The sequence below is a fragment of the Heterodontus francisci genome, chromosome 11, assembly GCF_036365525.1.
Source record: "Heterodontus francisci isolate sHetFra1 chromosome 11, sHetFra1.hap1, whole genome shotgun sequence".
NCBI classification, from domain to species: domain Eukaryota; kingdom Metazoa; phylum Chordata; class Chondrichthyes; order Heterodontiformes; family Heterodontidae; genus Heterodontus; species Heterodontus francisci.
Window position 1 is genome coordinate 109,598,707 of NC_090381.1, and position 144,179 is coordinate 109,742,885.

Sequence of the window (144,179 nt, forward strand, 5' to 3'; positions counted from 1 at the left end):
AAAAGCAACAGGGTTGTTGTGGGGGGTGATTTTAACTTCCCCTATATTGACTGGGACTCACTTAGTGCTCGGGGCTTGGATGGGCCAGAATTTGTGAGGAGCATCCAGGAGGGCTTCTTGAAACAATATGTAGATAGTCCAACTAGAGAAGGGGCTGCACTGGACCTGGTATTGGGGAATGAGCCCAGCCAGATGGTCGGAGTTTCAGTAGGGGATCATTTTGGGAAAAGTGACCATAATTCCATAAGTTTTAAGGTACTTATGGATAAGGATAAGAGTAGTCCTCGGGCGAAGGTACTCAATTGGGGGAAGGCTAATTATAACAATATTAGGCAGGAACTGAAGAATTTAGATTGGGGATGGCTATTTGAGGGTTAATCAACATCTGACATGTGGGAGTCTTTCAAACATCAGTTGACCAGAATCCAGGACCGGCATATTCCTGTGAGGATGAAGGATAAGTTTGGCAAGTTTTGGGAACCTTGGATAACGAGGGATATTGTGAGCCTAGTCAAAAAGAAAAGGAAGCATTCGTAAGGGCTAGAAGGCTGGGAACAGACGAAGCCCTAGAGGAATATAAAGAAAGTAGGAAGGAACTTAAGCAAGGAGTCAGGAGGGCTAAAAGGGGTCATAAAACATCATTGGCAAACAGGTTTAAGGAGAATACCAAGGCTTTTTATACGTATATAAAGAGCAAGAGGGTATCCAGGGAAAGGGTTGGCCCACTCAAGGACAGAGGAGGGAATCTATGCGTGGAGCCAGAGGAAATGGGTGAGGTACTAAATGAGTACTTTGCATCAGTATTCACCAAGGAGAAGGACTTGGTGGATGATGAGTCTAGGGAAGGGAGTGTAGATAGTCTGGGTCATGTCGCTATCAAAAAGGAGGTGTTGGGTGTCTTGAAAAACATTAAGGTAGATAAGTCCCCAGGGCCTAATGGGATCTACCCTAGAATACTGAGGGAGGCAAGGGAAGAAATTGCTGGGGCCTTGACAGAAATCTTTGTATCTCAATTGGCTACAGGTGAGGTCCCAGAGGACTGGAGAATAGCCAACGTTGTTCCTTTGTTTAAGAAGGGTAGCAAGGATAATCCAGGAAATTATAGGCCGATGAGCCTTATGTCAGTGGTAGGGAAATTATTGGAGAGGATTCTTTGTGACAGGATTTACTCCCATTTGGAAACAAATTGACTTATTAGCAAGAGGCAGCATGGTTTTGTGAAGGGGAGGTCGTGTCTCACTAACTTGATTGAGGTTTTTGAGGAAGTGACAAAGATGATTGAGGAAGGAAGGGCAGTGGATGTTATCTATATGGACTTCAGTAAAGCCTTTGACAATGTCCCTCATGGCAGACTGGTACAAAACGTGAAGTCACATGGGATCTGAGGTGAGCAGGCAAGATGGATACAGAACTGGCTCGGTCATAGAAGACAGAGGGTAGCAGCGGAAGGGTGCTTTTCTGAATGGAGGGATGTGACTAGTGGTGTTCCGCAAGGATCAGTGCTGGGACCTTTGCTGTTTGTGGTATATATAAAAATGATTTGGAGGAAAATGTAGCTGGTCTGATTAGTAAGTTTGCAGATGACACAAAGGTTGGTGGAGTTGCGGATAGTGATGAGGATTGTCAGAGGATACAGCAGGATATAGATCAGTTGGAGACTTGGGCGCAGAAATGGCAGACGGAGTTTAATCCGGACAAATGTGAGGTAATGCATTTTGGAAGGTCTAATACAGGTGGGAAGTATACAGCAAATGGCAGAACCCTTAGGAGTATTGACTGGCAGAGAGATCTGGGCGTACAGGTCCACAGATCACAAAGTGGCAACGCAGATGGATAAGGTGGTCGAGAAGGCATATGGTATGCTTGCCTTCATCGGTCGAGGCATAGAGTATAAAAATTGGCAAGTCATGCTACAGCTGGTTGGAGTCACACCTGGCGCAAGGGAAGATGGTTGTGGTTGTTGGAGGTCAATCATCTAAACTCCAGGACATCACTGCAGGAGTTCCTCAGGGTAGTGTCCTAGGCCCAACCACCTTCAGCTGCTTAACCAATCACCTTCCTTCAATCATTAGGTCAGAAGTGGGGATGTTCGCTGATGACTGCACAATATTCAGCACCATTCGTGACTCCTCAGATACTGAAGCAGTCAGTGTAGAAATACAGCAAGACTTGGACAATATCCAGGCTTGGGCTGATAAGTGGCAAGTAACATTCACGCTACACAAGTGCCAGGCAACGACCATCTCCAACAAGAGAATCTAACCATCTCCCCTTGACATTCAACGACATTACCATTGCTGAATCCCCCACTATCAACATCCTAGGGGCTACCAATGAGTAGAAACTGAACTAGAGTAGCCATATAAATACTGTGGCTACAACAGCAGGTCAGAGGCTAGGAATCCTGAGGCGAGTAACTCACCTTCTGACTCCCCAAACCCTGTCCACCATCTACAAGGCACAAGTCAGGAGTGTGATGGAATAATCTCCACTTGCCTGTCCTATGCTCTCCACTCCTATGCAGAACTTGAACCCTGAGGACTCAATGAGCTAGAATTTGGAACAGGGTACAATCTCTGATCTGTGAAAGGAACAGCTTTGGTTGTTTCTCACTCAATGCCAATGTTTTTAAACAAAGTGAGAAACTTTGCCACATTAAGTAATTTGTGGTATCAGAATTAGACTGAAAAAGAAAATACACACGCACACAGATGTTTCTTTTTAAATTGCATTTATTTTTTCAAATAGCTAAAACAGTTATTGTTTAAATAATGTTCCAGTAATCAAAGACAAGTCTTTAAATTATATATCAATCCAAATATGGACATAACTGGGTTTGAACAAGAGCAAGGAGCAAGCATTTCCCCCCCTCTCTCTCCGCTGCAATATACATGAAATAGCACTGGCCTGTAGCTACACTATACGATGCACAAATACTCAAATACCATTTGAGAGCAGGTTGAGATACTCACTACTAGAAAAACCACTGGCACGCTGGCAAATCTTTCTTCAAGAAAGACATGATAACAGAAAAAAAAAAATGCTTTATCATCTCGTTAGGAAAAGCATATGAATATAGAAAATTTCTACACTACCAAGTATTTCTTTTCTGTGCTATTAGTTTAATTAAACAGTTAACTACAAAGTTGTGTGGTCCACGCTCAGGTTACTCTGTGAAATGTCAGAGCCCAGTTAATTACTGCACGGCGAGCAGATGCTGGAAATCAATTAAGTTCCACATTTAACTCGATCCATCAGCTACCAATAATGCGGCAGAGGTCTAAAGGAGCAGGAAGGCTTGAAACTGACTGAACATTTTCGAAATTAAATACTTCTTGTGTGTGTGTTGGTTTGAGCTGAGGGGGTAGAAAAGGACTTCAGCAGCCTGTAAAATGCTGTATTCTGCATGAATGTTAGACCACTGAGTAAACTTGATATCTTACTGTGAAAGTAGGACTCATTTTACAAAATACGAAGTAACATGGCCAACGCTGTTTACAACTGCAGCAAGCTTTCCATTTGCTTGACTCAACTTCTCTTCGTCTTTGCAAGCCATTAAGGGGAATATGGATTGTGCAGGGGCATCTGTGGGGAAAGTCTACATCTCTCTGGTTAGTGATGATCGTCTATACTCAGAATTACATGTAATGTGAAGATTACTGTAAGACTAGTGTTCATAGTGCTGAAACATAGGTCCTATTCAAAGTCACATTTGCATGAATCTTAGAAGGAATGTTTTACACAGCCAAGTAAGCTTAGAAGCTGAATGTGCGCCTCAACCTTTATTTCTTGTTACCCCCACAGCAATCATGGTCAAGGGCCTAGAGTAAGGACGGGGCATTGGAGGAAATATGCCAACTGTCTAATCCTAAACTTTGAAGGGCAGAGGTATCATAGCTACATTCTTCACAAGCCAACTTCCTAAACTATCACATACGTTCTGTTTATGCTCCAACATAAATAATGGCACTTAATTACAAGCCCCATAGTTAGGTTCTCCCTCTGTTAAATACTGTATCTTCATACGCTTAACCTGTTCTGTCAGTCACCCACGGTAACAAAATACCTATCTGCATTTGTTTATAAATGGACATTCATCTTAAAAGTGGAAGAATTGATGAACAAGTGAATTTTAATTACTACGCAGAGTTAAGCATTGGTGTTTGATGCATAAATGAGACACATTTTAATGGTTGTTTTCAGATTCCAGCAGCTTAACAACTGTAACCTATTACAAAGAATTGGGTCACACTATTGCTTCTGCTTTCTGTTTTATCAGCCACCAATCCACCACAAAAGGTCTGCAAGAAGTTACCGATATGCACAAATTTCACTTTGCAGCATTGGACAGGGTTCTGCTTCCTGCTTGGGTTCTATCACTGGTTAAATGTGTAATGAAAATGAACGACTTTGCATCCACAAGTTTTCCAAACCTGAAAGTATTCTTACAAGTGTTGAAATGCAAATTGCCTGAATGGAGCAAGACTCTTACCTTTTTGCACCATCTACCAATCTGCACTTAAGCTTCAGGCTTTGAGTGCACATAATCTCTGCCTGTGAGCCTCAGGTTAGATGAAATCAGGGTGCCAGAAATACAGATATTCACTTCCTCAAATAGTGCCAAACAGGAGCACCAATTTATGATCTGTTGTTTCTCAATACGTTCACAGCTGAATAAGGACATACAGACATGATTTACCAGACGTAATCCTTTTGGGCCACTGGGTTTGCCAAGTTGAAATATCACACTGCAAACTATGGTGTGGAATACAATTTGTCTTGGCCTTTGAAATATGCTAACATGAACAAGCTTTTCTAGGGTACCTCTAACTCTCTCCTCTGCCGAAATATCGTGGCTTATTGATCGTTGCGACTGGGGTGGGGGAATTTTAAAACACTATGATTATCATGCAGTTTTAACATTTCACAATATCTCATCGCGGCATCCACAGTGGGCCACGTACATGTCTCCATCCCAATGTGGAACTGTTTTCAACATCAGCTACTCGTGCTCTGTTGCTGGAGATGTAACTGTCCCTGTTCTACGACTTACTGTATAATGGCTGTGTCTCTTCGTCTTCTTCCTCCTCTTCCTCCTCCTCCTCTTCGTCATCGTCTGTGGGCTGTTCCAGTTCCTCTTTAGTGATCATTTCAAAGTCATTCCCATTGCCGCTGCTGTGCTGGGAGCCATCGTCATCCCTCCGGTCGCTGTCCGTATCCGACTGTCGCTCCCTTGCTGAATTGCCCGCCGCCACCTCTGCTGCTGCTCCCGCGTTTGTCTCTTCCTCCTCTCCCGCCTTCCCCTCATCGCCATTGGGCTGCTGTTGTTTCTGAGGGTCTGTCTCCTCACCTGATTTCTTGGAGTCCGATTTGGGCCCCTTGTACTCGTGTGTATACAAGGGCCTGAAGGAGTCAATGAAGCCAACGTCCGCTGTCAGGTTTGGCAAGAACCAGAAATGATGTCGGCCGCCGGTGAGGAGCCAAATTAAGAGAAAGAGGATACACCGAGCTGCGAAGAATTGAAAAGAAAGACATGGAGAAGAGAATCAAATAGGCATCAGTGTTATGTGACAGATAAAAATGGAAGTCAAAAGATACAGCGTTTATCTGTTTCTGACACTTCTTGTCAAAAGAACTGTTTTGCCTTCTGGACAAAGCATTTAATTTTTTCTATACATGAGGGATTTTGATAGAGTAAATAAGCAGAAATGATTTCCACTGGTAGGAGGGTAAGTAACTAGAGAACACAGACCAGATAATTGGCAAAGAAGCCAGGGTGGGGGTGTACGTGAACAGATGAGGGGACTATTTTAAAAAATGCAGTGTATTATGATTTTTATAATTCATGGGATGTGGGTGTCGCTAGCATGGCCAGTATTTATTGTTCATCCCTAATCTCCCTTGAACTGAGTGGCTTGCTAGGCTATTTCAGAGGGAAGTTAAGAGTCAACCATATTGCTGTGGGTCTGGAGTCATATATAGGCCAGACCAGGTAAGGACGACAGATTTCCTTCCCAAACGGACATTAGTGATCCAGATGGGGTTTTTACGACTATCGATGATAGTTTCATGGCACCATTACTGAGACAAACTTTCAATTCTAGATTTTTATTAATTAATTGAATTTATCAATTTTAAATTCTACCAGCTGCCACGGTGGGATATGAACCCATGTCCCAGGACATTAGCAGCCTGGGCTTCTGGATTATTAGTTCAGTGACATTATTAAGCTATCGTCTCCCCCATGATCTGAAATGCGCTGCTTGAAAGGGTGGTCGAAGCAGATTCAGGACTAACTTTCAAAAGGGAATTGCTAAGTATATAGACTGGGCTGAGAGTCCTGGCTTAAGTCCGGTCCGACTCCCCTGTCAACGCATTGACTGACACCGTGGTGTCAATACTCACTTTGAAAATCTGTAAAATGACTTATAATCAGGGAAGCGGGTGGGACGAGGTGTTAGCACATCTTAATTTTACTTCTTGGAGGCTTGGCTTCAAATCTGACCCTACCGTGGCTGAAAATCTCCACACTCTCTGCTGGCTGTAAGGATCTTGTGAAATGAGGTTGGGAAAGTCTTAATTCCGATTTTACAAGGGTATGAATGTTGAAAGAATAACCCATCAGGACGACTCCTTCCATAGATTGTGTACAGTTTACAGTTCGCAGTACCCTACCATACCCATTTAATCTCCTGATGGACAGTTCTGCATAATTGCTCTAATTCCTAAAGGCAGTGGAGCATTACTCCAGAATATGCACTGACCCGACAGGTCCTCTGTTTAACCTTGGCCTGCTGCCCTCCTCTGACAATACCATGCCCGCAGACCAGTAGTAAAGTGAGTTGATATGGCAAGATGCTAGGGCGGCAGGAATGGGTACAGTGAGGCAGATACCAGAGTGGATAGAGCCAGGTATCATGGAAGCAGAGGAGTGGGCAAAACAAGGTATGAGGGCAGCAGGGCTTAAGTGCAGCATAATTCCAGCGCAGCAAGGTAAAAATGTGCAAAGGAAACCCGACCCCAATCTGAATGTCTGAACTGGAAGCCCGATATGACCCGGCCCGAACCCAAAATGTGTCATTGGATCCCGTCGGGGTCGGGTCAGGTAGCAGGCCTTTACATCAGTACATGGGTAAAGACCTGCTTCCCGACCCAACCCTGACGGGTCCCAATGACGTGTCGGGTTCGGGTTGGGTCAGACTTCCAGGTCTGGCATTCGGGCTCAGTCAGGTTTCCTTCGCACACCTTTACAACAAGGCATTAGGGAGAACCACAACTTGCATTTATATAGCACTTTTAATGTCGTAAAACATCCTAAGGTGATTCACTGGAGTGATATCGACCAAAATTTGACACTGAACCCAAGGGAGGCGAGGGAGAGGGGTTGGGAGGGAATTCCAAAACTTGGGGCCTATGCAGCTGAAGGCACATCCACCAATGATGCACTGAATAAAATCTGGCCTGCACAAGAGACGAAAATTGAAGGAGTGCAGAGATCTGAGGGTTGGAGGAGGTTATGGAGATAGAGGGGAACGAGGCAATGGAGGGATTGTTTGCCTTGATGTGGATACAAAATCACCAAATTACTTTTCTGAAGAAATGGAATTAACTTAGACATTCCTTCAATATTCTTAATGTGTTATCTGTTTTCCTTCAGATACAGTGAAATCTATGCATTCTCAATCTTTCAAATAAATCAGCAGCTATTTTAAGATACAAAATCTTTGAACATAAATGCTTACTCACCTACAGCAAGGAGGAGAATGCTGGCAACGAAACAGCCTGCTGCAACACTGAGATAATAAACACCTACTCGCATTTCTGCAGGCCACAGGGGGAACAGTGTGGCAGCTATCACTGCAATTACTGTTAAATTATCAAACACACAAACAAGTTAGAGTTATTGCCTGATTCTGAAATAGAGATAGAGGGGACCGAGGGGGTGGGGAGAAAGCGAGCAAGATAGGGACAGAGAACAAACATGAAAGGGGTAATGAGCAATATTTTATATAATATAAACACACACACATGCATATCAAAAAAATGTTGGCATTTGATTGCCCTTTGAACTATTTACCTAATATCAGCCCCATTGCAAATGTTTTGAAATGAACGGGATCGTAGATCCACACGTATACCTGAAAAAAATGTTAGAGAAACAGGCAAACTGAGTATTCCTCAATATCAAAACAACAGATTCCAAAGTCTCCGCATAGGTTGAGCAGTAGTGTGATGCATGGGAAGCAGAGTTACGTGAGGAAACACAGATCGTGTCCTCAAAATCAGCCTATTCCGTTCTCCTCTGGGAGAATGACATTTATTGAACCCAACAATGAACATAAAAGGCAGGTAATCAGATTAGCAACAAATGACTTTGCTGCACTCAAGGCCGAAGGAATGGAACACATTATATTTTATGCATCTGGTGTCATGTTGTCATGCCAAGTACAGCGTGGTGAGATGTGGAGTAAAACTCCTTCAGTGCCTAGACTTGATAGAAACTGTACTGAGATTGCCCAAAATTATTTCACATCGGACTCCAAGAGCTGGCAGGCACCAGTCTGGGGCGAATGTGAACCAAGGTATCAGAGAGGAAAGGAGAGTAACTAGCCCTCATCACAGAATCAGACAAGAACAGGAGACCATTCATCCCATCGTTCCTGTGCTAGCTCTCTGTACAAATGTTGATGAGAACAGGATGGGGCTCGGCTGTGACACCTGTTGGGATCCGATTACCGGCCATTACTGGCACGAGGTACTGAGATCTGTGACACTCTACAGAACTCCAACTCAGCAATGAATCACGAGCTTTCGGAGGGAAGGGAGAAAGCTGGGCCAGAAAATGGAGGAGATCTGATCACAATTAAATGACTGAAAGCATCCCTTTGGGTCAATGCTGTGCTTCGATGCTAATGTTTCCGAGTAAAACAACCTTTCGGCATTCAGGTACATTAAGAAATAATATTGTATTTTTACTGAAGTTCAAAAAGCTCTTAACGTGTGCCAGTAAAGGCTACAATTCAGAACTGGTCACGTGAACAGCAAAGACTGCAGCAACAGTCCATCAGCTCAGGCACATAATAAATCCATATTTCTAACATGTTTTATAAAGTCATTTAATAGACTTGCCTCACGGTATTCAAGGTCAAAAGCAAAATACTGAGGATGCTGGAAATCTGAAATAAAAACAGAAAATGCAGGAAATAGTCAGTAGGTCAGGCAGCATCTTTGGAGAGAGAAACAGAGTTTACGTTTCAGGTTGATGCTGCCTGGCCTGCTAAGTATTTTCAGGATATACAGATTTTTTTCATTGCAGCAAAGTCCTTCCTGGATTCCAAGGGTTAAATTACAAGGAGCGATTACATAAAATAGGGCTGTATTTCCTGGAATTTAGAAGATTAAGGTTTTCAAGAAATTAAGGGGAACTGATTGGGTAGATAGACAGAAATTATTTCTGATGATTGGGGAATCTAGGACCAGGAGACATAGCCTAAAAATTAAAGCCAGATCTTTCAGGAGTGAAGTTTAGGAAACACTTCTACACGTAAAGCGAGGTAGAAGTCTGGAATTCTCTTCTGCAAATGGCAGCTGATGCTGTCAATTGTTAATTTTAGATCTGAGCTGGATAGATTTCTATTAACCAAAGGTATTAAGGGATATGGGGCAGAGATGAGTATATGGAGTTAGGCCACAGGTCAAATATTATTTCATTGTATGGCAGGACAGGCTCAAGGGCTAAATGGCCTACCTCTGTTCATAAGTCACAGAAAGGCCCTGCTAGCAAAACATACAGAACACTTCCTCGAGTGCTAACTGCAAGAACAAGCTTAGTCAAAATAAAAAGCATAACAACTCAAGAACGCATGCAAACTTTCCTGAATTAAATTTTAAAAACTATTTAAAAAGTCCTACCGAGTCAAAATGAAGTGTATGGATAATTTCAGTGAAGATCAATCTGGATTTACTGGTAAGAAATCTAGGAGTTAACTTTAAACTTTGTCAAGGGTAGAAAACAAATTGGCTGCCTGTTGTAGAACTCGACTGAATTTTCCCTTCCATGGGTAACTGATCCAATTGTTTACATTAATCATAAAGGCAGAAAGAGGGTGAGGAGAGAGATTCAGAGAAACAACTTTAGGTGACGATGCTGGAATATGGATTGTTTTACTATAACATAGAAACAGAAAATAGGAGGAGGAGTAGGCCATTTGGCCCTTCGAGCCTGCTCCGTCATTCATTATGATCATGGCTGATTATCCAGTTCAGTAACCTGTTCCCACTTTTGCCCCATACCCTTTGATCCCTTTCGACCCAAGAGCTATATCTAACTGCTTCTTGAAAACATACAATGTTTTGGCCTCAACTGCTTTCTGTGGTAGCGAATTCCACAGGCTCACCACTCTCTGGGTGAAGAAATTTCTCCTCATCTCAGTCCTGAAAGATTTACCCCGTATCCTGAGACTATGACCCATGGTTCTGGACTATCCCCCCCATCGGGAACATCCTTCCTGCATCTACCCTGTCAAGTCCTGTTAGAATTTTATAGGTTTCTATGAGATCCCCCCCCCTGAGGCAGAGATGACTGCATTTTTTAAAGGGAGGTGCATAAATATTTGAAAAAGCAGACACAGATGTATTGGGGGAAGAGAGCAGGGGAGTAGAATTAGTTTTGGATTGCACTGGCTTAAAGTTGGCAGACAGGATGGGCCTTCATCCAGGGCAGAAACCTCAATGGACATTCATTACCTCATTCCCGTCAAGGAAAAGCTGGTCGTTGTGTGGTTCCAATTTAAATTTTCTTTTTGTCTCTTTCTTTTTCTTTGGTGTTCCTGGAGCTTCATCCTAACAATCAAATAGTAAGTTACTGACAGAAGTGTTGACTGAGGACATCTGTTACTTTGGTATTGAGTCCTACATAAATACGCTGTCTGCATGAGTGGAAACACACAATTTACAGCGCAGAAACAGCCCAGCCAGCTCAACAAGTCTATTCTTCACATCAGCCTTCTCCCACCTGACTTTATCTCACCTTATCAACATATCGTCCTATTGCATTCTTCATCATGTGAAGCTTCTCCTTCAAATCCATCTATGCTAATTTTCTTTTTATTTGATCATGGGATGTGAGCGTCACTGGCAAGGTCAGCATTTGTTGCACATCTCTAATTGCCCTTGAGAAGGTGGAGGCGAACCACCTTCTTGAACTGCTGCGGTCCATGTGGTGTAGGTACACTAACAGTGCTGTTAGGAAGGGAGTTCTAGGATTTTGTCCTGCCATGGTGGAATTTTAACTCATCTCCAGAGGATTAGCCTGGGCCTCTGGATTACTAATCCACACACTGCCACTATGCTACCATTCTCTGAACTCCTCCATGCATTTGCATGTTCCACATTCTCACCACTCTGAGTAAATAAGTTTTTCCTGGATTCTTTCTTGGATTTATTAGTGACTATCTTGTATCGTGGCCCCTAATTTTGGACTCCCCCACAAGTGGAAAAAAATGCTGGCCTTGCCAGTGATGCCCACTTGCTACGCCCACCCAATCAAATCCCTTCATAATTTTCAAGCCGTCTCTCAGTCTTTTCTTTTCTAAAGAAAAGAGCCCAACCTGTTCAATCTTTTGTTTAAAAAGATGCAACTGTGTTTTCACATAATAAAACATTTTTTTACAGGGAGAGAACTGCAAGCTTGCAATGTTTCATTATCTAGTTTACACTTTCAAGTTGCTGACCAGAGGTAGCCTTTTGGGTAGTATTCCTTCTGCCACAATGGCTGTGGATAGCCACCCTGCCCCACCAACCCCGACCCCCATTATCAATGAAAAGGAATACATCAGAAAAATGGTCTGCTGTCAGGCTTCCTCAAATTAGCAGCCTGAAGGCAGGAAGCACAGGAATAGGAAGGCTTCAGAATGTGGTAGGATTACACAACTTCCCTTTGTGCACAAACCAAAAAAAAGGCTGCGTTTGCTGACAACGCAGCCACTAGGTGGCGCTGCACTGGCACATGCGCAAATGCAGACTGTTCAACTAAAACGTCACAGTCCGCGACGTTCAGGCAGCTGCCAGGACTAAAGATGGCGCTGCTCAAATAATCACACAAAGGCAACGTAAACACATGGCAGCACACAATGGCCGGACAGATTGGCTGGCTGGGGAATGGCTGGAGAGAGCAGGCAGGGGTGGTGGAGAATGGTTGGAGAGAGCGAGGGGGGGGAGGGGAGCCACTGTGGTAGTGGGGAATGGCCGGAGAGCGCAGGCGGGGGGAATGGCCGGAGAGAGCAGGCGGGAGGGAATTCTCCACCACACCCCGCTCTCCCCCCCCCACCACTTCTCCCTCATACCCCGCTCTCTCCGTAGCGCACGCGCAGACAGCAGAAGCCTGTTGGCAGGTTGGCGCAGTCGTATGACGTCCCCCCCGGCTGCGTTGTCGAGAATCACTTTGAAAAAAAAATTCAGAATTTCAAAGAATCACAATCGTTACAGTGCAGGAGGCCATTCGGCCCATCGTGTCTGCACCGGCTCTCTGAAAGAACTCCCTCAGTTCCATTCCCCTGCCTCCTCCCCATAACCCTACATATTCTTCCTTTTCATAAAACTGTCTAATTCCCTTTTGAATGCTTGAATTGAACCTGCCTCCACCACGTTCCAAGGCAGGGCATTCCAGACCGTAACCACTCGCTGCGTGAAAAAGTTTTGCCTCATGTCACTCTTGCTTCCTTACCAAATACTTTAAATCTGTGCCTTCTCGTTCTCGATCCTTTCACGACTGGGAACAGTTTCTCGCTATCTACTCTGTCCAGACCCCTCATGATTTTGAATTCCTCTATCAAATCACCTCTTAGCCTTCTCTTCTCCAAGGAAAACAGTCCTAACTTCTCCAATCTATCTTCATAACTGAACTTCCTCATCCCTGGAACCATTCTTGTGAATCTTTTCTGTACTCTCTCCAATGCCCTCATGTCTTTCCTCAAGTGCGGCGCCCAGAATTGGACGCAATATTCCAGCCGAGGCCGAACTAGTGTCTTATACAAGTACAACATAACTTCTTTGCTCTTGTACTCTATGTCCCTATTAATAAAACCCAGGATTCTGTATGCTTCATTAACTACTCTCTCAACCTGTCCTGCCACCTTCAATGACTTATGCACATATACGCCCAGGTCCTTCTGCTCCTGCACCCCCTTTAGAATTGTACCCTTTATTCTATATTGTCGCTCCATGTTCTTCCTATCAAAATGAATGCCTTCACAATTCTCTGCATTGAACTTCATCTGCCACCTGTCTGCCTATTCCACCAACTTTTTAATGTCCTTTTGAAGTTCTACACTATCTTCCTCACAGTTCACAATGCTTCCAAGTTTCGTATCATCTGTAAACTTTAAAATTGTGCCCTGTACACCAAGGTCTAGGTCATTAATGTATATCAGGAAAAGCAAGGATCCCAACACTGATCCCTGGGGAACTCCACTACAAACCTTCCTCCAGCCCGAAAAACATCCATTAACCACTACTCTTTGTTTCCTGTCACTCAGCCAATTTCGTATCCATGTTGCTACCATCCCTTTTATTACATGAGCTACAAGTTTGCTCACATGTCTGTTGTGTGGCACTGTATCACTACATTGCCCTCAACAACCCTCTCTGTTACTTCCTCAAAAACTCCAGCAAGTTAGTTAAACATGATTTTCTCTGAGGAAATCCATGCTGGCTTTCCTTAATTAACTCACATTTGTCCATGCGCCAATTGATTTTGTCCTTAACTATTTTTTCTAGAAGTATTCCCACCACTGAAGTTAAATTGACTGGCCTGTAGTTGCTGGGCTTATCTTTACACCCTTTTTGAACAAGGGTGTAACGTTTGCAATTTTAGAAACTATTTTTATTCTTAGTTAAAATTGAATCCATTTTTTTTTAATGCAAGAGGATAACACATGTAGGAACAGTTTTCAACTCTTCACATCAAAAAGGAATATGAACTCAAGGGAGGAAAACCAGTTAGCAACTGTGGCAAAAATCCAATTCAAGTTACTGAGGTGGCAAATTAAGTGTTCAAGATCATAAAGTTTAACACATGAGCTAATGGTTCCTACTGCGGCCATTTGCCAAAACAATCTCAAAGCCTGAGAGGAAATGTATTACTTCAGGTTCGTGAAAGGTTAAGGGTGGCTTATGAAAAGGATAAAAGTCAAGATTACTTCAAGAAGCTGATGATTGGGTGGCAAAAGGGTATAAACTCAGCATAAAGTGGGCAGTCAGAGTAAATATTTTCACACAGTGCTATTGGGATAATGAAATATATTCTCCTAAGTAGTTACTGAAGTGGAGTCACTCGTGACATTTTTGAGCGAGTTAGGTAAACAAGAAAAACGAGCAGCAGGGAAATGGGATTAGAGTAGGAAACACTGTTGTGGAACTAACACCAGCACAGGTATGATGGGTTGAACAGCCTCTCCCCTTTGCTGAAATGTGAGCTTCCATAAAAATGAAAATGAGTGAATTTATTGACGTGATGCTTTGAGTAAAATGCTCAAGCATTCTCTAAATTCCAATGCCATCAACTAAATCAAAGGCATTTATATTCACGCAGGTTAAGAAAACAAGTAACAGTTTAACTAGGTTACAAGATGATAATGGATGAGCTATTAGGCCCAACCGGAATTATCCTAAAACCTCCTAGCCCCCACTACATGGTTTGGTGTCAAATTTTACTTGATAATGCTCTAATGAAGCATCTTGAACGCGCTATATAAATGCAAGTTGTCATCTTTCCTTTGACATTAGGGATCAGCTTTATGGCTCTTTTCTACATTGTAATCATGACTGAATGTCTCTTTTAGGTTCTGGTGCTAAGAACTCTGCACAGCATTTAAGGTTTTGTTTGAGCAGATATGTCAGACTTGCTCTGACATTTGATTAGTTCAACATTTGTTGTTTGCTGCTTTGTATTGGTTGGATATGTTCAGCATCAAGCCTACTAAAACTAGGTCTCTCTCAACCTGCCAGGTCAACACTCCAGTGCAGTACTGAAGGAACATTGCACATTTAGAGGCATTGCCTTTTGGATGAGATGTTAAACTGAGGCCCCGATCACCCTCTTGGGTGGATGATAAAGATCTCACTGCACTATTCAAAGAGGAGCAAGGAAGCTTTAACGGCGTCTTGGCCAACATTTATCCCTGAACCAACATCATCAAACAGAGACTAACTGGTCATTTCTCTCATTGCTATTTGTGGGACTCTGCTGCGTGCATTACTAGTTACCGTGTTTCCAGATTATAACAGCCTTATTATAGTATAGATTATGACTTCAAAAGTACTTCACTGGCTGTAGAGCACTTTTGGATGCCCTGCGAAATTAAAATCAATGCGACTTGTTTCTTCTTTCTCCTGTGCATTGAGTTTCTGAATCTGCATCATTGGCGTGAATTAAAAACAGTCACGGTCACTCAGTACTTTCCCCTAATCCCAACATAAATACTCTAACAAGCTAATTTCTTACTATTTCCACAATTTACCTGGAATCCTCACTGTTTTGAACTTATCCAATAGAAGGATAGAGTTGGATAAAAATGGGAGGAGCTCATGCGGAGCATAAAAACAGGCACAGACCTGTTGGGTTGAATGGTCTGTTTCTGTGCTGTAAATACTATAACCGTTTTATGTGGAGTACTGTCACACACTTGGCGTATGTCACTCAGGAAACAGGTCTCTTACCTTCTTCTCCTTCTTGCTTTCTTCTTTCTCACTGTCTTTTTTCTTCTCTTTTTTACTCTTTTCATCCTTCATGATTTCTTTCTTGCTCTTCTTTTCCTCTTCTTTGCTACTGTCATTTTTCCCTTTCTCCTTTTTGATTTCTTTTTCAGACTTCTTTTTCATCACTTTCAATGCACGGTGGAAGAATTGCTTCTTAAGGAGCCTGTCAACATCACAGGGGAAAAGGATTTATTTCTTTTGAGTGCAAAAATATTTTGAAAAAAATCTCCCCTTTTATTCCCTGATGTTTATTCTTGCACAGGCAAGGTTGTGGAAGCATCAGTGTCCTCTGGGACCTCAACTTTCTGGTCAATATTTATCCCTCAACCAACATCACAAATAAATTAATCTGGTTATTATCTCAATGCCGTTTGTGGAAGCTTGCTGAATGCAATTAGGCTGCCTCGTTCTCTACATTCCAATGCTGACTGCACTTCAAAAACTACTTCATTGGCTGTAAAACTCTTTGGGATGTTCTGAGGTCATGATAAGAGCCACACAAATACAAATCCTTTCTTCACTAAACTTCCATTAGAAAATTCTTTCAGGAGAAATCCTGGAATCACGCTACTACTTCTGTAGCCACTTTTATCGAACTGAAAAAAGCTGTAGTTTTGTCACTCACTGTTACAGATGGGATTATATATCTTTAATGTACATGAATAAATACTCCACCCATTTTTTGGATGAGACATTAAAACGATTTTCTTACATTTCCCACCAAATGTGGGAAAGTTAAAATGCTACAATAATCTTCAAATGTTTCCAGACTGCTGAATCATCACAGCTGTAGCTCTGATTGGAAGGCTCAATGTTTGACTCCGTGCTTAAGAGCGTTTAAACTACTGAGGTGGATTTCTGGTTTGTGCCATAAGAAATGTACGCGTGCTTCCCCTATTGACTCAAGTCAGAGAGACCAGGCTAAAGCCAATGCTTAGGAACATCCATATCTGTTCATGGGTGTTGCTGCAGTTTAATTAGCTGAACATATGCAGCTTACCTTGCAGAGCACTAGAAAGCTTGCCACTGTATTACTGCAGTCAGGATCATTCTACCAATTAAGGAACTAGCTTGTGCAGTTATCTGGAGCTGTGGGAAGGGAATTCTACCTCCCACTCTCACCCTTCCAGATTAATAGTACTGTGGACCAGCCTGATATAGTTATCGGGTTACCGAGTTTACCACTGGTTCCAATCTTCAATTACTAAGCAAGTGATCATGGAGTTACCGCAACCCAAAGAAATGCTGGTTACTAAGCACATGCCACCCACCTGCCTGCCCCCCACCTCATCAACTCAATGGTTGATATTAACAAGAGGCAAACAGTAGAATTTGTAAAATTTAACAATTAAAAAATTCTACACACCTGTTGCAGTATTCGACTATCGATTCCCTGGTTGTAAAGACAGCCTCGTCTCCTTTCTTTGATTTTGCCCATTTGGAATCCAGCAAGCAGTCTACTGCTTTGGAAGCTGAAAGGTGATGACAATATTACAAAGTATTTACAGCACAGAAACAGGCCATTCAGCCCAACGGATTATGAGCCTCCTCTCACCCTTCTTCATCTAAACGCATCAACTTATCCTTCCATTCCTTTCTCCCTCATATATTTATCTAGCTTCTCCTTAAATGTATCTATTATTCATCTCAACTACTCCACGTGGTAGCAAGTTCCACATTCCAACCACATTCTGGGTAAAGACGTTTCTCCCAAATTCCCTATTGGATTTATTAGTGACTATCTTGTATCTGTGGCACCTAGTTTTGGTCTCATTTTTTCTACAACTACCCTATCAAACCCTTTCATAAAGACGTTTATCAGGTCACTCCTCAGCCTTTTCTTTTCTAGAGTAAATGAGACACAGTTTGTTCAATCTTTCCAATAGTTCTGAGCTTTGATGTTATTCTCGTAATTTTTTTGCACTTGCTCCAGTCCCTCTACATCCTTTTTAAAATATGGAGACCAGAACTGATTGCAGTACTCCAAGTGTGGTCCAGCCAGGATCTATACAAGGTTAACATAATGGGCTGTAATTTATGAGCACGCCGCAAATCATGGCGGCGCACTCTGCTGTCGGTGGTCTTCACGCGCAGATGCGCCGTTGCTGAGCCCCCGCTATATTTTGCATGGGGGCTCATTTAAATGGAGGGGGCGCAGCGGCCACCTTTGATGACATAGAGGGGATGGCCGCTCCGTCCCCGGCAACAGCGTCCGGCGCCACTGCGCAGGTGCCATTTTTAAATGGCTTCAAGCCCTTAGAGGAAATTTTTATTTTTATAGAGAATTTTCGAATCATAAATAACCCATTCCCCACCCCCCCAAAAAAACTTTGACTCCGATCACAACCTTCACCCCCGATCTTGAATAACTTTAACCCTCAACCCCTCCCCACCACCAATCCAAAGAGTCTTTTTCCTGCTCCCACCCCCAACCTGAGAATCTCACTCCTCCCCGCTCCCCACCAGTATCACACTTCGGAACTCCAAATGGAGTTCCGAAGGCGTGGGGGTTTCGTCCAGTGGCCGGAATACTGGCGTGACATGGCTGTCGCTACCAGGTGGGTAATTATTCTTTAGGGTGGCTGCACAGAGGCTGCGCCGCCAGTAAAATACGGCTGGGACCTCTTGTGGAAAGGTCGTAGTGGGCCTCTCCCAGAAAAATGTTCTGGGCCCCCCGCCACATCCCTGACGCCGGAGGGCTCATAAAATTCAGCTCAACTTCTCTGCTTTTCAATTCTATCTCTCTAGAAATGAACTCCAGTGCTTTGTTTTACAGTACAGTAAAAGGTGCTCAGTACATTCCTACATACATACTAGCTTTCATTCAAGATGAACACTAGAATCAGTTTTAAGTTGACAGGACACATACATTACATGTAACAAAGTCTAGGTGAATTTATTTCAGGCAGCTCTTGTTGGTTCTTCACTTCGACATATTATGCTCAGGTTACTACACAAAGGAAGTAAGGGTACCAAGGGATACGAAACTAAGGCTGGTAAATGGAGTTGAGGTGCTGTATATTCTATGTAATTCTGCATAGGATTTTTTTTAATGCAGGAAAGATGGATTATTCACATTGTAATAACTTTTATGAAGAACCTAACAAAGTTGGTTCCAGCCAAATTCTCACCATGGCAACAGGTTCAAATTTCATGGGGCACAAATTAAAAACTAGGTAGTCTGGAGCAAGGAAGGTCTTCAAATGGAAGTATTTTATGAAAAGGGTAATCAATTTGTGGAATAAATCACAGGGAATACTCGCGAAGCAATGGGTTCAAGAGACAAATGGAATTGTTTGCAGAGAGAGGAGTGGGGGATTAAGGGATAGAGTTAAAAGGCAGAAAGGTAGTGGTTGACATTAATGAGAATGCATGGATTTGTCAGATCTAATGGCCTTTGTTATGGAGTATAGCATTTATTTCATGTGCCAGAATACTTCAACCCACAATTGTCCTAGGACAATTGGAGTTTTCAAGACCAAGATCAATAGATTTTTGTTAGGTAAGAATATCAGGAGATCTGGAGCCAAGGCAGGTAAATGGAGTGGAGGTACAGATCAGCCATCATCTAGCTGAATGGTGGACCAGGTTCGAGGGGCTAAAGGATCTACTCCTGTTCCTATATTCACATTACTGCAGGAGTTATCCTCAATGTCATAAGGCTGCATTTAATGGGCCTCAATTGAGTAACTTTGCCCACAGGACGTACACACAGGCACCAACACGCGCACGCATGTACTAACATGCACACATACGCGCAAGCACATGTACCAACACACGCACACAAGCATGTGAGTATGCGTACACACACATATACATGCATTTTGTATAAAGTGTTATTTTGTGCATTGTGATCTTACCAATGAAATAATCAACTCTGTGGCCCATCATGGTGGTGGACTTGGTTGGGCAATTGAAGCGCAAATACTTGGCCACCGCTTTCTCCTCTTTAGTTGGTTCTCCAACCTCCTTAAAAACAAAAGACAATTGCACACGATGCGTATGTTCAAGTGGGAACTTTAGCATTTAGACAGTGAGGTTTTTGACTTGGGACTGCCCCTCCCAAGCATCACCCGTTACCAAAGACAAGTTTATGATTAAAATGGACCTTAATCAACATGTACACTGAATAACAATATGGAGCTCGATGCAGCATCTGAGAAACCCAAGGTGAGTGCAACATGCTCACTTTACACCTTTGCTGAAATGGACAGTCTTGCCTGGCTCTGCAGAAGAGTCCTTTAACTGAAGTTATGGGCACACATGAACGAACATGAGAAACAGGAGTAGTCGGCCATTCGGCACCTCCAGTCTGTTCGCCATTCAATAAGATCATGGCTTAAACTCCATTTTCCTGCCTGCTCCCCCATAACCCTTGACTCTCCAAAATCTGCCTAACGCCGTTTTGAATATAATGACCCAGCCTCCTTGCTCTGGGTTGGAGAATTCCAAAAATTAACAACCCTCAGAGAAGAAATGGGAGACCTCTTACTCTGAAACTGTGCCCTCTAGTTCGAGATTCCTCCATGAAGGGAAACATCCTCTCAGTATCTATGCTGTCAAGCCCCTCAGAACCTTGTATGTTTCAATAAGATCACCTCTCATTCTTCTAAACTCCAGTGAGTATAGACTCAACCTTTCTGCATAAGACAACCCCTTTACCCAGGAATCAACCCAGCGAACCTTCTCCGAACTGTCTCCAATGCAAGTATATCCTTCCCTAAATACGATCAAAACTGTGCACAGTGCTCTAGGTGTTGTCTCATCAACACCCTGTACAGTTGTAGCAAGGCATTTCTACTTTTATACTTCATTCCCCTTATAATAAAGTAATTAAAGTAACAAAATACTCAGTATTTCAAGAATTTACAATTTAACATTGCCACAATGAGAAACAATCATACATTGAATACAGCACAGAATTATATTTAGTCAGTGACCAATTCTTTTTACAGTGGAAAATTGCCCAGGTATGTCCTGTCCACAAAAGGGACAAATCCAATCTGGCCAATTACCTCCCCCTCAGTTTACCCTCAATTATCAGCAAAGTGATGGAAGGTGTCATCGACAGTGCTAACAAGAACACTTACCAATAACCTGCTCATTGATGCTCAGTTTGTATACTGCCAGGAGCATTTGGCTCCAGACCTCATTACAGCCTTGGTCCAAACACGCATCTATGCTATTCGCCTCAACCAATCCATGTGGTAGCGAGTTCCACATTCTCACCACTCTGCGTGAAGAAGTTTCTCCTGAATTTTGTATTGGATTTATTAGTGACTATCACATTTATGGCCCCTAGATTTTGGACTCCCCTAAATGTGGAAAAATCTCTCTCTATCCTATCAAACCCCTTCATAATTTTAAAGACAAATTAAGTTAGATAAGATTATATATAGTCATAAATCTACAAAAGCATACTGTTAGTTACTCTTTGAAATGGCTATTTTAAAAATAGGTTTAGAAATTTACCAACTTTTACTTTGGAAAACTACTTTCCAATTAACTTTTTTTTTTAAAAACAGAAGTATTCAAAAGCCCACCTTTTACTAAGAAATCAAATCATTAGTTTGCAGATAATTAAAGTGCGTGTCTGAAGCTGATTATTCCTTCAGTTAATCTGCTATGATATTGGTTTAAGGAGACACCTCATAAAATCTGCATCTAACCGGGTGGCAATAATATCCCTAATTTGTGTAGATATGTTAGGCTGGCTGACATGTCTAACAAGGTCCATACTGGTTACTCATTTGCCTGCTGCTAAAAACTGATCTCCACGCACATTAGCCCCTACAACAATTAGTAACAGGCTCAAAATGACTGCCAGTTAATGTGCCGATTAAAGGCACATGAAGCGTCTGGCACATCACCAGGTATCTGTGATTGCATTGGAGGGGGTGCAGAGGCGATTTACCAGGATGTTGCCTGGGATGGAACATTTAAGCTATGAAGAGAGGTTGGATAGGCTTGGGTTGTTTTCGCTGGAGCAGAGAAGACTGAGGGGTGACACAGATCGAGGTGTACAAGATTATGAGGAGCATGGACAGGATGGATAGGGAACAGCTGTTCCCCTTAGTTGAAGGGTCAGTTACGAGGGGTCACAAGTTTAAGGTGAGGGGTGGGAGGTTTAAGGGGGATTTGAGGAAGAACCTTTTTACCCAAAGGGTGGTGACAGTCTGGAATGCCCTGCCTGGGAGGGTGGTAGAGGTGGGTTGCCTCACATCCTTTAAAAAGTACCTGGATGAGCACTTGGCATGTCATAACATTCAAGGCTATGGGCCAAGTGCTGGCAAATGGGATTAGGTAGACAGGTCAGGTGTCTTTAATGCATCGGTGCAGACTCGATGGGCCGAAGGGCCTCTTCTGCACTGTATTATTCTGTGATTCTGATTCTATCTAGAGTGTGATATTACAGGCAAAACACTGGTAGCCAGCTCTACTTCCAGTTAACTCAAAGTCACTTCATTCAAATGATTTGACAATGCAATTCTTTTTAAGCACTAAATTCTTACTTTGATGTTATTTATTCAGGGTGTTTATAAAGTCCTTGAGCAACTTTAATAACTTTGGGTGTACACATGATAGAAGCAAATTGTAAATGGCATATGAAAACATAATTCATAAAGTATTAACACAATACAGTTCATATTTCTAGACTTCAACATAACCCCCACCTTTTGTGATACATTGTTCAATCTGAATTTCCAACAGATCATCTTTCCCTCTACTGTCACCATTTTCAATCAGTTTCAGCTTAACACAGCATTATTAAAATCATGATGTTTTCATATGCTCTTTACAATTTGCTATCATTTGCACATCTAAAAAGTTACTAAAGTTTAAAGCTGCACAAGGACTTGTAAACATCCTACATTAATTCAAATTACTGGATAATTTCATTCTTTCTAAATGCAACAAATGACTTTGAATGATCAAGAACAGATGGCAGAAGTGAGCTAAATGTGGCTGGAGAGTTTCTCTCACTGAAAATCATTTTTGTTCCCAAATAATTAACAACCCATGAACAAAACTGAATCACATTTTCTAACTGAACAGTACAAATTCTAACATTTCCAATCAAGGCAGGGACTTTCGGCCTATGATACACTTGAGATCAACTTTGAGAACGACTTTCTTCCACTGCAAGAATGAACCAAACCTACCAAGGCACTACCAGACGCCAGCGCTAATGACAAGTTCTGTTTGGTTAAAATTGAAGCTTTGGTTTCCAGTGTTCCTTTAATTAGAGCCTACGTATGCATCATGCATTACTGTCAAGGAGACAGCTGATGGAACTCCAGAACTAATGATGGCTTTTTTCCGTTTTCCCGACCAGTTTCCAATCGTTTCAACATACGGTGGTGAGCACAGAAGGGCGAGGCCCTCATCACAAGAACTGCCTCAAATGCAGAGAGAGGCAGCTTTGAAGCAATCATATTGAGATTCAAGAAACCATGCCTTGCTGATTTCAGCCAGCATTCTCTTGTTGGGTTTTGGGAATCACACTTCAAACATCCAAGAACTCTCATTTAAAGAAAATAAAATTATTTGTTATATGTTGGCTTGTGTTTATGTTAATTGTGTAGCAATGGTTTGAATATATGCAGGTAAAGGGTGTTAACTGGAGTCTTAGTTGAGCACTTAAAAGCAGACACTCACTGAGACTGGGGGAGGGTTTTGAGCGACGAGCAACATGTTTGTAGTCCTTTTATTCTGCACAATAAATGTGAAACTGAGTAAAGATAGGTTCCAGCACTATCCTTCCATAACAAGCTTTCTGGAGTTTAGCAGTTTAACTTGGTATATCTTTTATTAAATTCAGCAACTTGATTGCACCCCCATCAAAGAATGACCGCAAAAACATGTAAAGAATGATTTGAACACCTAACTGTAAAAAAAAACAATTTTCATTTAAGGGAACAAAAATGTTGAACACGAGCAATACCATTTTTATTCAATTGCTTAGCGTTTGACTGAGATTTGCATGTATATTTCAATTTGGATAACATCTCGCATTTACATAGTGTCTTTAACGTACTAAAATATCCCAAGGTGCTTTAGAAGGATTGTGATCAGATAAAATGACACCAAACTACATAAGGAGACATTGGGACAGGCGACCAAAAGCTTGGTCAAAGAAGTATATTTTAAGTAGCATTTTAAAGGATGAGAGAGAGGCGGAGAAGTTTAGGGAGGGAATTCCAGAGCTTAGGGCCCAAGCAGCTGAAGGCATGGTTGTCAATAGTCGAGTAGCAAAGGCTTAATGGGGAAAGGCCACCAACTAAGGCCCTCCTGCCATAGTATACCAAGGAGCTGGAAACTGTGTAATATTCCATGGGCTGTTTTCACCAGAGATGTTTGACATCAAATGTAAATGTACACTGTAAATATAACCGGTAATGGCAAATGTAGAGGCACCTCATGTACTGCATTGAAAGAAACTGATCTGTATTACACTTTATATAATATCACATTTGAACTATGATGTAATGTAATTTTACAAATTTTATGAAGTATATTTTTGGAAAAAAATAGTCAAGCAATTAAAACTGGGGACGCGTAAGAAGTCACAATTGGAAAACTCCATAGATCTGAGGGTTATAGGAGGTTACATCTGAGATCCATGACCAATCAGCAAATAAACTCTGTAAGACCTAAGGCTCTGTTTAGTTAACAAACTGTTACAACCAAGGTGGGAGTAATGCACTTCGATTCAATCCCATTACTTCACAAGACACAACATATTAAAGTTTTCTCACCTACTGGAAATTAGCCCAATTAAATACTTTATTAATCCTCCAGAATAAAATACACCAAAACAGGTATCTTTAAACAAATTATTTATTAATAAATTAAATCTTAAACACTATTGTCTAAAGACTTTATAACTTCTTATTCCTCCTAACCCTAATGCACACACACATACATTAAAAAAAACGGTTAACTGGCTTTTAAAATGGTGTTTTAAATTAGAGCTGTTTCTTAGGAATAATAAAATAACTGGGTTGTAGGTCTTGGTTGGTTACATTCCTGGAGTGGTGAGGTGTCCCAAAGTTGAATAGTCAGATGCGACTCGAAGTCTCCAGGCGAATTTGATGAACAATCTATAACGGATAGGCATTCAAAGTACTTCAGCTGCAGCAGGCGTCACCCAGTTCTTTCAACGAGGAGTATAGCAACAGGTCTATTTGGATTTTTAAATTTGGCAGTCTATTAGAAACTTTGCTGAGAATTCCAGAAAACACCATCAGGCAATAGAGAGTCACTCCTGAGGCAGAGACTTCTTAGATTTGATATCTCCAACAATACAAATGTTCTTTTCCAGGGATTTTCCCCCCTCCTTAGGCAATAACACAGCCTGTAACTCAATGTAGATTTTTCTGCTGAGAGATAGACAACTTCTTCCTTCCGTGAGCATGCTTTGCTGGTCTCCAGTTCAAACCAGTTCCAGTCAGTTCCTACACAGAGTCAAATGTTACAATGCAGCACATGACCTCCTCTCCTGCTGTTGCCTAGGAAACAGGTGCAGCTTGCGCACACACACTGTTTCCCAGAGAGAAAAAACAATTTTCAGTCTGAAAGGTACACAGATCCCTTTAGTTTTTTAAAGAGGGAAAAAAAACACTTCCATGACAATACATACTTTGTGACCTTAAAAAGAAACTACTGCAGATTACTGACAGAATAAGACATTGCGCATTATAAATCAGTATGAATTATTGGCAATGGAGAGATTTGCTAGCCAAAGAATCATAGACTCTTACAGCACAAAAGCCATTTGGCCTGTCATGCCCATCATTTGAAGGAGCTATTCAATTAGTCCTACTCTCCAGCTCCTTCCCCATAGGTCTGCAAATTTTTCCCCTTCAAACATTTCAGTTCTGTTTTCGAAGTTATTATTGAATCTAATTTCATCGCCCATCCTGACAGTGCATTTCAGATTTCTCTTGTGTCGTCTCTGGTTCTTTTGCTGGGAACCTTAAAACTGTGTCCTCTTGTTCATGACTCTTCTGATATGCAACCAGTTTCACCTTATTTGCTCTATCAAAACCCTTCATGATTTTGAACACTTCAATCAAATCTTGCCTCAACCATCTCGGCTCTAAGGAGAAAAACTCCAGTTTCTCCAATCTCTCCAAGTAACTGAAGTCTTTCATCCCTGGTATCACTCTCGTAAATCCCCTCTGCACCCTCTAAGGCCTTCACATTCTCCCTGAAGCGTGGCGCCCAGAATTGGTCACAATACTCCAGCTAAGGACTAACCGATGATTTATCAAGGTCTAGCAGAACTTCCTTGCATTTGTACTCCATGGTTCTATTTATAAATCAAAGGATCCTGCATGTCTTTTTCAACAGCCTTTCCATCTCACACTGCCAGTCCTCAAAGATTCGTGTACCTGCAGCCCCAGGTCTCTCGGTTTCTACACAGCTTTAAAATTGTATCATTTAGTTTATATGGGCTCTCATCAACATACCCTCTAATTATTTTTGGAGCACATGGGAGAATTGTTTAAGTATTTGGCCCCTTTTAATTTTTTTGCGCGGCTGCGCATGTGTAGTGCAAGGTCCTCTACCAGCCTGCTCCAGCAGCGCAACACTGCCCCAAGACTATCCAGATCCACAGCAAACCACTGGACAATGTGGATCACTTCTCATACCTTGGGAGTCTCCTCTCAGCAAGGGCAGACAATGAAACTCAGCATTGCCTCCAGCGCAGCCTTCGGTCGTCTGAGGAAAGGAGTGTTTGACGACATAGACCTCAAACCTGGCACCAAGCTCATGGTCTACTGGGCCGCAACATTACCTGCCCTATTGTATGCGTCGGAAACATGGATACTGTACAGAAGACATCTTAAAGCCCTGGAGAGATATCACCAGCGGTGCCTCCGCAATATTAACTGGGATAGTCTTAGTGCAAAAGGCTTAAAGGGGGCTGAATTCTTAAAGTGCATACAGAAAGTCCTACAAGAGAAAGGGCGGTACTGGACCTAATCCTAGGGAATGAAACCGGACAAGTGGCAGAAGAGACAGTGGGGGAGCATTTCGGGGATAGTGACCATAACTCTGTAAGGTTTAAGGTAATTATGGAAAGGACAAAGATGGACCAGAAATAAAGGTACTTAATCGGGGGAAGGCCGATTTCAATGATAAAACAGGATCTGGACAAAATGGACTGGGAGCAGCTACTTGTTGGAAAGGCTACGTCAGACCAGTGGGTGTCATTCAAAAAGGAGTGCTCAGGGCCAATATATGTAAAGGTAAAGGGTAGGACCAACATGTCCAGGGAACCCTAGATGTCACGGGATATAGAGGATTGGATAAGGAAAAAAAAAAGGAGGCTTATGGCAGATTCAGAGTGCTGAAAACAGCGAGGCCCTAGAGCAGTATAGAAAGTGTAGGGGGGTACTTAAAAAAGTAATTAGGAGAGCAAAGAGGGGGCATGAAAAAACACTGGCGGGCAAGATAAAGGAAAATCCCAAGTTTTATAAATTTTCAAATCCTCTCTGGCCACAGGAGAGGTGTCAGAGGACTGGAGGACAGCAAATGTGGTACCATTATTCAAGAAGTTTGGCAGGGAAAAACCAGGTAATTACAGGCCAGTGAGTCTAAGTCATCAGTGATAGGGGAACTATTGGAAAAAAATTCTGAGGGACAGGATTAATCTCCACTTGGAGAGGCAGGGATTAATCAAGAATAGTCAGCATGGCTTTGTCACGGGGAGATCATGTCTAACAAACTTGATTGAATTTTTCAAGGAGGTGACTAGATGTGTAGATGAGGGTAAAGCAGTTGATGTAGTCCACATGAACTTCAGTAAGGCTTTTGAGAAGGTCCCGCATGGGAGATTGGTTAAGAAGAGCCCATGGGATCCAGAGCAATTTGGCAAACTGGATCCAAAATTGGCTTAGTGGCAGGAGGCAGAGGGTGATGGTCGAGGGTTGTTTTTGCGATTGGAAGCCTGTGACCAGTGGTGTACCGCAGGGATCGGTGCTGGGACCCTTGCTATTTGTACTGTACATTAATGATTTAGATGTGAATATAGGAAGTATGATCAAGAAGTTCGCAGGCGACAGGAAAATGGGTGGTGTTGCAAATATTGAGGAGGAAAGCCTTAGATTACAGGACAATACAGATGGGCTGGTAAGATGGGCGGAGTAGTGGCAAACGCAATTTAATCCTGAGAAGTGTGAGGTGATGCATTTTGGGAGGACTAACAAGGCAAGGGAATATACAATGGATGGTAGGACCCTAGGAAGTACAGAGGACTTTGGTGTACTTGTCCATAGATCATTGAAGGCAGCAGCACAGGTAGCCAAGGTGGATAGGAAGGCATTTGGGATACTTGACTTTATTAGTCGAGACGTAGAATAGAAGAACAGGGAGGTTATGATGGAGCTGTATAAAACGCCAGTTAGGCCACAGCTGGAGTACTGCGTACAGTCACCACACTATAGGAAGAATGTGATTGCACTGGAGAGGGTGCAGTGGAGATTCACCAGGATGTTGCCTGGGCTGGAGCATTTCAGCTATGAAGAGAGACTGGATAGGATTGTTTTCCTTAGAGCAGAGAAGGCTGAGGGGAGACCTGATTGAGGTATACAAAATTATGGGGGGCATAGATAGGGTAGATAGGAAGAAACTTTTTCCCTTAGCGGAGGTATCAATAACCAGGGGACATAGATTTAAGGTAGTGAGCAGGAGGTTTAGAGGGGATTGGAGGAAGAACTTTTGCACCCAGAGGGTGGTTGGAATTTGGAACACACTGCCTGAAGGGGTGCAGAGGCAGGAACTCTCCACATTTAAGAAATATTTAGATAAGCACTTGAAACGCCATAGCATACAAGGCTACGGGCCAAGTGCTGGAAAATGGGATTAGGATAGGTGCTTAATGGCTGGCATGGACACAATGGGCTGAAGGGTATGTTTCTGTGCTGTGTAACTCTATGACTCTAAGATCCTGCAAATACAGTGGTAGCTCCAATATCAGTGCCCTCTCTCAGGCCAACATCCCCAGTATTGAGACACTGGTTAGTCACTTACGTTGGACGGGCCACAGCATCTGCACGACTCCCAAAACAAACTTTCTAGCCCGGGCTCCATTACGGCAAGAGGCTACCAGGAGGTTAGAGGAAACGCTACAAGGATGTCCTTAAAGCCTTCCTGTAAAAATCTGACGTTTGTACTGATTTGTGGGAATCTCTTGCTCGAGACTGTTCAAAATGGAGAAGTATCTGCGAAGGTGTCAGCCAGTTTGAATAACACTGACATGCCCAAGGAGCGACCAAGTGCAAACAGCGGAAGGAGCGCTCGGAAATTCGGGCATCCCATTCACTCGCCTCACCCAACACCATCTGCCCCACCTGTGGCAGAGTGTGCAGATCCAGATTGGACTATTCAGTCAGTTAAGGAGCCACAATCCTGGAGTGGAAGAAAGCCATCCTCATTCCCGAGGGACTGCCTAAGAAGTAGTGATTTAAAGAGGCCGACTTGTGCGCAGTCTGCACGGGAACTTTCGGGCTGCTGCGTGGCTGCATAGCTTGGTGGGAACGTTGCTCCTCATTCATCTTACAGAAATGAATTACTTTACACTACTCTGCGTTAAATTTCATCTGCTATGTGTTCACCCATCACACTAGTCTGTCTGTGCCCTCCTGAAGTCTATTATCCTCCTCAATCTTGGCTACATTTTTGAGTTTTGTGTCATCTGCAAATTTTGAAATAATGACATGTGTACCCAAGTCCAGGTCATTAATGCTTATCAAAAAGAGCAGATCATAGTACTGAAACCTGGAGGACATCACTGTACACTTCTCTCCAGTCGGAATAATAAACTATCTCTCTATTGTAAAAAAAACTTAACATATTCACTCAGTACAAATATCTATCGGACACAGTCCAATGCAAATTTTTGTATCACACTAGAAAAAAGTATAGACAGAAGTGCAGTAATTTGGAATGTACCACCTCTGCAGCTACTGAAAGTACTGCAGCAACAATGTCTAAAATCTCAACTGCCCTGTGTAGGGACTCTCAGTTAGTGTGAGCTGTGATTCAGTGGGTAGCACTCTTGCTTCTGAATCAGAAGGTTGTGGGTTCAAGCTCCCCTCCAGAGATTTGAGCACAAAATCTAGACTGACACTCCCGTGCTGAGGGCATGCTTTAACTGAGGCCCCACCTACCCTCCTGGGTGGATGTCAAAGATCGCGTGGCACCATTTTGATAAAGAACGGGATTTCCGCCCTGGTGTCCTGGCCAATAATTATCCTTTAGCCGACATCACTAAAACAGCCGATCTGGTCATGACCACATAGCTCTTTGTGGAAGCTTACTGTGCACAAATTAGCTGTCATGATTACTCTTCAAAACTTCCTGATTGATTTTTAGTCTGGAGAAACCTGAAGAATGTGCAGTAATTCTAATCAAAATCATGAGATTTTTCAGAGTTCAACACAGTTTCAACCAATGAATACATTTAAAAAAAACATTCTCACCAACTGACAACCCTCACTGCGGCTACATAAAGGACAAGACATTCATGACAGATCAGGTGGGGCAATCATTAATTGCATTAATGCAATGTCTCTGAGAATTTCAGTTCCTTCATGTTTTAACTGGTGAATTGGAAATGAAAAATGAGAGAGCCCAAGGCTACTTCATAACCAGAAGTGATAAATTGGATTATTCCTCTTTGCTTCAATCATGTTGCTTATGGTATGAATAATTATAATTTATTTTCCCCCACCCCAATTTTATCACAACCTTTTTTTAAAAACAGATATTCAAATTTGAAAAAAGTGCAGTATTTGCTTTTTCTCCCAGTTCAAGGCCAGCTTTTTTTTTTATTATTTACATACCTTTTGAACTAGTTTGCAGATTTGGGTGTTTAACTATAGCACTATTCTCTATCCTTGGGCAATTAGTCAAATGCTCTCTGTGCTGCGAAAAACTTTAGCTAATATTGTCCAAGGATCAATGGGTAGCACTCTTGCCTGGAGTCATGAAGGTCATGGTTCAAATGCCACTCCAGATACTTGAACACGCAATCCAGGGCAGCACTCCCAATGCAGTACTGAGGGAGCGCTGCACTGCTGGAGGTGCTGCCTTTCGGATGAGACATTAAACGGAGATTCTGTCTGCCCTTTCAGGTGGATGTAGTAACTGTAGCCATAGATTTAAAAGGCACAGGTAAATGAATAAAAGGTAAACATGCACACTTCAACATTCAAACAGTGAATGCATTGGTTTAGTATTATAACTGAGGATACTTTGTGGGCCATAGTTCCTTTGAAAGTAGCGTAGTGTGGATTCCATTAGATTACAAACAGGATTCATGAGGAGTGAGTGGATGTGAAATGGCTGGATATTAGGTAAACATAATAAAGATTACAAGATAGAGCAATTGACTGGCAAACATAACACGCCAATGTTTCGGAAAAAGGGTTTTTTGAGATATAAAGTACTGAAGTCATCAAGTTCACAAAATTCTGTTGCCATCAAGCCAGTTTTTGAATACTGATTACAGGGGCAAGATGCAAGCCAAGGGGCTCCCAGCAGCAAGCACTGCACTGGGAAGGATAAGGAGTCCCCTGACAGAAGGTACTGCACTGGGAGGGATAGATCGAAGGAGCACCTGGCAGTAAGAAACTAATTTTAAAATAACTTGGCAATTGGGTCTTTAAGTTAGCAGCCAGCTGCTGCTGCTGAGAGGTACATGAAAAGAGGCACAGGTTAGGCTCCGAAAACCGTTCCATGGTCAATTGAAACAAAATCTAATTTGTCTCACTGTAAGAAACAAAAGATTCTGGAGTGCAGACAAGTTTTGTTGTGGGCTGGGCGGCTCCTACAGGATCCAGTGTATGCATTAAGCCATGCAAACTGCAACCCTTGTAGTTCCTGGAAACGCTTTTTGCATGAGATGAGGAACTATACGCAAGATACAGAAGAATGCATTTGCTAAGTCTGACACTACTACCCATCCCCCCCACAACAATTCTAGTTTTTTCTGGGCAATCAATTTTTCACAAATCAATCAAGCAGAACTATATATGCTGGGACCCAGCAACAGCTAAACTGGAAAAGCTTTCAGTTGCGACAGGTCAGTAAGCATTTTGGAAAATAAGTAGGCTACCCAATTTTCTTCATCCAGGATATTGAGAAATATACAATAAACAAAACAGATCATGTCGCAACTCGTCAGTTTTTCATGCAATATTAACCAGCAGAATCCTGATGTACACAGTACTCCAAACGACACAAGTTGTTGATAATCAAACTGGTGCTTAGTGCAATGTCAGGAGCAGGCAGGAAGGACTCATCAGTTCTACAAATATGGGTGCAACTATGTCTGAATGGGCCCAGAAGGGATTTTGCTGTAGGACCAGCATAATGCCTGCACTTAACCTAACCTGCTTAACTGTTGCCAAATTAGGAAGAAAATCCATGCCCAGAGCAAAATGCAAGGCAAGATGCACACAGTTTAGACTTCTGCCCAGTCCAATGGGGCCGAAGTGTCTCTGCTCTGCGTGCAGCATGGATTCTGTGCGAAGCAAGCCGGCAGTGAATTGCAAGGTGGCACCCAGGAGGCCGTCCAGCTAGTACTGGACCAAATCAGCAGCATTTTCTGGGCCAGACATCACTAATCCCAAATGTACTTGTCAGGCGTGTCATTGGTGATGGAGTGGGGAGTCTCAGACTTTGCAAATCCATTTTTCTGCATCATGCGTATAGTTCATCTCAAGCAAAAAAGCGTTTCCAGGAACTACAAGGAATGCAGTTTGCATGGCTTAATGCAGACACTGGATTCTGTTGGAATCGCCTAGCCCACATCAACACTTGTCAGCACTCCAGAATCTTTTGTTTCTTAGTGAGAAAAATTAGATTTAGTTTCAATTGACAATAGAACGGGTGAACCAGTACTCGAGCTGCCAAATGTGTGAAATCAATGGACAATGCAATGCTCCCATGACTACTTGCATTTATATAGCACTTTTAACATAGCAAACTGCCAAGAGGTGCTTTATAGAGGCGGTATCAAACAACATTTGATACCGAATCACGTAAGGAGATTTTAGGTCAAGTGACCCAAAAACTTTTTAAAAAAAATTTGTGAACGTTGCTGGCAAAGCCGGCATTTATTGCCCATCGTTAATTGCCCTCGCGAAGTGGTGGTGAGCCAGTCCATGTGGTGTAGATACACCCACAGTGTGGTCAGGGAGGGAGTTCCAGAATTTTGACCCAGCGACAGTGAAGGAATGGTGATATAATTCCAAGTGAAGATGTTGTGACTTGGAGGGGAACTTGCAGGTGGTGGTGTTTCCATGCATCTGCTGCCCTGTCCTTCTAGGTGGTAGAGGTTGCGGGTTTGAAAGATGCTGTTGAAGCTCTGGTGAGTTATTGCAGTGCATCTTGTAGCTAGTATACACTGCTGCCACTGTGCGCTGGTGGTAGAGGGAGTGAATGTTTAAGGTGATGGATGGGGTGCTCATCAAATGGGCTGCTTTGTCCTGGATGGAATCGAGCTTGAGCGTTGTTGTACTCTTCCAGGCAAGTGGAGAATATTCTATCACACTCCTGACTTGTGCCTTGTAGATGGTGGACAGTTTTTGGGGAGTCAGGAGGTGAGTTACTTTCTGCAGCATTCCCAGCTCTGGCCTGCCACAGCATTTATATGGCTGGCACAGCTAAGTTTTTGTTCAATGCTAACTCCCAGGTTGTTGATGGTGGGGGAATTCAGCGATGGTAATGCCATTTAACGTCAAGGGGAGATGGTTAGATTCTCTTATTGGAGATGGCCATTGCCTGGCACTTGTGTGGCATGAATGATCAAAGGAGGGGGGGGGGTCGGAAGCTCAGCTCAGGGTGAAAAGAAATGGCAATGTTGCGAACAGTCTGGTTCAGCTGCAGACAGTGACAGCGATGAAACTGGTGGCTAGAAACTGAGTTTGTGGAGGAGACCAAAGACAATGACTTCAGCCTTCCGAGTATTTAGTTGGAAGAAATATTTCCTTGTTCAACAGTGGATGTAGAAGGGACTTTGAGGACTGATGCAAGGGGTGAATGGGTGAGGAGTTGGAAGTTGCAGAACCACCTTCTTTCATTTTTCATCTGCTGTCACTGTTGATGGTGATCTCAATGGGCGGAAGACAACTAACGCAGGCAAATTTGACATTTCTGCGGAATCATGTTTCATTGACAAGACAGCGGAAGCACAGGTCGGGATTGTCAGAATCCATCAATGACCCTCAGAACAGTGCTCAAAGCCTACCCAAGAGCCATTTTAGAGAAATTTGTGGAAAGAGCAATTCAAAAATGAGTATCTAGGAGGGGAAAAAAACACAATACCTTAGAAAAGTGCACTAACCAACTGGGAACAAATCAATCATTTCAAAAAAAAATGCAAAAGCAGGATGACAAAACAATACAAGGAAAATGAAGCTGCTTTAATCTATTGGTCTCTCCTCCCTTTTCTAGAGCAACAGATACAACTCTAGCACCCCTATCACTGCTCAGACAGTGTACTGAGGGAATTGGGGTGTCCCATAAGGACTTAAACTTAAAACCTAACTCTTGAACCAAGCTTCTGGTCACCTGTCCTAATATCGCCTTATGTGGTTCAGCGTCAAACCTTTGTCTGACAATGCTCCTGCGAAGTGCCCAAGGACTTTTTACTACGTTAAAGGCACTGTATAAATGCAAGTTGTTGAATTTTAAAAAAGATCATGCTTCCCACTGAAATTTCACTTATTACACATGACAAGAGGAGATGGGTAGCATTGCTTGGAGCTACCCAGGCACCGAAATCGTATCCATCTGCTTGTGGACAGCTCCATCTGCTACAGTCTGAACTCCACCCAGGGAGAGTGAATCACCATCAACCCGTTACAGCACACCAAGCATGGTGGTTTATCAGCTGACTGGACATCCAGTTGTTATAACAAAGGGGTTCAAACAGGACTTCGGACCAGATTACAATTCTCAACACACTGAACATTTCTGAAATTAGATCTTGCACGTATTTTAAGTGCTTACTGAGGGAGTGTACACTGTCAGAGGTGTTATCGTTGGGCTGAGATGTAAACAGACACCTTCTTCTGCCCTCTCAGGCGGATGCAACAGAGCCGGCGGCACTATTCTGAACAGCAGAGGAGTTCTCCCCGGTGTCCTGCCCAATAATTATCCCTCAGTCAGCGTCAGGAAGAAACAGATCATCACAACCTGCTTATGGGAGATTGCTGTGCACAAATTGCCTGCCACTTTTCCTGCATTACAACACCGACTATACTTAACAAATGTAACTCATTGGCTAAAAGTGCTTTTAGACATCCTGATGTCATGAAAAGTGCTGCATAAATGCAAATCTTTGTTTTAAGTGACAGCATCAAACATGGCTCAGTTGGCAGCATACTCGCCTCAGTCACAAGTTTCTAGGTTCAAGTCGCACTCTAGGGCTTGAGTGCAAAATTCAAGGCTGACACTCCAGTGCAGGGTGTGCTGCACTGTTGGAGGTACTATTTGGTGGATGAGATGTTAAACCGAGGCCCCAACTGCCTGTTTGGGTTGATGCAAAAGATCCCATGGCACTATTTTGAAGAGCAGGGCAGTTATCCCTGGTGTCATAGAGTTATACAGCACAGAAACAGGCTTTTTGGCCCATTGTGTCCGTACTGGCCATCAAGCACCTATCTATTCAAATCCCATTTTCCAGCACTTGGCCCGTAACCTTGTATGCTATGACGTTTCGAGTGCTCATCCAGACACTTAAATGTTGTGAGGGTTCCTGCCTCTACCACCCCTTCAGGCAGTGTGTTCCAGATTCCAACCACCCCCTGGGTGAAAAAGGTTTTCCTCAAATCCCCTCTAAACCTCCTGCCCCTTACCTTAAATCTATGCCTCCTGGTGATTGATACCTCCGCTAAGGGAAAAAGTTTCTACTTATCTATGCCCCTCATAATTTTGTATACTTCAATCAGGTCTCCCCTCAGCCTTCGCTGCTCCAAGGAAAACAACCCTAGCCTATTCAATCTCTTTTCATAGCTGAAACGCTCCAGCCCAGGCAACATCCTGGTGAATCTCCTCTGCACCCTCTCCAGTGCAATCACATCCTTTCTGTAGTGTGGGCGACCAGAACAGTACTCCAGCTGTGGCCGAACTAGCTTTTTATACAGCTCCATCAAAACCTCCCTGCTCTTATATTCTACACCTCGGCTAATAAAGGCAAGTATCCCATATGCCTTCCTAACCACCTTATCTACCTGTGCTGCTGCCTTCAGTGATCTATGGACAAGTACATCAAGATCCCTCTGACCCTCTGTACCTCCTAGGGCCCTCCCACCCACTGTATATTCCCTTGCCTTGTTAGCCCTCCCAAAATGCATCACCTCGCACTCCTCAGGATTAAATTCCATTTGCCACTGCTCTGCCCATCATACCAGCCCATCTATATCGTCTTATAATCTAAGGCTTTCCTCCTCACTATTTACGACACCACCAGTTTTCGTGTCATCTGCGAACTTACTGATCATATCTCCTATATTCACGTCTAAATCATTAATGTACACGACAAACAGCAAGGGTCCCAGCACCAATCCCTGCGGTACACCACTGGTCACAGGCTTCCAATCGCAAAAACAACCCTCGACCAATACCCTCTGCCTCCTGCCACTAAGCCAATTTTGGATCCAATTTGCCAAATTGCCCTGGATCCCATGCGATCTTTCCTTCTTAACCAATCTCCCATGCGGGACCTGGCCAATGTTCAACATCACAAAAACCCCCAGATTATCTGGTTATTACACTGCTGCTTGAGGAAGCTTGCTGCACACAAACTGGCTGTTGTGTTTCCTACATTACAGTGACGACACTTCAAAACTACTTCACTGGCTGCAATGCGCATTGAGATGTCCGGTGGTCATGAAAAGCACGATATAAATGCAAGTCTTAATGCACTTCAAACCTACATTATGTTACTTCAGCACCTCAAATTGCTCCCACCACTCACGTCAAGGTGTGTGCAGTCACCCTTCCAGCCTGATGCTATGCAACTTGTATTTTAAAATTCTTATCCTTGATTTCAAACCCCTCCGTGACTGTACCCCTCCCCATCTCTGTAACCTACTCCAGTCCACAACCCGCAGAGATATGTGCTCCCCTAATTCTGGTCTCTTGAGCATCCACTACTGGCGGCCATGCATTCAGCTGCCAAGGCCCTAAGCTCTGGAATTCCCTCCTAAACCTTTCCAATTTCTCTTTCCTCTTTGATCAAGCTTTTGGTTATCTGTCCTAATATCTCTTTTTGTGGTTTGGTGTCAAATTTTGTTTTATAAACACTCCTGTGAAGTGCCTTGGAATATTAAAGGCGATATAAATACAAGTTGTTGCTGGTGCCATTCAACTCGAAAAGCTCTCTCCAAACACAAACCAAGCTTAGAAGGACTAATCGGTATCGCTGGATATTTCAATTCAAGAGAACAAATGGGTGCAAAGAACAAAGAACAGTACAGCACAGGAACAGGCCATTTGGCCCTCCAAGCCTGCGCCGATCTTGATGCCTGCCTAAACCAAAACCTTCTGCACTTCTGGGGACCATATCCCTCTATTCCCATCCTATTCATGTATTTGTCAAGATGCCTCTTAAACGTCGCTATCGTACCTGCTTCCACCACCTCCCCCGGCAGCAAGTTCCAGACACTCACCACCCTCTGTGTAAAGAAATTGCCTCGCACATCCCCTCTAAACTTTGCCCCTCTCACCTTAAACCTATGTCCCCTAGTAACTGACTCTTCCACCCTGGGAAAAAATTCTGACTATCCACTCTGTCCATGCCGCTCATAACTTTGTAAACCTCTATCATGTTGCCCCTCCACCACCGTCGTTCCAGTGAAAACAATCAGAGTATATCCAACCGCTCCATCACATGCACCATTACACTGAAATCCTCGTGACAACACCGGATTTTTTTAAAAAAAAAATTATTTGTTCATGGGATGGCTAGGCCAGCATTTATTGCCCATCCCTAATTGTCCTTGAGAAGGTGGTGGTGAGCTGCCTTCCTGAACCACAGCAGTCCTTGGGGTGTAAAATGAAAAGTAAAAACTTCAGCGTAATTACAATCTCAACAGATTGCTAACATAGAATGTTGATGGTGTACAGAATGCAAAAATTAGAACTTTGGCTATCACCTCATGCTTTTGACTAGTTTGGGCCCAGATCCTAGTTCAGACTAGTTACCCTCCCATCCTGTACCTCTACATAGTTAAACAAGTCATGGGAAAATCTATTAAAGAGATACCAAGTCTGCCATTAAGATGATACTGAGAATTCCAAAAAACCAACTGTTAGGATGGAAGTTCCAGGATTATGACCCAGCAACAGTGAAGAAACGGCGATATAGTTCCAAGTCAGGATGGTGTGTGGCTTGGAAAGGAACTTGCAGGTGGTGGCGTTCACATGCATCTGTTGCCCTTTGTCCTCCTAGATGGGAGAGGTCATGGGTTTGGAAGGTGCCGAAGGAGCCTTGGTGAGTTGCTGCACTGCATCTTGTAGATGATACACATTGCTGCCACTATGCGTCGGTGTTGAGGGAGTGAATTTTGAAGGTGGTGGATGGGGTGCAAATCAAGTGGGCTGCTTTGTCCTGGATGGTGTCGAGCTGCTTGAGTGTTGTTGGAGCTGCACTCATCCAGGCAAGTGGAGCGTATTCCATCACACTCCTGACTTGTGCCTCACAGATGGACAGGCACTGGGGAGTCAGGAGATGAGTTACTTGCTGCAGAATTCGCAGCCTCTGACCGGCTCTTATAGCCACAACATCCAGTTCAGTTTCTGGTCAATGGTAACCCCCAGGATGTTGATAGTGGAGGATTCAGTGATGGTAATGCTATTGAACATCAAGAGGAGATGGTTAGATTCTCACTTGTTGGAGATGGTCATTGCCTGGCACTTGTGTGGCACGAATGTTACTTGCCACTTATCAGCCCAAGCCTGGATGTTGTCTGGGTCTTTCTGCATTTCTACACGGACTGCTTCAGTATCTGAGGAGTTGCAAATGGTACCGAACATTCTGCAATCATCAGCAAACATCCCCACTTGTGACCTTATGGTGGAGGGAAGGTCATTGATTAAGCAGCTGAAGATGCTTGGGTCTAGGACACTATCCTGAGCAACTCCTGATTAGGAACTTACATGACCAATTTGAAAGGGACATTCAACTCCCAAAACTATGTAAAACGAGTAGCCTCTAGAGTTCAGGTTTGTTTCCAAGCAGTTTCTGCAATGACACAGATATAGCATGTTGGGTGGAGGGAGAAGGTATGATCCAGAGGGATAAACACACTGGCAGCAACTGCCCCTGTTGGTTGGTGGAACAACAGGATGATTGGACACACGGGAATTTCAAATAGCTGCTGACAGTTCAGATTTTTTAGGCTATCTAGTCAAGAAATCACCAATTAGTGTGAATGAGCAAGATTATCAGTCAGTAAACAGGGAGAAATTATTGGACCAAAGAAATAAAGATAGGTAGGAAAGTAAGTTGTGAAAAGGACATGAAGTTACAAAGTGATATAGATAGGTTACATGAGTGGGCAAAGATCTGGCAAATGAAGTATAATGTGGGAAAGTGCGAAATTGTCCATTTTGGCAGGAAGAATAAAAACGCTTCTAAATACTGAGAGATTGCACAGCTCCGACATGCAAAGGGATCTGGGTGTCCTCGTGCATGAATCTCAAAAGGTTAGTGTGTAGGTACAGCAAGTAATTAGGAAAGCTAATAGAATGTTATCATTTATTGCAAGGGGAATTAAATACAAAAGTACGGAGGTTATGCTTCAGCTATACTGGGCATTGGTGAGACCATATGCATGGACAGAGTGGATAGTCAGAAGCTTTTTCCCAGGGTGGAAGAGTCAGTTACTAGGGGACATAGGTTTAAGGTGAGAGGGGCAAAGTTTAGAGGGGATGTGCGAGGCAATTTCTTTACACAGAGGGTGGCGAGTGCCTGGAACTTGTTGCCGGGGGAGGTGGTGGAAGCAGGTACCATAGAGACGTTTAAGAGGCATCTTGACAAATACATGAATAGGATGGGAATAGAGGGATACGGACCCCGGAAGTGCAGAAGGTTTTAGTTTAGGCAGGCATCAAGATCGGCGCAGGCTTGGAGAGCCGAATGGCCTGTTCCTGTACTGTACTGTTCTTTGTTCTTTCTTTGTTCATATCTGGAGTACTGTGTACAGTATTGGTCTCCTTATTTAAGGAAGGATATAAATGTGTTGGAAGCAATTCAGAGAAGGTTTACTGGACTAATACCTGGAATGGGCAGGTTGTCTTATGAGGAAAGGTTGGATAGGCTAGGCTTGTATCCGCTGGAATTTAGAAGAGTAAGCGGCGACTTGATTGAAACATATAAAATTCTGAGGGGCCTTTGCAGGGTGGATGTGGAAAAGATGTTTCCCCTTGTGGGAGAATCTAGACGTTGCTGTTTAAAAATAAGGGGTCACCCATTTAAGACGGAGATGAGGGAAATTTTTTCTCTCAGAAGGTTGTGAGTCTTTGGAACTCTCTTCCTCAAAAGGCGGTGAAAGCAGAGTCTTTGAATATTTTTAAGGCAGAGGTAAATAGATTCTTGATAAGCAAAGGGCTGCAAGGTTATTGGAGGTAGATGGGAATGTGCATTTGAGGTTACAATCTGATCAGCCATGATCCTGTTGAATGGTGGAGCAGGCTTGAGGGGCTGAGTGGCCTACTCCTGCTCCTAATTCGTATGCTCACAGTGTAGCCCCTCTCAAACAGGAACTTCCATTTATATAGCACCTTTAACATAGGAAAACATCTCAAGATGCTTCAGAGGAGTTATCGCCAGACAAAACTGGACACCACGCCACATAAGGAGATATCAGGTTAGGTGACCAAAAAGCTTGGTTGAAGAGGTAGGCTTTAAGGAGCGTCTTAAAGCGGAAGGGGGGGAGGTTTAGGGAGGGAATTCCAGAGCTTAGGGCCCAGACAGCTGTAAGCATGGCAACCAAAGGTAAAGCAATGAAAACTGGGGATGTGCAACAGGCCAGAATTGGAGGAGTGCAGAGATCTTGGAGGGTCATAGGGCTGGAGGAGGTTAAAGGGAGAAACTATGGAGGGATTTGAAAACGAAAATAAGAACTTTAAAATTGAGCGAATAAGTGTAGATCAGTGAGCACAGGGGTGATAGGTGAACAGGACTAGGAGCGAGATAGGAAACAGGCAGTAGACCTTTCTCAGCAGCCACAATGTCTTTAGATACCCACATATTGAGTGCACAGTTTAACTGACAGGAACTGCTGGCTGCCTTTACAAATCACTCAGTTGTTGCAATTCTCAGTTCCTTTGAGTGAGACTAAAATTCCATCACAGATCAATCAGACTTAATGAGCCAAAGCACAACATCCATGTGCTTAGCAGTCTTGTGTCTGCTGACCTACAATGGCTACTGGTCCAGCAACGATTCGATATTAAAACTGTCATCCTTGTTTTCAAATCCCTCCACGGCCTCGCCCCTCCGTATCTCTGCAACCTCCAGCATCCCACCAGCCCTCCAAGATCTCTGCACACCTCCAATTCTGGTGTCTTGTGTCTCCCTGATTTTCATCAGTCCAACATTGCTGGCTGTCCCTTCAGGCATCTGGGCTCTAAGCTCTGGAATCCTCGCCCTCAACCTCTCTGCGCTCCCCCCATCCCCCCCTCTCTTTCTCTTTTTTTAAACACGCCATTAAAACTACCTCTTTGAATACACTTTTGGCCACCTGTCCTAATACTTTGTTATATGGCTTGATATCAAATTTTGTATGATAGTAAAACATTCCAATGTTAAAGGTGCTATACAAGTGCAAGTTATTGCTGTTATCGTTTTTTTTGAGATCTAAGTGAAGTTATAAATCTGTTCCAGACTCAATTCTTGCACTTGATAAGATGCACGGAAATCATTTCAACGATCTTGCCCTGTCTGTAATTTATCTTACTGAATCGTATAGATTCTGAAGGGGCTTGACAGGGTAGATGCTGAGAGGATGACATCCCCTTGTGGGGGAATCTAGAACTAGGGGGCACAGTTTCAAATTAAGGGGTCTCCCATCTAAGACAAAGATGAGGTGGAATTTTTTCCCTGAGGGTTGCTAGTGTTTTGAATTCTCTTCCCCAACAAGCAGTGGAGGCTGAGTTAGACAGATTAGGGAGTCAAGGGTTATAGGGGACAGGCAGGAAAGTGGAGTTAAGGCCACAATCAGATCAGTCATGATCTTATTGAATGCTGGAACAGGCTTGAGGGGCTGAATGGCCTATTCCTGCTCCTATTGCTTATGCTGCCATGGAATTAACAACTATACAATACAAAGCTTTTCTGATGACACAGGGCCCCAGCAACCCCCCCCATATAGTTTACACCATACAGAAAAATTGCTGATGGTTAATTCGAAGTGTATGTGTATGGTCCCACTTGCACCTCATTCACCTACTACGACTGCCCATGTTACTCCACTAACATGCACCAGGTGGCGCTGTCCAGGTAGATTGGGGAGATGTTACCACCATAGGTGTATTTAAGTAAAAGGTGGGCGGGGGGGATGGTGGGGTGAGAGAGGATTTAGTATTTGTATCAGCGAAAAAACAACACAGGGGTCAATACGCCTAATTCATCAGCTCAAATTACTCCAACCACCGTTAACCTCTCTCGCACACAGCCCATGGATTGGTGATCAGGAACCTTATACAGTACAAACATGACACAGGTCCACCATTACTGCCAATATGGAAACCATGCTAACAAGTCAGTGGCCCACTGGAGCAATGCATTCTAGGACTGGTGTAGTGGGTATGCCCCAGGGTGGGGGGAATGCAGCAAGTGAGTTCCAATCTCAATCATGCCCTTATGATGTGGGAGGGGAGGGGGCAAAATGATCTACCCTTGCTCTCCTGCTAGCAGACTGAAAACCAAGAGGCCTCTTGATCCAGAAAACTCTGAGCAGAAAACGATGACCAACATAATGGGCCTCTGGCCCAGCTCTCTCCCACTAAGCTCATCCTCTCTCTCTCTCACTGCACTGGAATATTGTTGCTGCAAAATACAAGTCTGAAGATACCGCTTGCTTGCAAACACACTGGAAATTCAAGATGCATGTTTTTAGCTTGCGTGTTCAAAGAAGTCTTAATATCACATCTGAAAGATGGCTCCTCCGACAGCGCAGCATTCCCTTAGGACTCCACTGGGAGTGCCAGCCTACATTTTGCTCTCAAGGTTCTGGAGTTTTTTTTATTCTTTCATGGGATGTGAATGTCACTGGCAAGGCCAGCATTTGTTGCCCATCCTTAATTACCCTTGGGAAGGTGGGACTTGAACCAACAACCTTCTGACTCAGAGGTGAGGGTGCTCACCACTGAGCAAAGTTGACACCATAAAGTTGCACAGTGATTCTCTTGGTTAATAACCTACAGTTATACAGCACCTTAAGTGTAAAGAACACACCATGGAGCTATCTAAGCAGCCATAATGGTAACAAATACCAAGCTAGGAAGTGAAAGATTAGGAAGGGTGACCAAAGGTTTGCTCAGTTTTAGGTTATGAGAAGGGTTTTAAAGAAAGTTCAGCAAAGATGTGATGGAAAAAGAGGATACACAAGAGGCCCAAGTTAAAGCAATGGAGTGGATTTACAAGGCTGGAGGAGATTATAGAGATGAGGCAAGTGATCTAAAGATGGGGAGTGAAATTAAACTTTAGTGGGGTTGCAAAATAGGCAGAAGATCGGGATAAGTGAGGGCTGGGTGATGGATGAGTAGGACTGATAGAACCAGAAGACTTGCATTTATGAGGCACCTTTCACCTTAACAAGCCTTAGCTTTAACAGTTCCTACAAAATGTTTTACTTGTGGGAGAGTCCAAAAGTAGAGGCCATAAATATAGTCACTAATAAATCCAATAAGAAATTCAGGAAAAACGTCTTTACCCAGAGAGTGGTTAGAACGTGAAACTTGTTACCAAAAGGAGTGGTTGAGGCAAATAGCATAATTCATTTGATGGAAAGCTGCCTGGGCCCTAAGGTCTGGGAGTCCCTCCCTATCTGTCTATACTCCTTTAAGATGCTCCCTAAAACGTACCATCATGTGGTTTAGTGGTAAATTTTATTTGATGATACTCCTGTGAAGCACCTTTGGATGTTTTACTACATTAAAGGCATTATATAAATGCAAGTTGCTGTTGTTGAAACTGGATAATTACATGAAGGAGAAAGGAATAGAAGGATATGCTGATAGGGTGAGATCAAGTAGGATGGGAGGACGCTTGTGTGGAGCATAAACACTGGCTGGACCAAATGGTCTGTTTCTGTGCTGCAAATTCTATGTAGTTTCTGGGGAAATGCTGATTTCCACTCCATTGTCTTGGGAACCTCTGATGTAATGAGAGCTCACAGCTGAAATGGAGTGGCTTCTTCACACATCGGCAAGTACCAAGGTTCAACCTGTGTGCAATCACCGTAAAACTTGATTGCGTGCAGTGGGTGTAATTCATCCACCAGCTCATCATCTGCTACATGCTCTAACTGTACAGGCCAGCAGCTTTGTCACCAGCTTACTAGGTTTGTGTTGAGTCTCCCTGGAGAACACCACCTGTGACACAATTACATCATCGCATCTGACTTGCTGCCAAATTCAGCACTCACACAGGAGATGCAAATGGAATTTAAATCAATAAATGAAGAGCCAATAGTAAACATGTTGCCAAAGGTCCAATCCCACAGCTCCTTAGTTTTAGTGATACAGCACTGAAACAGGCCCTTCGGCCCACCAAGTCTGTGCCGACCATCAACCACTCATTTATACTAATCCTATATTCCCACCACATCCCCACCTGTCCCTATATATTTCCCTACCACCTACCTATACTAGGGACAATTTATAATGGCCAATTTACCTATCAACCTGCAAGTCTTTGGCATCTGGGAGGAAACTGGAGCACCCGGAGGAAACCCACGCAGACACAGGGAGAACTTGCAAACTCCACACAGGCAGTACCCGGAATCGAACCCGGGTCGCTGGAGCTGTGAGGCTGCGGTGCTAACCACTGCGCCACCCACTACGAGTTCCTGATCCACCACGAGCTACCATTTCACTTTGCCTCAGTCTCACCAGCCCTTTTCTTCCTCTTCCACTGTCCCCTGAGCCTGCTCACCTCTTCAAGTCCCTCTGCATCCCTCTCTCCCCATCCCATTTCTGTCTCCCTATTCACTGTCTCTCCCCTGGTAATGCCACTCCTCCTCCTCCTCCCCCTCATCTCTGTTTAGTCTCTCTCCCATTGCCCCCCTATTTCCTCCTCCTCACTCCTCTCTGCACCCTCCAACCCAACCTTATCTCGAACCAACCCTCTCCTCTCCCACCCCTCACCCTCTTCCTCCTCTCCACTGCCTCCAAGCACCCAACCTCTCCCTGACCCCCTCCCACTTCTGTCCACTCTCCATAACACCTCCTGCTTCCCTCCAAACCCTCGCTCCCCTCCACCACCCACCTCTCGCTCCCCCCCTCCACCATCACCCACCTACCTACCTCTCGCTCCGCCCGCAACCCCTCTCTGTCCCCTTCGACCTCCTGAATTCCCCATTCCCTCTCCGAGCTTCTCAGTCCCGCCTCCATTCCCTGTGCCCGGGTTGCGGTCGCCCCCTCACCCCGGTACCTGACTCCGCTTCTTCTGTTTGCGTCGCTCCGCCATCTCTCCGGCCCCAAGTGACGTGTAATGGGGCAACCAAACATCGCGAGACTCAGCTCCCCGGTCCCGAACACCGCCACTTGCCGCCTGGGAGTAGGAAACTGCAGCCGCACCGCCACCTGCCGTCTGGGAGGAAGAAACTGCAGCCGCACCGCCACTTGCCGCCTGGGAGTAGGAAACTGCAGCCGCACCGCCACCTGCCGTCTGGGAGGAAGAAACTGCAGCCGCACCGCCACTTGCCGCCTGGGAGTAGGAAACTGCAGCCGCACCGCCACCTGCCGCCTTGGAGTAGGAAACTGCAGCCGCACCGCCACCTGCCGTCTGGGAGGAAGAAACTGCAGCCGCACCGCCACTTGCCGCCTGGGAGTAGGAAACTGCAGCCGCACCGCCACCTGCCGTCTGGGAGGAAGAAACTGCAGCCGCACCGCCACTTGCCGCCTGGGAGTAGGAAACTGCAGCCGCACCGCCACCTGCCGTCTGGGAGGAAGAAACTGCAGCCGCACCGCCACCTGCCGTCTGGGAGGAAGAAACTGCAGCCGCACCGCCACCTGCCGTCTGGGAGGAAGAAACGGCAGCCGCACCGCCACCTGCTGCCTAGGAGGAAGAACTACAGCCACACCATCACCTGCCACCCAGGAGTTGGAATTGCAACCAGACCACCACCTGCTGCCCGGAAGGAGGAACTGCAACTACACTGCCAGCAGTGGACTGAGAACCTTGCAGGTCGACGACCTATCATCAGATCTCAAAATGAAACCAGAACCCTAGCTTTTTCCCCCAAACTTCTGTTGCATATATTTCAGGAACTTTCACCATGTGACCCCCTGTTTGAATCTCTCCCAAGACGTTTCCCCAAACACAATACTGAAATAGCTCCTACCAATTTCAAAAATAACATAGTATGAGACTGTGACAAAGGTAAACTTTCCATCCTTATCCTTCATGACCTGTCTGCAGCCTTTGACACGGTTGACCACACCATCCTCCTCCAATGCCTCTCCACTGTGGTTCAGCTGGGTTGTTGGAAAGAATCACACGTTAATCTTGGAAAAGACTGGAGTCAGTCTGGTTTATTACAGCACCATGCTATGTGCTGTAGACCCTGGTTGACTGGTTCTTGTGTTACATATAACATGATTCCCCAGTACAGCTGTGAATGTGGCCCCATACTGGAACTAGTTCCTAGCTAATTAGTTCCTAACACTTTACAGATAGTATAACAATATATACATATATAACATCCCTCTGTCTTTAAAACATAATGCCCCATATCAATATAACTGTCAATATAAATAAAAAAGATTATCATCCGACTTGTGGAAATAATCTAAATCCCTTTTTAGAATCTTTTATAGCGTGTATTCTTTTTAAAATATTATTCATGGTATCGCTTGGGTGGTAAGATGTTGTGCCTCCATCTTGTAGATTTGGCATTTGTTGTTCTCAGTGGTGAATTGGCACCTTGTACAGGTGATGTCGTGTCACTTGCTAGTGATGTTGTTAATGTTGTCTCGCTGGATAGTGATGTTGCCAGTGTTGTTGATGGTCTTTTCTGTTGTTTCAGCTCAGGTGTAGGTGGAATATGGATTCTGTTCCTTCTCATTTGGTTCCAGTTTCGGTCTCAATGATATATATCACCTTGGAGTCTCCTCAGCTTCACTAACAACTTTTGCTGGGCTCCAGGTTTTCATGATTGGATCCTATACGTGTACAGTTTGTCCTTTCAACAGCTCGGGTAGGGATTTAGCATACATGTTGAAATGTTGCTCTCCTCTTACCTGTGCTTCAGTGAGTTGTTGTCTCATTTCCTCCTGGTCACTTGAAGGATGTATTTTACTTGGCAGAGTTGTCTTATATTTTCTTCCATTTAACAGCTCTGCAGGTGATTTCTTGTCAGCCTTGAGAGGTGTGGATCGGAGTGACAATAAGGCCAAGTTTGGGTCTTCCTTTGTCTCTTGGCATTTCACCAGTGTTCTTTTGACCGTCTGGACATGTCTTTCTATAACTCCGTGTCCCCGTGGGTAGTGTGGTGATGAGGTGATGGTGTTGAACTCATACTGGTCAGCGAATTCCTTCAATTCTCTGGATGTAAATTGGGTGCCATTGTCACATATTAACCTTTCAAGAATCCCTTGGTTAATGAACAGAACTTGTACTGCTGAGATTATTGTTGTCGCTCTCAAGTCTTTCATCTTCCGGATAAAAGGGAATTTTGAGTAGTAGTCTGCGACTATGAGATACCATTCTTGATTATGTGTGAAGAAATCGACTCCTACAGTATGCCATGGTCTGGGTGGTACTTCAGTAGCTGTCATCTGTTGTGAGTTTCTGTACTTCTGACATACATTGCATGTGGACACCATATTTTCAATATCTTAGTATATGCCTATCCAGTACACAGCTGATTTGGCTCTGAGCTTACACTTCTCCATTCCCATATGGCCTTTGTGTATCTTTTGGAGAGGTTCTTCCTGCATTGTTTTGGGTATGATTATTCTGGATCCGGCCAGCAGAACACCATCTTCTAGTGAGATGTCATCTCTGATAAACCATTATTGCTGTATTGCTGGCTGTGTGTGTTGTATCCTATCAGGCCATCCCTGGATCACTTTCTGAGATAGCATCTGTAACGCCTCGTCTTTGCTGGTCTCATCTCTAATTTGATTCCGTTTGGGTGGTGTTACATTCAATAGATGATGAATCTTTATGCCTAGATCTTCTATCTCATGTTTCTCCTGTGGTGACAACTGAGATAGGATGTCTTCCAGCATCATTTCTCCTCCTGGTTTATATTTCAAAGTGAAATCATAACTCTGAAGCCTCAAGAGTAACCTCTGCAGTCTTGCTGGTGCTTTACATAGATTTTTCTTGTAGATCTGCTCCAGTGGACGATGATCACTCTCCACTGTGAACTTCCTCCCATAGAGATATGTGTGCAACTTCTCACATCCATATACAACTGCCAAAAGCTCTCGTTATGTTGGCATATCTTGTCTCATCAGAGCTTTGGATGCAAATGCTATTGGCTTTCCCTCTTAGAGTCATAGAGTCAGAGAGTTATACAGTACAGAAACAGGCCCTTCGGCCCATCATGTCCGTGCCGGACATCAAGCACCTAACTATTCCAATTCCATTTTCCAGCACTTAGCCCGTAGCCTTGAGGTTTCAAGTACTCATCTAAATACTTCTTAAATGTTGTAAGGGTTCCTGCCTCTACCACCTCTTCAGGCAGTGCGCTCCAAATTCCAATCACCCTCTGGATGAAAAATGTTTTACTCAAATCCTCTCTAAACCTTGTATCAGGGCTGCTCCCAGTCCTTTTGTGGAAGCATCTACTTGTAGAGTGACAGATTTCTTTCTGTCATGGTACAACAGACTTGTCTCCTTGCATGCTACCTTTTTGAGTTTGTTGAAACTCCTGTCATGTGGCTCTGACCACTGGTACTCTACATCTTCTTTCATCAGCTCCCGCAGGTTTGCCGTATGTTCCGACATGTGTGGAATAAAGGAGCTCATGTATTGTATCAAACCAAGGAAACTTCTCAACTCTCTCTTATCTCTTGGGGCTTCCATCCCCGAGATGGCTGAGATTCTTTCGGGACTCGGTGTGACTCCGTCGGGTGTGTACATCATTCCGAAGAACTGGCATTCTGTCACTTTCACAATGCATTTGTCTGCGTTTAGCTTAATCCCAGCTTTCCTGGTTCTCTCCATGTATTCATGTAGATGGTTGTCATGATCTTTTCCATCTACGCCATATTTCTGGATATCATCAGCTATGTCGACTGCTCCTTTGCATCCCCTGTATGTCTCATCTACTTTCTCTTGGAAAACATCCTGGCTCACTTTGAGGCCAAAAGGTAGACACAGGAATTAGTACCATCCAAAGGGTGTGTTGGATGTTGTCAACAGTGAAGTTTCTGCGTCTAGCTTCACATTCCAGTAGCCATTTCTAGCATCGAGCTTGCTGAAAACTTTTGCCCCTGCTAGTGCTGGTGTGATTTCTTCCAATGTTGGAATAGGGTAGTGATCCTGGGAGCCTGCATGACGAGGTTCAATAAGTTAGATGCAGAGAAGATATTTCCGCTTGCAGGGGAGATCAAAACTGAGGGCCATCAATATAAGCTAGTCATTAATAAATCCCACAAAGAATTCAGGAGAAACCTTTTTACTCAGAAAGTGGTAGAATGTAATACTCGCTGTCACAGGTACATGAGCGAGAAAGGAATATAGGAACATAGGAACAGGAGTAGGTCATTCAGCCCCATGAGCCTGTTCCACCATTTAATTAGATCATGGCTTATCTGTATCTTATCACCATCTACCCATCTTGTTTCCGTAACCATTAATATCCTTGCTTAACAAAAATCTAGCAATCTCAGCTTTGATATTGTTGCGGCCACCTGAGGAGAGGTGATGAGGCTTCCCGCTTGTCCTTCCTCTTATTTGACCGCAACAGAGTTTATTCCTTTTTTAAACAGTTGATGTGCTTACCGCCTCTCTGAATATTTTGCCTTTTACCTTTGTTGTGATTGTGAAAGAACCAATTATAGGTGAGTTTATTATACTTAACAATCTAAACCGGATCTAAAAAAAATTCCGCAACACATTCATGCACACACTCACCCGAGAATCACACACACACAAATAGATTACAAAATGATGAGGGATAGATTTGTGGTTGGATTAGAGCCCAGAATAAATAAAAATTGATACACAGTCTGTGGGGTTGGATAGTTCCGTTGTCTTCTGGCTGAAGTTGTGTTCTTGAAGTCTTTGGCTGGTAAATTTATTTATTTATTTAGAGATACAGCACTGAAACAGGCCCTTCGGCCCACTGAGTCTGTGCCGACCAACAACCACCCATTTATACTAACCCTGCAGTAATCCCATAATCCCTACCTACACTAGGGGCAATTTACAATGACCAATTTACCTATCAACCTGCAAGTCTTTGGCTGTGGGAGGAAACCGGAGCACCCGGAGGAAACCCACGCAGACACAGGGAGAACTTGCAAACTCCGCACAGGCAGTACGCAGAATCGAACCCGGGTCCCTGGAGCTGTGAGGCTGTGGTGCTAACCACTGCACCACTGTGCCGCCCTAAATGTGCAGTTTGTGGCTGGCCCACCTGGTTCAACTTTTCTTGCAGGGAGAATTGTAGGTGGCTTTCTTCCCCTGGTATCTTTGTCTTGGATTCAGCAACCAGCAGCCAGGCTTCGTACGAGGTCTTCTGGTGAGAGAGAGAAAGAGAGAGAGTGAGAGAGAGCTCTTGCCTTCTGCATGGAATGAATCACTGGATTGACTGTCTTTGGCCAAGCGAAACTCCGAGCTTTCACAGAGGTGGACAGACGGTCACATGACTGCCTCCGTGTATTCTCTTGAAACTTTTAATGAGGTTCAAGGTTAGGAGTTTCCACCTCCTCAGGCCTCAGGATACCAAAATTTACACTTGGAGGGGTTTGTGCTTTCAAAGTCAATATGTCAGGATGGCCTTTAATGCCAAGCTAATGAAAGCAATCTTAGATAATTCAATCACTAGCGCAAGCCATTGTTTTGGGTACAGGCTCATCAGCCATGTGTGCCTTTTGGAGGCCTTGGAATGTGTAAGATGTTCAAATGCAAATTGCTGTGGCCATCTTGGCTGCCAGCTTTTTAAAAAGTTAACTGTAGGATTTTTTTCCATTAAAAGTTTAATGTAAGTTTCCAATCAATGATTTAAAATTCCTCATTTGGCATATCATGTTTTCTTGACAATATTTTCAATTAACCTTGCCTTAAGAACATTTCTGGGAGAGAGTTCCACGTTTTGCTACACTTTGTGTGGAGAAGTGCACACTGACATCACTCCTGAATAGTCAAGCTCTAATTTTAAGGCTATGCTCCCCTTGTTCTGGAATCTCCAATCCAAAGAAATAGTTTCACTCTATCAGAGAATCACAGAATTGTTACAGTGCAGAAGGAGGCCATTCGGCCCATTGTATCTGCACCAGCTCGCCAAGTGAGCAATTCACTTAGTGCCATTCCTTTGCCTTCTCCCCATAACCCTGAACATTCTTCCTTTTCAGGTATCTATCCAATTCCCTTTTGAATGCCTCAATTGAACCTGGCTTCACCATGCTCTCTGGCAGTGCATTCCAGATCCCAACTACTCGCTGTGTGAAAAAGTTTTTCCTCATGTTGCCATTACTTCTTTTGCCAATTAACTTAAATCTGTGCCCTCTTGTTCTTGATCCTTTTGAGCAGGAACAGTTTCTCCCTATCTACTCTGTCCAGACCTCTCATGATTTTGAATACCTCTATCAGATCTATTTACCCTATCAACTCCTTTGGGCATCTTGAAGACCACAATTAATCACCCCTCAGTCTCCAATACTCAAGGAAGTCAAGCCTAGTCTATGCAATCTGTCCTTATTATTTAACACTTATAGCCCCAGTATTATTGTGGTGAATAGAATAAAAGCAAAATACTCCAGATGCTGGAAATATGAAATAAAAACAAAAGTGTTGGAAATACTCAGCAGGTCTGGCAACGTCTGAGGAGAGAGAAGCAGAGTTAAAGTTTCAGTTCAGTGACCCTTCATCAGAACTCGGTGGGCCAAAGGGCCTGTTTCAGTGCTGTATAACTAAACTAAACTAAATAATCCATTTTAGTGATGTTGGATGAGGGTGGAGTGTTGATCAGGGCACTAGGAGAGCTTCCTGATCTTCTTTGAATAGTGCCACTGTATCTTTTATGTCACCTCACAGGCAAGACAGAGCTTTGATTTATCTTTTGAGCTAATTTCTGGTATTTTAATGAAGTGTAATTCCTGGTATCTTATCCAAATGAACATTGTTCATGCTGAAGCCAGAGAATGCTGGCAGGATATTTTACAAAGAATGGAGGGCCAATCATGTTCTCACTTGACATCCATACCCTCCTGCTTTCCAAGAGAAAGTTCAGGTCGATTCTAATATGTTTATCTGATATTTCACTAATCTCTACCCCAGTGCTGCTGATGCTGATTTTTTTTTTTTACGTTCGTTTGTGGGATGTGGGTGTCGCTGGCTAGGCCAGCATTTATTGCCCATCCGTAATTGCCCTTGAACTGAGTGGCTTGCTAGGCCATTTCAGAGGGCATTTAAGAGTCAACCACATTGCTGTGGGTCTGGAGTCACATGTCGGCCAGACCAGGTAAGGACGGCAAATCTGCTTCCCTAAAGGACATTAGTGAACCAGATGGGATTTTACAACAATTGACAATGGTTTCATGGTCACTATTAGCCTAGCTTTTAATTCCAGGTTTTTATTAATTGTATTCAAATTTCACTATCTGCCATGGTGGGATTCGCTTTAGCCTGGGCCTCTGGATTGCTTGTCCAGTGACATTACCTCTACGCCACTGCCTCCCCATGTCCTCTCATATTTGACCTGTCTGAAATCAGAATCAGCCAGGGCTTGAACCTAATATCTACTTGCCTGTTTCTGTTCAATGATCAACTGAACAATGAAGAGGTTTTTGTGTTGAGTTTCAGTTGTAAGACAGGGGCTGCGTCCCATCAAGACATCATAGACAAATGATGAAGGGGACGTGGAAGCAACTGCAATAAGGCTATCTATTGAGGCAAAACATTATACCATTTGTAGAGGATAATTCAGTCATAAACTTTATGTATTTTTTAGAATATATTCTTTGGAATGTGGGCAATATTGCCCATCACTCGTAGCCCTGAGCGGTGGTGGGGAACCTTCTTCATGGAATATCGATTGTTTATACAATTGATTAGAATGTAACAGTTTGATTTCTGACACCAAATATGGTTTGCAACAGTCTCTGTTTATTTGTATTCAACCAGATACATACAATATCTTTAAGCAGTAGTCATACAGAGAAATAAATAGGATTACCCCGTTTTGTCTTCCCTGTGTAGAAATGTAACTTACATTGTTCCTTTGTGAATTCAACTCTCTCCCTTCAACTTGTTAAGGAAAACTTAAGATTGTTATAATCTGTTTCTCAGGAATACTGTGTGTGCTAATTATGGCATGATATGTGTTCTTGTTAACAAGACCCACAGAACTGATGCATTTCCTTCAAATCAACTGATGCCGACTGTTTTCCATCCTGTTCTTCCATTGTTTCTCTCCTTATCTCAAAACTGGCTTGGCTAACTGAATCACAATATAGGTCTGAAAACGAGTCAAGGGTCACAAGTCTAATACATTCTGTTGTTTCAGCAAACACCTAAATCACAGCGTCAGTTAAATTGTACGCTGATGCATTAAACCCTAAAGCATCCTGGGAATGAACAGCTTTTAACCATTTCATTAAGTAAAAAGAAAGCAAAAATTTTAATCATATAAGATCAAACCAAATTCTTATCATATGTATATACACATGCACAACTAGGCTATCGTACAGGGGTAATAGGTCACTTCAGAACTTATTTAGGGCCAACCACACAATGTAGTCCACACAAGGTATAGGTCACAGGTTTCCTTCCTTGCAGAACTTTAGTGAACCAGTTGGGTTTCTAATGCCAAAATGGCAACTTTCACTGCCATTTATTGACTACAAGCTACCAGATTTATTGAACTAAATTACACACCTTGTCATGATGTGATTGTGTAGATTTTTAATTTGCCACCCAGGTGTAAAGCTGATGTACAGATTGGCTGCCCACTATAGAAACTGCCCAGTTTTCATTTCTATTGTAATCTCCCAAGCAGAATTTATTCAAATTTGCTGCAGGCCCCCCACACCCCCCACCACCAAAATATAGGTACAGGAGGAGCCATTCAGCCCCTCGAGTCTGCTCCACCATTCAATTAGATCATGGCTGATCTGTACCTCAACTCGATTTACCCACCTTTGCTGCATATCCCTTGTTCCCTGACATAACTAAAGACCAAGAGCAGTCTTCAGGTGAAATGGAGCTAAGGGGGCAAGGATAAAATAGACTAGAACACACAAATATAATTCAGTCCCCATTTGAAAGTTCCATATTCCAATCTGATTATTGTATAATGCTTTGATTTACATTATTATTTAGCAAAAATTATGCAAACAGGAACACAGAGAAGCAGGACCCCGAGCTTCCAGTTGCTCCCCATTTTAATTTACCACATTGCTCTCATACCAACACTTCTGTCCTCAGCCTGCTGCAGTGTTCCAGTGAAGCTCAATGCAAGCTTGAGGAACAGCACCTCATCTTCTGATTAGGCATTTTGCAGCCTTCTGGCTACAGAAGGGAACCTACTCCTTTTACTGATTATGATCAGGTGAGGAGGGGTCAAAGGGCTCCCCTCTTTTCTTGGGTCTAACAAAAAAAGGGGTTAGCTTTATTGTACTTAAACCAATCTAAGTAAAGTAATAAAACATGCTTCAACTTTCACACGCGCACACACACACACACACACACACACACACACACACACACAAATAGGTTACAAAGTGGGGAAGGATAGATTGGTCAAAGCAACGTCCAGAGAAATAAAAGGGTACACAGTCTGTGGAGGTTTGTGACTCAGCTGGCTTCAGGCTGAATTCGGTGGTCGCGCGCCTTTCCTTTGGTCGACCTGAGGCTTCTGGTTTGAAGATGTAGATGACTGATGCGGTGGATCTCCTGGAGACAGCGATGTGGCTGATTTCCTTCAAGGGGGTCTGTCTGCAGCAGGGGTATGCCTCGGGGGTCACAGTCAGTAGGCAGGGTTTGAAGCTTGCAAGATGGATTGGTGAGAGCAAAAGGAAGGAGGCACCCCTCTTGGGTCTCCTTTTTTCAGTGTCTAGCTGCTTGTCTGACTGCTGCAGAGAAAACACCAGCTTAAGCACACAGATGGTGGGCCTGTCACATAACTGCAACCCAGTGATTCAAGCATGGTGGTTACTTAATCCATGTCTAGGAATTTCCTTCTCAGAACCAGGGTCCCATTGTTCAAGTGGTTAGTTTGAGTGGTTCGTCTCTACCAGTTTAATATTCAGCTGATGGCCTTGTTGCTGTGCTAATGTGAACAGGATAAGGAGTTCACGCAGATTCCCCAGGTCAATGCTTATTTATTTTATTTAGAGATACAGCACTGAAACAGGCCCTTCGGCCCACCGAGTCTGTGCCGACCATCAGCCACCCCTTTATACTAATCCTACACTAATCCCATTTTCCTACCACATCCCCACCTTCCCTATATTCCCCTACCACCTACCTATACCAAGGGCAATTTATAATGGCCAATTTACCTATCAACCTGCAAGTCTTTGGCTGTGGGAGGAAACCGGAGCACCCGGCGAAAATCCACGCAGTCACAGGGAGAACTTGCAAACTCCACACAGGCAGTACCCAGAATTGAACCCGGGTCACTGGAGCTGTGAGGCTGCGGTGCTAACCACTGCGCCACTGTGGGTTTGTGCGGACAGGCCGTCTCCATCTCAATGCATTGGAATATGTGATGCAAATTGGGGTGGCCATCTTTAGCTGCTAGCATAGTTACCTTTTATCTGTTTCTTTCTTTTATTAAAAATTTAATTCATGTTTTCAGCCAGTGAATTAAAAATCATCATTCGACTTAGCTTTTGTGACACTGGCCTGTACGAGCAGCACTTAATATAAAAACTACAGGCAAACTAAGACAACACTTTGGAGGGAGATAAATGACTCTGCTCAACAGCTGTGCAATTATCATATAGAAAACTAGTTAAAGTGGCAGGAAATCCAGGGGGAGTACTCTCTAATTTAAAATACTGCCCCAGTAGCTATCTAGGAAAATATAATTAAAAATACACATTTTAGAGTTAATTAAAATACCTTTGAATTTTTAGCCTTTATTGAGACCCATGGGGGTAGACTTTGTGCAATATGGTAAAATGGCCAGCAGCTTGTTTTAATTTTTATTTCCCTTGACTTCAATGGGGAGAGATGTAAAATGGGCTGTTGACTTGCTATCACCTGTTTTACATGCTACCAAAAGTCCACATTCCTCCCCCCCCCCACCCATATGTGAAGATTACAACATGATGAATGACAATTGATGCTACTCATGTGTCACACGTAAAGAATGGCATGGGGGTGGGGTGGTCAGGGAGGTGAGAGATAGAAGAGAGTGATTGAGAGAAAAGTTGAATGAGAGTGAAGCACTGAGAGTGAATGAGAGGGGAAAGGGAAAGGGAGAGTGAATCAGAGTTAAAGCAGGAGAAAGAATAAAAGAAGTAAGAATGAGAGTAAAAGGCAGACAGAGGGAGTGAAAAGAGAGAGCAGTAAAGCGAGAGAGAGAATGGGATAAAGAGGGAGAGAAAAAGTGAAATGAGAGAGGAAGAGAGAATGGGAAGAGAAAAAGAAGTAGTTAACAAAAGAGTGCAAAGAAAGTTGCAAAGAGAAAGGGAAAGAAAACAAGAAAGACTAAACATAGAGAAACAGGAAGGGAGAGATACAGTGAAAAAATTGAAAGAGAGAAGGAAAAAATTGTATTTGAGAATCAAGTTTGTTAGTTTTTCCATATATTCTGCAAATTCTACAGCTGCAATGATAAATTGCTGTTACACATTTAACTGTTAAAATTCAGAGACATGGAACCAACATCATTTGTTACTCACGTGTTTCGACCTGGTGAGAAAGGTGTCTAGGGGTCCCTCTCAGCCTTCACCTGGTCTGACCGTAACAGGGTTTAATTTTTAAAACACCGTGTTTTTAGCTCCCCCTTGGTGAATCCTTGTTCACCTCTTTCCAATTATAGGGCAAAGAAACCAGCACAAACAGGTTTTCTTAGGTTTAAAGAAGAAAATTTGAAATTTATTAAACTTGAACTTAAACTCAAATTCGGTTGACGCTTACAGATACATGATGCGCCCACGCTAGCATGCATACATGATACAAACAATGCAAATAGAGACAGAAAAGAGCAGAAGAAAAACAAAGTGGAAAAGTTTGAGGAAATATCTGAAGAGTTTTTGTTATGGTTCTTCGAGCTCACTGTAGAGTCCTTGATTGTAGGTAGATCTTGCTTTTTGTTGGGGCCCAGTATTCTTCTTAAATCTTGTTCGCTGTAGGAGACTTTTCTCTCTTGGGGTTCAAGTGTTTTCAGTGGATTCAGGGGCTTGTGAGAAAGAGATGGGAGCAAGCAGGAGAGATCTTCTCAGTCCAGGAGCAAACAGTCTTTCTGAGTTCAAACTCTCTGGGGCTAGTTCAAAAGACCCAGGAGCAGCCAGTTAGTCATGTGACCAGCTGGTCTAACCAGTCCTTAGCTGTCTCTGGAATGTTCCTCTTACACAGAATACCTGGTGATCAAAGTCAATTGTGGGTTGAATGTGTCAGGGAATGGTCCTTTGTCCTTCCAAGCACTGTTTGTTAATATGCAAACATCTTTCCCAGCCACAGCTGATCTGTTTAACAAGTCATTTTCTCGCTCCAGCGACAGTTTAAAATCAATGTTCATGACAAAATTAATGTGCCTCATTCTTGGTAGGTGGGGGCCTAACATGACACCTCCACCCAGGGTCAAGAGAAAATATAAGATACGGAAAAAAACATGCATTTCTCTCATTCACTCATAAATCCTAAAACTTATTAAAATCATCCCTTTTTTGGCATCCCAATAATCATGTGGTTCTTTTTTGGGGAAGTTTCTCTTTCGTTTGCCCATTTCCATGGCTGCCTAGGGTCTTTGTTCCTGCTAAAGAATTTTTTTTTCAGGAGAGTCAGTAGTGGGTGGGTCCATCCTGAACTCTCTTTCAGTGCTTTGCTGAGTCATGCAAAAGGCTTTGACTTTGGGGGATGGGTGGTTCTCTTTGATTCTGAATGTGGAGGAGGATTCTTTGCTAATCACCCCTTTGTCCCAGAGGACACTCCTGCCTGCAGGTATTTGTGCAGACTCTACTGCACTCCCCTATGGCACTTCGACTATATGAGGCATCACCCGCACGGTTTCTCTACCCCCTAGAGGTATCTCTTTGTCACTGCAGGTTCCTGTAAATGCTGTTAGCAACTTTGGTGGGGTGCTTCCAGTGTCTGCATTTATGTAGGAGGATGTGGGGTCTAACCTTTCACATATTTCAGGGTTGGCTGACCGGACAGTAGGGGTTTCCATCTGGGATTCCTCCCGGACTTTCTTTAACCTGCCCTCTTGGTCACTTTTTCTCCTTCCCTGCCTAACCTTTTGCCTGCCTTGTGCCTTCCTGTCCTTTTTGTTCTCGGCGAGGGTCCCTTACAGTTCACCAGCCCTCTGCTGGAGGGACCTCCAAATACTGGTACAGGACTTAGGGTGCAGGTTTCACTGTAGGTTGGAGTTTCCCCTCAACCTGGCACATGTGGCAACTTCTGCAGTACTCCACCACATCTTTGTGGAGTTTTGGCCAGTCAAACTGCTGTCTTATGCGGGCTTTGGTCTTTCGTATACTGGCATGTACAGCCACTGTAGTCTTGTCGGCCCTTCTTAATATTTCCCTTCAGACACAAAACCTTGATGAGCTTCAGGAATACTATTAAATTTTCCTGCATTTGCAGCCGTAAGCTTCCTGGGTCTCACTCTTACTGCAGTTAAAGCCACAGCTTGTTCTGTTGGCTTCTTCACTGAACAGGTGTGCCCTGATTAACCCTTTAGTTTCCAGCAGTCAGCTTTTAAATGCCCTACTTTATTACAATTAAAGCACATAGGTCTCCGGGTCTCACTCTTGCTCAAAGCACATTCCTTTTTGGCTAGAGGAGGGACCCCTGTGTCTCCTGCTTTCCTTTATCTACCAGCACTGCTTGGGCTCCTATCACCTTCCACCCTTTGCCCTTTTCAGAATTGTGGGAGTGACTAGGAAAGGTTCTCCCCTGAGAAACCGACTTATAAATTAAAGCAAACTCATTGGCCCGAACGGCCGCTTACCGGGCTCTCTGACCCGTTGCTCCTCTACGTGAGTCTTTATGGAGAGTGGGAGAGAGTAATTAAATTCCTCTAACAGAATTACTTCCCTGAGATTCTTGTAGCTGAGCTGTACTTTAAGAGCCCTCAGCCACTGGTCAAAAGCCAGCTGCTTACTTCGTTCAGACTCCAGAGAAGTTTGATTAGCCCACTTCTTGAGGGTTCTAAACTTTTGGCGATAGGCTTCAGGTACCAATTCATATGCCCCGAGGATAGCATTTTTTGTCTGTTCATAATTTGATGAACTCTCATCTGGCAACAGGGAATAAACCTCATGGGCTTTCCAGTTAGCTTGCTTTGTAGTAAAATAGGCCAGGTCTCTGCTGGCCATTTTAGCTGCCTTGTCAGTTTCTCAAAAGACACAAAAAATGTTTCTACATCTTCCTCATTGAATTTTGGAATTAGTTGAGCTAGTTTTAACAATTCTGTACCCAGCCCTGAATTATGTTCCTCCATATTGGCCATGATTTCACTGGGGTTACACTGTTGTCCCCTAGTTAACTCAAGGCGCTTCAGCTCTCTTTGTTCTCATTCTTTCTGGAAGGTTCTTTCTCTCTCTCCCTCCCTCGTTCCTTCTCCTGTCTTTCATTTTCTTCACATTCCTTCTGGAAGGCACTTTCTATCTCCTTCTCTCTTTCCTGAAATTCAAGTTTTCTCTTTTCCAATTGTATCATTGCTAACAATACCCTGTCGGAGTTGCTTCTAACCATGTTTCTGCTTCTTCAGATTCAAGGGAAAAATGGTTGGTCACGAGTATTAGGAGTTCAAACTTCCTAGGCTTGCCATGTACAGTCATCCCACACTGCTCAGCCATTTCCTCAACTCCTCTATGGACAGTGTTTTTAACTTATCCCAAGTTACTTCACCCTGTCTTGGAGAGCTACTAGCGCCAGTTGTAGACATGTTAGTATTCAAGCACACACAACTACAAGAAAACCTGTATTGAAAACTTGCTCTTTTTTTTGATTGGGAACAATTTGGCTTCCCACTTCCAATTTCTCTCATTTATCTGTGGGTCAATTCCAGATGCTAGCGCCCAAATTTCTGTTACGACCGGTGAGGAAGGTGTCTAGGGGTCCCTCTCAGCCTTCACCTGGTCTTACTGTAACAGGGTTTAATTTTTAAAACACCGTGTTTTTAGCTCCCCCTTGGTGAATCCTTGTTCACCGCTTTCCAATGATAAAGCAAAGAAACCAGCACAAACAGGTTTTCTTTGGTTTAAAGAAGAAAATTTGAAATTTATTAAACTTGAACTTAAACTCTAATTCAATTGATGCCTACGGATACATGACATGCCCACCCTAGCATGCATACATGATACACACAAGCAAATAGAGACAGAAAAGAGCAGAAGTAAAATAAAGTGGAAAGGTTTGAAGCAATATCTGAAGAGTTTTTGTTATGGTTCTTCGAGCTCACTGTAGAGTCCTTGATTGTAGGTAGATCTTGCTTTTTGTTGGGGCCCAGTATTCTTCTTAAATCTTGTTCGCTGTAGGAGACTTTTCTCTCTTGGGGTTCAAGTGTTTTCAGTGGATTCAGGGGCTTGTGAGAAAGAGATGGGAGCAAGCAGGAGAGATCTTCTCAGTCCAGGAGCAAACAGTCTTTCTGAGTTCAAACTCTCTGGGGCTAGTTCAAAAGACCCAGGAGCAGCCAGTTAGTCATGTGACCAGCTGGTCTAACCAGTCCTTAGCTGTCTCTGGAATGTTCCTCTTACACAGAATACCTGGTGATCAAAGTCAATTGTGGGTTGAATGTGTCAGGGAATGGTCCTTTGTCCTTCCAAGCACTGTTTGTTAATATGCAAACATCTTTCCCAGCCACAGCTGATCTGTTTAACAAGTCATTTTCTCGCTCCAGCGACAGTTTAAAATCAATGTTCATGACAAAATTAATGTGCCTCATTCTTGGTAGGTGGGGGCCTAACATGACACCTCCACCCAGGGTCAAGAGAAAATATAAGATACGGAAAAAAACATGCATTTCTCTCATTCACTCATAAATCCTAAAACTTATTAAAATCATCCCTTTTTTGGCATCCCAATAATCATGTGGTTCTTTTTTGGGGAAGTTTCTCTTTCGTTTGCCCATTTCCATGGCTGCCTAGGGTCTTTGTTCCTGCTAAAGAATTTTTTTTTCAGGAGAGTCAGTAGTGGGTGGGTCCATCCTGAACTCTCTTTCAGTGCTTTGCTGAGTCATGCAAAAGGCTTTGACTTTGGGGGATGGGTGGTTCTCTTTGATTCTGAATGTGGAGGAGGATTCTTTGCTAATCACCCCTTTGTCCCAGAGGACACTCCTGCCTGCAGGTATTTGTGCAGACTCTACTGCACTCCCCTATGGCACTTCGACTATATGAGGCATCACCCGCACGGTTTCTCTACCCCCTAGAGGTATCTCTTTGTCACTGCAGGTTCCTGTAAATGCTGTTAGCAACTTTGGTGGGGTGCTTCCAGTGTCTGCATTTATGTAGGAGGATGTGGGGTCTAACCTTTCACATATTTCAGGGTTGGCTGACCGGACAGTAGGGGTTTCCATCTGGGATTCCTCCCGGACTTTCTTTAACCTGCCCTCTTGGTCACTTTTTCTCCTTCCCTGCCTAACCTTTTGCCTGCCTTGTGCCTTCCTGTCCTTTTTGTTCTCGGCGAGGGTCCCTTACAGTTCACCAGCCCTCTGCTGGAGGGACCTCCAAATACTGGTACAGGACTTAGGGTGCAGGTTTCACTGTAGGTTGGAGTTTCCCCTCAACCTGGCACATGTGGCAACTTCTGCAGTACTCCACCACATCTTTGTGGAGTTTTGGCCAGTCAAACTGCTGTCTTATGCGGGCTTTGGTCTTTCGTATACTGGCATGTACAGCCACTGTAGTCTTGTCGGCCCTTCTTAATATTTCCCTTCAGACACAAAACCTTGATGAGCTTCAGGAATACTATTAAATTTTCCTGCATTTGCAGCCGTAAGCTTCCTGGGTCTCACTCTTACTGCAGTTAAAGCCACAGCTTGTTCTGTTGGCTTCTTCACTGAACAGGTGTGCCCTGATTAACCCTTTAGTTTCCAGCAGTCAGCTTTTAAATGCCCTACTTTATTACAATTAAAGCACATAGGTCTCCGGGTCTCACTCTTGCTCAAAGCACATTCCTTTTTGGCTAGAGGAGGGACCCCTGTGTCTCCTGCTTTCCTTTATCTACCAGCACTGCTTGGGCTCCTATCACCTTCCACCCTTTGCCCTTTTCAGAATTGTGGGAGTGACTAGGAAAGGTTCTCCCCTGAGAAACCGACTTATAAATTAAAGCAAACTCATTGGCCCGAACGGCCGCTTACCGGGCTCTCTGACCCGTTGCTCCTCTACGTGAGTCTTTATGGAGAGTGGGAGAGAGTAATTAAATTCCTCTAACAGAATTACTTCCCTGAGATTCTTGTAGCTGAGCTGTACTTTAAGAGCCCTCAGCCACTGGTCAAAAGCCAGCTGCTTACTTCGTTCAGACTCCAGAGAAGTTTGATTAGCCCACTTCTTGAGGGTTCTAAACTTTTGGCGATAGGCTTCAGGTACCAATTCATATGCCCCGAGGATAGCATTTTTTGTCTGTTCATAATTTGATGAACTCTCATCTGGCAACAGGGAATAAACCTCATGGGCTTTCCAGTTAGCTTGCTTTGTAGTAAAATAGGCCAGGTCTCTGCTGGCCATTTTAGCTGCCTTGTCAGTTTCTCAAAAGACACAAAAAATGTTTCTACATCTTCCTCATTGAATTTTGGAATTAGTTGAGCTAGTTTTAACAATTCTGTACCCAGCCCTGAATTATGTTCCTCCATATTGGCCATGATTTCACTGGGGTTACACTGTTGTCCCCTAGTTAACTCAAGGCGCTTCAGCTCTCTTTGTTCTCATTCTTTCTGGAAGGTTCTTTCTCTCTCTCCCTCCCTCGTTCCTTCTCCTGTCTTTCATTTTCTTCACATTCCTTCTGGAAGGCACTTTCTATCTCCTTCTCTCTTTCCTGAAATTCAAGTTTTCTCTTTTCCAATTGTATCATTGCTAACAATACCCTGTCGGAGTTGCTTCTAACCATGTTTCTGCTTCTTCAGATTCAAGGGAAAAATGGTTGGTCACGAGTATTAGGAGTTCAAACTTCCTAGGCTTGCCATGTACAGTCATCCCACACTGCTCAGCCATTTCCTCAACTCCTCTATGGACAGTGTTTTTAACTTATCCCAAGTTACTTCACCCTGTCTTGGAGAGCTACTAGCGCCAGTTGTAGACATGTTAGTATTCAAGCACACACAACTACAAGAAAACCTGTATTGAAAACTTGCTCTTTTTTTTGATTGGGAACAATTTGGCTTCCCACTTCCAATTTCTCTCATTTATCTGTGGGTCAATTCCAGATGCTAGCGCCCAAATTTCTGTTACGACCGGTGAGGAAGGTGTCTAGGGGTCCCTCTCAGCCTTCACCTGGTCTTACTGTAACAGGGTTTAATTTTTAAAACACCGTGTTTTTAGCTCCCCCTTGGTGAATCCTTGTTCACCGCTTTCCAATGATAAAGCAAAGAAACCAGCACAAACAGGTTTTCTTTGGTTTAAAGAAGAAAATTTGAAATTTATTAAACTTGAACTTAAACTCTAATTCAATTGATGCCTACGGATACATGACATGCCCACCCTAGCATGCATACATGATACACACAAGCAAATAGAGACAGAAAAGAGCAGAAGTAAAATAAAGTGGAAAGGTTTGAAGCAATATCTGAAGAGTTTTTGTTATGGTTCTTCGAGCTCACTGTAGAGTCCTTGATTGTAGGTAGATCTTGCTTTTTGTTGGGGCCCAGTATTCTTCTTAAATCTTGTTCGCTGTAGGAGACTTTTCTCTCTTGGGGTTCAAGTGTTTTCAGTGGATTCAGGGGCTTGTGAGAAAGAGATGGGAGCAAGCAGGAGAGATCTTCTCAGTCCAGGAGCAAACAGTCTTTCTGAGTTCAAACTCTCTGGGGCTAGTTCAAAAGACCCAGGAGCAGCCAGTTAGTCATGTGACCAGCTGGTCTAACCAGTCCTTAGCTGTCTCTGGAATGTTCCTCTTACACAGAATACCTGGTGATCAAAGTCAATTGTGGGTTGAATGTGTCAGGGAATGGTCCTTTGTCCTTCCAAGCACTGTTTGTTAATATGCAAACATCTTTCCCAGCCACAGCTGATCTGTTTAACAAGTCATTTTCTCGCTCCAGCGACAGTTTAAAATCAATGTTCATGACAAAATTAATGTGCCTCATTCTTGGTAGGTGGGGGCCTAACATGACACCTCCACCCAGGGTCAAGAGAAAATATAAGATACGGAAAAAAACATGCATTTCTCTCATTCACTCATAAATCCTAAAACTTATTAAAATCATCCCTTTTTTGGCATCCCAATAATCATGTGGTTCTTTTTTGGGGAAGTTTCTCTTTCGTTTGCCCATTTCCATGGCTGCCTAGGGTCTTTGTTCCTGCTAAAGAATTTTTTTTTCAGGAGAGTCAGTAGTGGGTGGGTCCATCCTGAACTCTCTTTCAGTGCTTTGCTGAGTCATGCAAAAGGCTTTGACTTTGGGGGATGGGTGGTTCTCTTTGATTCTGAATGTGGAGGAGGATTCTTTGCTAATCACCCCTTTGTCCCAGAGGACACTCCTGCCTGCAGGTATTTGTGCAGACTCTACTGCACTCCCCTATGGCACTTCGACTATATGAGGCATCACCCGCACGGTTTCTCTACCCCCTAGAGGTATCTCTTTGTCACTGCAGGTTCCTGTAAATGCTGTTAGCAACTTTGGTGGGGTGCTTCCAGTGTCTGCATTTATGTAGGAGGATGTGGGGTCTAACCTTTCACATATTTCAGGGTTGGCTGACCGGACAGTAGGGGTTTCCATCTGGGATTCCTCCCGGACTTTCTTTAACCTGCCCTCTTGGTCACTTTTTCTCCTTCCCTGCCTAACCTTTTGCCTGCCTTGTGCCTTCCTGTCCCTTTTGTTCTCGGCGAGGGTCCCTTACAGTTCACCAGCCCTCTGCTGGAGGGTCCTCCAAATACTGGTACAGGACTTAGGGTGCAGGTTTCACTGTAGGTTGGAGTTTCCCCTCAACCTGGCACATGTGGCAACTTCTGCAGTACTCCACCACATCTTTGTGGAGTTTTGGCCAGTCAAACTGCTGTCTTATGCGGGCTTTGGTCTTTCGTATACTGGCATGTACAGCCACTGTAGTCTTGTCGGCCCTTCTTAATATTTCCCTTCAGACACAAAACCTTGATGAGCTTCAGGAATACTATTAAATTTTCCTGCATTTGCAGCCGTAAGCTTCCTGGGTCTCACTCTTACTGCAGTTAAAGCCACAGCTTGTTCTGTTGGCTTCTTCACTGAACAGGTGTGCCCTGATTAACCCTTTAGTTTCCAGCAGTCAGCTTTTAAATGCCCTACTTTATTACAATTAAAGCACATAGGTCTCCGGGTCTCACTCTTGCTCAAAGCACATTCCTTTTTGGCTAGAGGAGGGACCCCTGTGTCTCCTGCTTTCCTTTATCTACCAGCACTGCTTGGGCTCCTATCACCTTCCACCCTTTGCCCTTTTCAGAATTGTGGGAGTGACTAGGAAAGGTTCTCCCCTGAGAAACCGACTTATAAATTAAAGCAAACTCATTGGCCCGAACGGCCGCTTACCGGGCTCTCTGACCCGTTGCTCCTCTACGTGAGTCTTTATGGAGAGTGGGAGAGAGTAATTAAATTCCTCTAACAGAATTACTTCCCTGAGATTCTTGTAGCTGAGCTGTACTTTAAGAGCCCTCAGCCACTGGTCAAAAGCCAGCTGCTTACTTCGTTCAGACTCCAGAGAAGTTTGATTAGCCCACTTCTTGAGGGTTCTAAACTTTTGGCGATAGGCTTCAGGTACCAATTCATATGCCCCGAGGATAGCATTTTTTGTCTGTTCATAATTTGATGAACTCTCATCTGGCAACAGGGAATAAACCTCATGGGCTTTTCCAGTTAGCTTGCTTTGTAGTAAAATAGGCCAGGTCTCTGCTGGCCATTTTAGCTGCCTTGTCAGTTTCTCAAAAGACACAAAAAATGTTTCTACATCTTCCTCATTGAATTTTGGAATTAGTTGAGCTAGTTTTAACAATTCTGTACCCAGCCCTGAATTATGTTCCTCCATATTGGCCATGATTTCACTGGGGTTACACTGTTGTCCCCTAGTTAACTCAAGGCGCTTCAGCTCTCTTTGTTCTCATTCTTTCTGGAAGGTTCTTTCTCTCTCTCCCTCCCTCGTTCCTTCTCCTGTCTTTCATTTTCTTCACATTCCTTCTGGAAGGCACTTTCTATCTCCTTCTCTCTTTCCTGAAATTCAAGTTTCCTCTTTTCCAATTGTATCATTGCTAACAATACCCTGTCGGAGTTGCTTCTAACCATGTTTCTGCTTCTTCAGATTCAAGGGAAAAATGGTTGGTCACGAGTATTAGGAGTTCAAACTTCCTAGGCTTGCCATGTACAGTCATCCCACACTGCTCAGCCATTTCCTCAACTCCTCTATGGACAGTGTTTTTAACTTATCCCAAGTTACTTCACCCTGTCTTGGAGAGCTACTAGCGCCAGTTGTAGACATGTTAGTATTCAAGCACACACAACTACAAGAAAACCTGTATTGAAAACTTGCTCTTTTTTTTGATTGGGAACAATTTGGCTTCCCACTTCCAATTTCTCTCATTTATCTGTGGGTCAATTCCAGATGCTAGCGCCCAAATTTCTGTTACGACCGGTGAGGAAGGTGTCTAGGGGTCCCTCTCAGCCTTCACCTGGTCTTTCTGTAACAGGGTTTAATTTTTAAAACACCGTGTTTTTAGCTCCCCCTTGGTGAATCCTTGTTCACCGCTTTCCAATGATAAAGCAAAGAAACCAGCACAAACAGGTTTTCTTTGGTTTAAAGAAGAAAATTTGAAATTTATTAAACTTGAACTTAAACTCTAATTCAATTGATGCCTACGGATACATGACATGCCCACCCTAGCATGCATACATGATACACACAAGCAAATAGAGACAGAAAAGAGCAGAAGTAAAATAAAGTGGAAAGGTTTGAAGCAATATCTGAAGAGTTTTTGTTATGGTTCTTCGAGCTCACTGTAGAGTCCTTGATTGTAGGTAGATCTTGCTTTTTGTTGGGGCCCAGTATTCTTCTTAAATCTTGTTCGCTGTAGGAGACTTTTCTCTCTTGGGGTTCAAGTGTTTTCAGTGGATTCAGGGGCTTGTGAGAAAGAGATGGGAGCAAGCAGGAGAGATCTTCTCAGTCCAGGAGCAAACAGTCTTTCTGAGTTCAAACTCTCTGGGGCTAGTTCAAAAGACCCAGGAGCAGCCAGTTAGTCATGTGACCAGCTGGTCTAACCAGTCCTTAGCTGTCTCTGGAATGTTCCTCTTACACAGAATACCTGGTGATCAAAGTCAATTGTGGGTTGAATGTGTCAGGGAATGGTCCTTTGTCCTTCCAAGCACTGTTTGTTAATATGCAAACATCTTTCCCAGCCACAGCTGATCTGTTTAACAAGTCATTTTCTCGCTCCAGCGACAGTTTAAAATCAATGTTCATGACAAAATTAATGTGCCTCATTCTTGGTAGGTGGGGGCCTAACATGACACCTCCACCCAGGGTCAAGAGAAAATATAAGATACGGAAAAAAACATGCATTTCTCTCATTCACTCATAAATCCTAAAACTTATTAAAATCATCCCTTTTTTGGCATCCCAATAATCATGTGGTTCTTTTTTGGGGAAGTTTCTCTTTCGTTTGCCCATTTCCATGGCTGCCTAGGGTCTTTGTTCCTGCTAAAGAATTTTTTTTTCAGGAGAGTCAGTAGTGGGTGGGTCCATCCTGAACTCTCTTTCAGTGCTTTGCTGAGTCATGCAAAAGGCTTTGACTTTGGGGGATGGGTGGTTCTCTTTGATTCTGAATGTGGAGGAGGATTCTTTGCTAATCACCCCTTTGTCCCAGAGGACACTCCTGCCTGCAGGTATTTGTGCAGACTCTACTGCACTCCCCTATGGCACTTCGACTATATGAGGCATCACCCGCACGGTTTCTCTACCCCCTAGAGGTATCTCTTTGTCACTGCAGGTTCCTGTAAATGCTGTTAGCAACTTTGGTGGGGTGCTTCCAGTGTCTGCATTTATGTAGGAGGATGTGGGGTCTAACCTTTCACATATTTCAGGGTTGGCTGACCGGACAGTAGGGGTTTCCATCTGGGATTCCTCCCGGACTTTCTTTAACCTGCCCTCTTGGTCACTTTTTCTCCTTCCCTGCCTAACCTTTTGCCTGCCTTGTGCCTTCCTGTCCCTTTTGTTCTCGGCGAGGGTCCCTTACAGTTCACCAGCCCTCTGCTGGAGGGTCCTCCAAATACTGGTACAGGACTTAGGGTGCAGGTTTCACTGTAGGTTGGAGTTTCCCCTCAACCTGGCACATGTGGCAACTTCTGCAGTACTCCACCACATCTTTGTGGAGTTTTGGCCAGTCAAACTGCTGTCTTATGCGGGCTTTGGTCTTTCGTATACTGGCATGTACAGCCACTGTAGTCTTGTCGGCCCTTCTTAATATTTCCCTTCAGACACAAAACCTTGATGAGCTTCAGGAATACTATTAAATTTTCCTGCATTTGCAGCCGTAAGCTTCCTGGGTCTCACTCTTACTGCAGTTAAAGCCACAGCTTGTTCTGTTGGCTTCTTCACTGAACAGGTGTGCCCTGATTAACCCTTTAGTTTCCAGCAGTCAGCTTTTAAATGCCCTACTTTATTACAATTAAAGCACATAGGTCTCCGGGTCTCACTCTTGCTCAAAGCACATTCCTTTTTGGCTAGAGGAGGGACCCCTGTGTCTCCTGCTTTCCTTTATCTACCAGCACTGCTTGGGCTCCTATCACCTTCCACCCTTTGCCCTTTTCAGAATTGTGGGAGTGACTAGGAAAGGTTCTCCCCTGAGAAACCGACTTATAAATTAAAGCAAACTCATTGGCCCGAACGGCCGCTTACCGGGCTCTCTGACCCGTTGCTCCTCTACGTGAGTCTTTATGGAGAGTGGGAGAGAGTAATTAAATTCCTCTAACAGAATTACTTCCCTGAGATTCTTGTAGCTGAGCTGTACTTTAAGAGCCCTCAGCCACTGGTCAAAAGCCAGCTGCTTACTTCGTTCAGACTCCAGAGAAGTTTGATTAGCCCACTTCTTGAGGGTTCTAAACTTTTGGCGATAGGCTTCAGGTACCAATTCATATGCCCCGAGGATAGCATTTTTTGTCTGTTCATAATTTGATGAACTCTCATCTGGCAACAGGGAATAAACCTCATGGGCTTTTCCAGTTAGCTTGCTTTGTAGTAAAATAGGCCAGGTCTCTGCTGGCCATTTTAGCTGCCTTGTCAGTTTCTCAAAAGACACAAAAAATGTTTCTACATCTTCCTCATTGAATTTTGGAATTAGTTGAGCTAGTTTTAACAATTCTGTACCCAGCCCTGAATTATGTTCCTCCATATTGGCCATGATTTCACTGGGGTTACACTGTTGTCCCCTAGTTAACTCAAGGCGCTTCAGCTCTCTTTGTTCTCATTCTTTCTGGAAGGTTCTTTCTCTCTCTCCCTCCCTCGTTCCTTCTCCTGTCTTTCATTTTCTTCACATTCCTTCTGGAAGGCACTTTCTATCTCCTTCTCTCTTTCCTGAAATTCAAGTTTCCTCTTTTCCAATTGTATCATTGCTAACAATACCCTGTCGGAGTTGCTTCTAACCATGTTTCTGCTTCTTCAGATTCAAGGGAAAAATGGTTGGTCACGAGTATTAGGAGTTCAAACTTCCTAGGCTTGCCATGTACAGTCATCCCACACTGCTCAGCCATTTCCTCAACTCCTCTATGGACAGTGTTTTTAACTTATCCCAAGTTACTTCACCCTGTCTTGGAGAGCTACTAGCGCCAGTTGTAGACATGTTAGTATTCAAGCACACACAACTACAAGAAAACCTGTATTGAAAACTTGCTCTTTTTTTTGATTGGGAACAATTTGGCTTCCCACTTCCAATTTCTCTCATTTATCTGTGGGTCAATTCCAGATGCTAGCGCCCAAATTTCTGTTACGACCGGTGAGGAAGGTGTCTAGGGGTCCCTCTCAGCCTTCACCTGGTCTTACTGTAACAGGGTTTAATTTTTAAAACACCGTGTTTTTAGCTCCCCCTTGGTGAATCCTTGTTCACCGCTTTCCAATGATAAAGCAAAGAAACCAGCACAAACAGGTTTTCTTTGGTTTAAAGAAGAAAATTTGAAATTTATTAAACTTGAACTTAAACTCTAATTCAATTGATGCCTACGGATACATGACATGCCCACCCTAGCATGCATACATGATACACACAAGCAAATAGAGACAGAAAAGAGCAGAAGTAAAATAAAGTGGAAAGGTTTGAAGCAATATCTGAAGAGTTTTTGTTATGGTTCTTCGAGCTCACTGTAGAGTCCTTGATTGTAGGTAGATCTTGCTTTTTGTTGGGGCCCAGTATTCTTCTTAAATCCTGTTCACTGTAGGAGACTTTTCTCTCTCGCGGTTCATGTTTCTACAGTGGATTCAGGGTCTTGTGAGAAAGAGATGGGAGCAGACTGGAGAGATCTTCTCAGTCCAGGAGCCAGCAGTCTTTCTGAGTTCAAACTCTCTGGGGCTAGTTCAAAAGACCCTGGAGCAGCCAGTTAGTCATGTGACCAGCTGGTCTAACCAGTCCTGGATTGTATCATCTTAGCAGTCTCTGGAATGCTGCTGTTACACAGAATACCTGGTGATCATGGTCCATTGTCTGTTGAAAGTGTCAGGGAATGGTCCTTTGTCCTTCCAAGCACTGTTTGTTAATATGCAAATATATTTTTCCAGCCACAGCTGATCTGTAATTTTCTCGTTCCAGCAACAGTTTAAAATCAATGTTCATGACAAAATTAATGTGTCTCATTCTTGGCAGGTGTGGGCCTAGCATGTCACACGGAATGACACAGGCAACTTATGTACCATTTAAGAAAACTGTTCCTAATATTTCTGACTCAAGCATTTTATAGAAGGAGATTTCACGAAACTCAAGTTGAATACATGGTGAATCCAGCTCAACAGTTCAACCAAAACCTTTTCAGAAGATCACAGAGTCATAGAATCATCAGATGATTATAGCACAGAAGGAGGCCATTTGGCCCATTGTGTCTGTGCCAGCTCTCTGAAAGAGCAACTCATCTAGTCCTACTCCCCCTGCCCTTTCCCTGTATCCCTGCAAATGTTTTCGCTTCAGCTAATTATCCATTTCCCTTTTGACAGTCATCATCAAACCTGCCACCAGCACACTCTCAGATAGTGCAATCCAGATACTAACCATGCACTGCGTAAAGTTTTTCCCCGTGTTGCTGTTGCTTCTTTTGCGAATCACCTTAATTCGGTGTCCTCTAGTTCACGACACTTCCACCAACAGGAAGCGCTTCTCCATATCTACTCTGTCCAGACTGCTCATGGTTTGGAACACCTGTATCAAATTGGCTCGCAACCTTCTCTTCTCTAAGGAGAACAACCCTAGCTTCTCTAATCTATCCATGTAACTGTAGTTCCTCATCCCTGGAACCATTCATATGAATCTTTTCTATATTGCCTTCACATCCTTCCCAAAAATGTGGTGCCCAGAATTGGACACAATACTCCAGTTGAGGCTGAACCAGGGTTTTTCTATAGGTTCATCATGACTACCTTGCTTTTGTAATCTATGCCTCTATTTCTTTCTCAACATGCCCTTTCACCTTCAATGATTGTGCACATATACCCCCAGGCCCTCTGATCCTGCATTCCCTTTAGAATTGTATCCTTTATTGTATATTGCCTCTTCACATTCTTCCTATCAAAATGAATCATTTCCAAATTCTCTGCATTAAATTTCATCCCCCATTTGTCTGCCTATTCCACCTCTTGAAGATTATCATTATCCTTCTCACAGTTCACAATACTTTCAAGTTTTGATTCAGCCACAAATTTTGAAATTGTGCTCTGTACACCAAAGTCTAGGTCATTAACATAGATCAAGAAAAGCAGCGATCCTAACACTGACCCCTGGGGAACCCATTCCTCCAGTCAGAAAAACAACTGCTCACCACTATTTGTTTCCTGTCACTCAGCCAACTTCATATCCATACTGCCACTGTCCCTTTTATTCTGTTGGTTTTAGCTTTGCTGACAAGCCTTATATGTGGCACTTTATCAAATGCCATTTTGAAGTCATACGAACATATGAATTAAGAGCAGAAGTAGGCCATTCGGCCCCTTGAGCCTGCTCCGTTATTCAATAAGATCATGGCTGATCTGTCTGCATCTCGAATTCCACACTCCCATCTACTGCGGATAACCTTTGGTTCCTTTGCCTCACAAGAATCTATCTACCTCCGCCTTAAAAATATTTAATGACCCCGCCTCCACTTCCTTCTGAGGTAGAGAGTTCCAAAGTCGCACAACCCTCTGAGAGAAAAAACTTCTCCTCATCTCTGTCCTAAATGGGTGACCCCCCAAATTTTAAAACAGTGTCCCCTAGTTCTGGACTCCCCCACAAGAGGAAATATCCTTTCCACATCCACCTTGTTAAGACCGTTTAGGGTCTTATAAACTTCAATCAAGTCTCCCCTCACTTTTCTAAACTCCAGTGAAAACAAGCCAAGTCTGTCTAACCTTTGTACATAATTAAACAACTAACAGGAGGAGGAGGCTCCACAAATATCCCCATTTTCAATGATGGGGGAGTCCAGCACATCAGTGCAAAAGATAAGGCTGAAGCATCTGCAACAATTTTCAGCCAGTGGATGATTCATCTCGGCCTCCTCCCGAAGTCCCCAGCATCACAGATGCCAGTCTTCAGCCAGTTTGATTCATAGAGTGATACAGCACTGAAACAGGCCCTTCGGCCCACTGAATCTGTGCTGACCATCAGCCACCCATTTATACTAATCTGACATTAATCCCATATTTCCTACCACCTACCTACACTAGGGGCAATTAACAATGGCCAATTTACCTATCAACCTGTAAGCCTTTGGCTGTGGGAGGAAACTGGAGCACCCATCAGAAACCCACGTGGTCACAGGGAGAACTTGCAAACTCCGCACAGGCAGGACCCAGAACCAAACCTGGGTTGCTAGAGCTGTGAGGCTGCAGTGCTAACCACTGCGCCACTGTGCCGCCCACATAATATTCAGTCCACATAATATCAAGAAACAACTGAAGGCACTGGATACTGCAAAGGCTATGGGCCCTGTCAACATTCCGGCAATAGTACTGCAGACCTGTGCTCCAGAACTTTCCATGCCCCGAACCAAGCTGTTCCAGTACAGCTACAACACTGACATCTACCCGGCAATGTGGAAAATTGCCCAGGTATGTCCTGTACACAAAAAGCTGGACAAATCCAACCCGGCCAACTACCGCCCCATCAGTCTACTCTCGATAATCAATAAAGTGATGGAAGGTGTCATTGACAGTGCTGTCAAGTGGCACTTGCTAGCAATAACATGCTCAGTGATGCTCTGTTTGGGTTCCGCCAGGGCCACTCAGCTCCTGATCTCATTACAGCCTTGGTTCAAACATGGAATAAAGGACTGAACTCAAGAGGTGAGGTGATAGTGACTGCTGTTGACATCAAGGCAGCATTTGACTGAGTCTGGCATCAAAGAGCCCTGGCAAAACTCGAGTCAATGGGAATTAGGGGGAAAACTCTCCGCTGGATGGAGGCATACCTAGCGCAAAGGAGGACATCACTACAGGAGGTCCTCAGGGTAGTGTCTTAGGCCCAACCATCTTCAGCTGCTTCATCAATGACCTTCCCTTCATCATAAGATCAGAAGTGGGGATGTTCACTGATGATTGCACAATGTTCAGCACCATTCATGATTCCTCAGATACTGAAGCAGTCCGTGTAGAAATGCAGCAAGACCTGGACAATATCCACCTTTGGCTGGTAAATGGTTTGGTAACATTCATGCCACACAAGTGCCAAGCAATGACTATCTCCAACAAGAGAGAATCTAACCACCTCTAACCATTCAATGGCATTACGATTGCTGAATCCCCCACTATCAACATCCTCGGGGCTTACCATTGACCAGAAACTGAACTGAAGTAGCCACATAAATACCGTGGCTACAACAGCAGGTCAGAGGCGAGGAATCCTGTGATGAGTAACTCACCTGACTTCCCAAAGCCTGTCCACCATCTACAAGGCACAAGTCAGGAGTGTGATGGAATACTCTCCACTTGCCTGGATGGGTGCAACTCCAACAACACTCAAGAAGCTCGACACCATCCAGGACAAAACAGCCCGCTTGATTGGCACCCCATTCACAACATTCACTCCCTCCAACACCAACGCACAGTGGCAGCAGTGTGTACCATCTACAAGATGCACTGCAGCAACACACCAAGATTCCTTCGACAGCACCTTCCAAACCCACGACCTCTACCACCTAGAAGGACAAGGGCAGCAGTTGCATGGGAAACCACCACCTGCGCGCTCCCCTCCAAGCCACACACCATTCTGACTTGGCATTATATCACTGTTCTTTCACTGTCGCTGGGTCAAAATCCTGGAACTTCCTTCCTAACAGTAGTGTGGGTGTACCTACCCCACACGGACTGCAGCGGTTCAAGAAGGCTCACCACCACCTTCTCAAGGGCAAGTAGGGATGGGCAATTAATGCTGTCCTAGCCCACATCCCATGAATGAATAAAAAGACATATCAAATGCATGACCCTCATCAACCCTGTCTATTAGGTCATCAAAAAATCAAGCCAGTTTCAGCTAAAAACAATTTTCTTTAACATTGTTACGGACAGGTGGGAGATGATAGGGTTGGTTGCCCCTTTTTGCCACTTGATTGACTGAAGACAGTATGTTTTTTTAAGGAGGTGTTTTTTAACCATAGAGTGCTTTACTTACTTTACTTGGCGCAGTGATTAGCACTGCAGCCTCACAGCTCCAGTGACCTGGGTTCGATTCTGGGTACTGTCTGTGCGGAGTTTGCAAGTTCTCCTTGTGACTGTGTGGGTTTCCGTCGGGTGCTCCGGTTTCCTCCCACAGACAAAGACTTGCAGGTTGATAGGTAAATTGGCCATTGTAAATTGTCCCTAGTGTAGGTAGGTGGTAGGGGAATTGAGGGAAGGTGAGGATGTGGTAGGAATATGGGATTAATGTAGGATTAGTATAAATGGGTGGCTGATGGTCAGCGCAGACTTGGTGGGCCGAAGGGCCTGTTTCAGAGCTGTATCTCTAAATAAATAAACAAACAAATGACAGGTTTTCTCATAAGTTTAAAAGAAAGATAAATGTTTATTATACAACACCTAAAATACATGAAAAACACCCACTCTTACACATACAGCTATACACACACTCAAGTAAAGATAGAGATTGTGAAGATAACATGCGTTAGGTCTGATCGTTTAAAAGAGTTCTCTATTAAACTTGCTTTATCCTGGGCTGAAGACTTGAAACAGTACAGACCTGTAAACTTTTCCCTCGTTCACTGAAGAAAGACTTGGGAGGTTCAGGAAGATGGGTGCGTTGATGCAAACAGCGCTTGTTATATTCCAGCCAAAAGTCAATGGCGAAGTCCTGGTATAATTTCTCATGTAGGGAGTTCAAGGCCAACTCCAGTCTCTGCCTACATGTGGTTTAAAGATGGTGATCTTAGGCAGGGTCCTTCCTCTTCGCTGGAATAGAAGGAATCCTCACTTTTGGACTAATAACTGAATTAACCAACACTGATTCTGCTCCGATTGTTCCAGAACGCGCTGCCACAATGCTTTTGTCCTGATTCGTCTGTTCAAATTTGGATTGCTTTGGTGCGCCTCAAGTCTGGGTTTGTTTTATAAGTTCATTACATAATTCATAATTTCTCCTTGCGTGAGTGTGACAACACATCTGTGATGGCTTTCCTTAATTAATCTACATTTGTTCAAGTGACTATTCATTTTATCCTGAATTATCCTTTCTAAAAGCTTTTCCACCACCGAGGATAAACTGACTGGCCTGTCGTTCCTTCAACCCTTTTTTGAACAAATTCTCTAGTCCTCTGGCATCACCCCTGTATCTAAGGAGGTTTGGAAGATTATGGCCAGTGCCTCCGCAATTTCCACCCTTACTTCCTGCACTATCCTTGGATGCATCTCATACAGCTGTGGTGACTTATCAACTTTAAGGACAACCATCTATCCAATACCTTCTCTTCATCAATTTTTAGTCCATCTTAGTGTCTCAATTACCTCCTCTTTCACTATGACTTAGGCAGCAGGTACTTCCTTGATAAAGACAGATGCAAAGTAATCATTTAGTAGCTCAGCCATTCCTCCTGCCTTCATGCGTAAATCCCCTTGATTGGCCCCACTCCTCCTTTTACCACCCTTTTACTCTTTATATACCTATAGCAGACTTTTGGATTCCCTTTTATGTTGGCTGTCAGTCTCTTCTCATCTTTGCTTCTCTTATTTCTTTTCTCACTTCCCCTCTGAACTTTCGATATTCAGCTGGTTCTCAATTGTATTATCCATCTGACATCTGTCATACACATCCTTTCTCTGCTTTATCTTACTATCTATCACTGTTGCCATCCAGGGAGCTCTGGATTTGTTTGTCCTACCTTTCCCATTCCTGGGAATGTACCTCGACTGTGTCCAAACTATCTCCTCTTTGAAGGCAGCCCATGATTCAGTTACAGTTTTGCCAGCCAATTATGATTCCAATTTACCTGGGCCAGATCCGTTCTCAGCCCGTTGAGGTTGGCCCTCCCCCAGTTAATTATTTCACTCTCGATTGGTCCTTTTTCTTTTCCATAGTTAACCTAAACCTTATGATACTATGATCACTGTCCCATAATTGTTCCCCTACATACACTTGATCCACTGGACCCACCTCATTTCCCAGAACCAGATTCATCAGTGGCTCCTTTTTTGTTGGGTCAGAAACATACTGATCTAGAAAATTGTCCTGAAAACACTTCATGAACTTTTCTCCTTTTCTGCACTTTATTAATATCCCAGTCTATATTCGGATAATTAAAATTCCCCATTACAACTACTGTATAGTTCTTGCACCTCTCTGTAATTTCTTTGCAAATTTGTTCCTCGATATCTTTCCCAATAGATGGTGCCCTATAGATTATACTCAGTGGTGTAATGGTACCTCTATTGCTTCTTAGCTCTAACCAAACAGATTCTGTCCTTGACCCCTCTATGACATCCTCTCCCTCTCCAGGACTGTAATATTCTCCTTCATCAATACTGCTACCCCCCCCCTTCCTTTCTTTCCTTCCCTATCTTTCCTGAACACCTTGTATCCACGAATTTTTATTACCCAGTGCTGCCCTTTTTTTGAGCCAGGTCTCCGTTACGGGTCACAACATCATATTCCCACATGGCTTCCTATGTCTGCAGCTCACCAACCTTACTTACCACACTTTGCACATGCACATAGATAGTAGACTTAATTTAGACATTATTTCATTCCCTTTTACCTCGCCTTATAGGGAAGACAGTGGTGTAGTGGTAATATCACTGGACACTATGCCCTGGGAACACAGGTTCAAATCTCACCACACTGCTGGTGGAATTTAAATTCAATTAATTAATAACAATCTGTCATTGAAAGCTTGTCTCAGTAATGGTCCCATGAAACTATCATCAATTGTTGTAAAAACCCATCTAGTTCACTGATGACCTTTATGGAAGGAAATCTGCCATTCTTACCTGATCTGGCCTACATGTGATTCCAGACCCACAGTAATACAGTTGACTCTTAACTGCCCTTTGAAATGGCCCAGCAAGCCACTCAGTTCAAGGGCAGTTAGGGATGGCAGTGTTAGTGACACCCATAACCCATGAAAGAATAAAAAAATTTACAATTTCCTACTCTAGTGTTGTCTCTCCAATTTCTTTGTGTACCTTGCTTTTTCCCTCGCTAATATTAACTCCTGGTTCCCTCACCCCTGCCAAGTTAGTTTAAACCAGGGTTGCCAACAAACAGCCCGCTGGCCAGAATCTGGCCCATCAAAGTTTTCAATCCGGTCTGCTATTCCTTCATAACTTGTGAACAGAAAGGAGTGAGATTGATTTTGTTCCATTTGTGTCCCCAGTTGTTAGCACTGAGTGGAGTGTTGGTGCAGTGTAGCCTGTACCTGAGCAGTCACTAGTTTTTGCTTCCTGCAGCGAGCGGCAGAAATGCAGGGGTGGGGTGGGGGGGGGGGAGGGGAGGTGGTGGGGGGGTGGTGTTTAGAATGACGCTCATGCGACTGACATGGAAGCTCACCAATCAAAAGCGCAAACAGTGTGCCTGCGCACTGATCTTCATCGAATAGGAGCGAGGGGAGGTGGGACTTGCCGGGAAGACTGGTGCTGTCAATCGGGGGTGCTGACCAGTGGGAGCAACGGGGGGTGGGGGGGGGGGGGCGCGGGTAGTGAGCATGCAGAGACAGTGGGGGGAGTGGGGGGGTGAGCACACAGAGACATGTGGGGGGGTGAGCACACAGACAGTGGGAGGGCGGTCAAGCATACAGAGACAATGGGGCGGGTGAGCATACAGGCATAGTGGGAGCGGGTGTGCACGCAGACACAGTTGGGCATTGAGCATGCAGAGACAGTGGAGGGGTGAGCACACAGAGACAGTGGAGGGGGGGGGGGTCGGTTGAGCATGCAGAGACAATGGGGTGGGTGAGCATACAGACAGTGGGAACGGGTGTGTACGCAGTCACAGTTGGAGCATTGAGCATGCAGGGACAGTGGGGGCAGGTGTGAGCATGCAGAGATGGGGAACATGAGCATGCACAGACAGTGAGGGGTGGGGGTTGAGCACGCAGAGACTGGGGTTGTGCTGGCGGAGGGATGCTTAGTTTAGTTTAGTTTAGTTTAGTTTAGAGATACAGCACTGAAACAGGCCCTTCGGCCCACCGAGTCTGTGCCGACCATCAACCACCCATTTACACTAATCCTACACTAATTCCATATTTCTACCACATCCCCACCTGTCCCTATATTTCCCTACCACCTACCTATACGATTTATAATGGCCAATTTATAATAATGCCAAGTTTTTGGCATGTGGGAGGAAACCGGAGCACCCGGAGGAAACCCACGCAGACACAGGGAGAACTTGCAAACTCCACACAGGCAGTACCCAGAATTGAACCCGGGTCGCTGGAGCTGTGAGACTGCGGTGCTAACCACTGTGCCACTGTGCCGCCCCCTGTGATGCACGATTCAGACTGTGGGGCTGCAGCAAGTGGCAATGTGTTTCCGCTCCTGGTGCATGGTGGGGGCAAGGAGGAATTGTTGGAAAATGAGTTATTTCTAATGCTTTTATGTTTCCGAAATTTCCTTACTGTCCCTCTATGTAGGATAAAAATTGTAATGTGGCCCCTCATGTGAAAAGGTTGGACACCCCTGGTTTGAGCCCTCCCCAATAGTACTAGCAAATCTCCAGCAAGGATATTGGTCCTGACTCTTTTAAGTGCAACCTGTCCGGCCTGTACAGGCCCTTCTCCCCCAGGACTGGTCACAACATCCCAGAAATCTAAAGTCCTCCCTCCTGCACCATCTCTCCAGCCCTGCATTCATCTGCTGTATCCTCCTATTTCTATGCTCACTCACACGTGGTACCGGGAGTAATCTGTAGATTACTACCTTTGAGGTCCTTCTTGCTAGTTCTGTAAATGACAATGCCTATCAGGCGGTTTGTCTGTTTTTTCTGTTGTGCTCTGTTCTGAAACCTTGAAGTTCTCCTTGTCTTGCCTGCAAGGACTTCCCAGTAGGTCAACACCTCCGGCAGAGGTCACTGGTGAAGTTACATCTGAGGTCTGATTGACAGTTTCACCGAAAGCACTCTGCATAGCTGCAGGGAGGGGCAAATTCATCACATACAGTACTTTCCCGAAATGTCGAGACACCTGGAATGAGAATTAAGCAGAAAAATGTTATTATTCTATTTGTCATCATGTAGAATTTTACAACTAAATATTTGTTTTCAATCAAAATCACGTAAAATGATCAGGGCCAATATTTGTGTCACCTCCGCTTGGTTTACAGGTCAGTGACAAGATGAAAACATCTTATCATGCCTCTCAGAAACATCCCAATGTGGGTCACATACAAGTGATTACTTTGAAATGTGGTGGCGGTTCTTATGCAGTTGAACATGACAATCATTCTATGTACATCAAGGTATCACAAACAGCATTGAGAAGAATAACCAGCTACTCTGCTTCTGATGATATTGTTTGAGGGAAGAATGTTGGGCAAGGAACCAGGTGTGCTATTCTTCAAATGTAATCTTTAGTCTACCTGAGCTACAAGAATAGTTGGTACAAGTAAATGTGTCCTCCCTTTTATGTCTTACCCAAAGAACCTCACACCCTGGAGTATCAGGCTGGCATATGTGGATGTGAGACTTAAAGCTTTATCCTTCTGACTCAAAGAAAGAAAGAACTTATGTTTATATAGCTCTTTCCAGGGCCTAAGAATGTCCTAAACTGCTTCATAACCAATTAAGTGCTTTTCTAGAGTGGTGACTATTGTAAGTATCAAGGCGCCTAGCATTATGTGCTCAAGTTAACTCTTAATACCAAGGATGTGATGTAATAACAGATTATTTAAAATTTCCCATGATGTTAAAGTATATTTGCTAGATTAACATCATGGGAAATTTTGCTAGATTAGTGTAGTGGAGAAAATCCATTTGTTATATCATAAAATGCTTATGTGACCTATGACCAGAGTCTATTGTCCATCTGAGTTGTCAATACAGATGGTGAAAGTGAGAGTTGATACAAGGTGTCAGTCTGGAATGTACCTGAGATCGGATTTTCAATGCTGGTCCCAGCTTCAGACCCATCGTGTCCAGAAGATGTCCTTCTGTGAGGAGAGGGAGAGTCTCCCCATCAATGGCATGATCTTTGAACTTCTAGGGATTTGGAAGATGAGAAATACAAATGTTAACTAAGTCTTTAAAGCAACAACGCATACAGATTCACCATAATTAGAAGCAAGAAAGTGCAGTGCGTGGGAAAAAAAAAAATACATGGTCGCCAAAACAACTGCTTTTGAGCAACTTGATTGGTTGGTTTTATTACAACCAGGTGAGAAAGGTGTCTCAGGTTCCCTTTCAGCCTTCACCTGGTCTTACTGTAACAGGGTTTAATTTTAAACACCCTCTTGGTGAATCCTTGTTCACCATTTTCCAATTACAAGGCAAAGAAACCAGCACAAACAAGTTTTCTTAGGTTTAAGGAAAAGAAGGTTGAAATTTATTAAACTTAAACTTAAACTCTAATTTGGTTGACCCTACGGTTACATGACATGCCCACGCTAGCATGCATACGCGATACACACGTGCAAATAGAGACAGAAAAGAACAGAAGAAATAAAGTGGAAAAAGTTTGAGGCAATATCTGAAGAATTTTTGTTATGGTTCTTCGAGCTCACTGTAGAGTCCTTGATTGTAGATAGATCTTGCTTTTCATTGGGCCCAGTATTCTTCTTAAAGCTTGTTCTCTGTAGGAGACCTTTCTGTCTAGGGGTTCATGTGTCTTCAGTGGATTCAGAGACTTGTAAGAAAGAGATGGGAGCGGACAGGAGAGATCTTCAGTCCAGGAGCAAACAGTTTTTCTGAGTTCAAACTCTCAGGAGCTAGTTCAAAAGACCCTGGAGCAGCCAGTTAGTCATGTGACCAGCTGGTCTAACCAGTCCTGGATTTTATCACCTTAGCAGTCTCTGGAATGCTGCTCTTACACAGAATACCTGGTGATCATGGTCTATCGTGGGTTGAATCTGTCAGGGAATGGTCCTTTGTCCTTCCAAGCACTGTCTGTTAATATGTAAATATCTTTTCTAGCCATGGTTGATCTGTTTAACAAGTCATTTTCTTGCTCCAGCAACAGTTTAAAATCAATGTTCATGACAAAATTAATGTGTCTCATTCTTGGCAGTGGGGGCCTCGCATGACAGTTTTTATGGCTTTCTCTCTTCTATTGGTAATTTTGGAAAAAGAAAATGGGTTGTTTATTTCCTGCATTTCCTCCTGGTTATCTGTGCCATTTGCTAAGCTAGTAAATGAAACACATCTAGTTAATTGTCAATTTTACCGAGAACAGACAGCGGATATTCAAGTCAATAGTGACATTTTGCTCTTTGCAAACATTAAAAGAATGAAAGACATTTATATAATGTCTTTCACTAACAGCACCGAGGGTGTACCTACCCCACATGGACTGCAATGGTTCAAGAAGGCAGTTCACCACCACCTTCTCAAGGGCAATTAGGGATGGGCAATAAATGCTGACCGTGCCAGCGACTCCCACATCCCAACAAATGAAAAAAAAACTACCTCAGCATGTCCCAAAGAGCTCTAAAACCTATGAAATAATTTAAAATTGTAATTACTGTTATAATGTAAGAAGCTCTGGGTTGCCACAGATTTGTGCTTTAAGACATTAAATTGTGGGCAAAAGGAAAACACTGCAGTTGCCAGATATCTGTAATCAAAACATAAAGTGCTAGAAATACTCAGCAGATCCAGCAGCATCTGTGGAGAGAGAAACCGAGTTAACGTTTCAGGTTGATGACTTTTCATCAGAACCAATGAAAGGACATCGACACCAAATGTTAACTCAGTTTCTCTCTCCACAGATGCTGCTGAAACTGAGGACAAGTTTGGCTATTCAGATGGCCTTAAAAGTTCCCATGCCAATATTTCAAGTGGAGCATGGGATATCTCCCATGTCCTGGTCAACATTTATCCCTCAAGTAACAACTGGTTAACTGGCCATATATCTCATTTGCTGTTTGTGAGACCTTGCTGCATATGATTGGTTGCTACATATGCCTCCATTGAAACACTCGATGAATGCAAATCATTGGCATAATACAGTGTACCAAGATCAGCCATCATAGAATTTAAAATGAAAACATTTACTTGAGCATAATCTGAACAGCCCGGCAAGAGGCTGACAAAATTGTAAACATCGTCCACTGTCCACTTCCAGATATCTTCATCAGTTATGTCCTCTTCAGGTAAGAAACGGGCATGGGATCCTGCTGAACAAAAGATGAAAAGTTGTTATTTTGTTCTTGTGGAAATTGGAGGGAGGGAAAGCAGAGAAAGGAGCCAGTCTCATTTATAAGCACTCACAATTTACATATGGAATGAAATTGTATGATGTGATACAAACAATGAGCAAGTTGATGTATCGTTTCAAATCGAGTTGCTATTTAACAATGGTAGATTGCCTGTTTACATTAAGTTAACATCATTGTTAAAATAGTTAATGAAGGTATTTATGTTTTCAATTACTGTTTAAAGTATATGAATGAGATGGCTTGGCCATGTGAGCCGCATGGAAGATGGCAGGATCCCCAAAGACACATTGTACAGCGAGCTCGCCACTGGTATCAGACCCACCGGCCGTCCACGTCTCCGCTTTAAAGACGTCTGCAAACGCGACATGAAATCCTGTGACATTGATCACAAGTCGTGGGAGTCAGTTGCCAGCGTTCGCCAGAGCTGGCGGGCAGCCATAAAGACAGGGCTAAAATGTGGCGAGTCGAAGAGACTTAGTAGTTGGCAGGAAAAAAGACAGAGGCGCAAGGGGAGAGCCAACTGTGCAACAGCCCCGACAAACAAATTTCTCTGCAGCACCTGTGGAAGAGCCTGTCACTCTAGAATTGGCCTTTATAGCCACTCCAGGCGCTGCTTCACAAACCACTGACCACCTCCAGGCGCTTACCTATTGTCTCTCAAGATAAGGAGGCCCAAAAGAATTACTGTTTAAAGTACACAAAGAAACAATTTACATTTATATCAATCCACATCATGTTCCATATTCTTGAGATGTCTTAAGAGTTAATTAATTTTTAATTGTTATGTAAGCAGATGCAGCCCAGTCAGATCCACAGTGCACACTACCACCAAATGTGAAAGGAGTGGGACTGAAGACAAGATAAATGCAATTAAAACAACTGAGAGACTTGCAATGTATTGGAAAATAATTCTCTACCTGATGCCATTAGTGTACTTCCAGGTACTTGAAATCCATAAGATAATGTTGGTAGAGGCAATGCTGTAGGGAACATGTACTTAGCATGAAAAGTGGCACAGCTATTGGACATATCCTGCTCAGTTCTGGCATAAGAAATATTACCGTTGGTTGCCTCAAAGCAATTCTCATGCTTTCTCAGTATTTGCTCACACTCTTTATGGCTATTACTTAATGCAAAAGGCAAAGGTAAGCTTGTGTCCATTTTGTTTTGGTTAGGTTTGGCCAATACACCTGACTTTGGTTCAAATTTGCTTCCAGCCTTCTTCTCCTCCTCTGCCGTCCTGGAGGTGCAAACTGTCTGCTTACCTTCTGAATGGCCTTTGGAACCAACCAAGTTACCTTCTGCACACCTTTGATTGGCTGCCCTTCTTGTGCCTCTCCGATTCCTATCTCTGTGCAATGTGCTAATTGGAGGGTATGGATTGGATGTCATCAACAGGCCATTATCCACACTAATGTCACCCAGTGCATTTTGATGGAGGAATGCTTCACTGGGATGCTGGCCTTTGAGTAGCTTGTATCTGTTGTGGAATGTAATAGCATCTGTTGCAATGCCAGGATAGAGGAAAGGCACTTCCATTCCTAATAGTCCTTTTCGATGAGCATTCTCCAACTCCTTTTGATGGAGTAGGGCAGTCACTTCCAGCCTAGGATTAAATTCAACTACTTTAGATTTGATAAAATTTCTTTCTCATAATCAAGATTACAAAGAAAGTACAAACTTTGACAAATTTAACTTTTGTCTTTCTCCATACGGGGACATCAACTCACGAACGACTCCAAGGGGTAGATTTTCAACTTGCCGCTTGGGCTTAATTCTGGTGTTGTGGAACAGGCACCCATTATAGGAGATCAATGAAAATGGCATCAGATGGTTTCGATAATAGGTGTCCAGCCCGCAGCATGGGTGTTTAGACCAGGAGCAGGGAGATAATATGCATCCAAATGTCAAATATTTGAGTGACAGCTCGGCATATTAATTTTAGAAGACCGTTCACAATGTTAATTAGTTGCTGACAGCTTGATATCTTAATTAGAATTATAATAGTATGCTGGTGTGTTTAAATGGGAAATCCAAAATGCTATACCAGGAGGGAAAGGACATGGGGATGAAATTGATCTTCAGCAGAGGACAATGGAAAAGAAAATCAAGTGCAATGTAAAGTGGGCTGCCGATTCGCTACCACCCATTATGAGGTCTCGTCAAAGACTAAATTCCACTCAATTGTTTCAAAAGAACAAAGAACAAAGAACAGTACAGCACAGGAACAGGCCATTCGGCCCTCCAAGCCTGCGCCGATCTTGATGCATGCCTAAACTAACACCTTCTGCACTTCCGTGGCCCATATCCCTCTATTCCCTTCCTATTCATATATTTGTCAAGATGTCTCTTAAACATTGCTATCGTATCTGCTTCCACCACCTCCCCTGGCAGCAAGTTCCAGGCACTCACCACCCTCTGTGTAAAGAACTTGCCTCGCACATCCCCTCTAAACTTTGCCCCTCGCATCTTAAACCTATGTCCCCTAGTAACTGACTCTTCCACCCTGGGAAAAAGCTTCTGACTATCCACTCTGTCCATGCCGCTCATAACTTTGTAAACCTCTATCATGTAGCCCTCCACCTCTGTCGTTCCAGTGAAAACAATCCGAGTTTATCCAACCTCTCCTCATAGCTAATGCCCTCCAGACCAGGCAACATCCTGGTAAACCTCCTCTGTACCCTCTCCAAAGCCTCCACGTCCTTCTGGTAGTGTGGCGACCAGAATTGCACGCAATATTCTAAGTGTGGCCTAACTAAGGTTCTGTACAACTGCAACATGACTTGCCAATTTTTATACTCTATGCCACGACCGTTGAAGGCAAGCATGCTGTATGCCTTCTGGACTATCTTATCCACCTGCGTTGCCACTTTCAGTGACCTGTGGACCTGTACGCCCAGATCTCTCTGCCTGTCAATACTCCTAAGGGTTCTGCCATTTACTGTATACCTCCCACCTGCATTAGACCTTCCAAAATGCATTACCTCACATTTGTCCGGATTAAACTCCATCTGCCATTTCTCCGCCCAAGCCTCCAACTGATCTATATCCTGCTGTATCCTCTGACAATCCTCATCATTATCCGCAACTCCACCAACCTTTGTGTTGTCCGCAAACTTACTAATCAGACCAGCTCCATTTTCCTCCAAATCATTTATATATACTACAAACAGCAAAGGTCCCAGCACTGATCCCTGTGGAACACCACTAGTCACATCCCTCCATTCAGAAAAACACCCATCCACTGATACCCTCTGTCTTCTATGACCGAGCCAGTTCTGTATCCAGTTCCGAAGAAGGGTCACTGACCCGAAACGTTAACTCTGCTTCTCTTTCCACAGATGCTGCCAGACCTGCTGAGTGAATCCAGCATTTCTTGTTTTTGTTTCTGTATCCATCTTGCCAGCTCCCCTCTGATCCCGTGTGACTTCACCTTTTGTACCAGTCTGCCATGTGGGACCTTGTCAAAGGCTTTACTAAAGTCCATATAGATAACATCCACTGCCCTTCCTTTATCAATCATCTTCGTCACTTCCTCAAAAAACTCAATCAAATTAGTGAGACACGACCTTCGCTTCACAAAACCATGCTGTCTCTCGCGAATAAGTTTGTTTGTTTCCAAATGGGAGTCAATCCCGTCCCGAATAATCCTCTCCAATAATTTCCCTACCACTGACGTAAGGCTCACCGGCCTATAATTTCCCGGATTATCTTTGCCACCCTTCTTAAACAAAGGCACAACATTGGCTATTCTCCAGTCCCCTGGGACCTCACCTGTAGCCAATGAGGATGCAAAGATTTTTGTTAAGGCCCCAGCAATTTCTGCCCTTGCCTCCCTCAGTATTCTAGGGTAGATCCCATCAGGCCCTGGGGACTTATCTACCTTAATGCTTTGCAAGACACCCAACACCTCCTCCTTTTTGATAATGAGATGACTGAGACTATCTGCACTCCCTTCCCTAGGCTCATCATCCACCAAGTCCTTCTGTTTGGTGAATACTGATGCAAAGTACTCATTTAGCACCTTGCCCATTTCCTCTGGCTCCACACATAGATTCCCTTCTCTGTCCTTGAGTGGGCCAACCCTTTCCCTGGTTACCCTCTTGCTCTTTATATATGTATAAAAAGCCTTGGGATTTTCCTTAATCCTGTTTTCCAATGACTTTTCATGACCCCTTATAGCACAGCTTCAAGCACAAAATTTCAATCTCACCATGTCATTGACCCCAACCCCATGCTGAGCCTTGTAGAATGTCATTTAAGTAATGTTAGCAATATTCATACCACACAAGTGCCAGGCAATGATTATCTCCAACAGGAGTCTAATCATCTCCGTTTGACAATCAATGGCATCACCATTGCTGAACCCTGCACTATCAACATCCTGGGGGTTACCATTGACCAGAAACTTAACTGGACCAGCCACTTAAATACTAAGACAGCAAGATCCGGTCAGGGGTTGTGTATTCTGCAGCTAGTAACTCACCTTCTGAGTCCCCAAAGCCTTTCCACCATCTACAAGGCACAAGTCAGAGGTGTAGTAGAATACTCTCCACTTGCCTGGATGAGTGCAGCTCCAATAACACTCAAGAAGCGCAATACCATCTAGGACAAAGCAACTAGCTTAATTGGCACCCCATCCACCACCTTAAACATTCACTCCTCCCACCATCCGTGTACCATGGCTGCAGTGTGTACCATCTGCAAGATGCACTGCAGCAACTCACCAAAGCTCCTTCAACAGCACCGTCCAAATCACGACCTCTACCACCTAGAAGGACAAGGGCAGCAGATGCATGGGAACACCATCACCTGCAAGTTCTCCTCCAAGTCACACACCATCCTGACTTGGAACTATATTGCTGTTCCTTCACTGGGTCAAAATCGTGGAACTTACTCCCTAACTGCACTATCGGGATTAAAATTGGTGAGAGGCCAGAATTGGAGGAGTGCAGAGATTGTGGAGGGTTGTAGGGCAGGGGGAGGATACAGAGATAGAAAGGGGTGAGGACACGGAGGGAACAAAAACAAGGATGAAAGTTTTAAAATTGCTTCAGCCAAAACATACATTGACGGCGGGGGTTCAAGAAGCCTTCTCAAGGGCAATTAGGGATGGGCAACAAATGCTGGCCTTGCCAGCAATGCCCACATCCCATGAATGAACAAAACAAGTATCATGTTTCTCGCTGGGACCTATATCACCTGAGGGCAATGCTTACAATGGAATTGCACAAGAAAAATATCTTAAAGAGATGTAGTCTTTTCTTTTGCTGAAGAGTAGCACAAATGCTTATAACAGCTATTCCTCAGTACCTGAAAAATAAATATTTGCTTTAATAAAGCACATTTGGTGCAATTAGATGTGTGGTTACTGTTAATAGGCAAGCAGAGGAGCCATTCTCTGCCAGCAAGTTTCCACAAAGAGCTATGAAATAAATCATCTGTTGGCTGTGGGATGCAAGTTGACCAGGACACTGGGAGAAAGCCTGGATCTTTCTCAAAAAATGCCATGCCATCTTTAAACTTCCACTGGAACCACTCTAGCAAGTAAACATGACCTCAAATAAATGTCTTATTCAATTGACAGCATTTCAAGCAATAGGGCACTGGAATACTGGCCTAAAATAATACAGTTAAATGAAGTTTGACATCCCTGTTCCTTCAAAACACCAAAACAACAACAACTTGCATTTATATTCACAGGAACTTTATCAAACAAAATTTGATGTTGAGACAAATAAGGAGATTGTAGGACAGATGGTCATATGGGTGGATTTTAAGGAGCCTCTCTATCCCTAAGTACAGAGAGGTAGCGAGATGGAGAGGCTTTGAAAGGAAATTCCCAGCTTACAGGCCTGAGCAGCCGAAGGCATGGTCACCAATTGTGGAGGGATTAAAATTGGCGAGAGGCCAGAATTGGAGGTGTGCAGAGACCGTGGAGAGTTGTAGGGCTGGTGGAGGTTACAGAGTTAGAAAAGGGTGAGGTCATGGAGGCAATGAAAACATGAAGAGTTTTAAATTTGCATCAGCCGAGAGCCGTGAAGGTGTCAATATTTACGGCAATGGCACTTTTCTTGAAGACATGACACAGTAAATGAATAGCTGCAGCATTCAAGGGATTAACCAGCTCTTGCATCCTGTGTATGTCGCAAGCCTTTGCTCACCTAGCCAGATTCTGCTTGTGAATCAGTTCTTGGCGTCTCAACACTGAGTCCATTGCTTCCGGCGGCAGAATGTTGTAACCTTTAAAGCAAATATGTACAAGTTCTGACAGGTTGGTTACTACACAAACCCTCACTGCTATATAAATAACTGGCAACTCTAATTTTAAGTCTGAAATTGATAGATTTTTGTTAACCAAAAGTTTTAAGGAACATGGGGCAAAGGTAGGTAAATGGAATTGGTCACAGATCAGCCATTATCTAAATGAATGGCAGAACAGGCTCAAAGTGCTAAAAGGCCTCCCCCTGTTCCGATGTTCTAGAGCTAGTAACGGATTCAATGACCTGTCCAATGACAGACTCAGCTAGACTCAAGAGAGTCTCTGATAGGCTGTTGTCGTCACATGGACAATAAAAAAATTAAAAATCCCATTCAGAAGGCAGCTCACCACCACCTTCTCAAGGGCAATTAGGGATGGGCAATAAATGCTGGCCTAGCCAGTGATGCCCACTTCCCATGAATGAATAAAAAAAAAATTAAATTCTTAACTAAAAGAAATCCAGCACAATCAATCATTTCATCTGCGAATCACTTTCATAGGAACAGGAGGACGCCATTCAGCCCCTCAAGCTTGTTCTTGCCATTCAATTAGAGCATGGCTGATCTGTATCTTAACTCCATCTACCCACCTTGGTTCCATATCCCTTAATAATTAGGGATGGACAATAAATGCTGGCCTAGTCAGTGACACCCACATCCCATGAATGAATAAAAAACCCTAACCTTACAAAAATCTAGCAATCTCACTATAAAATTTTCAATTGACCCCCAGTCTCAACAGCTCTTTGAGGAACAGAAGTCCAGTATTTCCACGACACCTTGTGTGAAAAAATGTGTCCTGACTTATCACCTTTTGATGCTTTCACCATATAATTGATTCTTGATAGTGAGTTACAGGTTGGAATATAACCAAGGAGTTCATATGTTTCATATACAGGATAATGGATACTCAGGTGTGGGCTATACACTGTAAACTCATAAGATATTCAGCAGATAGAATAACAGACACCCCAGTTGCAATCAAATGGTTGGGACCACGTCAAAGCTCCATTTCATTTGAACCCTGAGATGACAGAATTCCATGGAGTTAATGTCCAGTTTAAAAATCCAATTTCACAATATAGTAATACAACATATCGAAGCATGAAGGAGCGGAGTCAAGGAGATGGTGGGGTGTGTCCCCACTTAAATAACAAAACACTTGTCATTTTTATTTGCCAAATGTTTGATATCGATCAATATTTTCCTGCAGTCTCTTCATTCCAATGTTAATTCCTCCAATTCCCCTTTCTCGCAGGAGGTGGAAATCAAGCCAAACACTGAGCTATGGCCCACACAGCTGAGCTTTGAATGGATTTGTGTCTTTACCTGCCCCTGGGTAGGTACGGTTGGGTAATATGCTTGTCTGGACTGAAGTGCCAAGTTGGGAGCCCTGGTGCATTTTCCATGATTCAGGTGAACTAAGGATTTCAGAAGAAGGTAGGATGTTCCTGCAGGAAGAAGATGGTGAAAATACCAGTTAAACAAGCTGTAATCAGCTAGATTACTCTGTGGATAAGCGGTTGGCCATTTAGGACTGAGATGAGGAAACATTCCTTCACTCAGAGGATTGTGAATCTTCAGAATTCTCTATTCCAGAGGGCTGTGGAACCTAAATCAATGAATCAAGACTGAGATTACTAGATTTTTGGGCACGAGGGGAATCAGGAGATATCGGGATCAGGCAGGAAAGTGGGGCTGAGGCCAAAGATAAGCCATGATATTTTTGAATGACAGAGAAAGCTTGAGTGGCAGTATGACCTGTACCTTCTCCTATTCCTTATCTTCTGGAACAAATTCTATTAAAATCAGAAAAACATAGGTGGGAGGAACTGGAGGACCAATATTTCACCTTTCCACGTGTGGAATCGACAATCCTGTAAACTTCATCTGCTAATTGAGTTCTTGACCCTTTAAGCATCCAGTTGCCTCTATGTGCAGTGATAGGATTCCAAGGGGAATAATTTTAGCCAAACCAGCCCTACAGGAAACTGCCAGGATCTGATTTGGAATCCAGTGGAATTTAATCCTGAGAAGTGTGAGGTGATGCATTTTGGGAGGACTAACAAGGCAAGGGAATATAGAATGGATGGTAGGGCCCTAGGAAGTACAGAGGATCAGAGGGACCTTGGTGTACTTGTCCATAGATCACTGAAGGCAGCAGCACAGGTAGATAAGGTGGTTAGGAAGGCATATGGGATACTTGACTTTAGTAGCCGAGGCATAGAATATAAGATCAGGGAGGTTATGTTGGAGCTGTATAAAACGCTAGTTAGGCCACAGCTGGAGTACTGTGTACAGTTCTGGTCGCCACACTATAGGAAGGATGTGATTGCACTGGAGAGGATGCAGAGGAGATTCACCAGGATGCTGCCTGGGCTGGAGCATTTCAGCTATGAAGAGAGACTGGATAGGCTAGGGTTGTTTTCCTTAGAGCAGAGAAGGCTGAGGGAGGACCTGATTGAGGTATACAAAATTATGAGGGGCATAGCTAGGGTAGATAGGAAGAAACTTTTTCCCTTAGCGGAGGTGTCAATAACCAGGAGACATAGATTTAAGGTAAGGGGCAGGAGGTTTAGAGGGGATTTGAGGAAAAATCTTTTCACCCAGAGGGTGGTTGGAATCTGGAACACACTGCCTGAAGGGGTGGTAGAGGCAGGAACCCTCACAACATTTAAGAAGTATTTAGATGAGCACTTGAAATGCCATAGCATACAAGGCTACGGGCCAAGTGCTGGAAAATGGGATTAAAATAGATAGGCTTGATGGCCGGTGTGGACACGGTGGGCCGAAGGGCCTGTTTCTGTGCCGTATAACTCTGTGACTCTATGACTAAACCCCTTCTTAATTTTGAACACCTCTATTAAATCTTCCCTTAACCTTCACTGCTCTAAGGAGAACAGTCCAGCTTCTCTAGTCTCTCCACGCAACTGAAGTCCCTCATTCCTGGCAACAATTCTCGCAAATCTCCTCTGCACTTTCTCCAGGACCTTGATGTTCTTCCTAAAGTGTGGTGCCCATAATTGGACAGAATACTGCAGCTGAGGCCTAACCAGTGATTTATAAAGATTTAGCAAAACATCAACATAAGTTGTCGGTATAGAAATGGAGCATGGTTCTTGTACAATATGCATGTGACATTCATGTAGCTGTAGTTAAAAGCATGATGTGTATTGTGCCCTATTTCCCCTCACTTCATGTTAAGCTCTCACTAGGAACAGTGTGAAACATGAATATTTTGACCATTACCTGTCCAGAAACCATGGTTCAAAGTGGACAGCAAGGCCCTGCATCTGCGTCCTCTGTTGCCTGATCCCCGTTATCTGAGAGTGAGTATCCATTACCATCATCTGATTCCTCATTAACATTTCCTGTTGGTGTCGAAACTCTGAACAAAATAAGGAAGCTAGAAATTAATAACTGGAAACAACTCGCTATGATTGTTTTCCTGACTCTTAAAGGCAGAGCTCTCATCTTAAAGGGTTTAATAAACCTTTCTTGCTTGCTTTGTGCATACTTGCTGCAAAAGTGCCTGCCATAATCAGTGGGTAGCATTCTTGCCTTTGAGTCAGGAGGCTGTGTTGCAAGTCACACTCCAGAGACTTTGAGCACAAAATCCAGGCTGACACTCTCATTGGAGTACTGAGCGAGTGCTGCACTGCCAGTGGTATGGACTTATGGATGAACTTTTAAACTGATGCCCTGTCTGCCCTCTCAGGTGACTGTATGAGATCCAATAGCACTATTTCAAAGAGGAGAAGGTGAGTTCTCCCCAGTGTCATGGAGTGATATTTATCCCTCAGCTAACATCACTAAAACAGATCATCCGGTCATTATCTCTGTGGTTTGTGGGAGCTTGCTGTGTGAAAATTGTCTGTCTTGTTTCTGACATTACAACAGGGACTACAGTTCAAAGGGACTTCATTGGCTGTGAAGTGCTTTGGAACATTCTGAGAATATAAATGGTGCTATAGAAATACAAACCTTTCTTTCTTTAAGTTGCAGTTTGCATTGAAATACATCACTGCATCACAAGAAAGTTCCATGATGCATAGGACATGAATTTGGTGTTGGCTTTTCTACATTCCCAGGATAAATACTGCAGCCCCTTTACTCCTTCAATGTACAACACCTTTGTTCCCAGAGGTGAAAGGTTAATGTGCTAACCTATTGTGACACCCAGATCCAACACTGCTATTCAATAATAATGATATTGTACAAAAATATAAAGGAGCAGAGTTTCCTGGCTTTGCACCTGGAGCTACTGGATAGTCTGGGTACAGAGGATGCAGGAGAATTGGGCAAAGAGGAGTGCTTGCCAGTAAGAGAGCATGTCCAATTTTCCATACCCTTAACTTAATGGTTGGTATATCCAACAGGCAGTGTGCACTCCTCCACCTCCCATTTTCCTGCATTTTCTGTGCCCAGGCAATTCAATAGCAGATCAGGAATTTCTGGCACAATACACTTGTGTTATTAATGGTCTCTAAGCCAAGGATTAATAAGGAGAAAGTGAGCATTCTTTTATTATGTATTAATTGAGGATATGGATTCAATTCTGATGGAAGGAATTCCAAACCAGGAAGAAAAAAAATAGGAGGGGTAACTGAAAGCTTGGTTAAAGAGATGGACCTTAAGGAGTTTTTTAAAGGTGGCAAAATTTAAGGAGGTAACTCTGGAGAGTAGTGCAAAGATGGCTGAAGTTCTGTTGCCAATGATGGGTGACCTAAACTCTAGACTATCCAAGGAGATGGATTGTTTCTCTGTCTTGGCTATGCCTAAAGAACAATGTTCAGACCTACTGTGCTGCCCCTTTTCTTATGGGGAATTTGTCCCACATGTGCAGCTACCTACCTTGATGTCCACCTGCTCCAATGCCATTGGCCATCTGGTAGAGATGCTCATCCAACACCTCTTGTTCATTCAATGTTGGCATCTTTCTGAAATGCTTCCTTGGGGTCATGACCTGCTGGCTGGCACGTCCGTTCTTTCCCTTCAAAGCAAAGTTCAAAAACATTCTCACAACACATACTAATTCAAAATCTTTTATATAAAGAGAAACAAAGAAAGGGAGAACTTGCATTTATATAGCGACTCTTACAGGATGTCCCAAAGTGCTTTAAGCACTTTTGAAGTTGTAATATGGGAAACATGGCAGCAAGTTAGGGCGGCACAGTGGTGCAGTGGTTGGAACCACAGCCTCACAGCTCCAGCGACCCGGGTTCAATTCTGGGTACTGCCTGTATGGAGTTTGCAAGTTCTCCCTGTGTCTGTGTGGCTTTTCGCCGGGTGCTCCAGTTTCCTCCCACAGCCAAAGACTTGCAGGTTGATAGGTAAATTGGCTATTATAAATTGCCCCGAGTATAGCTGGGAATATGGGATTAGTGTAGGATTAGTATAAATGGGTGGTTGATGATTGGCACAGACTCGGTGGGCCGAAGGGCCTGTTTCAGTGCTGTATCTCTAAATAAAATTAAAAATAAAAGTTCACAAAGACAGAAATATGATTGTGACCAGATAATCTGTTTTTGAAGTAATGGTTAGGAACATAGGAACAGCAGTGGGCCATTTGGCCCTTTGAACCTGCTCCACCATTTAATAAAATCATGGCTAATCTGATTGAGGTCTCAACTCCACTTTCCTGTCTACCCAGCCCCTCCCCCCCATAACCTTTGACTCCCTTGTCTATCAAAAATCTATCTAACTCAGCCTTGAATAAATTCAATGACCCAGCCTCCACTGTTTTATGGGGAAGAGACTTCCACAGACTAACGACCCTCTGAGAGAAAAAAATTCTCCTCATCTCCATCTTAAAAGGGAAACCACTTATTTTTAAACTGTGTCCCTTAGTTTAGTCTCCCCCACAAGAGGAAACATTTTTTTTATTTGTTTTGGGGGACGTGGGCGTCACTGGCTAGGCCAGCATTTATTGCCCATCCCTAATTGTCCTTGAGAAGGTGGTGGTGAGCTGCCTTCTTGAACCGCTGCAGTCTTTGGGGTGTAGGTACATGCACAGTGCTGTTAGGAATGGAGTTCCAGGATCTCATTCCAGTGATAGTGAAGGAACGGCGATATAGTTCCAAGTCAGGATTGTGTGTGGCTTGGAGGGGAATTTGCAGGTGGTGGTGTTCCCATGCATCTGCTGCCCTTGTCCTTCTAGGTGGTAGAGGTCGTTGTTTTGGAAGATGCTGTCGACAGAGCCTTGGTGAGTTGCTACAGCACATCTTGTAGGTGGTACACATTGCTGCCACTGTGCGTCTGTAGTGGAGGGAGTGAATGTTAAAGGTTATGGTTGTGGGTGCCAATTAAGTGGGCTGCTTTGTCCTGAATAGTGTCGAGCTTCTTGAGTGTTGTTGGAGCTGCACCCATCCAGGCAAGTGGCGAGTATTCCATCACACTCCTGACTTGTGACTTGTGCCTTGTAGATGGTGGGTAGGCTTTGGGGAGACAGTTACTCGCCGCAGAATTCCCAGCTTCTGGCCCGATCTTCCTGGTGTCCACCCCATCAAGTCCCCTCAGAATCTTACATGTTTCAATAAGATCACCTCTCATTCTTTTAAACTCCAATGGGTAAACGCCCACCAGTTCAACCTTTCTTCATAAGATAAGTCCTTTATCTCAGGCGTGAACCTTCTCTGAACTGCCTCGAATACAATTATATCCTTTTTCAAATGAGGTGACCAGAACTGTGCACTGTACTCCAGATGGAAGAATAAATATTTTGGAATATTACAGGTGTAGGGATTACAGTGCAGAAGCCAAAAGAAAGGAAGACTTGCATATATACGACATCCTTCACAAGCTCAGGAAGTCTCAAAGTGCTTCACAACTAATTAAGTACTTTTGAAGCGTGGTCACTCTCACAATGTAGGAAATGCAGCAGCCAATTTGCAACACAGAAAGCACCCCCAAACAGATCATCTGTTTTAAGTGTTGGTTGAGGGATTAATATTGACAAGAATGCTGGGAAAACTTTCCTGCTCTTTGAATAGTGCCATGGGATATCTTGCATCCATCTGAGAGGGCAGACAGGGCCTCAGTTTAATGTCTCATTTGAAACACAGCACCTTCAAAAGTGCAGCACTCCCTCAGTACTCACTGGAGTGTCAGCTCAGATTATGGGTGGAGCTCAGGAATAGGAAAGGTGCAGTCACGATGTTGGGGGTTTACTACAGGCCTCCCAACAGCCAGCGGGAGGTAGAGGAGCAGATATATAGACAGATTTTGGAAAGATGTAAAGGTAACAGGGTTGTAGTGGTGGGTGATTTTAACTTCCCCGATATTGACTGGGACTCACTTAGTGCTAGGGACTTCGATGGGGCAGAATTTGTAAGGAGCATCCAGGAGGGCTCCTTGAAACAATACGTAGATAGTCCAACTAGGGATGGGGCCGTACTGGACCTGGTATTGGGGAATGAGCCCGGCCAGGTGGTCGAAGGTTCAGTAGGGGAGCATTTCGGGAACAGTGACCATAATTCCATAAGTTTTAAGGTACTTGTGAATAAGGATAAGAGTAGTCCTCGGGTGAAGGTGCTAAATTGGGGGAAGGCTAATTATAAAAATATTGGGCAGGAACTGAAGAATTTAGATTGGGGGCGGTTATTTGAGGGTAAATCAACATCTGACATGTGGGAGTCTTTCAAATTTCAGTTGATTAGAATCCAGGACCAGCATGTTCCTGTGAGGAAGAAGGATAAGTTTGGCAAGTTTCGGGAACCTTGGTTAACACGGGATATTGTGAGCCTAGTCAAAAAGAAAACGGAAGCATTCGTAAGGGCTGGAAGGCTAGGAACAGACGAATTCCTTGAGGAATATAAAGACAGTCGGAAGGAACTTAAGCAAGGAGTCAGGAGGGCTAAAAGGGGTTATGAGAAGTCATTGGCAAACAGGGTAAAGGAAAATCCCAAGGCTTTTTATACATATATAAAGAGCAAGAGGGTAACCAGGGAAAGGGTTGGCCCACTCAAGGACAGAGAAGGGAATCTATGTGTGGAGCCAGAGGAAATGGGCGAGGTACTAAATGAGTACTTTGCATCAGTATTCACCAAGGAGAAGGACTTGGTGGATGATGACCCTAGGGAAGAGAGTGCAGATAGTCTCAGTCATCTCATTATCAAAAAGGAGGAGGTGTTGGATGTCTTGCAAAGAATTAAGGTAGGTAAGTCCCCAGGGCCTGATGGGATCTACCCCAGAATACTGAGGGAGGCAAAGGAAGAAATTGCTGGGGCGTTGACAGAAATCTTTGCATCCTCATTGGCTACTGGTGAGGTCCCAGAGGACTGGAGAATAGCCAATGTTGTTCCTTTGTTTCAGAAGGGTAGCAAGGATAATCCAGGAAATTATAGGCTGGTGAGCCTTACGTCAGTGGTAGGGAAATTATTGGAGAGGATTATTCGGGACAGGATTTATTGCCATTTGGAAAAAAATGGACTTATTAGCAAGAGGCAGCATGGTTTTGTGAAGGGGAGGTCGTGTCTCACTAATTTGATTGAGTTTTTTGAGGAAGTGACGAAGATGATTGATGAAGGAAGGGCAGTGGATGTTATCTATATGGACTTCAGTAAAGCCTTTGACAAGGTCCCTCATGGCAGACTGGTACAAAAGGTGAAGTCACACGGGATCAGAGGTGAGCTGGCAAGATGGATACAGAACTGGCTCGGTCATCGAAGACAGAGGGTAGCAGTGGAAGGCTGCTTTTCTGAATGGAGGGATGTGACTAGTGGTGTTCTGCAGGGATCAGTGCTGGGACCTTTGCTGTTTGTAGTATATATAAATGATTTGGAGGAAAATATAGCTGGTCTGATTAGTAAGTTTGCGGACGACACAAAGGTTGGTGGAGTTGCGGACAGTGATGAGGATTGTCAGAGGATACAGCAGTATATAGATCGGTTGGAGACTTTGGCGGAGAAATGGCAGATGGAGTTTAATCCGGACAAATGTGAGGTAATGCATTTTGGAAGGTCTTATGCAGGTGGGAGGTATACAGTAAATGGCAGAACCCTCAGCAGTATTGACAGGCAGAGAGATCTGGGCGTATCTATTTTCACACTTTCCAAAATTGATAACACCTCCTGCTTGTGAACCTCAATCCCATCTAGCCTGGGATTCAAACTCCAGTCCTCAACACACTAAGTTATCCTGACACTCCAGTCTAGTATGGAGATGGTGACATCTTTTCTTCTTACGTAGTCCCTCGGGAATCAGGATGACTTTCTTCCACTCCAGGGTTGTGGATCCTTAGGTGACTGAATACTCCAATTCTGGATCGCACACTCTGCCGCAGATGGAGCACATGGTGTTTGGTGAGGCGAGTGAATGGGATGCTTGAATTTTCGAACGCTCCTTCTGCTGTTTGCACTTGGTCACTGCCTGGGCATGTTGACGCTGTTCGAACTGGCTGGCACCTTCGCGGATGTTTCTTCTCCATTTTGGGCGGTCTCGGGCAAGAGATTCCCACGAATCAGTGGAGATGTCACATCTTTTCAGAGAGGCTTTAAGCACATCCTTGTAGCGTTTCCTCTGCCCTCCTGTAGCTTCTTGCCGTGATATAGCTCAGAGTAGAAAGCTTCTTTTGGGAATCTTGTGTCAGGCATGTGGCCCACCCAGCGTAACTGACTAGCCATGACCAGTGTCTTGATACTGGGGATGTTGGCCTGAGAGAGGACACTGATATTGGAGCGCTTGTCCTGCTACTGAATTTGCAGAATCTTGCGGAGGCACCACTGGTGATATCTCTCCAGGGGTTTGAGATGACTGCTGTACAGTGTCCATGTTTCCAACGCATACAGGAGGGCAGGTAACACTGTGGCCCTGTAGACCATGAGTTTGGTGCCAGGTTTGAGGTCTTTGGCGTCAAACACTCTTTCCCTCAGACGACTAAATGCTGCACTAGCACACTGGAGGCGATGCTGAGTTTCATTGTCGATGTCTGCCCTTTCTGAGAGGAGGCTCCCAAGTATGAGAAGTGATGCACATTGTCCAGTGGTTCACCGTGGATCTTGATAGTCGGGGGGCAGTGTTGCGCTGCGCGAGCAGGCTGGTAGAGGACCTTAGTCTTACGGATGTTTCGCTTAAGGCCCATTATTTCATACACCTCCGTGATTGCATCAATGAGGGATTGAAGCTCGGCCTTTAAGTGTGCGCCTACACAAGCTTCGTCAGCATACTGCAGCTCAATGACAGAGGTTGGAGTGGATTTATTCTGGACTGGAGGCTATGTAGGTTAAATAGTTTCCTGCTCGTCCTGTAGAATAGATCTACTCTGGCAGGGAGCTTCAAGGAGATGAGGTGGAGTGTTGCGGCAAGGAAGATGGAAAAGAGCGTTGGTGCCTTGACACAGCCTTGCTCGACCCCAGTTTGCAATTGGACTAGGTCAATGACAGATCCATTGGCAAGGATTACAGCTTGCATGTCGTCGTGCAGCAGGAGGAGGATGGTGACGAATTTCTCTGGGCAGCCAAACTTGAGAAGCTCCACTCTTCAACACGCTGAGCTATGCTGACACTCCAGTCTCGTATGGAGGTGGTGACATTGTAGTACTATCACTACCATAGTAATTCAGTAGGCCCAGGCATTGGGCATATGGGTTCAAATCCCACCATGGTAGCTGGTAGAATTTAATTAATAAACAATTTGGAATGGCAAGCTAGTCACAGTAATAGTGCCATGAAACAAACATTGGTTGTTGTAAAAGCCCATCTGGTTCATCAATGCCCTTTAGGGAAGGAAATCTGCTGATCTGGCCTACATGTGACTCCAGACCCAGAGCAATGTGGCTGACTGTGAATTGCTAGCAAACTAATTATTTGTCACTGGCAATTTTGGATGGGCAACAAATGCTGGCCTTGCCAGAAATGCCCACATCCCATGAAAGAATAAAAAAAAGGAATAAGGGCTGAAATTCCAGCATTTCTACAGGATGTAGATTGAGTGGAGGGGGGGCAGGCTGAATTTGGAGTGGAACCAAGTTCCGCTGTGTTTCTGCCCTGGGTGACATTCAGCTCAAGTTCCATTGGAGTGGAGAATGGGTGAACGTTCCTCCTGCCTCCTCCAATGTATGGAGACTGTTTTCGGTTCTAGCTATCTTGTGCAAACACAACATATGCACACACTTACACCCATGCAGGTTCACGTATTGGCACCCATCACTTATATTCCAGTAAAACCATAGTGATGCATTTATGGGGAAGCTACATAAGTACGTGAGAGAGAAAGGAATATAAGGATTTTGGAAGATCTAATGCAGGTGGGAAGTATACAGTAAATGGCAGAACCCTTGGGAGTATTGACAGGCAGAGAGATCTGGGCGTACAGGTCCACAGATCACTGAAAGTGGCAACACAGGTGGATAAGGTAGTCAAAAAGGCATACGGCATGCTTGCCTTCATCGGTCGGGGCATAGAGTATAAAAATTGGCAAGTCATGCTGCAGCTGTACAGAACTTTAGTTAGGCCACACTTGGAATATTGTGTGCAATTCTGGTCGCCACACTACCAGAAGGACGTGGAGGCTTTGGAGAGGGTACAGAAGAGGTTTACCAGGATGTTGCCTGGTCTGGAGGGCATTAGCTATGAGGAGAGGTTGGATAGACTCGGATTGTTTTCACTGGAACGACGGAGGTGGAGGGGTGACATGATAGAGGTTTACAAAGTTATGAGCGGCGTGGACAGAGTGGATAGTCAGAAGCTTTTTCCCAGGGTGGAAGAGCCAGTTACTAGGGGACATAGTTTTAACGTGAGAGGGGCAAAGTTTAGAGGGGATGTGCGAGGCAAGTTCTTTACACAGAGGGTGGTGAGTGCCTGGAACTTGCTGCTGGGGAAGATGGTGGAAGCAGGTACGATAATGACGTTTAAGAGGCATCTTGACAGATACATGAATAGGATGGAAATAGAGGGATACGGACCCCGAAAGTGCAGAAGGTTTTAGTTTAGGCAGGCATCAAGATCGGCGCAGACTTGGAGGGCCGATTGGCCTGTTCCTGTGCTGTACTGTTCTTTGTTCTTGTTGTTGTTCTTTGATATGCTGATGAGGTGATATAAAGTCGGGGAGGAAGGAAGCTCATGTGGAGCATAAACAGTGGTGTGAAGCTGTTGGGCTGAATGACTTGATTCTTTACAGTAAAGTTTTATGTAATTCTATATCTTCTTTGGCCTCCTTGTCTCGAGAGACAATGGGTGAGTGCCTGGAGGTGGTCAGTGGTTTGTGCAGCAGCGCCTGCAGTGGCTATAAAGGCCAATTCTAGAGTGACAGACTCTTCCACAGGTGCTGCAGATAAAATTGGTTGTCGGGGCTGTTACACAGTTGGCTCTCTCCTTGCGCTTCTGTCTTTTTCTATATAGTAAGAGGTAATCACAGTTCATATCCTGCAGCGCAACTTTAATCTGTTAATTCCCCTTTTCCTCGCAAGATGAAAAATAATAACTGTCCTGTTCTAAGTGCATATTCTGATCTGGTTGCTCAGTTCTCCACGTACAGCAGCATAATGGGATGTGGAGACCATAATCCTCCATTTAATGGTGTTACCCTCAGCAAGCCCTGGTTGTAAGCAGCTCACATTGTTCTCCTAACCTCTAATCCAGCCCTCTCCTATTAGGACCCAGGTTCTCTGACAGAAATCACGGTGGGCTGCAAGCAGCAGGAGAGACAGTACTCTCACCTGCGAGGGCTTACGCTCGGATTTTAAGCAAGATTAGCATTTTATTATTGCATGATCGCTCAGTGAGAATTTAAACTTCTGGTATCACCTTTCCTTGTGGCAATTTGTGGGCATTGCCATTTTTGTTAAGATCTTGAGTAATTCTTTTAAAGCTGTAATTATTCTGCAATTTACAGCCTGCAAAAACACATGCAAGTGCAGATAGGGATAATTAGGAACATAGGAGCAGGAGTTGCCCATTCAATGCCTCGAGCCAGTTCCATCAGTGTTCTGTATAACTTTATGTGGAAGTGTAAAGAGGTGACAGTGTGATGAAATATAGGTATAATAGGCTTAATTAGGTAGAATTTAGATATAATTAATATATTATACCTTTTAGAATTATAGATTGAATAAATGGTCAGTTTTCAAGACTCACTGAAATTCCCTTTGAGGGCACAGTTAAAAATCCATGATCATCCCCGTTACAATGGACCTTTTAAGTTAAAAAAATCATTCCAAGGTCTCTGCTACATTGGAAACATACCAAGACAGGCTATAACTGGTCCGTACGGATAACTATAATCCTAATTAGTTGATAATGTTAATGATATAGACAGACTGACTTAAGGAGATGGTACCAGGTGCCATCAAAGATCCATTACAGATGATCAGTCACAAAATGGAATGTTACCTACAAAAACAGATTCCACATAAACTCAATTTAACCCAAAAAGGAAAAAAAACAGTTACTGCACAAATTTAATTAAAAATCTTTTAAGTATAAAATACATTTATAAAGTTAAGTCTTAGTGTTACTATAAAACACTACAAACATTTTGACCAGATAAAAGCTCACAACTTCATGAGAAGGGAATTCTCAGCAGATAATGAATTGGGAATAAGTAGCTAATGATATTACCATATATGGATAAAGAAAGCGGGAAAAACACGCACAGAAAGGTAACACCTACATTCCAAAAGATGAAGTTAAAATATTAGAAACAGTATAAACGAGAGAGTTTTGAATCGAAAAATCAGAGGTATTGAAATTCCTCATCAATGCTTCTCAACCTATGGTAAGTTGACTGCATGACAAGCGGATTCTGCTCTTAACCAAGAGTGTTTTTGTTTGTTAAGCGGGAGGCTTACTCGGGGAATTTAAGGTAACAGTTTACTTTGAATTTTGATGAATATTCTAAAATATTTGCTGTAACATTTTAAAGGTTGAATTTTTGGTATCCATTTTAGAAATAAGATTATATTTTACATCTCTTAGTAATCTTTGATATTGTGGTAAACCTATCCACTTAAAAGTGTATTGCATGTTAAATTCTCTAATAAATGCATAAAAGTTAATAAATCGTCTCATGTAGCATTCTGTATACAACTACAAGAACCCCCTCTTGTGTCTCTTTAAGTGGAGAGATACGTATTGAAGTGTTTCCCACACCCTTATAATATCTGGGATATTTATGACTTCGCCAGAATTATTGAAAAAAAGGCTATCCGAAAGATGGTAATATTCTCTGTTAGTTTTCTTTCTTTGAGGGAAAACTAGTTCAATTCTTTGGACCTAAATAAGTGTCTATAAGAGTTTGTCTGGTTTGAACTTAATTAAAGGAGATTCATTGGGATGTATTTCTGATTTGGTTTAGTCCCTATAGGGGTTAAAGTCATAAATCACTTCAATAGCAAATTAGCACTCTGTTTCACATCTCCTTCAACTATTATTTCCATGAGCTGCAATCAGTACCAGGTACTCGTCAGAAGTGCATTTCCACTTCAGTTGCTCACATTGGACAAGTCGCACCCATATTAGCAATTGAGTTATGTACTTCTTTTTCAAGAGCCTCCTGATAGGTTTCTGTACCTTTTACAAACTGACCTTATGCACCTTAAGGTTTCTACTCTGTTCCAACGAAGAACCCAAGAGGCAAAGATGATTCGTGTGGGATTAGGGGGAGGGAAACAAAAAGGGGGGAGGGAGTGGTGAATTGGTGGTCGGCCTCAGCTTTGGGATTTTCTTTCGCCCCACCCGAGAATCCTGGCCTTTCTTTCTGCGTGTTGGATTATCCCACCTCAGTCCAAAAGCCCTACGAAGAACTTGCAAGGAATGATTAAATGTCGCCAGATTTCAGCAAATGTAATGTAATGAGCGTAGAACAAGCTGGATCAGCCTTAACTACAAGAGCTGTTGATACACTGAAGCAGACTGAAGATGCCAAGAGAAATGTGTGTGATGAATAAGGTGAATGTTGTTGAGTCTCTCACATAGCAACTATCAGTTGTGAAATTTTCTTTCACATATTTGAGCTTGGACCACAGGTGTCAGCTATGGTGTCAGTAGGTAGCACAGTTGCCTCTGAATCAGAAGACTGTGGGTTCAAGTACCAATATAAAGACTTGAGAACAAGATCTAGGCTGATGCTCCAGTGGAGTACTGTATTGTTGGGTGTGATATTAAACTGAGTGTCTGTCTGTCCTCTTAGATGGACATAAAAGATCCCATGGTAATTTTTAAATGAAGAGCAGGTGAGTTCTTCCTAGTCAATATAAACCCTCAATCATCATTTAAAAAAAATAAATGATTTGGTCATGGTCACATTGCTGTTTGTGGGAGCTTGCTGTATGCAAATTCTCTGCAGTGTTTCCTACTTTACAACAGTGACTTCACTTCATTAGCGGTAAGGAATTGTGAGATCATGAGAGGTGCCTTATAAATGCAAGTCTTTCTCTTCCCCTCTCACATTTATGCACAATTGTAAACACCTTTCCACCCCCGACATTATCTATAGTGACCATTTGAATATTTTAGCAATATTTATATATTTAAACAGAAGATCTCACTTACCAGCCAACCTTTCCACAAATTCAATCTTGCACCTTGTATTTCACTCCGCCTTGTCCCTTAATCTGATGCTATTTTGCATCTGAAAAACTTTGGATAATGAACCAAAGCAGCCTCTCTGGAGCTAGTTTTGACTTTGGCCAATATCAAATCAATTTAAAGTCAATTATATTCTCCTTATGCAGAGTTATATTTCACCTTTTACATAATTACGTAATGCAGACTTGTGTGGATTTTCACATTGAGGGAATGCGAACAAAGAAAACATGGCTGTTTTCAATGAATACTAAGACTCACGACAACAACAACTTATATTTATGTAGCACCTTTAATGTAATAAAAAATCCCAAGGCACTTCACAAGAGCAATATAAAACAAAATATTACACTGAGCCACATCAAGAGATATTAGGTTAGATGAGCACAAACTTGGTCAAAAGAGTAGGTTAGAAGCAGTGTCTTAAAGGAGGAAGGGGAGGTGGAGAGGCAGAGTGGTGTAGGGAGGGATATCTGGAGCTGAGGGCCGAATATACTGAGCTCAGAAATGCAACATGCTTGTCTCCCCAGTTCTGAGTGTTTTACAGCATTTTTGGTTTTGTTTCAGATTTTCATCTGCATTTTGCCTTTTGCTCGAGATGTACCTTCAGTCACCAGTTGATGAGTTGGGTCTGGGGGAAACACATTGAGAAAATCCCACTTCATTTGTATGCTTTTCCTCACCTACATATGTTTGTGAAAATTTTATTTCTTAAATCAATTTAACCTCCTGGCGCTGATTATCATGCCCGCCAGCCAACCAGCCAGCCTGTCAATTTGGTGGCAGTTGGACCAAAAATAGAAGCAAAAAACACCGACAATGTGTTCCTGCCATTAAATTAGGCCAGTCCTCCACGTCCCCAGCCTTACTGGGCTTTCCATACGAGAATGTGTTCCACTGCACCCTCCCTATCTCCCCGCAAATATTGAGGCCTAGATTTCTCCACCAAGGATAACCAATTCCTCAGTGAGCAATGAAAGATCTTGAAAGGGGAAATAGATGGAGAGTAAACCAGTTGGAGGTGACTTCCACCTGAAACTCCTGCCCCTTCTTTCCTGCCCCTGCTCCCCGCAGGAATTTTGAGGTCATTTGGTTTTTAATTACTATTCTACATTTACTAACAAATAAAGGTAAGCATTTAAAAAAAAGTGGAGCCTACTCTAAAATAAAATCCAATCCTTCCCTATTTAAAGGAATGGCATTAATCACATCTTTCAAACAGTTCACTAATTAATGGGAGCTGAATACTGGCCTAAGCTGACAAACTAGAGACTCTACAAATCAGCAAAGTAGCAATTACTGTTTAAAGAGGGATTTTTACAGTTAATTAGATCACTGCAATAGTATTTAAGCAAATGTAACCCAAAAGATGGGATTTTCTCTAATATACCAGATTTTCTTCAGTACGTCTGTATCTAGATTTGCAAGAAGGCACTGAAAAGGGGTCTGGCTACCTTAGATGTTTATTTAAAACATAATCCATCTCTAAGTAACTCCCCAATCTGCAATTCATCCCTCTTCACCCACACCTTTCTCCCCTCTTCTCTTGAAAAGATGGAAAGAACTTGCATTTCTCAACACCTTTCATGACCACCAGATATCTCAAAGAGCTTTAGAGCCAATTAAGTATTTTTTGATGTGTAGTCACTGTTGTAATGTAGGAAAACCAGCAGCCAATTTAGTGCACAGCAAGCTCCGAAAAATAGTATTATGATTATTGACCTGAAAATCTGTTTTAGGGCTGTTGGTTGAAGGATAAATATTGGTCAGGACACTGGGGAGAGCCCCCCTGCTCTTCTTTGAAATGGTGCCATGGGATTTTTCACATCCATCTATGAGGGCAGATGGGGCCTCGACTGAATATCTCATCCAAAAGTCAGCACCTCCAACAGAGCAGCACTCCCTTAGTACCACACTAGAGCGTCAGCCTAGATTTTGTGCTCAGTCTCTGGAGTGGGACCTGAATCCACAGTCTTCTGGCTCAGAGGGGAGAGTGCTACCAACTCAACTCTATTCTCACTCGTTGCTCACACACAGGCACCCTCCACCAGTCGGTGTAAATGGTGGGGTGGGGGTAGGGGGTGGTGAGGTGTACTAGCTCATGATCCAGAATGGAAATCATAATTAAATTTTACCCTCCTTACTTTAGGGATGTCCACACCAACTTCAGTGTCCCTAACACTGGTTCAGCTAATACAGAAAAAACAGGGACCTAATGCAGGATCACTTCAAGTCTGAATGACCCAGTTCCAACTATGCATTGTCTTTACTAACAGATCCACTGCGGTTTGACGGTTTTACGTGACAAGTTCCCCTACCTGAGTGTGAGTCCCTGCTGTTTGGTCCATAGAGAACTTGAATGAAAAAGAAAATTGGACGAGGTGTGGACCTGCAACCTATCAGTTATCACCTGCTTTATACTATCGGCATTGGTTAAAGTTACCCTCACTGATTCAGCAAGTTACCTGGATATCTACAACTTCTGTCAAGTCACAGACTAAGTTTTGAGCGAGTAAGCTGTTTGTTAAATATTATTGATAACAAGTGTCTCTTCCAAAGAGCTGGCACAGACACAATGGGCCAAATCGTCTCCTTCTGTGCTGTAAAATTCTTTGATTCTAGCACGGTTTCTTTTTTTTTCTTTGGCCTCCTTGTCTCGAGAGACGATGGGTAAGCGCCTGGAGGTGGTCAGTGGTGTGTGGAGCAGCGCCTGGAGTGGCTATAAAGGCCAATTCTAGAGTGACAGACTCTTCTACAGGCAGCAGTAGCCAGGTTCATGGCACCGTGGCTGGCTCTGCTGTTCAGAAGGGTGGGAAAAAGAGTGGAAGGGCTATAGTCATAGGGGATTCGATTGTAAGGGGAGTAGTTCTGTGGTCGAAAACGAGACTCCCGAATGATATGTTGCCTCCCAGGTGCACGGGTCAGGGATGTCTCAGATCGGCTGAAGAACATTCTGAAGGGGGAGGGTGAACAGCCAGTTGTCGTTGTGCACATAGGCACCAATGATATAGGTAAAAAACGGGATGAGGTCCTACAAGCAGAATTTAGGGAGTTAGGAGCCAAGTTAAAAAGTAGGACCTCAGAGGTAGTAATCTCAGGATTGCAACCAGTGCCACGTGATAGTCAGAGTAGAAATGAAAGAATAGTCAGGATGAATGCGTGGCTTGAGAGATGGTGCAGGAGGGAGGGGTTCAGATTTTTGGGACATTGGGACTGGTTCTGGGAGAGGTGGGACTATTACAAATTGGACGGTCTACACCTGGGCCGGACTGGAACCAATGGCCTTGGGGGTGCTTTTGCTAACGCTGTTGGGGAGGGTTTAAACTAATGTGGCAGGGGGATGGGAACCAAATGAGGTCAGTGGAGAGTAAGGATGTAGTAACTAAAGCCTGTAAGGAACTAGATAATGAAGTCAGCGTGACTAAGGGAAAGAGTAGGCAGGGAGCAGATGATGAAAGCAAAGGGACTGGTGGTCTGAGGTGTATTTGTTTTAATGCAAGAAGTGTAGTAGGTAAGGCAGATGAACTTAGGGCTTGGATTAGTACCTGGGAGTATGATGTTATTGCTATTACTGAGACTTGGTTAAGGGAAGGGCATGATTGGCAACTAAATATCCCAGGATACCGATGCTTCAGGCGGGATAGAGAGGGATGTCAAAGGGGTGGAGGAGTTGCATTACTGGTCAAAGAGGATATCCCAGCTGTGCTGAAGGAAGGCACTATGGAGGACTCGAGCTGTGAGGCAATATGGGCAGAACTCAGAAATAGGAAGGGTGCGGTAACAATGTTGGGGCTGTACAACAGGCCTCCCAACAGCGAGCGTGAGATAGAGGTACAAATATGTAAACAGATTATGGAAAGATGTAGGAGCAACAGGGTGGTGGTGATAGGAGATTTTAATTTACCCAACATTGACTGGGATTCACTTAATGTTAGAGGTCTAGATGGAGCAGAATTTGTAAGGAGCATCCAGGAGGGTTTTCTAGAGCAGTATGTAAATAGTCCAACTCGCTAAGGGGCCATACTGGACCTGGTGTGGGGGAATGAGCCGGGCCAGGTGGTTGAAGTTTCAGTAGGGGACTACTTTGGGAATAGTGATCACAATTCCGTAAGTTTCAGAATACTCATGGACAAAGACGAGAGTGGTCCTAAAGGAAGAGTGCTAAATTGGGGGAAGGCCAACTATCCCAAAATTCGGCAGGAGCTGGGGAATGTAGATTGGGAGCAGCTGTTTGAAGGTAAATCCACTTTTGATATGTGGGAGGCTTTTAAAGAGAGGTTGATTAGCATGCAGGAGAGACATGTTCCTGTGAAAATGAGGGGTAGAAATGGCAAGATTAGGGAACCATGGATGACAGGTGAAATTGTGAGACTAGCTAAGAGGAAAAAGGAAGCACACATAAGGTCTAGGCGGCTGAAGAAAGACGAAGCTTTGAAAGAATATCGGGATTGTAGGCGCAATCTGAAACGAGGAATTAAGAGGGGTCATGAAATATCTTTAGCAAACAGGGTTAAGGAAAATCCCGAAGCCTTTTATTCATATATAAGGAGCAAGAGGGTAACTAGAGAAAGGATTGGCCCACTCAAGGACAAAGGAGGAAAGTTATGCGTGGAGTCAGAGAAAATGGGTGAGATTCTAAACGAGTACTTTGCATCAGTATTCACCGAGGAGAGGGACATGACGGATGTTGAGGTTAGGGACAGATGTTTGATTACTCTAGGTCAAGTCGGCATAAGGAGGGAGGAAGTGTTGGGTATTCTAAAAGGCATTAAGCTGGACAAGTCCCCAGGTCCGGATGGGATCTATCCCAGGTTACTGTGGGAAGCGAGAGAGGAAATAATTGGGGCCTTAACAGATATCTTTGCAACATCCTTAAACACGGGTGAGGTCCCGGAGGACTGGAGAATTGCTAATGTTGTCCCCTTGCTTAAGAAGGGTAGCAGGGAAAATCCAGGTAATTATAGACCGGTGAGCCTGACGTCAGTGGTAGGGAAGCTGCTGGAGAAGATACTGAGGGATAGGATCTATTCCCATCTGGAAGAAAATGGGCTTATCAGTGATAGGCAACATGGTTTTGTGCAGGGAAGGTCATGTCTTACCAACTTAATAGAATTCTTGGAGGAAGTGACAAAGTTGATTGATGAGGGAAAGGCTGTAGATGTCATATACATGGACTTCAGTAAGGCGTTTGATAAGGTTCCCCATGGTAGGCTGATGGAGGAAGTGAAGGCGCATGGGGTCCAAGGTGTACTAGCTAGATGGATAAAGAACTGGCTGGGCAACAGGAGACAGAGAGTAGCAGTGGAAGGGAGTTTCTCAAAATGGAGACGTGTGACCAGTGGTGTTCCACAGGGATCCGTGCTGGGACCACTGTTGTTTGTGATATACATAGATGATTTGGAGGAAAGTATAGGTGGTCTGATTAGCAAGTTTGCAGATGACACTAAGATTGGTGGAGTAGCAGATACTGAAGGGGACTGTCAGAGAATACAGCAGAATATAGATAGACTGGAGAGTTGGGCAGAGAAATGGCAGATGGAGTTCAATCAGGGCAAATGCGAGGTGATGCATTTTGGAAGATCCAATTCAAGAGTGAACTATACAGTAAATGGAAAAGTCCTGGGGAAAATTGATGTACAGAGAGATTTGGGTGTTCAGGTCCATTGTTCCCTGAAGGTGGCAACGCAGGTCAATAGAGTGGTCAAGAAGGCATACGGCATGCTTTCCTTCATCGGACGGGGTATTGAGTACAAGAGTTGGCAGGTCATGTTACAGTTGTATAGGACTTTGGTTCGGCCACATTTGGAATACTGCGTGCAGTTCTGGTCGCCACATTACCAAAAGGATGTGGATGCTTTGGAGAGGGTGCAGAGGAGGTTCACCAGGATGTTGCCTGGTATGGAGGGCGCTAGCTATGAAGAGAGGTTGAGTAGATTAGGATTATTTTCATTAGAAAGACGGAGGTTGAGGGGGGACCTGATTGAGGTGTACAAAATCATGAGAGGTATAGACAGGGTGGATAGCAAAAAGCTTTTTCCCAGAGTGGGGGATTCAATTACAAGGGGACACGAGTTCAAAGTGAAAGGGGAAAAGTTTAGGGGGGATATCCTTGGAAAGTTCTTTACGCAGAGGGTGGTGGGTGCATGGAACGCATTACCAGCGGAGGTGGTAGACGCGGGCACGATAGCGTCTTTTAAGATGTATCTAGACAGATACATGAATGGGCAGGAAGTAAAGAGATAAAGACCCTTAGAAAATAGGCGACAGGTTTAGATAGAGGATTTGGATCGGCGTAGGCTTGGAGGGCCGAAGGGCCTGTTCCTGTGCTGTAATTTTCTTTGTTCTTTGTTCTTTGCTGCAGAAAAATTTGTTTGTCGGGGCTGTTACACAGCTGGCTCTCTCCTTGCGCCTCTGCCTTTTTTCCTGCCAACTGCTAAGTCTCTTCGACTGTAGCACAGTGGAGACAGGAAAAACTGTAGAACTCACCCAGTATGTTAATAGTGAATTCAAGTGCCATTGAAACATTCAAAGCAGGTGAGAATGCTGCAGAACGGATACAACATTTTACTTTTACAGGTGAGACCCTGCATCAAACCCACTCTACTGAAGTTGCAGAGAAAACTGGAAACCTGATAGCTCAGCAGGTTAATCAGCATCTGTACGGAGAAAAGGCAAATTAATGACTCAGGGGCCCTAGCTTTTCTCTCATGTTCTCCATTTTTGCCCAAGCTTAGTTGTGAGGAGGTGCTGTGCGTGTCCGAGGGTCATCTCCATATCTAGGAAGAGAGGGGTGACGTAGAAGAAAATAAATCAGTGGACAGTAGATCAGAGCAAAATGAGTGAAAACTTGGGAGTGGCTCTTTTGTAGTTGATGCCCCCTGGAGGTCTGATTAGAAAAAAGAAAGAACTTGCAAACCTCTAGCACTTCCTACTCAGGATGTCCCAAAGTGTTTTACAGCCAATGAGATACTTTTTGAAGTGTAGTCACTGCTGCAATGTCGGATATGAGGCAGCCAGATTTGTGCACAGCAAGCTCACACAAACAGCAATGTGATAATGACCAGATAATCTGTTTTTTTGAGATGTTGGTTGAGGGATAAATCTCGGCCAGGACACCGGGGAGAACTCCCCTGCTCTTCTACAAAAAGTGTGACCACCTAAGAGCGCAGAGGGGGCCTCGGTTTAATGTCTCATCTGAGAAGACAGCACCTTTGACAGTGCAACACTCCCTCAGTAGTGCACTGAAGCGGGAGCCTATCTTTTGTGCTCAAATCGCTGTGGGAGTCCAACCCATAACATTTCGACTCAGAGGGGTGGGTGTTACCCACTGAGCCACAGCTGACAGACAGAAATTAAAAGTTTCCACCTTCCCTGCCCCACAAAATTACAATTGACTTCACTCACCATTTACTCAAATAGCAAATGAGTCTAATGACAACATGACACAAACTTACCGTCTTGAACATAAAAGGTGTCAAAACCTCATACACTCATAGCATCATGCAGCACAGAAGGAGGCAATTCGACCTATCCAATTAGTCTCACTCACCTGCCTTTTGGCCCATAGCTCTGCAATTGTTTTTCCTTTTCAAGTATTTATCCAATTCCCTTTTAAAAATTACTATTGGATCTGCTTCCACCATCCTTTCAGGCAGTGCATTTCAGATCACAACAACTCACTGCCTAAGAAAATTCTCCTCATCACCACACCCCCCCCCACCCACCATTCCCGTCACTCCCACAAAACCCACCCCTTCCCCTGCCCCTGCCCCTGCCCTGGGTTCTTTAGCCAATTATCTTGAATCTGTGTCCTTTGTTACTGATCAACCCACCAACAATTTCCCCTATCTATAATATCAAAACCCTCCATAATTTTCGATATTCTATTAAATCTCCCCAAAACTTTCTCTGCTTTAAGGACAACAATCCCAGATCTCTAGGCTCTCCACCTAACTGAAGTCCTTCATCCCCATTTCAGTAAAGGACCTCGGCACCCCCATCTAAGGCCTTCCAAAATACCCTCCTGTCTGTAGATATAAATTTTCCCATAGCCTGAATTTATTCAGCGTGTTGTGCACTGAAACATCAGGTCACAGGCTGCTCTGCTTCCAATCAGGAATTTACAAACAAAAGTCTGGACCGAATAAGCAAATTTATTCTTTAAAATGGAGTGGTGTGTGGTAGCTTTTAATACTGTGTACAGATCAAGTAAAGTGCCAATATGGACCCGAATTTGTGATGCACAACAAATAACAACTTTAATGAGAGATTAAGCGCACTGAAGTTAATGATGAATTAAATCCTTTTTCAAAAATAAGCAAGTTCACGATTAACAGTGTGGAAAATTACATGTATTTAAAATTTGAAAATATTCAAGCCTTACTTCAATCTGATTCAAGAATATTGACGTGGGCCACAATGCCTCAGACTTTTCAATTCAACCCTAAATTCACCGAAAACAGAACAGCAGCTTCACGACTCTGCCTGCAAAGCAAATGCATTCCTGGAAATGGCCCCAGCTCGTGACTGTAAGTGAAAACCTGATACAAAAATTAGTAAAATTAGAGGCTTCAGCTTCCTTTTTCTCAGACACCTTCTTGAAAGCGAGCCAGTTTTGAACAATACAACAAGTTCAAGCTCACTCGCTCGCTCAACCAACTTTGTAAAACACGGTCACACAATGAAACTGAAAAACCAACAAAATTAAATTAAAATTACACTCTACCACTTCAGCAGAAAACTGCAAAGAGGCAAACTAATGAAATACTGTATAATTAGAACATATTTCAGTCCATGGAATATAGAAAATGCCTGAGGGGAAACCAAACATACTTCCTCATGGGTTAGGAAAGCCTAGATCCCTCTTGAAATATTCTCTCTGATTGAGGAACAAAATAATGTATTTGCTGTTTGGTACTTTAGATGTCCCGTGATTGGATAATCTATGACAGAATCATAGAATAGCACAGAGGGAGGCAATTTGGCCCATTGAGTCTGCGCTGACTCTTTCGTAGAGTACTCCAGTTAGTTCCACTCCCTGCACTATTTCCCCCATGTCTCTACAATTTGTTCTCCTTCAAGTATTAACAATTCCCTTTTGAAGGTTAATATTGAATCTCTATCCACGACCCTATCAGGCAGTACATTCCAAAATAAAAACAAGAAATGAGGGAACCACTCAGCAGGTCTGGCAGCATCTGTGGAAAGAGAAGCAGAGTTAACGTTTCGGGTCAGTGACCCTTCTTCGGAACATTCCAAATCTTAACCACTCGCTGCATACAAAAGATTTATTTCTTATCACCTCTGGTTCTTTTGCCAATCACCTTAAATCTGTGCCCTCTGGTTACTGACCCTTCAGTCATTGGAAACAGTTTCTCTTTACTTAATCTGTCTAAACCCTTCATAGTTTAGTGCTCTCTACACAGCTCAGAGTGGGGAAACTGATCTTGATAAAACTCCAGCACTTTGAGAAACCAATCAAATTGTGACTTACAGTGGCACGAATAGAGGTCGGGACTGTAGAACCATGTTAAATGATTGCCACACACTTTGCAAACCTCTGCTGAAATTGGTGTTTGCAAACTTTGAACTTACAGATTAAACGAATGAACTTCAGTTCGGTGGATCTAAGAAGGCTTAACAGAACTTCACCATGTTCTACAGTGCATGATCTTTCTCTGAAAGAAGTGCTTCAACCAGAATAAAAAGAATCAGCATTTAGAGTGAAGGGAGAACATAGTGTACTCACACTGTATACAGAGGGATGATCAATTTTCCAAGGTTAACAAGTAGACATCGCAGAAAATGACAAAGACCTGTCCCTCTGTGGTCTTACACACTGGCCAGAGCACCAACTTTCCACTTGGCTCATTGAACTGAGCTCAAGCAGCTTTAACTAAAATTAGCTTTGATGAAAATATTCATTCTTTTCTTTTTAAATCTGTACCACCTCCCCTCCATTCCATTTCCCCCTCGAGGACCCTCCTGCCTTACATCACTGTAGTTGCACTCCAATCCAATGCCTTTTCCTCAGATGGCACTGAGAAATGTAATTACGTGAATGATTACTTGAGTAGCACTTAAGCCTAAACTGATAAAAGCAGATTGAACATTTACCTTACCGAAGCTCCAGTTAGGATTTGAGAGGCTAGGTAGATTATGTTGGGGATTTTGACTAGTCTTTCACTGCTGGTTGTAAACACAGGGATGGGTGGAATCTGCAGAACAAAATTGCTTTCTATACTTGCGGGAAAAATATTGCATAGAAACTTCACATGGCTGTGCAACATGAGTGGAAGAAAAGCCAGCATGACATATAAACATGTGAGAAAAATCACTTAAATGGACCAGCGAAGAGCTGTTCAGCACTAATCCTCTTTAAGAATATTATTGGGCTAATACTAGGATTAAGTGCACAGCTCCTTGGGTTAAGCTGACGGTGTTCAATCTAAAACCCACAGGGTGCCTGTCAGATTTACTGGATGTGTGTGTGAGTGTGAATGAGTGTGTGTTTGTGTGTAGAAGTGTGTATGTGTGTTGATTTTGAAGTTTCTTTTTCTTTCTCATGTTGCAGGTTCAGAAGAACATAATTTAAAATTCTCATCCTCATGTTCAAATTACTCTATCTCCACACCCCTTCCGATCTCTGCCACCTCTACCAGCCCAGCAACCTTCTGAGAACACTGTGTTGTCTAATTCTGGCTTCTTGCACATCCCCTATTTCCTTCGTCCCACCATTGGCAGCTGTAACTTTAGTCATCTATGCCTTAAGTTCTGGAATTCCCTCCCAAAACAGGCATGATGGGTTGAATGGCCTTCTTCTAAGCTATGATTCCATGATTTTCACCCTCCTGAGACCACTCATTAGTGTAGATTGTAAAATTCTAGTCAATTTCCAATCCATACAAAGAGTTTTATGCAAGTTTCTGTTATGGTGGAGGAATATTGACCTGGACACCTGGAGAACTCCTTTACCTTTAACAGGTAGTGCCACATGATCGTAAAGGTTCACCTGAATTACTACAGGAAGGTGACCTGTCCTTATTCTAATGTTTTATCTGGGACCTCTGACAATATAGCACTCCGACAGTACTGCACCACAGAGTCAGCCTAAACAATGCCATTTGGTGACAAACATTAAGGATAAAGTAGCCAACTGTACTCTGCTTCAGAATTTCTGAAAAAAAGGAGTGAATCATTTGTTAAATTCAGTGGATTGTTTATTCAGGACAAAGTGGTTTTGTCATTCGACCTTTAGAGGTCAGAGGATATACTCTGTATTAAGCATTTTCTTGAAATTTCTGTAGGTTATTAAGTAATTAATTCATAGTGAATAATGTATGGTGCTTTTGTCAACCAGTAATTAGACAGCATGAAGCCTTTGCAATCATCCAAACCTTCTGTAATTCCTCTGGATACTGTCTAGGCCTTAAGCTCTGGAAATCCCTCCCTAAACCTCTCTCCTCCTTTAAGACGCTCCTTAAACCTACCTCTTTGAACAAGCTTTTGGGGACCTGTCCTTATATCTCCTTATGTGTCTCGGTGTCAAAATTAGTTCTATAATCACTCTTGTGAAGCTCCTTGGAATATTTTAATGTGTTGAAGGTGCTATGCAAATTCAAGTTGTTGTTTTTTTAATTATAGTCACTGTTGTAATGCAGGAAGATTTCTTCTGTTTGTCGAACTGTAAATATCTCAAAGAACATGGCTGGCAATTTCCTTGGAGCTGCTCCTACTTTGCTGCTGGAAGTAAATAGGTTTTCCATCACTCTTCAGGTGAAGTTATGGCAGAAGACCAGGAGTAGCATCGAAGGAAATCCCTGGCCCATGTTAATGGTTTCACTGCAGAACTCATCTGTTAAATGCTAATATCTTCTGTTTTTCTTTCTTTCTCTCCCTTATAGTTTTCTTTATTAACAACCATTTAAAGCAATGCTTCTTCATCGTGCTTCACAAGTGGCAGCCTGGATTATGTGCTCAAGTCCTGACGTGGATACCTGTCCCCACCTCCTTGTTCCGCCCCCCAACTCATGATCAGGCTCCTGGGAATCCCATCAATCAGAGTGACGTGCCGTGAACACTCAACAACAGTTGAATAAAATGATTGTTTCAAAGACCTGCTGCACCCAGGTGTAGCTGTTTATTGACAATGGATCAAAAGATCAAAGGACCACATGCCCCCAACAGTCAAAAGATTTGATCTCGGACAATTTGGAAATCTTGCCTTCAGATGAAACCAATGTGAAAAAAAGTGTAGCAAACCTGAAGAAGGACACACATTTTGGATACAGTTACGTCCTGCTCAAGTCAACTGGAGATATGATGGGAGGATGAGATGAAGTAAGGCGGGATGAGATACTTGTGGAGCATAAATGCCAGCATGGACCAGTTGGGCTGAATGGCCTGTTACTGTGCTGCTAATTCTGTACATATACAATTTTATGTACCCTCTCTTTGTGAAATATAATTTATGTCACTGTATTCCCTGTTTGTGATTTTCATCAGAACTTCTTTTTTCAGGTCATCGGCCTGTCTTCACAGACTATTCCACCGTTTTCTGTTTTTATTTCCGATTCCCAGCATCTCAATAATTTTGTTTTTTCATTATTCTTGCTGCTTTAATGTGGCAATCTAACAACGAACAATCATGAATTGAGTAAATGGCATAGTTTTAGCTCATTTGTCATGCAGTGGCAGATTTTCCTTCTCAGCATGCTATTAAATATGTCTACATTCCAGAAGGGTGACACTTGTGCTAAAAAGCACTTTAATGTAGCAGTTTTATGGCAGTAGGCATGAGGAGAAAAAAAACTTATCTCTGCTCTTAGTTATTATACTGCGACAGATTTAAGATTGTGTTGAAATATAATGAACTGTTTTCATAAAAAGGTCTTTGGAATTGCAAAAGAAAAATCTAGGAGAGCCCGTAAGCAACTTAAAAGGCAATTTACATTTCAAATCTGAGACTGATAACATCATTACCGTTGGCCACATGTACAAATATAAACTTAATGCAGGTGATGCAGGCCCATTTTCAGTGGGTCTGACTTGTGCTGACTCTGTTAAAAAATGGTGTCAGGTGGAAGTGTAATTTAAAGAAAAAAATTCTTTCTCGGGTTATGGGCGTCACCGCAGGGCCGGCATTTATTGCCCATCCCCTGTTGCCCTGTACAATCTAGTGTTTGTTCAGCCACTGCAGAGGGAAGTTAAGAATAAACCACATTGATGTGGAACTGGAATCATATATAGGCCCAGATTGGGTAAGGACAAAAGGTTTAATTCCCAAAAAGGACGTTAGTGAACCAGTTGATTTTTTTTAATGACAATCTGAGAGTTTTATGGTCACATTGGAGTGCTAGAAATCAGATATAACTCTGCCTGCAAGAAAAATAAGTTTGAAGATATCAGTAGATCCAACATTTGCAAACATGTTTTAACACAAATGCTGTCAGCAAATGCAGAGCTTTTTAGAGCTATCATTATGAGGCACATAAGAGTACTGTAAATATCTGATGCAACTTAGCTGAACTGTGTTTTCTTAGCTTCTTGCATGCTTTCCTGAGGTTTAATGATGCTCAAAAGAAAAACTGATTTTTTTCTGTATTCATTTGGGTTTTTTCATGGAACCATACACCACAGAAGGAGGCAATTCGGCCCCTTACGCCTGTGACAGCTCTTTGAAAGACCTATCCAAATAGGCCCACACCTTTCCTCTTTTCCGATAGCTCTGCAAATACTTCCTTTTTGGGGTGAATTTGGGTCTAATTTTATCCTTCTGATTTTCTCCTGCCCTTTTGCTGCTAAAATGAAACCTGCAAAAATTCAAAAGAAAGAAAACAACTGGGTTTTTAAATAGGCAGCGGAACCAGGGATCTTTATGGATTATTACAATAATATCCTTGCATGTATATCTGGCTCTCTCACGTCGAATGCTGTTTCATGTAATGAGTAACTTTTTTTGGAAGTACAACTGGGGTGAAATTGATCAGTGCCGTTGCAGTCGACAGAGGTTTGAACTCATTTGCTCACCTTCCAGGTGAACCTTTCCAAGAGCGTGAAGGACCTATTGACAAGTGGGAGCAAATGTGGGGGAGTCACGGGGGTGAGCTGCGACATTTAGGCGATTGACCAGGTCTGCGTACTAATCTGCCACTTGTTCTAACATTGTAGATAACTCCCTCGCTTCTGAGGCTCCAGACTTATTTAAATCTGGCAGGGTCACAGGGCAACTAGGTGTGGGCAATAAATGCTGGCCTTGCCAGCGACACCCACAAAGAATGCATTTTTTAATAATTTCAATATTACATAGCACTTCAAATTAACAACATTAAATATCACTAATGCCACATTTCTTTTTTATAATTCTATTGGTTTGGCAGTGAGATTTTCGGTGCTTAACTTTGAATTAGCAATTGTTTAAAGAGTTCAGAGATCTGACAGAAACTGCCAGGACAATCCTGAGCTGATCTGATTAACCAATTTCTTACGAACCATTAAACAATGAGACGATTAGTCTCAGAACAGAGTCAAACCTACAATCAAATGCCAAGTTTTAATACTTTCCAAATAACTGGAAGTGCTACATACAAGTAATCCAATAATATTAAAAGCAAATTGGTGTTGCTGTCAGTTTAAGGATTCTGGTTTTCTGAGTAAGTGTGGAATGACTGGTTTGTTTCTAAACATACTAAAAGGGCGCAGTAAGGAAAGGCTGACAGACCTATCAATGTATGTTTGCCCCATCTGCTAATCAATACTCCCTCATGCATCTCTCTCCTGTGCTGTAAAGTGTCATATCCAAGCTTCAGAAGAACATGGCACTGCACCAGTAGGGCATTTACATTTTGCACAACAGCTTTCCTCGGGCCTCCTAGTTTTATGTTGTGGTCTACACCCATTGCTGACTTCAAGCATTACTCTTGTCATTTTGGGCTAAACTTAAAATCAGTCTGATAAGTGAAAGGACAGTCAGAAAAGAAAAAGTTGCATTTCTGTAGCGCTTTTCTCATCCTTAGGACGTCCCAAAGCGCTTTACAGCCACTGCAGTACATTTGCAGTGTAGTCACTGTTGTAAGGTAGGAAATATGGCAGCCAATTTGTGCACAGCAAGCTCCCACAAAGAACAATGTGATAGTGGCCAGATAACCAGTTTTAATGATGTTGATTGAGAGATTGGCCAGGACACTGGGGAGAACTTCCAACTCTTTTTCGTAATAGTGCCATGGGATCTTTTACATCCACCTGAGAGGGCAAATGGGGCCTCAGCTTAATGTCTCATCCGAAAGAGGGCACCTCCAATAGAGCAGCACTCTCTGTGTACTGGAGTGTCAGAATTCAGATTTGCGCAATGCACCTCTGGAAGAATATATTGGCCTTGAAGTGGGTGCAGCACAAACTCACCAGACTGATACTGGGGCTTAAAGGGCTAAATTGTGAGGATTGTTTGCCTAAACGTGGCTTGTATTCCCTTGAGTTTAGAAGGTTGTGCGGTAATTTCATTGAGATGTTTAAAATGATAAAAGGATTTGATAGTATAAGTTACAGAGAAAATATTTCCCTCTGGTGGTGGAAGTCAGAACAAAGGGCCAATATCTTAAAAGTTGAGCTAGGCCATTCAGGAATGAAATCAGGAAGTGTCTCCCACAAAAGGCAATGGATGCCGGGGGACAATTGAAATTGCTAAGATGGAAATTTATAGAGTTTTATTAGGTTAGGGTATCAAACGATATAGATATAGGTGGGTAAATGGAGTAAAGATAGAAAACAGCCATGGCCTAACAGAATGTTAAAATAGGTTAGAGGGGCTGAATCGCCTACTCCTGTAATTATGTTCCTCATACACCATTCGGCCCTTGAGAACCGAATTTGAACCCAACTAAACAAGAAAATCATAAATGGGGAAAGTCTTGACGATGGAAATTCCCTACAAAGTGAAAAATCAGGCAAGATTGGAAAACTGCTGAGGTTGTCAGCAGACAGATGTTGTCGGTATGGGGCTATTTTTCTCAGCAGACAGGATAGTATGGGGTGATTTGATGGAGGTGCTTGATTAAAATTGTGAATACCCTAGGACAGGATAAATAGAAATGGTGGCGAAGTGGTATTGTCACTGGACTAGTAATACAGAGACCCAGGATTTTGCCCTTGGGATGTGGGTTTGAATCCCACCACGGCAGAAGGTGGAACTTCAATTCAATTAATAAATCTGGCACGCATCTAATGATGGCCATGAAACCATTGTCGATTGTCGTAAAAACCCATTTGGTTCATTAATGTCCTTAAGGGAAGGAAATCTGCTGTCCTTACCTGGTCTGGCCTACATATGACTCCAGACTCACAGCAATGCGCTTGACTCTTAAATGCCCTCTGAAATGGCCTAGCAAGCCACACAGTTGTATCAAACTGCTATAAAGTCAATCAGCAATGAAACCGGCTGGATGACACGGCATCGACCGAGGCACCGGAAACAACAATGGCAAATCCAGCCCTGTCAACCCTGCAAAGTCCTCCTTAGTAACAGCTGGAGGCTTGTGCCAAAGTAGGGAGAGCTGTCCCACAGACTAGTCAAGCAAGAGCCTGACATAGTCATACTCACGGAATCATACCTTACAGACAATGTCCCAGACACTGCCATCACCATCCCCGGGTATGTCCTGTCCCACCGGCAGGACAGACCCAGCAGAGGTGGCGGCACAGTGGTATACAGTAGGGAGGGAGTTGCACTGGGAGTCCACAACATCGACTCTGGACCCCAAGAAGTCTCATGGCATCAGGTCAAATATGAGCAAGGTAACCTCCTGCCGATTACCACCTACCGCACCCCCAATCAGCTGATGAATCAGTACTCCTCCATGTTGAACACCACTTGAAGGAAGCACTGAGGGTGGCAAGGGTGCAGACTGTACTCTAAATGAGGGACTTCAATGTCTATCACCAAGAGTAGCTCGGTAGCACCACTTTGACTGAGCTGGCTGAGTTCTAAAGGAAATAGCTGCTAGACTGGGTCTGCGGCAGGTGGTGATGAGAGAACCAACAAGAGGGAAAAACGTACTTGACCTCGTCTTCACCAATCGGCCTGTCATAGATGCATCTGTCCATGACAGTATTAGTAGGAGTGACTGCTGCACAGTTCTTGTGGAGACGAAGTCCCATCTACACATTGAGGCTATCCTCCATCGTGTTGTGTGGAACTACCACCGTGCTAAATGGGATAGATATTGAGCAGATCTAGCAATGCAAAACTGGGCATCTATGAGGCGCTGTGGGTCATCAGCAGCAGCAGAATTGTACTCAACCCCAATCTGTAACCTCAAGGCCCGACATATCCCCCATTCTACCATTACCATCAAGCTGGGAGATCAACCCTGGTTCAATGAAGAGTGCAGGAGGGCATGCCAGGAGCAGCACCAGGCATACCTCAAAATGAGGTGTCAGCCCGGTGAAGCTACAACACAGGACTACTTGTGTGCCAAACAGTGTAAATAGAATGCGATAGACAGAGCTAAGTGATCCCACAACCAACAGATCAGATCAAAGCTCTACAGTCCTGCCTTATCCAGTTATGAATGGTGGTGGACAACTAAACAATTAACTGGAAGAGGTGGATGCACAAATATCCCCATCCTCAATGATGGAAGAGCCCAGCACATTAGTGCAGAAGATAAGGCTGAAGCATTTGCAACAATGTTCCGGTAATAGTACTGAAGACCTGTGCTCCAGAACCTGCCGTACCCCAAGCCAAGCTGTTCCAGTACAACTACACCACTAGCATCTATTTGGCAATGTGGAAGATTGTCCAGCTATGTCCAGTACACGAAAAGCAGGAAAAATCCAAGTCGGCCAATTACTGCCCCATCAGTCTACTCTCGATCATCAATAAAGTGATGGAAAGCGCTATCAAATGGCACTTGCTTAGCAATAACCTGCTCAGTGACGCTTAGCGTGGGTTCCACCAGGGCCACTCAGCTCCTGGACCTCATTATAGCCTTGGTTTAAACATGGACAAAAGAGCTGAACTCAAGAGGTGAGGTGAGAGTGACTGCCCTCGACATCAAGGCAGCATTTGACCAAGTATGGCATCAAGGAGCCTGAGCAAAACTGGAGTCAATGGGAATCAGGGGTAAAACTCTCCGCTGATTGGAGTCATAACTAGCGCAAAGGAAGATGGTTGTTGTTGTTGGAGATCAATCCTCTCAGCTCTCGGACATCACTGCAGGAGTTCCTCAGGGTAGTGTCCTAGGCCCAACCATCTTCAGCTGCTTCATGAAGGACCTCGAAGGTCAAAGGCGGGACAATGACACAGTGGTTAGCACCGCAGCCTCACAGCTCCAGCGACCTGGGTTCAGTTCTGGGTACTGCCTGTGTGGAGTTTGCAAATTCTCCCTGTGACTGCGTGGGTTTCTGCTGGCTGCTCTGGTTTCCTCCCACAGTCAAAGACTTGCAGGTTAATAGGTAAATTGGCTATTGTAAATTGCCCCTAGTATAGGTAGGAGAATTGAGGGAAGGTGGGGATGTGGTAGGGAATATGGGATTAATGTAGGATTAGTATAAATGGGTGGTTGATGGTCGGCACAGACTCGGTGGGCTGAAGGGCCTGTTTCAGTGCTGTATCTCTCTATGACCTTCCTTCAATCAAAAGCTCAGAAGTGGGGATGTTCGTTGATGATTGCACAATGTTCAGCACCATTTGCGACTCCTCAGATACTGAATCAGTCCATGTAGAAATGCAGCAGGACCTGGACAATATCCAGGCTTGGGCTGGTAAGTGGCAAGTAACATTTGTGCCAAGCAATGACGATCTCCAACAAGAGAGAATCTAACCATCTCCCCTTGACATTCAATGGCATTATGATATCTGAATCCGGCACCATAAACATCCTGGGGGTCACCATTGACCAGGAACTGAACTGGAGTAGCCACATAAATACCGTGGCTACAAGAGCAGGTCAGAGGCTAGGAATCCTGTGGCGAGTAACTCACCTCCTGACTCCCCAAAGCCTGTCCACCATCTACAAGGCACAAGTCAGGAGTGTGATGGAATATTCTCCACTTGCCTGGATGGGTGCAGCTCCAACAACACTCAGGAGGCTCGACACCATCCAGGACAAAGCAGTCTGCTTGATTGGCACCTCATTCACTCCCTCCACTACCGACATACAGTGGCAGCAGTGTGTACCATCTACAAGATGCACAACAGCAAAGCACTAATGTTCCTTAGACAGCAACCTCCAAACCTATGACCTCTACCACCTTGAAGGACAAGGGCAGCAATTAGAACCATAGACAAATTACAGCACAGAAGGAGACCATTCAGCCCAACGTGTCTGCGCCGGCCAAAAAACTAGCCGCCCAATATAATCCCACCTTCCAGCACCTGGTCCATAGTCTTGCAGGTTACAGCACTTCAGGTGCATGTCCAGGTACCTTTTAAAAGAATTGAGGGTTTCTGCCTCCGCGACTATTCCTGGCAGTGAATTCCAGACACCCACCACCCTCTGGGTGAAAAAGTTTTTCCTTATGTCCCCTCTAATCCTTCTACCAATCACCTTAAATCTGTACCCCCCTGGTAATTGATCTCTCTGCTAGGGGAAACAGGTCCTTCCTGTCTACTCCCTGTAGGCCCCTCATAATTTTGTACACCTTAGTTATGTCACCCCTCAGCCTCCTCTGTTCTAAGGAAAACAACCCTAGCCTATCCAATCTTTCCTCATAGCTGCAACTTTCAAGTCCTGGCAACATTCTTGAAAATCTCCTCTGCACTCTCTCCAGAGCAACTATGTCCTTCCTGTAATGTGGTGAGCAGAACTGTACGCAATACTCCGAATGTGGCTGAACTAGCATTTTATACAGTTCCAGCATTACATCCCTGCTTTTGTATTCTATACCTTGGCCAATAAAGGAAAGCATTCCATATGCCTTCTTCACCACTTTATCTACGTGTCCTGCCACATTTAGCGACCCGTGGACATGCACTCCAAGGTCTCTCACTTCTTCTACCCCTCTCTTGAGTTCCGAAACCTGGAGCTCAAGCTTCTGCAGCCAATGACACTTCCTGCAGATGTGTTTGTCAAGGACACATAGTGCGTCCATGACCTCCCACATACCAGAGGAGGCACATTCCACTTGGTCGAGCTGCCCTGCCATACCTTAGCTTTACAAAAAATTTATTTTCCTAATGTAATAAATAGAACAACTTACCAATTACGTGCCAATCAGCTTATTTCCCTGTACTGTGGAGGCTGAAAAATCAAAAAAGAAAAGGAGACCAAAGAGCACCTCCTTCCCCAGCCAGTAAAATCCCTCACACACAACTCACTGCCTTACTCTCATTCCAAATAGCACAATTTTAATTAATTAGTAATTATTAATAAATTACACTAACTAAAACCTTACGAGTACCAACCTCACCACTCACAAGGTAGCAATTTGAGGGTTTAAAAAGAAATTAACTTTTTTTTTCTGATTTCTTTTTAGCTGTTTACAGGCAATAAGAGCTGTTACGTACCAACCAATCAGCTTACAGATTTCCCGTGATGTCACTAATTTTTTATAAAAAATCAGCGCGCGTTGACACAGCCAGAGTCCGCAGCTTGCTGCTCCGCTCCCAGGTGAGTGAGGGTCTCGAGCCCCGGTCTTGATTTTTATACCTCCCGCTCGGGTTTGCTTCCTCCTCATTTCGCTGTCTGCCGCGCCGCTCTGCTCCCAGGTGAGTGAGGGCCTCGAGCTCCAGTGAGTTGCATGGGAACACCACCATCTGCAAGTTCCGTCTGAGCCACACATCATCCTGAGTTGGAACTATATCGCTGTTCCTTCACTGTCGCTGCATCAAAATCCTGCAACTCTCTTCCTAACAGCACTGTGGGTGTACCTACCCCACATGGACTGCAGCGGTTCTTTAATAAACAACAAAATTATCAATTTATTATAAAACAAGACTTAACCAGTAACGAAGCAAAGCATTGTTATGACCAACCGCTCTAGTCAAAGCCCCCAATCAAAATATACGATTCTGATTGTGGTGGGAGAAATGCACTGTTAATTCAATCCCGTCCCTCTACAGACCTCCTAACGTATCATTTTTAAACTTTCCAAATTAATGAAAGACCCAGCCAAATTGTCCCATCTATTAACCCCCGAGTGAGGCTAATCAAACCAGGTGTCTTTAAATCAACAAATTAACTGTTTAATTAGAAAAACTAAATTCTTAAATACTACTAAGATATAAACAACATTTAAAATAGAAAAAAATTAGAGTCCTTGCAAATTTACACTTCCCGATGAACAATCCTCTGATTAAAGTCCATGCGCAATCTTCCAGGGTTTGATGAGGAAAGGAAAACAGTCCAACACCTGAAGTTTCAAACTCCTCTTTCTTCCAGCGATGACCACAGTAGATTAACAACTTGCAATCACTTTCAATAGAATCAATCTGGCTTCAGAATTTTTGAGGGATAAAAGATTGTCACAGTCTTCCCTTCCTTTAGTTTAAATTATCAGAGATCTCTGTTTTTGCTTGACTTTTTTGCATTTTGAAAGAGAATAATAAATGGACAGACTAAATTCTCTTCCTTCAGTTTAAATGGACTGAGAGCCCTTCTTTCAGGTGCTAACACACAACTGTCTGTCTGTCGTGTTAGAACAGTCTGTCTCAACTTAAAAGCCAGTTCAAAGATAATTGCAACATTGTATATCCAGTCCTTGGTCTCTGAATGGCTGTTGCCGGGTAACCAGGATGCATTCTTTGAAGCTGGTTGATTCCCTCTCTGTATGCTTGTATCCAATGGCAACCAAAATGCACTTTCTCTAACTCCTGAGGCTTGCTGGTTCTTAAAGCAGTACTGATTCTTTGTTGTCTTAAAGACACACCACATATTTCCCAGAGGAAAAAAAAAGACAGGATCATGACAGCATTAACACATAGATTGAAATATGAATGTTCCCTTTTACCTTAGTCCCATCCCCCCAACACACAGACACACTGGTTCACAGAAAAATAGAGATTTTCTCTTTAGAGCTCTGTTACAAAATAAAAGACAGAAAAGGAATACTTTGGCCAAATACTTGTTAATTTTTGAAGAAAGAAAGAGATGTGGTAAGATGTCAGTTGTCCCTTTATTCTGGTGTACCGAATACGCGTAGATGGCAGTCTTTCGAGAACGGCTCTTTTCAGGCGATGTTGAAGATCAGTTTGGCAGGCTTTCCAGGAGAAATGTGGCAACAAGGGTTTCTGGTCGGCTTTTCAGGAGGAATGTAGCATCAATTTCTCTATTTCTTACACTCGCAGTAAGAGCTTCTCAAAGAGATGGAAAGGCTGAGCTGGAGTTTTGTCATTGGCAGGTTGACTTTTAAACTCATTTCAAAAAACTGCCCACATCCCAACTGACTATCCAAAGTGAAACCAAAATAATATCTCAAGAGTTAAGCCTCCTGACCCCTATAAATCTTGACCTGTCATTTCTCTGTAAACATCCTCCCTAGGTCAAAAAGCCCCCTGCTGGGTACTTATCTGAAGACAAATAACTTCCAGTATGGATTGTTTACAAATCAAGTCCAAAAGTCCTTCTGATGACCTCTTTTAAAAATAAAACACAAAATCCAGCACCTAGTGAATCCTTTTCAGTTTTAAAACCCAAGTCCTCAAAAAAATGTAACAAAAAATGGAAGCACTTTTGTAACTGATAGTACATGTTTGCACCGTGTTCTACAATCCTTGAAAATCATAATACATGGATATGCACCTCAAGTGATGTAATCTGCAGGGCTATGGACCAAATGCTGGAAGGTGGGATTAGAATAGGTGGATTGTTTTTCAGCCAGCACAGACATGATGGGCAAAGTGGCCTCTTTCTGTGCCTTAAACTTTCTATGATTCTTACAGGTATCCTAAATGCACATTCAAGTATTTGTAAACTGACAAGAAATTTACAAGTCTGCATTAATGGAGAGTCGTGGGAGGGTGAAGATCATAGAAGGAGGTTATTTGGCCCATTGAGCCTGTGAAAACTCTTTAAAAGGAGTATTTAATCCCATTCCCCCGTTCTTTCCCCAAAGCCTGCAATTGTTTCCCTATCAACCATATATATAATTTCCTTGTAAATGTTACTATTGAATCTGCTTCCATCACCTTTGGAAACAGTGCATTTCAGATTATGACAAATTGCTGCATTAAAAAAATTCTCTTCATCTCTCTTTTTTTTTAATCAATTACCTTAAATCTGTGTCCCTTAGCTATTGACCCTCTTGCCGGTAGAAATAGTTTCTTCTTATTTACTCGACCAGAACCCTACATAATTTTGAACATCTCCATTAAATATCCCTTTAACATTCTCAAGTAGACTGCATTCTCTCAAAATCCTTTCACAGCACAGCATAAACTACACCATCAAAGCACAATGTTAAGATAATCAGCTAGCTCACTAATTAGAGCAGATGTGTTGTTAAACAATGGAGTAAATTGTTCTTAGTGTTCCCAGTACAGAAGGTGGAGGATACATTGGGAATTCAGGTTGGTGCCCCAGCTTTCTCAATGATCCAGTCATTCGATAAATGGATGGAGCACAGTTGGGGGTCATTTATCTGAATTGTGATCCTGATGTGCAAAAGATTCTGCAGTGGGAGTCCTCAAGGTGAAAATGTATTCCTATATTAGTAAATAACAAGTTTGCATTTATATACTGTCTTTAATGCAAAACTTCTCAAGGCATTTCACAAAGAGTCATAAGAAAAATTGATGTTGAGCCAGGAAGTGAGAAATTAGAAGGTTTGTTTGCTCAAAGAGAATGGTCTTGAGATTGTTTTAAGTGGTGGTAGAGAAGTTTAGGGAGAAGGTTTCACATTCTCACAGACACAAAGGGTGAGATTTTATCCATCAGTTCGCAGCACTTCCGCTCCCGCCCTTTTTACCGGTGCTCATATGATTATTATTTAAATTTAAAGTTTTGGCGGCGGCTACAGGAAACATGAGACACGTACAATCATGCAGCGGGGATCGCTTTTCATTGTTAGAACCTGCTGTCATTCTGCTAAGCACCATTAATGGCAGGGCTATAAATCAGTCTGCATTGCAATCATGGGCTTCAGGAGGCAGAGATTTCTGGGTTCTTTCACTTCAAACCCTTATCCGTTTTTTCACCTCTCCCACACCATCACAGCTTCCTTTTGCTATTGTCTCATCTTTCCATCACCACCACCACCAGAATGGCAGCCAGTAGGCACAGACCAGCCCACACTTCAGGGATGCCTCCCTGCAGGTGCTCCTTCAGGCTGTCAGGGAAAGGTGAGAGTTCCTCTTCCCTGCAGATGACATCAGAAGACCCTCCTGCCTGACCAAGGCAGTCTGGATGGAGGTGACAGAGCAGGTGTCGAACTGTGGGGTGCAGTGTAGGAAATGTCTTAATGACCTGCTCAGATTAGCGAGGGTAAGTGATGCATCTGAACTTTACAAATGGTATCTCATGGGATCTGCAAAACTTTATGCCTTGCAGTGAGCATCCATGCCAGGCAGTGAATGTGTGATCAGCCTTGGTGCCACATAGCAATTGTGTCTAAAGAATGTCCAAGTCTGGCATCTGGTAGCGCTTGGATGCAGCTTGCGACTGACAGGCCAGAATGAGTTATGGGAATCCATGCAGAAAAGGGGTGTTATTCGTCACTTGACCTGTCATTAACTCAGCACTTTTGCATGCTGGATAAGCAGACCCACAACAGACGTAAGCACAAAGTCAGTGGGTGTTGTGACTGATCTGAGACTCCTGACCCCAGCAGAGGAGGAGGCAGTCCAGATCGCCAAAGAGGAGGGTGGATGTGCCATCATGGACAGCGGGGCTGGATGAAAGCCAAATGGGCTCACAGGATGATTGCGCAAAAAATGATGAGCTCATGCTGTGATAATGCTTAATGTGTTCTCCACTGCAGGTTCCTGCAATTGAATGACAGCATGCCATCAAAATGTTGACTCTGCCTCTGGGGACGATGATGCCAGTGCCCCAAAGGCTGCACTGTCACCTGTTTGAAAGTGAGGTAGTTCAATCTGAAGCCAGGGTGTTAAATTTGAACAAAAGAAATTATGAAGGTATGAGGGGCAAATTGGCTGAGGTGGATTGGGAAAATACATTAAAAGGTATGACAGAACATAGACAATGGATAGTCTTCAAAGAATTATTACATAGTTTACAGCAACTATACATTCCTTCAAGGCACAAAATCCCCAAAAATAAAGGCAGTCCATTGTGGCCACCAAAGGAAGTTAAGGATTGTATAAGATTAAAAGAAATGGCCTATAAAGTTGCTAGAAATAGTAGTAAACCTGAGGATTGGGAGGATTTTAGAATACAGAAAAGGAGGACGAAGAAACTGATAAAGAAAGGGAGAATAGAATATGAATGTAAACTAGCAAAAAACATAACAGACTGCAAAAGCTTCTATAGGTATGTAAAAAGGAAACATTTGGCTAAGACAAATGTAGGTCCATTATAGGCAGTGTTAGGAGAATTTATAATGGGGAATAGAGAAATGGCAGAGAAGCTAAATGATTACTTTGGGTCATAATAATATAAAAGCAAAATACTGCGGATGCTGGAAATCTGAAATAAAAACAAGAAATGCTGGAACCACTCAGCAGGTCTGGCAGCATCTGTGAAAAGAGAAGCAGAGTTAACGTTTCGGGTCAGTGACCCTTCTTCAGAACTGACAAATATTAGAAAAGTCACAGGTTATAAGCAAGTGAGGTGGGGGTGGGGCAAGAGATAACAAAGGAGGCCAGATTGGACCAGGCCACATAGCTGACCAAAAGGTCACGGAGCAAAGGCAAACAATATGTTAATGGTGTGTTGAGAGACAAAGCATTAGTACAGATTAGGTGTTAATATACTGAATATTGAACAGCAGCAAGTGCAAACCTGAAAAAAACAGTGTGTAAGCAAACTGAACAGACTAAGATGAAATGAAATAAATGCAAAAAAAAAAATTGTAAAATTGTGTCTCTCTTCACTGAGGAAGTTACAAGAAATCTCCCTGAATTAGAGATCCAAGGGATTAGGGGGAATGAGGAAGTGAAGGAAATTAGTATTCATAAGAAAGTTGTATTGGAGAAATTAATGGGGCTGAAGGTTGATAAGTCCCAAGGACCTGATATTCTACATCCCAGAGTGTTGAAAGAGGTAGCTATGGTGATAGTGGATGCATTGATGATCATCTTCCAAAATTCTATAGATTCTGGAACGGTTTCTGCAGATTGGAAGGTTGCAAATGCCACCCCACTCTTTAAGAATAGAGGGAGAACATAGAACATAGAACATAGAAAAATACAGCACAGAACAGGCCCTTCGGCCCACGACGTTGTGCCGATCCTTTGTCCTCTGTCAAGGACAATTTAATCTATACCCCATCATTCTCCTTTATCCATATACCTATCTAAAAGCCGTTTGAAAGTCCCTAAAGTTTCTGACTCAACAACCTCCCCAGGCAAGGCATTCCATGCCCCGACCACTCTCTGGGTAAAGAACCTTCCCCTGACATCCCCCTTATATCTCCCACCCTTCACCTTAAATTTATGACCCCTTGTAACGCTTTGCTCCACCCGGGGAAAAAGTTTCTGACTGTCTACCCTATCTATTCCCCTGATCATCTTATAAACCTCTATCATGTCACCCCTCATCCTTCTCCGTTCTAATGAGAAGAGGCCTAGAATGTTCAGCCTTTCCTCGTAAGACTTATTCTCCATTCCAGGCAACATCCTGGTAAATCTCCTCTGCACCCTCTCCAAGGCTTCCACATCCTTCCTAAAATGAGGCGACCAGAACTGCACACAGTACTCCAAATGAGGCCTTACCAAGGTCCTGTACAGCTGCATCATCACCTCACGGCTCTTAAATTCAATCCCTCTGCTAATGAACGCTAACACCCCATATGCCTTCTTCACAGCCCTATCCACTTGAGTTGCAACTTTCAACGATCTATGCACATAGACCCCAAGGTCTCTCTGCTCCTCCACATGCCCAAGAACCCTACCGTTAACCCAGTATTTTGCATTCGTGTTTGTCCTTCCAAAATGGACGACCTCACACTTTTCAGGGTTAAACTCCATCTGCCACTTTTCAGCCCAGCACTGCAACCTATCCAAGTCCCTTCGCAGACGACAATAGCCCTCCTCGGTATCCACAACTCCACCAACCTTTGTATCATCTGCAAATTTACTGACCCACCCTTCGACTTCCTCATCCAAGTCGTTAATAAAAATCACAAACAGGAGAGGACCCAGAACTGATCCCTGCGGCACGCCACTGGTAACTGGGCTCCAGGCTGAGTATTTACCATCTAAGACCACTCTCTGCCTTCTATCAGTTAGCCAATTCTTAATCCAACTGGCCACATTCCCCACTATCCCATGCCTCCTGACTTTCTCCATAAGTCTACCATGGGGGACCTTATCAAATGCCTTACTAAAATCCATGTACACCACATCCACTGGTTTACCCTCATCCACTTGCTTGGTCACCTGCTCAAAGAATTCAATCAGGCTTGTGAGGCAAGACCTACCCCTCACAAAACCGTGCTGACTGTCCCGAATCAAGCAGTGTCTTTCCAGATGCTCAGAAATCCTATCCCTCAGCACCTTTTCCATCAACTTGCCTACCACCGAAGTAAGACTAACTGGCCTGTAATTCCCAGGGTTGTTCCTATTCCCTTTCTTGAACAGGGGCACAACATTTGCCACCCTCCAATCACCTGGTACCACCCCCGTCAGCAGAGAAGATGAAAAGATCATTGCCAGCGGCTCTGCAATTTCATCCCTTGCTTCCCATAACATCCTTGGATATACCCCGTCAGGCCCGGGAGACTTGTCTATCTTCAAGTTATTCAAAAACCCCAACACATCTTCCCTCCTAACGAGCACTTCCTCGAGCTTACCAGTCTGTTTCACACCGTCCTCTTCAGTAATACACCCCTTCTCATTCGTAAATACCGAAGAGAAGTACTCATTCAAAACCTCACTTATCTCTTCCGGCTCAACACACAGTCTCCCGCTATTGTCCTTGACCGGACCTACGGTCCCCCTAGTCATCCTCATATTTCTGACATACGCGTAAAAGGCCTTGGGGTTTTCTTTTATCCTACCCGCCAAGCATTTTTCATGCCCTCTCTTAGCTCTCCTAATCCCTTTCTTCAGATCCTTCCTGGCCATCTTGTATCCCTCCAGAGCTATGCCTGTGCCCTTTTTCCTCAACTTTATATACGCATCCTTCTTCTTCCTAACAAGTCTCTCAACCTCTCTTGTCAACCACGGTTCCCTCACATGACCATCCCTTCCCTGTCTGACAGGGACATGCTTATCAATGGCCCCTACTATCTGCTCCTTGAAAAAGTTCCACATTTCAACCGTGCCCTTCCCTGCCAGCATATGCTCCCAACTTATGCTCCTCAGTTCCTGCCTGACAGCATCATATCTACCCTTCCCCCAATTGTAAACCTTGCCCTGTTGCACATACCTATCCCTCTCCATTACCACAGTGAATGCTACAGAATTGTGATCACTATCTCCAAAGTGCTCGCCCACCAACAGCTCTATCACTTGCCCTGGTTCATTACCTAGTACCAAATCCAATATTGCCTCCCCTCTGGTCGGGCAGTCTACATACTGAGTCAGAAAAGCTTCCTGGACATACTGCACAAACACTACCCCATCCAAACTATTCGATCTAAAGAGTTGCCAATCAATATTTGGGAAGTTGAAATCCCCCATAATTACTACCCTGTGACTTCTGCTCCTTTCCAAAATCTGTTTCCCAATCTGCTCTTCCACCTCCCTGCTGCTATTGGGGGGCCTATAGAAAACTCCCATCAAGGTGACTGCTCCTTTCCTGTTCCTGACCTCAACCCACAGTGCCTCAGTCGGCAGATCCTCCTCGAAAATTCTTTCAGCAGTTGTTACACTATTTCTAACTAACAATGCCACCCCCCCACCTCTTTTACCACCATTCCTAATCTTATGAAAACATCTATAACCAGGTACCTCCAAAAACCATTCCTCCCCCTCACCTATCCACGTTTCAGTGATGGCCACAACATCGTAGTCCCAAGTGCCCATCCACGCCTTCAATTCACTCACCTTATTCCTGATGCTTCTTGCGTTGAAGTATACGCACTTTAACCCTTCTCCGTGCCCATCTGTCCTCTGTGACAGTGCTACCTTCCCCAATACCTCACTACACTCTTTGTCTTTCTGAGTGGACCCACTGGTCCCTGGATTACAAGTCCGGTTCCCATCCCCCTCCCAAACTAGTTTAAACCCTCCCGAACAGTACTAGCAAACCTCCCTCCCAGGATATTGGTGCCCCTCTGGTTCAGATGCAGCCCGTCCTGTTTGAACAGGTCCCATCTTCCCCAGAATGCAGTCCAATTATCCAAGAACTGGAAGCCCTCCCTCCTACACCATTCCTGCAGCCACGTGTTCAGCTGTGCTCTCTCCCTATTCCTAGCCTCACTATCACGTGGCGCCGGCAACAAACCAGAGATAACAACTCTGTCCGTCCGAGCTTTCAGCTTCCAGCCTAACTCCCTAAACTCACTTCTAACATCTGTGCCACCCTTCCTTCCTACGTCGTTGGTGCCAATGTGCACCACGACCTCTGGCTGCTCCCCCTCCCCTTTAAGGATCCTGAAGACGCGATCACAAACATCACGGACCCTGGCACCAGGGAGGCAACAAACCATCCGTGCGTCTCGCCTGCGCCCACAGAACCGCCTGTCCATACTCCTCACCATCGAGTCCCCGATGACTAGTGCTCTCCCATTCTCCCTCCTTCCCTTCTGAGCCACAGTGCAGGACCCCGTGCCAGAGGCCCGGTCACTGCAGCCTGCCCCCGATAGGCCGTCCCCCCCAACAGTATCTAAACAGGGAACTGGAGACCTGTTAGCCTTACATCAGTAGTAAGGAAAATGTTAGAATCTATTCCAAAGGATGTGATAAATGGACACTTGGATAATAATGATCTGATTGGGCATAGTCAACATGGGTTTATGAATGGGAAATCATGTTTGACGAACCAGTTGGAGTTTTTTTGAGGATGTTACTAACAGAATTGATAAAGGGGAGTCGGTGGACATGGTGTACTTGGATTTTCAGAAGGCTTTTGATAAAGTCCCCCATAGGAGATTGGTTAGCAAAACTAAAGCACATGGGATAGGAGATAATATACTGGCATGGATTAAGGATTGGTGAACAGGCAGAAAGTAGAGAGTAGGAATAAATGGGTCATTCTCACGTTGGCAGGCTGTGACTATTGGGGTACCGCAAGGATCAGTACTTGGGCCCAAGCCGTTCACAATATATATCAATGATTTGGACGTGGGGACCAAATGTAATATTTCCAAGTTCGCAGTTAACACAAAAATAGGTGGGAATGTGTGTTGTGAGGAAGATGCAAGGCAGCTTCAAGGGGATCTGGACAGACTTAGTCAGTGGGCAAGAATGTGGCATATGGAATATAATGTGAAGAAATGTGAGGTTAACCATTTTGGTAGGAGGAACAGATGTGCAGCGTATTTCTTAAATGGTAAGAAATTATAAAGTGTAGATGTAGAAAGGGATCTCAGTGTCCTCGTCAATAAGTCACTAATCGCAAGAGGATTTGAGTACAGGGATAGTGAAGTCTTGCTTCAATTGCATAGAACCTTGGTTAGACCGCACTTGGAGTACTGTGTGCAGTTTTGGTCCTCTTACCTTAGGAAGGATATTATTGTCAGAGGGAGTCAATGAAGGTTCACCAGACTTGTTCCTGGGATGGTGGGACTGTCCGATGAAGAGAGATTGCGGAAACTGGTCCTGTATTCTCTAGAATTTCAAAGAATAAGAGGTGATTTAATTGAAACCTACAAAATACTTAAAGGGATGGAGAGGGTACATAGAACATAGAACATGGAACAGAGAACAGTACAGCACAGTACAGGCCCTTCGGCCCACGATGTTGTGCCGAACCTATAACCTACTGTAGGATCAAACTACCTACATACCCTTCATACTACTATCATCCATGTACCTATCCAAGAGTCGCTTAAATGTCCCGAATGTATCTGCTTCTACTACCACCGCTGGCAGTGCATTCCACACACCCACCACTCTCTGTGTAAAGAACCTACCTCTGACATCTCCCCGAAACCTTCCTCCAATCACCTTAAAATTATGCCCCCTGGTGATAGCTCTTTCCACCCTGGGAAAAAGTCTCTGGCTATCCACTCTATCTATGCCTCTCATCATCTTGTACCCCTCTATCAAGTCACCTCTCATCCTTCTTCGCTCCAATGAGAAAAGCCCTAGCTCCCTCAACCTTTCTTCGTAAGACATGCCCTCCAGTCCAGGCAGCATCCTGGTAAATCTCCTCTGCACCCTCTCTAAAGCTTCCACATGCTTCCTATAATGAGGCGACCAGAACTGAACACAATATTCCAAGTGTGGTCGAACCAGGGCTTTATAGAGCTGCAGCATAACCTCGCGGCTCTTAAACTCAATCCCCGTGTGAATGAAAGCCAACACACCATACGCTTTCTTAACAACCCTATCAACTTGGGTGGCAACTTTGAGCGATCTATGGACACGGACCCCAAGATCCCTCTGTTCCTCCACACTACCAAGAATCCTGTCTTTAAGCCTGTATTCTGCATTCAAATTCGACCTTCCAAAATGAATCACTTCACACTTTTCCAGGTTGAACTCCATCTGCCACTTCTCAGCCCAGCTCTGCATCCTGTCAATGTCCCGCTGCAACCTACAACAGCCTTCCACACTATCCACAACTCCAGCAACCTTCGTGTCATCGGCAAACTTGCTAACCCAGCCTTCCACTTCCTCATCCAAGTCATTTATAAAAATCACAAAGAGCAGAGGACCCAGGACAGATCCCTGCGGAACACCACTGGTCACCGAGCTCCAGGCTGAATACTTTCCATCTACTACCACCCTCTGTCTTCTATGGGCCAGCCAATTCTGTATCCAGACAGCCAACTTTCCCTGTATCTCATGCCTCCTTACTTTCTGAATGAGCCTACCATGGGGAACCTTATCAAACGCCTTGCTAAAATCCATATACACCACATCCACTGCTCTTCCTTCATCAACGTGTTTTGTCACATCTTCAAATAATTCTATAAGGCTTGTGAGGCATGACCTGCCCCTCACAAAGCCATGCTGACTGTCTCTAATCAAACTATGCTTTTCCAAATAATCATAAATCCTGTCTCTCAGTATCCTCTCCAATAATTTGCCCACTACCGACCTAAGACTGACTGGTCTATAATTCCCAGGGTTATCCCTATTCCCTTTCTTGAACAAGGGAATAACATTTCCCACCCTCCAATCATCTGGTACTACTCCAGTGGACAGTGAGGACACAAAGATCATCGCCAAAGACGCGGCAATCTCTTCCCTCGCTTCCCGTAATATCCTTGGGTATATCCTGTCTGGCCCCGGGGATTTATCTGTCCTCATGTCTTTCAAAATTTCCAGCACATCCTCCCTCTTAACATCAACCTGTTCGAGCATATCAGCCTGTTTCGCGCTGTCCTCACAAACGACCAGGTCCCTCTCACTAGTGAATAATGAAGCAAAGTATTCATATAGGACCTCCCCTACCTCCTCCAACTCTAGGCACAAGTTCTCTCCACTATCCCTGATCGGCCCTACCCTCACTCTGGCCATCCTCTTGTTCCTCACATGAGTGTAGAACGCCTTGGGATTTTCCTTAATCCAACCCGCCAAGACTTTTTTCATGTCCTCTTCTAGCTCTCCTAGGTCCATTCTGCAGGTAAAATGTTTCCTCTGCTTGGGGAGTCCAGAACCATGGGACACAATTTCAAAATAAGGGGGAAGCCACTTAGGACAGAGATGAGGAGAAATTTCTTTACTCAGAGGGGTGTGAATCTTTGGAATTCTCTCCCCCAGAGGGCTGTGGAAACTCAGTCATTGAATATGTTTAGCAGAGATTGACAGATTTCTAAATACCTATGACATAAAGGGATATGGGGATAGTGTGGGAAAAAGGCATTGAAGTGGATGATCAGCCATAAACATATTGAATGGCAGAGCAGGCCATTCAATGGACTGAATGGATTACTCCTGCTCCGATGTTCCGATGTTCCTATCTTCCTCTGCAACCTCCGCCAGCGCAGTTATATCCACACGGTCCAGGGGTGCTTTGCACGTAGGGTCAGGGCCACAGTCTGGTGGGCATGACACAGACACATTCCAGCAGCTGAGTGAGCATGTTTCAGCCGGGACCCCTGACATTAGGAGATTGATGGTCCTCTGGTCGAAGCCACAAGAAACCTGCTGGAAATGCAGTGAACGCATGGGGAACATATGTTGGAGATGCCAGAGGTCATGCGTAGCTTTGTGCGGGTGATGGAGGAGTCCATGCAAGCCCTGATGTCTGCCATGTCCCAGGCATATGAACCTATGATTTCCTCCATGGAGAGGGTGGTCACTTTCATGGAGAATCAGGTTGAACTATATGCACTCTAACCTGCATTCCATCGCTGTATCCATGGGCTCTGTGCAACATTGGCTAAGCAAGAGGGGTTTGGGGTACCTGGACCTCCCTCTGAGTGCCCCTTCCCCTCAGGGAGCCAGGCAGGTGCCATCGGGCACAAAGGTGGAGGAGGAGTGCATGACAGCTGCCTAGGGTCTTCCTCTCAGGACACCCCCAGGGTACGCAGCGTCTCCTCTTCCACCCTGACATTGACCCCCCCCTTACCTCCAGCAGGCGAACCCAAGGGGGATGCTCCTGCACCAGTGCAGGAGTCCCCCAGGAGGATGGAGATCTCGAGAACCTGTACCTCCAGAGGATGCCCACCATGGTTATCCAGAGCAACAGGGCAGCGCAATGAGCAGTTTGCCTCCACATCAGCTGCTAATGTCAGAGATGCACCAAGACGTAGTAGTAGGGAGAGAAAAACTAAAGAATTATGAGCACGAAGGTGACACAGGTGGTCAAATTAATACTATAAGACATTGTAAATATTTATCAATGCATTTATTTGAGTCATTATTTGACACATTCTTGTCATTCGTTGAAAGATATCGAGTTAAGAAGCTAAATGTAATGGCATGCCTCATGGCTGCCACACTTTGATGCTTACAAAGGAGCAATGGACATGGCCATTCTTGTTTCAATTTTGTGTTTTGTGTTTTCAGTCTTCACTGATTGCTAATTGCAGTTTGCAGTTTTGTAATGGTCAGTTGTTGCGACATGCCTTCATGTAGGCTCAGCAGGCCATCCCTTCTCTGCCTTGCAGTTTGTCTGAGTTTAATCACAACATGGAGATATTAGATGGTGCAGGTGCACTCAAAGTGATATTATGGTGTAGCTGGTTCTGATTGAGTGGTCATGGTTGGATGGTATGCACAAGTGTGGCACTGACTTTTTATTATTTTAGTCCAGTGCGTTCAGCAAAGTTCCACTCCTCATGCAATTGTAGATGGCAGAGAATGCTGCTTTTAGATTGGAGCACTGATTCAGCTGGGAGGGGTAGGTCAACATTCCAGGAAGGCAATGTAGTTCTGGTGGTGAAACTATAATCATGTAGGTACTCTTGGCTGAAATGTCCAGAAATAAGGTTGCCCCTGATATTCCGTGCATGTCTCTCCATGGTCCTGGCATCCAGTAAAGGGTCATTCACATAAATGGCCTCCGCCTCAGGCTGTTCCAAATCACTATCATCGGAGGAGGCAGGTTGCTCCTCCCATTCCTTCTCACAATATGTCCGTGTTGCATTGCCAGGTTGTGTAGTGCACAACAGACTACAACCATTCGTGAGACCCTCTGTGGTGCATACTCCAGAGCCCTTCCTGACCGCTCGAGGCAGTGGAAGCACATTTTCAGCAAACCAATGGTGTGTTTGATGATGGCTCTGGTGGAGGCATGAGCTGCATTGTCTTGTTCCTCAGCTGCGCTTTAGGGTTGCCTTACTGGTGTCATCAACCATGTCTGCAGGGGGTAACCCTTGTCACCCAGGATCCAGCTATCAACCTGGGCTGGTGCATCAAAAATACCCGGTAGTTGTGAGTTTCGCAAAATGTATGCGTCGTGACAGCTCCCAGGGAAACTTGCACAGACCTGCATGATTTTTCACCTATGATCACAAACCAGTTGAAAGTTCAAAGAGTGAAAGCCTTTGTGATTCATAAATGTCGCAGGCTGGTCCCAGGAAGCTCCAATGGCCACAGGAGTACAGTAGATCACCCCTTGCACTCTAGGGAAACTAACGATGGCACCAAAGGCCACTGATCTTGCTGCCTGGCTGTCCTCATCTACTGGGAAATAGATTAAATCATTGGCATGACAGAATAGGGCATTGGTCACCTCTTCAGTGCACCTTGTGTTGCAGCCTGTGAGATGCCACATTTGTTGCTTGCTGTGCCCTGGAAAGCAGCGCTAGTGAAAAAATTGAGTGCCACGGGCATCTTGAGGGCAACTGGCATGGGGTGCCCACCAAAGCCATGTCATTTCAGGTCCTGCTGAATGATCACACAAATTTCAGTTACCATTTCATGTGACATTCTCAAACGTCTCTGGCATTACAAGTGTTAGAGGAATTTAAAAACTCTCTCCCATTCTCAATAAAAACTCATGTAGAGGAGCAGCAGGTTCAGGGAGCCCAGCAAGCAGCCGTTCTGGCCGATGAATTTTCTTTAATTTATAAGTCGGTTTCCCAGGGGGGAGCCTTTCCTGATCACCCCCACAAATCTGAAAAGAACAAAGGGTGGGTAAGTGATATCCGCCCAGGCAGTCCTGGGAGAGAAAGGAAAGTAGGAGACACAGGGGTCCCTCCTCCAGCCAAAAAGGAAAGTGCTGTGTGCAAGAGTGAGACCCGGAGACGTATGTGCTTCCTTTGTAACAAGGCAGGGCATTTAAAAGCTGACTGCTGGAAATTAAATGGGTTAATCAGGGCACACCCGCTTATTGAAGATGAGGGCCTGATGGAAAACATGGAACGGACTATGGCTTTGACTGTAGTAAGGGTGCAATCCAGGAAGCTTACTACGATCAGTGTGGGAAATGTTAACAGGATTTCTGAAGGTTATCAGGGTTTTGTATCTGAAGGGAAAGTAACCCCATCTCCCTCGAATGGGGCAAGCAAGCCCATAGTGATTCTCAGGGATGCAGGGGCCATCAGATCCCTTTTACTGGGAAAAGGCCTGACCTTTCCCCCAGAGAGTGCAGTGAACCCCAAAATGGTGGTAAATGGTATTGGAGGGCAGTGTATGTCCGTACCTGTACATCGGATGCATCTGGAGTGCGACCTAGCTTCGGGACCAGTGATGGTAGGAATTGTCCCTAGTTTGCCTGTGGATGGGGTTGACCTGCTCCTAGGTAATGATCTGGCAGGGATGAAGGTGATAGCCCCCCCTAGTAGTGAAAGAAAGACCGCAGGAGGTCAGAGAAACAGGGTGGTGGCAGGAGACGGTCTCCTGCAGAGTCCCTGAATGTGTAGTGGATCAGGCCATGATCAAACCATTCCCCCAGAGGAGACTGCAGGTAAATGACCATGAGGTCTACCGGCCCGAGACTTTCTTTGGAAAGTTAGGAGTCCCAGGGAGTGAATGAAATGGATTTTCCCTAGCTGAGGCTCAGTGAGCCGACCCAGTATTGCAAAAGTTAGCACATGCTGCCCAGTCTGAAAGTGAAGCAGAGGGAGTACCTGACTATTTAAAGAATGAGGTACCGATGAGGAAATGGAGTTCTCTTCACAGACCTGACAGCAAGGAGTGGACAGTAGTTCACCAGTTAGTGGTGCCACAGAGGTACCGGAGAGAAATATTAAGAAGGGCCCACAAGACTACAGTAGCTGTTCATGCCAGTATACGAAAGACCAAAGCCCGCATAAGACAGCAGTTTGTCTGGCCAAAACTCCACAAGGATGTGGTGGAGTATTGCATGTGCCAGGTTAAGGGGAAACCTCACCTACAGTAAAACCTGCACCCCTAAGTCCTGTACCGGTGTTAGGAGGAATCTCCAGCAGAGGGCTGGTGAACTGTAAGGGACACCCGCCAAGAACAAAAGAGGTCAGGCAGGCACATGGCTGGCAAAAGTTTAGAAAGAGAAGGGGAAAAAGTGACCAAGAGGGCAGGTTAAAGGAAGTCCAGGAAGAATCCCAGATGAAGACTCCTACTGCCCAGTCAACCAACTCAAAAAAGTGTTAAAAGTTAGACCTCACATCCTCCTTTGTAAATGCAGACTCTAGAAGCACTCCACCGAGTTGCTAACAGAATTTACAGGAACCTGAGACAAAGAGAGACCTCTAGGGGGCCGAGAAACCGTGATGCCTCACCTAGTTGAAGTGTCACAGGAGACTGCAGTTAAGTCTGCACAAATACCTGCACATTGGAGTGTCCCAGGGAACAAAGAGGAAAGTAACAGAGATTCCTCCCCCACAGTCAGAGGAAATGGGAACCACCCATCTCCTAAAGCCAAATGTCTTTGCATGAATCAGAGAGTTCAGGATGGACCCGCCCACCTACTCACGCTCCTGGAAAAGAAAGGGGAAATTAAAGCAGCCCTGGTACCCAGGTCAGAACTTTTTTAATGAGCTTCAAGATTGGTGAATGAATGACAATGAATGAGAGAAATGTATGTTTTTTTTCTGTATGTTATATTTCTTTTAAACTCTGTAATGAAATGTGCCATTTTCTTCAAATCGCATTTCATTCCCCTGGGTGTGGAGTGTCCAGCAAACCCCCCCCCTCACCCCCACCACCTGCCAAGATTGAGGCACACAGTATTTCGCCACATGAACAAAAACTTAAAATTGCAAACCCTGACTGGAAGGACATTTGCACAGTACCAGACAATGTTGAAACAATGGGGACCCAACAGTTGCTTCCCCAATACACATAAGTGGTCAGACCAGTTTTAGTCACGTGACCAACTGGCTGTTGCAGAGAATTTGCAATTCCAATAAAGGGATTTGAAGACAGAATGCCGTGTGCTCATGGACTGAGAACATCTCTGCTCCTGTCTGCCTGCCTCCATCTCTTCCCATGGAACTGAATCTTGTGAAAACAGGTGACACTCAAAGAGAGAAAGGTTACCTACGTGAACACGGTTTTAAGAAGACTACTGGGCTCCAACAAAACGCAACACCGTATCTTCAATCAAGGACTACAGCGGGCTTGACAAACAGTAACCAGATATTGCCTCAAACTGTTCTAATTATCTTTTCCTCTGCTCTTTTCTGTCCTTAGCTACATGTTTATATCACGTGTGCATGCTAGTGTGGGCGCGTCGTGTATCCGTATGCATGACCCGTATTAGAGTTTAAGTTTAATGTTTAATAAATTTCATCTTTCTGCTTTAAACCAAAGAAAGCCTGTTTGTGCTCATTTCTTTTCCTTATAATTGGATTCACAAAAAGGGGAGCTCAAAACACAGGGTGTTTAAAATTAAACCCTGTTACAATAAGACCAGGTGAAGATAGTAAGAGACCCCTAGACACCTTTCGCACCTGGTCGTAACACTTGTTTGACCACGATGCTCAACCAACGAACTCATGAGCAGATAGGTTGTATGCATCTTCCATTGTGCACAGCTGCAACTCCACCCACCCTATACTGGCCTCCTCCCACTTTGATCTGCAATCTTGACATACCCACGTCTGAGTTTGAAAAATGGTGCATATCTGATTCCAGGCAAGTTCCTCCACCTTCCACCCTCCTCCTGTCACTTTCCAGCCTGAACCCATCACCCTTGACTCACCCAACATTACTTTGAACCTTCCCTCTGTGACCCTTGAACCTCCCCCCGTTACCCTGGACCACGTCATTATCAACATATATATGCCATCTCTCCCTCCGTGCCTACACCTGTCACCATTGATAAACCCATTCTCACACTAGACCCTCCATTTCTCTAACAT

At 43.9% G+C, this 144,179-nt stretch overlaps 2 protein-coding genes across 2 annotated transcripts; both read right to left on the minus strand.

Annotated features, from left to right (window-relative positions):
* Positions 1-2,714: 2,714 nt before the first annotated feature.
* On the minus strand, positions 2,715-45,563 carry sec62 (SEC62 homolog, preprotein translocation factor). The gene is made up of 8 exons (XM_068042745.1): positions 45,440-45,563; positions 19,617-19,725; positions 17,123-17,228; positions 15,718-15,919; positions 10,747-10,842; positions 8,078-8,138; positions 7,747-7,866; positions 2,715-5,509 (listed from the first exon to the last, which is right to left on the minus strand). Exons 1-8 carry the CDS (start codon positions 45,473-45,475, stop codon positions 5,043-5,045), a joined length of 1,197 nt encoding a protein of 398 aa, XP_067898846.1. The 5' UTR covers positions 45,476-45,563; the 3' UTR covers positions 2,715-5,042.
* A 5,299-nt stretch (positions 45,564-50,862) lies between these two features.
* Positions 50,863-94,720, minus strand: samd7 (sterile alpha motif domain containing 7). The gene is made up of 19 exons (XM_068041701.1): positions 94,609-94,720; positions 93,004-93,142; positions 91,084-91,205; positions 89,658-89,736; positions 84,411-85,099; positions 83,330-83,451; positions 81,209-81,319; positions 80,062-80,306; positions 78,352-78,450; positions 75,875-76,034; positions 71,400-71,478; positions 69,367-69,585; positions 66,015-66,233; positions 62,664-62,882; positions 59,313-59,531; positions 54,596-54,670; positions 53,532-53,645; positions 52,935-53,071; positions 50,863-50,979 (listed from the first exon to the last, which is right to left on the minus strand). The coding sequence occupies exons 1-19, from the start codon at positions 94,715-94,717 to the stop codon at positions 50,863-50,865; spliced, it is 3,273 nt and encodes a 1,090-aa protein (XP_067897802.1). The 5' UTR covers positions 94,718-94,720.
* Between the last annotated feature and the right edge of the window lie 49,459 nt (positions 94,721-144,179).

Bases quoted from the DNA above. Each gene is read 5' to 3' on its own strand.
- samd7 (XM_068041701.1), bottom strand. From the start codon at position 94,717: ATGACCCCAAGGAAGCATTTCAGAAAGATGCCAACATTGAATGAACAA. The intron at 89,737-91,083 runs GTAAAGACACAA...TTTGCTTTAAAG, and splicing joins CCGTACCTACCCAGGGGCAG to GTTACAACATTCTGCCGCCG. The intron at 78,451-80,061 runs GCAAGAAGGACC...TCTGTTCACAAG, and splicing joins CATTGTCATTTACAGAACTA to TTATGAAGGAATAGCAGACC.
- sec62 (XM_068042745.1), bottom strand. From the start codon at position 45,475: ATGGCGGAGCGACGCAAACAGAAGAAGCGGAGTCAG. The intron at 17,229-19,616 runs GTAAGATCACAA...ATCACCTTTCAG, and splicing joins CAGAGTTGATTATTTCATTG to CTTCCAAAGCAGTAGACTGC. The intron at 5,510-7,746 runs GTGAGTAAGCAT...AATTCTTCGCAG, and splicing joins CATTCTCCTCCTTGCTGTAG to CTCGGTGTATCCTCTTTCTC.